This window comes from Peromyscus maniculatus, chromosome 9, assembly GCF_049852395.1.
Source record: "Peromyscus maniculatus bairdii isolate BWxNUB_F1_BW_parent chromosome 9, HU_Pman_BW_mat_3.1, whole genome shotgun sequence".
Taxonomy (NCBI): domain Eukaryota; kingdom Metazoa; phylum Chordata; class Mammalia; order Rodentia; family Cricetidae; genus Peromyscus; species Peromyscus maniculatus.
Window position 1 is genome coordinate 77,442,417 of NC_134860.1, and position 123,982 is coordinate 77,566,398.

The 123,982-nt window shown below is 40.9% G+C and overlaps 3 protein-coding genes and 2 pseudogenes across 12 annotated transcripts; 2 read left to right on the top strand and 3 right to left on the bottom strand.

Moving 5' to 3' along the window:
* Positions 1-9,368: 9,368 nt before the first annotated feature.
* Positions 9,369-68,101, bottom strand: Naa16 (N-alpha-acetyltransferase 16, NatA auxiliary subunit). Of its 5 annotated transcripts, XR_013042558.1 has the most exons (21): positions 67,886-68,101; positions 64,186-64,270; positions 61,456-61,560; positions 59,945-60,102; positions 56,688-56,822; positions 52,312-52,465; positions 49,711-49,830; positions 45,999-46,094; positions 42,729-42,835; positions 33,357-33,429; positions 30,512-30,681; positions 30,043-30,195; positions 28,080-28,208; positions 27,406-27,548; positions 21,344-21,557; positions 19,025-19,218; positions 16,638-16,746; positions 15,261-15,359; positions 14,787-14,930; positions 11,673-11,770; positions 9,369-10,777 (listed from the first exon to the last, which is right to left on the bottom strand). XR_013042558.1 is itself a non-coding variant. In XM_076545434.1 (20 exons), exons 1-20 carry the CDS (start codon positions 67,937-67,939, stop codon positions 10,595-10,597), a joined length of 2,580 nt encoding a protein of 859 aa, XP_076401549.1. In that variant the 5' UTR covers positions 67,940-68,101; the 3' UTR covers positions 9,369-10,594. The 5 variants fall into 5 exon arrangements, 3 of the variants coding, with proteins under 3 accessions (XP_076401549.1, XP_076401550.1, XP_076401551.1); XM_076545434.1 differs by lacking the exon at positions 27,406-27,548; XM_076545435.1 differs by lacking the exons at positions 27,406-27,548; positions 49,711-49,830.
* Positions 68,102-73,932: 5,831 nt separating this feature from the next.
* LOC102903642 (alpha-ketoglutarate dehydrogenase component 4 pseudogene) lies at positions 73,933-74,237 on the bottom strand (annotated as a pseudogene).
* A 1,491-nt stretch (positions 74,238-75,728) lies between these two features.
* Mtrf1 (mitochondrial translation release factor 1) lies at positions 75,729-103,201 on the top strand. 4 transcript variants are annotated; one of them, XM_006989553.4, is made up of 11 exons: positions 75,729-76,051; positions 77,200-77,311; positions 79,792-80,220; positions 81,733-81,824; positions 83,466-83,547; positions 83,730-83,837; positions 86,915-87,087; positions 88,212-88,329; positions 91,125-91,261; positions 94,045-94,143; positions 103,032-103,201. In XM_006989553.4, the coding sequence occupies exons 3-11, from the start codon at positions 79,800-79,802 to the stop codon at positions 103,143-103,145; spliced, it is 1,344 nt and encodes a 447-aa protein (XP_006989615.1). In that variant the 5' UTR covers positions 75,729-76,051; positions 77,200-77,311; positions 79,792-79,799; the 3' UTR covers positions 103,146-103,201. The 4 variants fall into 4 exon arrangements, with proteins under 4 accessions (XP_006989615.1, XP_042141189.1, XP_006989616.1 ...); XM_042285255.2 differs by having other exon boundaries at positions 75,729-76,013; XM_006989554.4 differs by lacking the exon at positions 77,200-77,311 and having other exon boundaries at positions 75,729-76,013.
* Positions 94,820-102,591, bottom strand: LOC121832382 (small ribosomal subunit protein eS27-like pseudogene; annotated as a pseudogene). Of its 2 annotated transcripts, none has more exons than XR_013042561.1 (2): positions 98,022-102,591; positions 94,820-94,904 (listed from the first exon to the last, which is right to left on the bottom strand). The product of XR_013042561.1 is annotated as a small ribosomal subunit protein eS27-like pseudogene, transcript variant X2 (transcript). The 2 variants fall into 2 exon arrangements; XR_013042560.1 differs by having other exon boundaries at positions 97,837-102,591.
* A 5,608-nt stretch (positions 103,202-108,809) lies between the features above and the next one.
* On the top strand, positions 108,810-113,398 carry LOC102929058 (kelch repeat and BTB domain-containing protein 7). The gene has a single exon (XM_006989551.4). It carries the CDS (start codon positions 109,163-109,165, stop codon positions 111,260-111,262), a length of 2,100 nt encoding a protein of 699 aa, XP_006989613.1. The 5' UTR covers positions 108,810-109,162; the 3' UTR covers positions 111,263-113,398.
* Positions 113,399-123,982: the final 10,584 nt, after the last annotated feature.

Below are 123,982 nucleotides of genomic sequence, written 5' to 3' on the forward strand. Positions count from 1 at the left end.
AAAGCCAACAAATAAATGCAATTCTGTGAAATAGCCTTTAGATAGCCAAATTAATGTTTCAATTACAAGAATTCTTACTCAACAAATATTTACACACCAGGTTGTGTTCTGTACATGGAATGAATGCATGACACAAAATTACTCCTAATTAAATAAAATGCAAAACGTTGAAAACGTTGACTTTTTTTTTTTTTTTTTTAATCCTGGTGCTGTTTTCTGGCCCACAGCACCTAAAACCCTTGAAACCCCTCAGACCACATTCTGGTCCATGTGCTAATGAGGTGACTGGTGGCTCGGGATCCTGAGAGCCTCAAATTGGGGCTAATGCTAGAGAAAGCCAACCACAGGGTTAGAGGGCTGGAGTTTTGACCCCATAACCATCTCCAGCCATGAGGAGAGAAACAGGCTAAATATAGAGTTTATTACTAATAGCCAATCTTTTTTTTTTTTTTTTTTTTTTTGGTTTTTCGAGACAGGGTTTTTCTGTGTAGCTTTGTGCCTTTCCTGGAACTCACTCTGTAGCCCAGGGTGGCCTCGAACTCACAGAGATCTGCCTGCCTCTGCCTCCCGAGTGCTGGGATTAAAGGCGTGCGCCACCACCGCCCAGCTATAATGGCCAATCTTAAGTCAGCCATACCTAATGTGGTCTTCATAAAAGTCAGGTTGAGGGCATTCTAGGTTCCCACAAACATCTGGAAGTGCTGGGAGAATAGGACACCCCAATGCATTAAGAGCTATGTCTCCACCCTCATCATTTTACTATGCCCTCTTCCATTTGACCGAACATCTGTATCCTTTATAATATTCTTTATAACGAACAAGTTATTGTATGCTTCTCTGAGGACTACGAGCCATTCTAGCAAACGATGCACCTGAAGGAGAGGAGAACTCGGCCTGTGGTCTCCAGCCAGTCAGTCAGAAGCACTGGACATCTAGACTTCAGCTGGCAGCCTCGTGGGACTGAACCCCTTAACCTGTGGGATCTGATGCTACTAAGTTCAGGCAGACACGGTCAGAATTGAAATGAAGTATAGGACACCCAGCTAATGTCAGGGAACCGGTCCTTGTGGAAAAAATACCCAAACACCTGGTTACGGATGTGCTGTCTGTTGAGAAACAACCACCCTTGCCACTCTCTAGGACTTACTCTGTCTGGGAAGGCCCCAGTGAAGTAACCAAAATGAGCCTTCCAGTCTGAATATCACAGACTATTGTTTCCTAGAAAAGCCTCCTCCCTCTGCCAACAAGAAATAGGATCCCAGGAAGGGTAGAATTTGCCCGAGACCAGTCCCCATTCTTCCCCGACACTGAGACTCTCTTCCTATGCAAAGTTCTCACATTAAAATGTAACGCCATGTAACCAGACTCACACTTCGTAAAAGCTTAGTGGAATTGTTCATCTCTACAGAAGACAGCCACCAGCACCTACTGGGTCAGAAACCTACATACTCAAAGAGGAAAAGCATACAAGGTCAACACGGGGAGGGGGGGTGATGAAATTACCCCAAAGAACTAAAAGAGAAACCAACTCAGCCTGCCTTAACAGATGTTCACTCTTAAGAAATCAAAAGAAGTAGGTAATTTCGAGTTGGAAAGCTTGCCCTCTAGTGGGGAAATATTGAACTAACCACACAACTGCAATGTTTCAGACACTGTGGCCCAGAATTGACGCATTAACAGTGATTGACGCATATAAACATTGATACGTCAGGGAACAGATATGAGCACCTTCTATAGGCTTAGCTTGGACCTGTTCTCAGAGGCTTTCTTGTCGGACAGACAAGACCTTGACCTCGCACAAGGCCAGACATATACTATGATTACTGAGCATGACAGACAAGAACGCAGTGCGAAGCTGAAAAGAACCGGTCTGGGTCCGACTCTGAGTTGAGACTTTCTATTAGCTTCGAGTCACGTCTAATGAGGACGGTACACATGCCTCTCCCACGGTGAAGGGTGCATGAGATGAGTCAAAGTACCCAGGTGGGGGCCGGCATTCAGCAACAATTCTGAATGAGTGCTCCCTCTGTGCTTCACGTTTCACAGACCAGGTTAGGGAGCTTAGCATCAAGCTAGATAAAAACGCAGCAGCAAGGGTTCAAGAGAGGAGGCAACTTCTCGAACACACAGCTGTCTTGCTAGGTCTGAAAAAGGTGTTCCTTTTGGTGGAGGAACTGCAAAGATGTCCCTTCTGAGGACTAGTCGACAGGCACCACTGTCTCACGTCAGCAGTAGTCACCTACGGCTGCTTGGATGAAAGGGCCAGCAAGATGGCTCAGGTGGGAAAGAATCTTGATGACCTGAGTTCCATCTCCAGGATCCATATAGTGGAAGGAGAGAACTGACTCCTGCAGGCTGTGACTCCCCATGAGTACTGTGGCATTCATACACACACACACACACACACACAAGTAAATAAATGTTAAAAGATCTTTATGCCCTGGTGGCACAGCTCTTTCATGTCAGTACTTGGAGGCAGAAGAGGCAGGTGGGTCTCTATGAGAGCAAAGGTAGCCTGGTCTACATAGAGAATTCCAGGACAGCTAGGGCTACACACTCGAACTGTCTCAAAAAGAAACAAACCAAACAAAACACCTTTACATTTAAAATTAAAATTTGAAAATCAGTTCCTCATCCTCACTAGTCATATTTCAGTGGTCAGTGGCCAGCCACATGTCACATGTGGCCAAAGTACACAGTAAAGTAAGACTGATGTACACTTACATTTATTGTTCTCCCTTCCTTCCTTCCTTCCTTCCTTCCTTCCTTCCTTCCTTCCTTCCTTCCTTCCTTCCATCCTTCTTTCCTTCCTTCCATCCATCCTTCCATCCTCCCTCCCTTCCTTCCTTCCTTCCTTCCTTCCTTCCTTCCTTCCTTCCTTCCTTCCTTCCTTCCTTCCATCCTTCTTTCTTTCCTTCCTTCCATCCTGCTTCTCTTCTCTTTCTTTCCTCCAGCCCTTTTTCATGCTCTCTGACTTTAGCTCAGCATTTCATATTTTACTATGCATCTTTTGTCTCAGCCTTTCAGCTACACTTCTATTTTCTTAGTAGTTGCCTTGGAGTTTGCAGCATACCTTACAACTGATCGTGGGCCACTTTAAAGTATCACTTTACTACTTCCTAGGTCATGTAGGTGCCTTAAAACAGACCTCCCAGCTCCTCCTATCCCGTGCTCATTCCATGAATCCCTAAATTACAATCACCCAACATACCGTTGTATTCTGATAAGCTCCACGGATTAAATAAGAAAGAAAAAGAACAGTTTTGCCTTAATTTCTTCTGGCTCTAGTACTCTGTACATTTGTTTGTAACCAATCCAGTCTTCCTTCCCTCTTAAGAATGCTTAACAGCTGTAGCAAGATGGATCTGCTCAAGACCAACTCAATCTGAGGTTAAACCGTATTTCTTCCCATCTGAAGGACAGTTTTTCTGGATACAAAATTTTAGGCTGGTTTTTCTCTCAGTTCTTTTAAGTATTATATTTTACCCACTCTCTTTTCTGTTTGGTTTCTGGAAAGAAATTTGGTGCTAATTATTACCTTTTTCCTCTTTGAGAAATGTGGGTTCTGTTCATGTAATCTGTTCAGATTTTCTCTGTCTTGGACTCTCTGTGGTTGGAACAACGTGATAGACTTTGCAGCAAGTGAGCACATGGAAGTCACCATGGCCACATCCTCATGTCATGTTTGGCATAAGTTTGGTTTGGACTACTTCATTCTGGCTAGTTCATTCATCTTAGCCTGTTTTATTTATCTATTCTGTTTTTTAGTTCAAATTTTAGCTTCAGCTGTGCTTCTTATAAGCATTTAATATATCCTAAGAACCTTGAGTCTTCTAAGTGGTTAAACATGAGTCTTAACCGGTAAACTGCCAACAACTGTAATTAGCGTTACATTAGAACCTCTTTATTCTTTGCCTGAGTTGACTCCTGAGCTTTTTTTGGGGGTTGCCACAGCTTGTACAATCATACTTGTCTCTCTCTACTTATTTTCATAACTTTTTCAATCTTCATAATTATTAATTTCCTTTAAAGAAAAAACCTACAGTCAATATAAAGAACTATAGACAATGAAAGAAGGCTCAGAGTTGGAGAAACAGTCTTCCCCAAGGAAGAACACACCGATGGGTTGTCCAATGCCAAATGGTCAGCCCTGAAAACAATACAGCAACATTATACAGACTGAGCAGGTTACATTTAATAATATATGTATATACATAAACATATATTCATGTAACAACAATTAGTAAAATTGGCAATGAATTGGAAAGACACAAGGAGGGTTAGATGGGAGGGTTTGGAAGGAGGAAAGGGAAGGGGGAATTGGTATTGAAATGTAGAATATAGATATGATAGGATGAAAGGGTAGATTAATGAACCTACTTTTAAAGAGCAACAACTTGTTTAAAATGTTTTACATAGTAAATTTATATGTATAAATTTTAGTTTATAGTATAGATTTTAGTTTATTGATACAAGTTTAAACTTAATTTTGTTATATTGTATATATAGCTCTACTCTCGTTTGAGGTATTATGTTTATGTAACTCATTTAGATTGTAATGGATAATTAAAAAATACAAATTACTAGTCTTCTATGATAGTCAAACTTATAGTCATGTAAAGTTTTCTAGGTATACATAGATATAATTCAATTAGGTAGATAATCTGCAAATACTTCAAAGACCTACAGAATATGGCATCTAAAATGTTTTAAAAATTCAGACTTTCTGGACAGTGAGATACATCTGCTCTGATTTACTTCAAAGAGAAAGATGGGCATTGAAGACCCTCTGTATGGAATTTATCTTCTTTTTGGCAAAAATAGCCATTTGGGCAAGAAACTGTTCTTGCCTGGACTGCTTGAAAAAAATGTATCAACTGGACATGCAGGACTCAGGAAGGTGACCACTGAACTTTTCAAGGCAAAATGGTCCTTCAGGCTCCTGCTTCACAGAGGAAACTGCCAGACATTCTACAAGACACAGAGAGAAGTGACTGAGAGACTCTAGGTCTGTGGGTTGAAGACAGATGCCCCAAATTTACAGAGGAACTTTGGATGACTGTCCAGGATACCAGCTGTCTCTGTCTACTCTTGCAAGACTCCCGAAAGTTGCTTGCATCTGTCTCCCATTTCTCAGATAATATTATATCCTTCTGAGGTCTTTAATGTAGTTGAAGACTAGATAGTTATAATTTCCTTAGTTATGATAAAAGATAAGTTAGATATAAAACCTTGGACTCACAAATATAGGACAGGTAAAGATTTTTTTTAATTTTGCCAAATACAAATAGACTAAATATTATAAATAGACTAGATATTTTAACTGTAATTCTTGCTTGATAATTGTTTTGTTATATGTAATTTTACTATGTTAAAGTTAAAACCTTCCTTTTGGAAAAAAAAAAAAGAAAGAAAAGGGGAGGTGCTGTGGATACGGCTCTGTATGCTGTGAATGTGTTGCTCTAATTGATTGATAAATAAAACGCTGATAGGCCAGTAGCCAGGCAGGAAGAGAGGAGAATTCTGGGAAGTGGAAGGCTGAGTCAGCAGACACTGCCAGCCACCGCCGCTATGAGAAACAATGTAAAATACCAGTAAGCCACAGACAAATGTCAACTTCTAGGTTAATAGAATGGGTTAATTTAAGATATAAGAACTAGATAACAAGAAGCCTGCCACGGCCATACAGTTTATAAATATATAAGTTTCTGTGTTTACTTGGGTCTGAATGGCTGCGGGCCTTGGCAGGAATGGAGAAAACTCCAACTACAGGGAATGATGTAATAATAACCTCAAAAAATAAAAATAAAATAAATAAAACCTACAAGATGGAAGAAAAGTAATGGCCCAATAAAAAAGAAAAGATCTGGCAGTGGATGATGCAGATACTATTGCTTTTATTTAGCATTTCTATTATTTGAAACAAAATTCTTCATCATATATTTTCCTATCAATGAAAATAATTTCAACCTACTTTAGTTATGATGGAAGTAGAGGAAGAAACACACTGTTTATTCATTCAGCAAGCATTTTTGGAATATACATAGGGAAAGAGAAGCCTGTGTAAGTGCCAGGAATGTAAGGGTGAATGCTAGGGTTCATAGCCACTAAGGTCTCACTGACTTGATCACTTACTTACAACTCACATACAAACCAATTCATAACTGGTGATATAGGACTGTTGTGAAAATGTGCACCAAGGGCTGAGCACTGAACCAGCCACACGAAAGACACCTAATGAATGGTGGATATTATTTTTGTGATGGATATTGAAACAGTAATAGGTACGTAAGCTGTTATTTACTACAGACTACAATAGAAAGTGCTTCTGAAGAGGGATACAAATATGGAAATGAGGATTCCTCAAGTGATCTCTACCCTAGGGGTTTTCTGGGAAAGGAACTCGGGAAAATGCATCCTAGACGGAAGTGCAAGCTAACAAAGCATACCGGAAGGAGAGCATGGCAGGTTGAGCGTCTGAGTCAGGAGAATCAGAAATACTTAGAGCTGGCGAGGTGGCTCAGTGGGTAAAGGCATTTGCTTCACAAGCCTGACAATATGAGTTTGATCCCAGGAATCCATGGTGGGAGGAGAGAATCAATATCTGACAGTCCTCTGACCTCCATACATGTGCTGTGGTAAGTGTGCCCCCCCCCACACACTCGCAAAATTTTAAAAGTATTAGTATTTATTCATCAATTATGTGTCAAGAACTACATTCACTTCCACAAAAGAAAAATCTGAGGTAGATATCATAACCCCCATTCAACCGATAGGAAAACCAACACGTCGCAAGGCTAGCAAATTCCTCAGTGATCCCCTGGGCGCTGCCTGGGAGAAAGACAAGACCAGAAAAGGAAAATGACTGACAAGAAGAGAGACGGCTCTTATAGGACAGGCCAACCATCTGCTCTTTTATTTAAAGAACAAACTTGAGACATTAAAGTCTTTTTTTTTTTTTTTGGTTTTTCGAGACAGGGTTTCTCTGTGTAGCTTTGCGCCTTTCCTGGAACTCACTTGGTAGTCCAGGCTGGCCTCGAACTCACAGAGATCCGCCTGGCTCTGCCTCCCGAGTGCTGGGATTAAAGGCGTGCGCCACCACCGCCCGGCGAGACATTAAAGTCTTAAACACTTGACACCAAGTTGTACTGTCAGAAGAGGTCCTGCAGGGAACCTTCAGCATCATAAAGCAGTTGACACCACCCCTGCAATTGCCCTGGCTACCTGTGAGGGTCTGGGTCAGGACACAAGGAATGGAGCACACAGGCAGGATGACCAGCGGTGGTGGACTCCAAGAGAAAGCAAGAATGCCACGGCGTCCAGGTTTTTGGTTCAGCTTTGCCATTAGCAGGCTTGGGGAAATCACAGATTCATTAATAGGATGTGTTAGCTACTTTTTTTTAATCATAGTAACCCAACTTTATTGTGCGTCATAGTGTCAGAGAGACCTGTCTTCCACAGCAGAGAACATGTGTGGAGCAGTTCATGATGGCATATAAGCAGCAGAGACCCCAGCCAACACCAGGTGTGGGTAGAGTCTCCAAAGGGTCTAATGACTTAACTTCTGCCAACCAGGCCCCAACTCCTAAGGGCTCCTCAGCTTTGAAAACAGCACAAGCTGGGGACCAGAATTCATACACATAAGCCCGTGGGGGACGTTTCAGATTCAAACCATAGCATTCTATCCATAGCTCTCGTTTCATAATGCAAATTTTGGAATGTAAGAGATATTCAGTCCAACTTCAAGTTCCCACAGTCTTAATGGTCTCAACATGGTTCAAAAGTCTAAAATATCTTCTGACATTTGAAATGGTCTTAGTTGGAACTTCTATAAGATCAAAAACACAACAACAACAAAAAAGTGACGTCTTCTAATAAAGAATTCCTGGCCCAAAAAGGAAGAAGGAGACGTAGAAGGGAGTACTGAACCAAAGCAAGACTCAACATTAGCAGGGCAACACGAAACCCTGTAGCTCCACGTGTGACAGCAGGGGCACGTGGTAACACGACCTGAGCTCTGAAGTTGAGCAGCCCTACCTATCCAGACCTGCCATTCACACACAGCACACATGGCCACTCCCTTGGGGTAGCTTCACTGAGAGTCTACAGTTTTGGGGGCATTATCTTGAGCATAGGAGACCACAAAGCCCAGTCCCACAGTGACACACTTCCTCCAACAAGGCCACCTCTTCTAATAATGCCACTCCCTTTGAGATTATGAAGGCCACTTACATCCAAACTACTACAACGACCCTGTCTTTCAGGAGGGCCCCATTTCGGCACCCCCGTCTTCCAAATACACTTGCATTGCCACATGATGGGACCCTCGGCTGAGCAAACTTCTTTCCCAGTGCAAAATGGGCAGTGGCTCTCCAGTGGTGCTAAGCTCTAATGACTGCAACCATTTTGTACTTGCACTGCATGCTATTCTCATTTTTTGTTTTGCTTTTTAACTCTCAATTCTGTTTATACCTCTATCTAAAAGCAACAAGAAATAACCATGCCACAGCCTAAGTATTATGCTGTCTTGGAGTTTTTGGTTTTGTGTGTTTGTTTTTAAGTCAGTCTCACTAGGAAGCCCAGAGCAGACTGGTCTCCAACACAGAGATCCACCTGCCTGTCTTACAACTGCTGGGATTAAAGGTGTGTGCCACCACGCCCAACCCTATTTCTTTTTTCTTTCTATCTTTTTTTTTTTCTTAAAGATTTATTTATTTATTTTGTATACAGCATGTATGACTACAGGCCAGAAGAGGGCACCACATCTCATTACAGAAGGCTGAGCCACCATATGGTTGCTGGGAATTGAACTCAGGACCTCTGGAAGAGCCATCTCTCCAGCCCCCCAACCCTATTTCTAAATGTTTAAAACACTAAAAGGAATCCCAGTTGCTGTGGCACCAAAGCGTATCTGGGAGGTTGGGGGGGCATTTATCCACCATCCCCACAGCTCCCCAGGGGTTTCTTGAGTGCAAGCAGCAGGAAAAATTAGGATTTAGATTGTGGAGATGAACATATAGAAAATAACGGATAGCCTCGAGAGGGCCTGGAATCTATTCTAATGGGCCCTGACTGTCTCTGCCTCAGGGTTTTTATAGAGACGCCAAGGGGTGGAGCAAAAGACCTCCTCCCCCAGCACAGCCAAGAGCAGACCATCTCAGACACCTGCACTCAGGCCTGTGGTCCTAATCATCTTCTCTATGCAGATCTGCTGAGTAAAGCCACAAGGAACCTGAAAATGGGCTTCCACAGGAGGTGGTTACCAATAACCACATTTTCTATAAACTTGGAAAGATTGAGATAATGACATTCCTGTTTTCCCCAAAAAATATTTTTCTAGTATGGACACATAATAATAATAGTACCAGTTATAAACAAGCAACTTTGTACAAAATAATTTATTGCAGAATTGTCTAGGCATTATTTTACAGTTAATTTTTCTCCTCTCAACAACTATGAATCTAGAGATAAAGGGAAATCACTTTAATTAGGACTGTCTAAATAAAATCTCCATTCTGAGTTTGTATCAGATAGTAGATTTACAGACATATTGACATAGCTGAGAAATAGTGATTCCATTATATGATATGACAAAAAGGTGCCCCCCCTCCACCAAATACTGTTCAACAACACTGTGATTTAACAGCTTAACTAACTATAAGAATTAGTTATTCTGAGGATTCTAAGAATTCACCTAGTAGTTAAAGAAAGGCTTTGAGGGTGATAGTGCTTTGCTGTTTTAATTTGTACTCTGCCCAATCATGCTCCCTTGAAGAAAACCTCTCAGAACAAGCGACTTGCTAACTCTCTAGTCAATCAAGCAAGCGCAATTCCTCCACCATGGTCTATAAGACCAGCACAGGCACACAACAAATTTGATGGTCAATTTACATGATTAAGAGGCAAACCAGTCTTCACATTCTGAACTGTCAACATAAAAACTGGAGTTCCTTTATTCAACCATAAAGCATCACTTTTATGGCTATTATAAAAGAATATTAGAGTCTAATGACACGAGGAGAAAATATAAATCATTCAAATTAAGGTAAAAAGGGAGTGATCGCATTAAATACCAAAATGGAAAATATAGCTATTTCTTTTGTGTGTGTGTGTGTGTGTGTGTGTGTGTGTGTGTGTGTGTAAAATGGATAAGATTTTATTTCATCTTTTTCATTTTACATACAAACCCCAGGTCCCCCTCTCTTCCCTCCTCCCACCCCCCCAGATATGGCTATTTCTTAACATACAGCTAACACTTACAAAAAAAAAAAAAAAAAGCCAATAAAGAGATCAAAACAGATTCTGAAACTAGGATCAAAAGAAAACAGCGTAAGACAGCTTATCAGCAACTCAAGTATAATACAGAAGCAACAACACTCCTAATTCAGGAGTGTAAGACTGTATAAGTATAAACAAGCAATTGTAACAGGTGTCTATGTAAATTGGAGGCCAGACACAGTATAAAACAAGCTTACACTATACTCCATTTAACACTTCTATTATTTCATTTCATGCCAATATTAAAATGCACACTGGAAAAGAAACCCTGATGTGAGCTCAGCTTTGAATCTGTAGGAGCACTTTGCACAGGATTTCAAAGTTCACGCTGCAAGAGCTCGTGGCCAGCCGTTTGGTTCAGGGCAGCTTCGGTCCCCGCAGGCAGGAAGGCAGGTGTGAGTGGAAGCAGGCTATGGCAGGCCTTCCTGTAGTCTTCATACTGGGCACTACAGTTCCCAAAGCTGCCGTCCAGCAGTGCCTCAGCAACCCGCATCAGCATCTAATGACACGAGGAGGAAGACCGTTATACAAAGATAAACAGCAGCTTCCAGTAGTGATCTTCATCGACAGATACAACTTATTCCTTATCCCCGAGAAAGACTTCAGTCCCTTCTTCCTATCTATAGTGGGCAATCATTTCAAATAAAGAACGTTCAATGCCAGCGTTGAGCTGGTTGTTGTGGCACTCAGGAGGCCGAAGTAGCATTCCAACTCCAAGTCTTAAGAGAACTGCATAGCAAGACCTGTCTCAAAAAAGGGAAAAGGAAGGCGAGATGCCTCAGTCGATAAACGTGCTGGCTACCAAGCCCGACAATGTAAGTTCAATCCTTAGGACCCAGATGGGAAAGTAAAGAACCAAATCCCAAAAGTTGTCCTCTGACCTCCACATTCCTGGCATGGCACTGTCCTTCCCAATAGACAAACAAAAAAAACTAATAGGGGAAAACACTCTAAAAGCCTCAAAAAGATAATTCTAGTTTTTGTTTCATTAGGGCAGCTTAGCATCAAACTGAGTATGTAGCCAGGGCTAGCTTTGAACTTCTGATCCTCCTGCTTCCACCCTTTGAGTCATGGAATTACAGGCACACACCTCATATCCAGGAAGAGTGTCTTTTACTGGTAACAGTAGTTCACATTACTAAGTGCCTCTATATGAGCCAGGACAAAGGACTTCATGTTTTGTTATTTCAGTTAACTCCAACTCAACTACGAAACTTGCACATCTTTGCAACAAGAAAAGAAATGGAACTTCCCTGAAGTCACACAGCTCATAATGGGTGGAGCTGAGATTTGTATCTAGGCTGAGTTCTGTAATCCACTCAGAACTATGTTGTAGAGATGCATGTTTTGTTAGATATTGCAAGACCTAGGAATCAGTCTGGGAAGAGTCTTACCTTCACATTTTTATCTTGTATAGTTTCATCCAACCTAGTGGCTATAGCAATTGCTTTCTCTTGCCTTGACTTGTCCAGAAAATACATCATTTTAGCACCTGAAATTCCAACACATTTCAGTGTGAGGAACTGGGTCCTAAGGCTTACGTCTCATCTAGTTTATACTGACCAATCAGATGTGGCTTAAAGTGCTTAGTCAACTAGTGGTGAGCTAGAGCTGGCAACCACCAGCTCTGGGCAGCCAACTGTGACATTTGCTCCTACTTTCCTCCTATTCAGTAACATCCTACTGAAGCATTGGACTAGATTGAGTGTATGAGTCACCACGGCAAAACTATCAGAGGAGCAGCTAAGAACACTTGCGGCTCTTACAGAGGACCCAGATTTAGTTTCCAGTACCCACATGGCAGCTCATAACCATCTGTAATTCCAGTTCCAGGCAATCTGACACCCTCTTCTGGCCTCCATGGGTACTGCACACATGTTGTGCACCAACATACATGCAGGTAAACCCCCATACACATACAATTTTAAAAATAAATTTTCAAACAAAACACATTATCAAAGCTTTTCCTTCACAGACATTATCAAACATTTACTGAAAGAAGGCTAATTTGACACTTCTGCGCTTAGAAACAATGTAATTCAAAATATAAATGTACAGGGCTATTTACACAATCAATATTTCAGCCAAAACCACTTTTAAAAAGCACAGTGCCTTAAACTAAAGCATCTAAAGAATAAATTACTGTCACAAAGAAATATATTCAAAGAAAGATATTTCCATACTTACAAAGAAATTTTTAAAAGCTTTTTAAAACAAAACAAAACCCAGTTCATGTGTCCTGAAAATGGTATGATCTGTGTTCACATTCCTACTGTATTCTTATTAGTGTACATTATTTGTTAGTAATTTGAGAACCCTATACATATTAACTTACAGTTACAAAGTGGTCTTCTGACTTTTTTTTTAAAGGAGCTTTTCTTTTTCTTTTGTTATGGGATATTTTGAATGTAATTGACACTCCCAAGACTGACAATAAAGTTTACTTTGAATCAGAGGGTGGAGCTAGCTACTAGCTGACCAAAATTAGCCATAGAAGTTTTGGAGGACATGGGACACATAGAGAGCAGGAGAAGTAGTAGGGTGGGACTTAGAAAGATTCCCTGCCCTTTTGGATTGAGGAAGGAGAGAGGAGGTCATTGGTCTCTTCTCAGTCACTTGACCACTCAGATTCTTACCCGGATATCTGACTCCCGAGTTTTTATTAATAAAGAATGATTAGATAAATGCTTCATTCCTTTTTAAAAAAGATTTATTTATTTATTATGTATACAGTGTTCTGTCTTCAGAGAGCAGTGTCTGTCCAGACAGTGTTTCTCTCTACAAGACAGGGAACCGGAGAAGCGCACACGGCTCCCGCGGCTGCTGGAGCAGCCCCAAGTCTCTGTCACACCAGATGATGTAATAATGGGGTCCCCAACACACCGGGACCTAGAGACGGTGCCGCCCAGGGTGCTCCCTGACCGTTCTCTGTCCATGGACACAGTGCCAGGATATGCTGTCCCTCGTGTACACCCTCACATGCCACGCTCTGTGTGCCACTCAGACTCACTGGACAATAGCTCCATGTGCCTTAGCTGACTGGATAATATATGGATACAAGACAGTGAACTTCACACCAAACTAGATCTGTACCCCGATGCTGGTCTCCAGTCTGCGTCCCCCATAACTCATCATGACTCCGCTGCCCTTACCCCCTCCCCAACCCACCAAAGCAATGCCCCACAGGACACAAATACATTTCAAGACAGAAAATACGTAACCCAAGGCTGGGGACGTCGCCCAATTGGTAGACTGCTTGCCTAACATGCATGAAGGCCTGGGCTCAATCTCCAGCACTGCATAAAACCACATGTGGTGGACTATGGCTCTAATCTTAGTATTCAGGATGTGGAAGTATTAGGAAGTTCCAGGTTATTCTTGGCTATAAGAGGCCAATCAAAACAACATTAAACTCTCCACCAAAAAATAAATAAATAAATCAATAAAAAAGCATAACAGCAATAAAAAGAGAAAAAAAACCTACTCATAATCTTAGTATCCAAAGACATTAAAGTTTTGGTATAAACTTCCTTTCAGAGCTTTTCCCAGGCATATTTTTACACAACTGACATTTATTGTTTGTTTGCTCTGCTTATGTATATAAAGTTATTTATAACCAGATAACCAGGTAGGTATAATCCCAGTATTTAGGTCAAAGCTGGTTCAAAGCCAGCCTGGGTTACATGTGACCTCATCTCCAAAAAAAAAAAAAAAAAAAGGCTGTCAATCACTGTTATTATAAATCATGTGAATAGAATTAACACTGCTTTAATGTTTAAATGACTACCTGGTATTCCAGTCTACCATTTACCACTGTTTCCCACATCACTGAACATACATCTATTTGTTCATTCTCTTTTCCTAAATTTTACATACACTTCAGCAGACAGTCTTTGTATTGAAAGCTCGCTCTTTGTTTGGATCATTTTTGTTTGAGCCGGGGTTTGTGTATGTAGCCAACTAAAGCCGGCCTTAAACTTGTAATTCTCCTGCATCAGCGTCTGGAGTCTTGGGATTACAGGTGAGAACTACTACCCCCACCCAGTGGTAGTTGTATTAAGTTATTTACAAAAGTATGACTATAGAATCAAAATATTTTTACTTCTATCTTATGTGTACTGCTTTGCCTGTGTGTATATCTGTGTACTACATGCATGCCTGCCTGTACACCCAGAAGTCAGAAGAGAGCACTGGATCCCCTGGAATCAGAGTTAAGGATGGTTGGGAACCACCATGTGGTGTGCTGGAAACTGAACCTGAGTCCTCTGCAAGAGCAGCGGAACTCTTAACTACTGAGCCTCAATCCAGCACCTAATGTACAACCCTTCCTAAGACAGACAAATTGTGTTCCTATCCAAGAGTGCTGCTTACTATAGACTCGAGTATTCTCTTTCTTAACAAGAACAGTTTGGCCAGTTCAAAAACAAAACTAGTCCTGTGTTTTTTTGTTTTGTTTTTGTTTTTTCCCCTGGTAATTAATTAGGCTGAATACTTTTCCAAATACAAACCTGAAAGTAGATGCTGAAGAGAGGTAGCATTGTGCTTGAGAAAATCTTCATTAAAGCTGTGCAAGTCTTTGTTGACAAATATTTTCTTCATTTCTTGAGCTAGAACTTGGCTCACAATGTCTGGAAGATTACTATGATTAGATACTACAAAAACAAAAACATTTGGATTTGTTTTTCATCTGTCCTTTCAGGGGAAAAAAATCAACTGAAAGATTTTTGTATTTAATGTTAAGCTTAATATATATATATACACAGTAAAATTACTCTATCACTCCTTTGAAACAAATGGTATTTGTCTAAAATGTACTAATTTAAATCTTATCATTTAATTACAGGTGTACAACCATTTGATATCAGGCAAACCTTTGGTTTGATTACATCTTTGTGGTCTCCTTCCTGTCCAGCTAAATGGAGGATGGCTTATATTTGCTTTTCATGGTTGCATGCACACGAACACTTCCTCCTCATACTTACCAGATTTAGAAAATTTAATCAAGCATTCATGTAACCACGCATTATTACTGTCAATGGCAAAGGCTCGTTTAACAGACTGCAACATTAGTAGAAACTTCCCTGTGCCAGAAAAACAAAACAAAAAATCCAGCATCAGTAGTTATGTGGTATCTTCTTCACTTTATTTTAGCTTCACTTAAATTCAATTTAAGAACTTAATTTTTAAAAAATACTTGCTAGAAAAATTCAAAGTTAATTTGCATTATCCAAGACAATTTTTGCTTTCCTAAGAAAATTTTAAAAATTGTGTCACACGGGCCAAGCAGTGGTGTCCCATGCCTTTAACCCCAGCACTTGGGAGGCAGAGACAGGTAGATCTCTGTGAGTTCGAGGCCAGCCTGGTCTATAGAGAGAGTTCCTAGACAGCCAAGCCACAAAGAGAAATCAAACTGTATATAAAACCCAAAAAGGAATAAAACTGCTTAACATAAATGTCTTAGTTAGGTTTCAACTGCTGTGATAAAACACATGACCAAAAGCAACTTGGGGAGGAAATGGTTTATTTCATCTTAGAGCTGGTAGTCCATTATCCAGGAAAGTCAAGGCAGGAATTCAAGACAGGAATCCTGAGGCAGGAGCTGATGCAGAGACATAGAGGAACTCTACTTACTGGCTTGCTCCTTATGGCTTGCTCAGTGTGCTTTCTTATACTTCAAAGAACCACCAGCCCACGGGTGGTACTGCCCAGTGAGCTGGATTCTCCCACAAGAACCAAGAAATGCCCCACAGGCCAATCTGGTAGGAGCATTTTCTCAAGTAAGGTTCCTTCTTCCTAAATGTAAACTTTAGTATGCACTGACATAAAACTAGCTAGCACATGTAAAAAATTTATATATTGCTCCAACTATTTTCTTACTGGATTTTATTATAATATTTTAATATGTTGCCCAGCAAATTTTTGAGTAGGAAAATAAAAGGAAATTAAACCTTTTGTGGAAAGTTGACATAAAGCTCTAAAAAGCAAAAAAGGATCTAAGTGACAAAATTATACTTCAAAAAGTCAACATTATAAAGGTTAGAAGCTGGGGCTGGAGAGATGGCTCAGAGGTTAAGAGCACCGACTGCTCTTCCAGAGGTCCTGAGTTCAATTCCCAGCAACCACATGATGGCTCACAACCATCTGTAATGAGATCTGGTGCCCTCTTCTGTATACATAATTATTAAATAAATCTAAAAAAAAAAAAAAAAAGATTAGAAGCTGACCTCAAGGTTAAGAATGTGTAATTTAGTGAAGAAGTACATGCCTAGCCTGTGTGAGGCCCAGCCTTCAACCCCCCTGCACCATGGAAAACAAAACAACAACAGACATACAAACCTCAATTCAAAACAATGTGTTACCTTTTCTAAAGTAAATTTCAAATGCTAGCAGGTGGGTATAAATGTTATCAGCAGCGAGGGTCTTTAGAGGAGTGAGGAACTTGATGGCCTCTTCTAATGGATTGTCAACCTATTTTGAAGCAGAAAGGAAAATTTCTGTATTTAAAAAGCAGGTACACAGCCAGGTGGTGGTGGCACACGCCTTTAATAGCCAGAACCTGGAAACAACCTAGATGCCCATCAACGGAAGAATGGATGAAAAAAATGTGGTACATATACACAATGGAGTACTACTCAGCAGAGAAAAACAATGAAAGCATGAAATTTGCAGGCAAATGGATGGAACTAGAAAAAATCATCCTGAGTGAGGTAACCCAAACCCAGAAAGACAGTTATGGTATGTACTCACTCAGTGGTGGATTCTAGATATAAAATGAACAATCAGACCACAACCCATAGAACCATAGAGGCTATATATATAGCATGGAGGTCCCTAGGACGACTGTGGCATATAATAAATTTCAGTTTTACTCAATTATTGAAAAAAATAGCCAAATGAATGGAAACACATGAACTATGAACCAAAGACTGAGGGGCTCCCAGCTGGATCAGGTCCTCTGAATAGGTGAGACAGTTGATTGGCTTGATCAGTTTGGGAGGCATCTAGGCAGTGGGACCAAGTCCTGTGCTCATTCCATGAGTTGGCTGTTTGAAACCAGGAACTTATGCAGGGACACTTGGCTTAGTCTGGGAGGAAGGGACTGGACCTCCCTGGACTGATTCTACCAAGTCGATCACAGTCCTCGGGGGAGGACTTGTCCTGGAGGAGGTGGGAATGGAGGGTGGGCTGGGGGTAAGGGGAGGGCGTGGGAGGGGGGAGAATAGGGGAACCCATGGCTGATATGTAGAACTGAATGGTATTGTAAAATAAAAAATATATATCACAAAAAAAAAAAAAAAAAAAAAAAAAAAAAAAAAAAAGCAGGTACACAGCCAGGTGGTGGTGGCACACGCCTTTAATCCCAGCACTTGGGAGGCAGAAGCAGGCAGATCTCTGAGTTCAAGGCCAGCCTGGTCTACAGAGCAAGTTCCAGGACAGTCAGGGCTACACAGAGAAATGAACAAACAAAAAAATTAAATAAATAAAAGGCAGGTACACATGCCAAATTCCTCTCAAGTTTTATATAAACACACAGATATATAATTTGTACACTTTCTTGTATAGCCAAATGAGCATGAAAACATTTAAAACTTATCACCTGTAAATAAATTCAAAGTACACCGTCAGGGGATGGAGAGATAGCTCAGCTGTTATTCACTCACTGTTCTTCAAGGGGAGCTCGTTCCCAACACCATGTCAGGAAGCTCACAACCACTTGCACCTCCAGCTCCAGGAGATCCGCTGCCCTCTACTGGCCTCTGCAAGCCACCCCTACCATACATACATACACACATAAATAAAATGAAAATACACTGCTGATACAACAAATTCCAAAAACTGGGTGTCTTTTTAAAAACTCCTTTCAGTCTGTAAATTATAAGTCCTACACTGTCTGCTCACCAGGCTTAAAATCAAGAAGTCAGAAGGACCGCATCCCCTTCCATTTCCAAGCTTTTTCTACTTCCTACGGTGGGCAGTCCTCATTCCGTGGCTATGGCCCTCTTCCACCTTGAATGCCAGCAACACATCACCCTACCCTTTTTGCTTTTCTCCATTTGTGACAGGCCTTGTCTGACCATACTAGGCCACGTGGACATTTCAGGCTAATGTCAATCTCTCTCTTTCTATTGAAAATAGATTTTTTTTTCCCTCTCACAGAATATATGCTGAGTATAGATTCCCCTCTCAGTTCCTCCCCTCTTCCCCTCCAATCTAGATCCATCCCCATTCTGTCTCTCATCAGAAAACAAACAAGCTTCTAAGGGATAATAAAAATATGAAATATAGTAAGATAAAACAAAAACTAACACATTGGAATTGGTCAAACAAAACAAAACCAGAAGGAAAAGAGCCCAAGAGAAGGCACAAAACACTGACCCATTCATTCACACAACTCAGCAAGCCATAATATATATTCAAAGGGCCTGCTTCGACGGCTGGAGTCTCCAGCTACTCTCTCAACTTCAGCTACTTACATCCTTAATTTCCCTTTGCCATTATGCACACCCACAGGTTCTGAGAGTAAGAACACACCTTTACAGGACGCTATTCCGGTCTATAATATTTCTATATATAATTTGCCATTAGCTAAAATTTGCATATTGCCATTCAAACAGTAACCAGTGGTTCTCATAATGACTTGAAATATTACCAGTGGCTCCTTATTTAACCATTTAAATAAATTAAGGCCAGAACAGAATCAAATAGCATGAATTACCATAAAACAGTAACTGCAAACTCAACTCACCCTTTCTAGTTTCTCAGGTCTAAGTTCTTCCTTATGACCACTGGCAGCTTCTTCTTCTTCTTCTCTTTTTTTCTTCTGGCTCTTCTGCTGACGTTCCCTTTCTGTGTGCTTTCTCTCTTCTTCTAACTTAGCCTTTTTCTGGGCTCTTCTTTGCTTGCTAAGCATTTTCTTCAGTTCTTTGGCTGACAGGATTTCTATAGATTCAAATGTGTAAAGCATGCCACTGTCATTTTCCATGTTTTGTCTTTTCTAAAATATATACTATTAATATATTTTTATTTTGGGGAGGGGATGGGGTAACTATGTAAAAGATTTTAGAAAGTATATTCCCTGTGACTAGCCAAACATGGCACACAAAAGGCAGCCATTAAATGCTGGTTACATTAACAACTAAAACGAATTCCAACTCAGCCCTGCCTCTGTGATAATTCCGCCTCTGTTAACTTGACACAATCTAGAGTCACCCGGGAAGAGTCTCAACGAGGGACTGTCTAGATGAGGTTGGCCTGGGCATGTCCGCGGGAAACTGTCTTGGCTATGTTAACTGATGTGGGAAGAGCAGTGCCACTTCCTGGTCGGAGTCCCGCACCACATTAAAAAGGAGAGAGTTGAACAATGTGCGTGCAAACATTCTCTCTGCTCCTGAAAGTGGCTCTGACCAGCTGCTCCAAGTTCCTACAGCCTTGACTTTCCTGCTATGATGGACCCTGACCTGGAGTGGTCAGTTAAAATGAACCCTTTCTCCATAAGCTGCTTTTCCCAGGGCAGTTTATCACAACAGGATACACAGCCTCCCATACAATAAGTAACAAGAAAATCACTTTATCCTCCTTAGTTTCAAGTTGCAAAACACGTACCAACTGTTTCAAGAGTGAGAGAATATATGTAACAAAACCTGTACTTCCTAGCTACTACATACTGGGCCTCTATTCTGACAATGGCAGTCCAGTGACTGAAATGTAAGAGGTATTCTCACTTTCAGTAAAGCAAATACCACAAGTTGTGAAAATATTTTTCCTGAGGTACTCAAAGCTTTTTTTTCCTCTTTTTTTTTTTTTTTTTTTTTTTTTTCCGTTTTTCCAGACAAGGTTTCTCTGCCTGTCTTGGATCTTGCTCTGTAGACCAGACTGGCCTCGAACTCAGAAATCCGCCTGCCTCTGCCTCCCGAGTGCTGGGATTAAAGGTGCGCATCACCACCACCTGGCCACTCAAAGCTTTTTAACTTTTAATTAAAAAATATTTATTAAGCTGGGGGGTGGGGTGGTGCACACCTTTACCCCCAGCACTCAAGAGGCAGAGGCAGGTGGATCTCTGTGAATTTGAGACCAGCCTGGTCTACAGAGTAAGTTCCAGGACAGCCAGGGCAACACAGAGAAACAAAACAAAACAAAACCATTTATTACTACGATTGTGGCAGGGGAGGTAGAGAGGTTAAGATTGGGGGGGGGGGGGCGTGTCATGTATGAAGGTCAGAGGTTAGCCTTATAGAATTGGTTCTCTCCTTCCACCTTTATGTGGGTTCCAGGGATCAAACTCAGATCATGAGGTTTGTGTGGTGAAAATTTTATCTCCTGAGCCATTGCACTGGCCTCAAAAGCTTTTCTTTTCTTTCTTTTTGGTTTTTCGAGACAAGGTTTCTCTGTGTATCAAAAGCTTTTCTTCAATTACCATTTGAAGAAAGAAAATAGCCCATAGACATTTATTTATGTTCTTTCTTAACTGATGTTAAGAAAACAAAACCAAGAAAGACTGTGCTTGATGCTGTGGTATATACCTGTAACTCCACTTAGGAGGCTGAGGCAGAAACATCAAGAATTTGAGGACAGCTGAGCAGTGAGACTGGGGGGTAGCAGGAGGCATGCAAGTCATCTCACTGGGCTGACCAAGATGTATCTGTTACAGAACATCAGCCCCTGGCTTTATCTGGTCTCCCGGACTTTTTCCTAATGTGTCAATGAACCAATACTGTCTTCACATCCACTCGATCACATTCTCTTTTACTGTTGTTTTAGTTGTACAAACATGGGGTGAGGCAAGACAACTCAATACAGTATGTAGTGTGTAACTGAGTTAACCCTTTTTTCCCCCCGAGACAAGGTTTCTCTGTGTAGCCCTAGCTGTCCTGAAATTTGTTCTATAGACCAGGCTAGCTTCAAATTTAAAGATCTGCCTGCCTCTGCCTCCTGAAAGCTAGGATTAAAGGTGTGCACCACCACCAACCAGCTAACATTTTTATCTCCTTAATCATTTGACACATTTTCCTATGCAGTATGTGGTAATATTTTGAAATTTAGCATTCTTTTTAAATCTTTTCATTACCTGAATTTACGTCTTGTTGCTTGCTTTCACTGGTTAAAGGGTTATCATGTAATTTCAAATATATTTCAATTGCTGATCTAGCAGCCTTGAAATAAAAGGTGTGTCTTCTGAGAGTATCTTCTAATCTCAAGAGGTCAACATAAGCACGGAGGGTCATCTTTCTCATGCAGTATGTATGGAAGTCAAATTGTTCATCGGTTATCTCAAAAAAATGCTTAAAAACAAAAACCACAAGATTATCCCTTACATTTATATCAATAATAATTTTATTTTAAAAGAAAATTACAAAAAGCCCCAAAACAATACAGTCACAGCTGTACTTGGTTGCCCTTTCCAATGTCAACAACACAAAAGGCATCAAGTTCTCTGCATTCAACTTTAAGTGTCTTTTTTACAGCTGTGATATTCTGAACACACCTGATCTCAACTTACAGGGGTCTTCTAGAATCCACCCTATTTCCTCATATCATATTTTGTGATGCTACTCTACGCTGATAAGGCAAGTATCAGGTCATCTTTTAAACCTGGAAATTGATGCATGTCAATGTAGTTTTCCTCTGTACTCCCATAACAACGAGCAAGGCAGTGCTAAGCAACTTTGAAACTGACTTCACGCAGGCTCACACCAAACGTTTACAAATCTGACTAGCCTCGCCGCCCACAAGCCTCCTCTCCAGTGGATCTAACACAGCACAGAACCCACCCACGTGAGGTAAAGAGCTTAATAACAGGGCCTGTGAGTAAGTCTTTTATTTCTTAGTGCCTTAGTGATTTCATCTAAACTAGGAATACTTCTACACAGCCAGATTCTTAATGCGATTGTTCAAGCAACACATTTTAAAGTTTATTCTTCTTAGCAAAGTACTACACAAAGATAACATGACTTTTCCCTAGTGAAGAGGCTCCCATTAACATACTCATCATATTCCATACATTTTAAAATCTTAAGTCATAAGGTCTTCCTAACAAGCAAGCTCAATGCTTTCATCTAATTTCCAAAGGACTTATATCCCCACCCCCAAAAGGTTATGCACTAATTCCTTTCATGAAAACAATACAATTCACTTCTGATCTACATAAAACAATTTTATAATTTAGTTTTCTCCCTGACATATATTTATACCTCTGATTCTCCACTCCACTTTGGTTTCTCCAAACTCATATACAAAAATTAAGTACTTCATATTCCCTCAAGGGAAAAGGGTGCTGAGGGTGGTCTAGCAACTCACTGTGCAGAGGATATATCAGCAATTGTCTCTAACCACTTGATATTTTTAGTCATCTTAGTAATTAGAAACATTATATATACAGAATCACACTAAATACCTAAGAGTTTAAGAGAAGAATTTCAAGAATAAAAGTAAAACATGGAGACAAGAAACAGAAAAAATAAACATTTCATATTAGTTCATAGTTATTAGAAAATCATGTTTTAATGACATTTGAAAATTAATTTTTTCCAATGAGATAAATTAGTAACGACATTAATTTGATTTATTTTTTAAAAATCAAAGGCTAACATATTTCATAAAGTTGCCAGTGCTTTTCCTTAATGTAAACCAAGCTTACATAAGAGTAATACATTAAAATTCAACACAGCTGGCGAAGGGAAACAGAAAGCTAAGTCATAGAGCACACAATAAGATGAAAACATCTAAGGGACGGTGAGACATGGTCTCGGGTGAGAAACACATGAGAAGGAGACGACAAGCTTCCACAGATATTCCTAGAAACATCAGTAGACACGGAGTTTAAGTCACATTTCACAAGTCATCTGGGACCACACTTAATCCACCTCTATCAGTGACAGCCCACAGGCTGCCTCTCTCCAGTTGATGTCTTCTATAAACTGGGTGACCAGCGTAGCCCAGTTTACCAGAAGTCGTCTGTTTTTCCAGTGAATACACTGCATCTTGGAACCACTCAACCAAAGTCAAACCTGGTATTTACTTACTCCATATAGCTCTTGGTAGTTAACAAAACAAAACAAAACAAAACAAAACAAAACAAAACAAAAAACAAGGCTGGGTGAAATCAGAAAAGGCAGGGCACTGCGGAATACCACACAAGCAGCTAAACAAATAAGCTTAAACCCTTTCTCCCTGCCAAGCAGACACTGCTAGCAGGTGGTCAACAAAACTAAGCTTGACCATGAACTCTCTCAACAAAACAAAAACAAACCAAACTTGGGCTTGAATTAAGACTACTTGGCAAAGAATTAAGAAAATCCATCAGAGCTTTAGCGTATGACTTTCTTCTGGAATTCTGTGTGAGGCCCTCTCTTCTGGTCACTTTCCTGTTTGTCATGTCTCTGAATTCTAAGAACTTAATACACAGAGGAGGAAAAAATGCCTATTCTTGAAAATGGTGACTAGATCAACTTTTCATCTCTAAAGGATCTGTTATAAACCATGTGACAACTTAGAAAGGATGCAACAGGTTTTAGAAATCCTAGATTATATAGAGTTAGAAATACATATAATATATGTATGCAATATATACTGCATGCATATAATATACGTATATGCAATATATATTGCCCTGACCCAAATATAAACCAGCACACTAAAAAGAAATCCAGGTCAATATTTTAAAAAAGATAATTTAGAATATTGTTATGAATATAAGCTTATAGTTAGTACTTTGAAGACAGCTGCTTTGTTTAGTAAAACTTAAGCATCAGATTGGACTAGGCCCCACGACCTTTAATGATAATTTTAAAATCCACTTAGAGGGCCAAAATGAAGACAGAAAAGGTACTGTGGACATTCCAGAATGCTAAGATTTCAAATCTTTTAGGAGCATGTGAAAGCTGAAACTGCTTTCAATGAAAGTTCTTCACTGAAATCTTGAAAGCAGAAAGACTTGCTCCTTAAATTTGTTTCTTAGCTTTATTTCTATTTAAAAAATAAGCCGGGCGGTGGTGGCGCACGCCTTTAATCCCAGCACTCGGGAGGCAGAGCCAGGAGGATCTCTGTGAGTTCGAGGCCAGCCTGGACTACCAAGTGAGTCCCAGGAAAGGCGCAAAGCTACACAGAGAAACCCTGTCTCGAAAAAGCAAAAAAAAAAAAAAAAAAAAAAAATAAAATAAAATAAAATGCAAATTTGTTTGTGATAGGTATTTATTTCCTTATTAAAATATAAGAAGCCAGGCATAAAGTAACTTGTGTTAAGTAGTTAATAAATCATCTCTGAAAGCTGGATGTGGTGGTGCACACCTTTAATCTCAGCACTCAAGTGGCAGAAGTAGTCGGATTTCTACGAGTTTGAGGCAAACCTGATCTACAAAGAGATCCAGGAAAGTCAGGATACGTGCATAGTAAGACCGTCTCAAAAAAAATCTTTGAATTTTGTACTTTTTGTGTGTACATCTGTGTATGTGGGCATTCTTGTAGGTGCAGAATATCGCGCGCGCGTGTGTGTGTGTGTGTGTGTGTGTGTGTGTGTGTGTGTGTGTGTCAGAGAACAACCTCAGATGTCCGTTCTCAGGTGCCTTTGACTTTGGTTTGACACAGGGTTTCCCACCGGCCAGAAATTTGCCATGTTGGCCAGGCTAGCTAGCCCAGTAGCTTCCAAGGATCCACCTGTGTCTGCATCCCATGTCACTGCTGGGATTACGGAAGTACACCATTCTATCTTGCTTTTTACATGGGTTCTGAGGATCCAAACTCAGGTCCTCATGCTTGCCAGGCAAGTGCTTTTACTGAATGGGCCACCTCCCCAGGACAAACTCTGTGTGTACATACTGGTGGGTTCATGCAGAGACCAGTGGTTGAAGCAGGATAGCTTCATCAACTGCTTTTTTTTTGTCTTTGAGACAAGGTCTCTTACTGTACCTGGAGCTCTTTCAGCTAGACTGCTTAGCTAGACTCCAGGGGTCTGTCTGTCTCATCCCCTCAGGTGTATGCTTCTATGCTTGTTTGTTTTTTGTTGTTGTTTTGTTTTTAAATCAGTGCTGGAGATTTGAGCTCAGAATCTCATGTGTGCACAAGTTCTTTAACCACTAAGCCGTCTCCTCAGTTCCTAAGCCTGAAGTTTATACTCAAATCTTTCCAATAACATGAAGCATTTTCTTTCAATTTATTAATTTTGTTAAAAATCAGTCATTATTTAATGTATTTATACTAAATACATTTCTACATATATGTAAAATATGCATATTATTCACATTTATTTTTAGTATAAATACATCATTGTAAGTGGCATGAGAAGTAGCTCTTTTCTTATTTATGTTTCAGATTTTTCAGAGTTAAATGCCAATAGCAAACTCCGATCAAAGACTTTTTAATAAATATAATTAGGCCATATGACCCGAGAGTGGTGATTTCTTTTTTTTTTTTTTTCTTTTTTCTTTTTTTTTTTTCTTCTTTTTTCCAGGTTTTCCGAGACAGGGTTTCTGTGTGTAGCTTTGGAGGCTGTCCTGAATCTCGCTCTGTAGACCAGGCTGGCCTCGAACTCACAGAGATTCGCCTGGCTCTGCCTCCCGAGTGCTGGGATTAAAGGCATGTGCCACAGCTGCCTGGTGAGAGTGATGATTTCTACATTTTGATCTCTGGTAGTCAATGTAACCCTTTCCTTCAAAGATTTTTTTTTTTAATTAAATCATTTCTGAACTAGAAGTAGTTTACCTGCTACTAAGAATTTCATTCACACTACTCAGCCAAAGTCACTATAAATGATACACACTAACAGAAGATTTACTTATCACAGCCTGGCAATTTAGGAAATACTGCAAATCATAAAGCAATTCAGGCATCAACATTAAGAAGAATGGGACTTAAGTTTGAGAAGTTCCAACCATAACAATCCTAAGAACATTCGAATTAAACTTCAACAAGAAAATGAGTAGGTTTCTACCCACATCCTTGCTGAAAGTACTAATTTGCAAATGCTTTAAAGAGTTTACCTCTCATGACAACAGGATACATGGAATGTCTTTCCTTAACCAGCAGGAGGCCTTCAAGTGGTAGACACTAGTGAGCACCAACATAAGCTACTGACATTCAGTACTTTCTGCTGCTACCTTTTGTTCTTTCTTTCTGTGTACGGTTGTGTTCACATGTGTATGGGATGGCATGTGTGTACTATGACAAATATGTGGAGATCAGAGGGCAAACTTGGCTATTAGTTCTCGCCTTTCACTTCATTTTGTTTTGCTGGTTCTTCTTCATTTATTTATTTAATATGTAGAAGTGTTTTGCCTGCATGTATGTTTGTACACCATGTGCATATGTCCATGAAGATCAGAAGATGCTATCATATATCCTGGAATTGGAGTTAAGGGTGGTTATAAAGCACCATGTGGGTGCTAGGAATCAAACCTCCCATCCTCTGCAGGAGCAAGTGCTCTTAACTGCTGAGCCATCTCTCCAGCCTATCACCTTGTTTTACAAGGGTCTCCCTTGCAGTATGTGTACTCCAATCTAACTAGCCCCCAAGTTCCAGGGGATTTTCCTGCCTCTGCCTCATCTCCACCTCCCAACTCACCAGAGGAGTCCCGGGATTACAGACACACACCACCATGTCCAGGCTGTTTTGGATTCCAGGGATCTGAAGCTAAGTCACTAGGCTCGTACAAAAGCACATTTATTCACCAACCTATCTCCTGTCCCTTTTTTGTTGTGACAGGGTCTCACTATGTCACCTAGGTTGACCTTCAATATCACTTGCAATTCAGGCTAGCCTCAAACTTGTGATCCTCCTGAGTTCTGGGATTTCAGGCCTGTACCTCCAGTCCCAACTCTGTTCTATAATTTCACCACAGAAATAGAGGCCTCATTTAAACTACAATGTTTGGATATTTAACATATAATCCAAGAGGGTTAGAATTCTCAAAGAGAAAATGCGAAGTCTTTCCCCTAGAAATACAAGTTCAAAGGACTGAAGAAACAAAAACCAAACAAAGCAAACTTTGGTGATTTCTATCGAGGTTCTGGTATAATCCTAGTTCCAGGTCCCATCAAAAGCCACCCCCTAAGACAGAGCTCTCCTCCAGGTAACCTCACAAGTTTCGCATGGGAAGAAGGCCAAAGTGACTGCCATGGTGCAGACATCAGGCTCACCTGACTACGACGCCTGTGGTTTTATACTGCGTCAGCAGGGGAAGAGTGGTGCCGAGTGCCCCCACAACTGAGGGCTGCTGAGGACTGCCTCAGGGGTGCATTTGCGGCTCCTTTCCTCCTGTGGTCCATGTAGAAGAAGAGTGCTTCAGAGATGACAAAGAACAGGAAAACAAAAATTCACACAAAGGAAAAGAAAAGTGCCCTCACTAAGGCATATCACACACATAATTCTAAATGCAAGTAATAAAATAAGCCTGCAAGTTGGCCAGCTGATGCACAGGGTATCAATGTGAGAACAAACATCCTGGGAAGACGAACTGGAGAGAGGCTGACTGTGGACCAGATCCTGATGTTAAAGGGGGAAAATGTTGCCACCAGCTGTGTGTCCTCCTAGGCTGCTAATGAAAATTAAATAATGGCCAGATGAAGGGAGAGAAATTGTGAATGTATGTCAATTATAGCACACACTGTTTTTACTACATTGTTTTCCTTTTCTCTTCAGAAAAAATACAAACATGTCAAGTATCACTGCACATTGCTCACAATACTAAATACAAAGAATTGTTTTCAAATGAAGCTGTCAAAGTTAGAAGAGGCAGATGATTCAGTGTAGATATGTACCTGCTTTTCTTGTCACTTACAGAAGAAACTAGAATCCACATCCTAACACTCACCCTTTCCACTTCATGGCATTTTTTCAAGGCATCCCCGTATCTCCCAAGGCGCTGATAGGCCAAAATGCATTCTGTCTCAAACCACATACACTGCATTTCATTTAGATTTTCCACAGCAGATGTTCCTTCCTGAAATGGAAGCTTGCATAAATATAAGGCAGCAAGCAATAAAACAGATCCCCCAGTTCACACTGTTTTAATTAATAGAGCTGAGTATGCTGTAGCTCATTGGCAGTGTTTGCCTACTATGAATGAAGCCCTGGGTTCCATCACAGTACCACAGAAAACCGGGCATGGTGGGAAAAACCTGTAGTTCTGACACTCAGAAAGTAGACAGGAGGATCGGAAGTTCAGGAGCATTCTCCCTACAAAATAAGTTTAGGGCCAGCCTTGGCTACTGTCTTAAAGAACTAAATATATAATCAAAAAAGGGGGCTGGAGAGATGGCTCAGCGGTTAAGAGCACTGGCTGTTCTTCCAGAGGACCTGGGTTCAATTCCCAGCACCCACATGGCAGCTCACAACTGTCTGTAACTCCAGTTCCAGTGATTCTAAAACCCTCACACAGATATACATGCAAGCAAAACACTAATGCACATGAAATAAAAATAAATAATTAAAACAAACAAAAAAAGATGTTCAAAGTACTAAAGATAGATGTAGAGAAAGTTAGGAAAACAGTGTATCAATAACACAGAAATATCAAGAGGTAGAAAACATAAAAAGGCCAGGCGGTGGTAGTGCACACCTTTAATCCCAATACTTGGGAGGCAGAGGCAGGTAGATCTCTGTGAGTTCAAGGCCAGTCTGGTTTACAGAGCGAGTTCCAGGACAGCCAGGGCTGCACAGAGAAACTCTACCTCAAGAAAAAATAAACAAAACAAAACCACCTAAAAATTACACTTACACACACACACAACTTTTTAAATATACCTCTTTGCTCCTTTAGAATTGAAGAAATGCTCTCCTCCAAGCATGAAGCATTTCTGGAACCTATAGACTTCTGCTGCATTCCTTCAAATATCTGATTTGCTGTCTATATTTAGTTCTTTGGTCCTCTGAACTGGTGTGTGTGCAATGTAAGGTAGGGATGCTATTGAATTTTGTAACGTAAGTGCCTGCCTCAGCAATTTTATCTTTAATTTTAAAAGTAATTCTGGTCATATACCAAGTTTCCAAATATATTTGAATCAATTTGTAGGCCTTCTGTTCTGTTCTATGAACCTGTAATTTTAATCAAAACTAAGTATCATGTCTATTAGGACACTATTACAGAAAAGATGAAAAAGGAAGAAAATATAGGACAAGTATTTAGCCAAACAATTTTAGATAACTTAAATTCTGAAATGTCAGAGAAAATACACAGAAAGAACTCTGAGCAATTCTGAAGTAAGAGGATTTAATAGAGAATTAAAGAGAAATCATAAATTATAAAGGGAACAAATTTGGGATCCAAAGTAAATTTTTTAAGTTTGTTTATTTTAAGACAAGGTCTCATTCTGCAACCTTGACTAGCTGGATCTCGCTATGTAGACCAGTCTGGCCTTGAACTCACAGAGATCGGCTTGCTTCTGCCTCCTCCATGCTGAGATTAGAGGTGTACATTACCACACTCAGCACAAACTGAAGTTTGGATAAAAGCACTTGTAGCTAGCTCTTCCAAAGGATCAGAGTTCAGAGGCCAGCAAACACGCTGATCAGCTCACACCCACCTTTAACTCTAGCTCCAGGAGCTCTAACACCCTCTTCTGGACCACCTGGGTGCTTGCATTCACATGGCAGGCACGCACACCCCCACGTACGTGCACCACCACAGTAAGAAACCATATTTGGAACAGGGACTAAATGGGATTTTTTTTAAAAAAGGAATTCTTACGAATTTCAATGGCAAACTTAAAAACCATCATAGAACTTCAATTTTACTAAATTCAGACAATTACATACTTATACATGCTATTGCCTACCCTTGTGAACTTGGAGCACATTTCCTCTGCTTCTTTTATCATATTTGCTCGAAGCATGTATTTTGCACATTTGGAATTGATGAATCTATCAGCTGTGTCCAAAGACTGTGCTTCATCCATCCACTTTGCAGCTTCTTTGAGATTACCTATATGCTGTAGGAGAAGAGTTATTAGGGAAATCCGTTTATGAGCAAGAGAAAATGAGTGCCATAGAAATGGGAAAGAAATATAAATAAAAACAGGTTAGAAATTTGACATGATCTTGTCAGTTTACCTAGAAAACTAGACAACTATGATTCCACTTACTGAGAACTGAACCAAATAACTAACATTGTTACACAATAAAGAATTTCTTAGGATTATTAGAATATAGAAAAAATTATCAGAGAATCTTAGGCGTTACTCTACTTCAAGCCTTTTAAAAAATGATTCAATTCAAACCACTCAAAAATCAAGATTAAGATTTTACCTTGTATATTTTTGCTTTTATGTAGAATAATTCTATTAGAGTTGGAGTACTAGCAATCACAGCATTAATATACTCCAAAGCCAGCAAATACTGTCCGAGTTTATCAAAGTGCTGTGCCAGGAAATACTGGACCCAGAGTAGAGTTGTTGGAGGTTCCTTTTCCCCATTCTCTGCAATCAAACAAATACTACATTGTTATAAGAAGAATGCTAAGTAAAGCAACCCTACACGCTTTATCTCCTTAAGTCAGAATGAAATCAACGATTATTATTAAGAGCAAAAACTCAGCAAAAATGACCAATCTAACAGAAAAAGGCATGACTCTATTGCATCAAGTTCAAATGCTAACAGTCATGCCGAGAAATAAAATCTTAGTTCAACAGGCTTCTAATCCCAAACTACCTCCCAATAGACAGTGCTAGAGAAGAACAATTTGTCTCCCTCTATGAGTTCTCAAGATGAAAGCAATGTGCAGTGAACCAGAAAAATAATCAAAGACAGTAACTTGGAGAAGAGATTACCTAACACTGCAAAACTTCAGCAGAAGCAAAAACTGCCACATTATGCATTGCCCACAGGTGCAAAATATATGCTTCTATCAAATATGACAACAGAAGCAGAGAAATTGAGTTCCAAGTTCACAAGGGTTACTGCAGGAGTGTGTAACTGTCTCAATTAGCATATTATACACTTTAATACAGACAGAGCATCATCAAAGCAAAGAAGAATACGACTCAAAGATTATACCTTGATGAGACAACAATATCCCTGATATACCACAAATCTAAGATTAGGGTACACAGCCCAAAGTAAGCTAACAAAAGCAGCCATATACACACATTATCTGAATTCTATTCTGCTTCCAATCCTGTACTAAAGAAGCTATCAAAATGGACTACAGAATGTCAGACATGTCTACAGTGAGGCAGAGTGAATTACCTGTATTACATCAACAGAAGATCTCCTAGTATATGTAGCCAACTAAATAAACAAGACAATAATGTAAACACACTAAAGCATAAATTAGAAAGCTGGGGTGGTCTGAATAAGAATGGCCCCTTACAGACTCATATATTTAAATGCTTGGTTCCCAGTTGATGAAACTACTGGGAAAGAATTAGGTGTGGCCTTGTTAGAGGCGATATGCCACTGGAATCTGGCTTTAAGGCTTCAGAGCCCATGCTATTCCCAGTTAGCTCTCTCTGCTTAGGGCTTGTGGACCTAGGCATAAACTTTCAGCTACTGCTCCAGTACCATGCCTGTCTGCCTGCTGCCATGCCCTCTGTCATGAGGATCATGGATTCTAACCCTCTGGAACATGAACCCATATTAAATGTTTGCTGATTTTTGTTATGTTTTATGTGTTCCTTGGTCAGAGTGTTTTTGTCATGGCAATAGAAAAGTAACTAGGATAATCCAAGTAAGGGCAAAGAATCAAACATTTATCTTTTATATACGCTATCTAATTCAGGAGGCCAAAGCATATGAGGGAAGGTTCTTTAAAATAATTTCAGAACTAGAGTTATAAGTCAGTGGCATAACACTTGTCTAGCACGCATGAGGCCCTGGGTTCAACCTATAACCTACTCTGCCCAGCTAATAGATGGGGAGCAAGAATGAAATAAGGAATCTAGGAAATACTACAGGAGGAACTTTTTAACAGGCACATCAGCCTGCTAAGAAACCCTGGTCAATGACAGCATCAGCGAGATAACCAGAGCACCTCAAGCACAAAGCACCACCTGGGAGGTATTCAAACAACTCTCAAATCTATTCATCTCACTACCAATGTCACGTGAAATAGGAATGATGGTGACAAACACACGTGATCCCAAGAGAATGCAGTCAGTCAGGTCTAAAGTAGGGAAAGTCCACCAAACAAGTGAGCTTTCAACAAAAGGCGTTTCTTAAAGGAAGAGAGATCACTGTATATTAAAAGACCACAAAACCCTTCAAATGTAAAGCATGGGCCTTAACTAGATTTAGATTAAAATAAACCAATTAAACAAATATTTTGGACAGTGGTTAGGAAATATGGACAGGTATTAGATATAAAGTTGACTTTGTGCATCTTAAAGATGCATACTAAGGTTTTTACACGTAAAATATTTGGAATTTGCTTTAAAATACTCTAAGAGGGTGGACTGGAGTCTGGAGAGAGAGCTCAGAAGTTTAGAGCACTTGCTGCTCTTCCAGAGGACCTGGGTTCAAGTCCTAACATCACATGGCAGCTAACAACTGTCTGTAACTCCAGTTCCCAGGAGTCTAATGCCCTCTTCTGGTCCATGGGGAACCACACATGCAAGTAGTGCATGGACACACATGCAGGCAAACGTTCATACACATAATTTTCCCCAAAACATAAAAAACAAAAACCTCCAACCTCCAAGAGCAGTGACACAGGAAAGACACATGAAGAACCTAGAGAGATTGTCTCCATACCGGAAACATCCTACAGGATTTTCTAAATTGTCTTCCTTTACACATGTCCCTACAGAGAATTAAAGGGCCAAGCAGACATAATTAAAAATTCATTCAAGAAGGAAAAAATAGAAAATTTAGGGAATCACGAAAAAAGGTTCTAATTTAAATACTCAATCTTGGGCAAGCCATTCAACTTTTTAAATCTGTTTTCCTTATTAAATAAAGCTAACTCTTAAGTCAAAAAGATTATAGAAATTTTAAATTAAATAATACTGAAAATACTCTCATTTCATTCACTAATTCAAAAACCAATAAGCAGCCATTTATGTAGCACACACATAATAAATGTAAACTAGTTTCTGTGATTAAAATTAGATTTAAATTAGCAATAAAATTCCAATTTAGTCTAGTTTAAACTTACCATAAGGGCTAAAAAAGCCATTCATTTTAAGAGAAGCTTCATAATTAGTAACAAGTTCCTGGATTATTGAAACCTGTTAAAGAAACATATTTTTTAATTTAAAAATGCTTCACTGAAGGTATTTTTATTTGTGGACTAATTTGATTGGAACAACAATTTATTTTTTATTTTTATTGATGTATGTGTCAGTCTGTCTTTATGCAATCTGTGTGCAGGTGCTTGTGAAGGCCAAAAGAGGGTGCCCAATGCCCGAAACTGGAATGAGATGTGGTTTTTTAGCTCTCTGACATGTATGCGGGGAACCAAACTCAGATCCTTAGGAAGAACAGCAAGTGCTCTCAACCACTAAACCATCTCTCTAGCCCTACAACAATACATTTCAAAATCACAGACTAGCTAAACTGTAGGTATCAAAATGCTACTTCTCCCACTCCCACTGAGCATTTTAGAGGACTGAGGAAAAACAAATGTACTGCTGTAGTTATTAATGGTTTCAGGACTCAATGACTTCCCTCTCCAGAAGACTCTGATTTTCAGTCTGTTTTGGTATTCTCCTCCCCCAGCACCAAAGATGAGGCTCAAACCCACCTTGGACCTTCATAGTGAGCCCAGGGTCTTCAAACACACTACAAGGGAGATAGATCCCCAATCCCAGAATCCTGACAATTCTGAAGCACAAATTACCATATTTATATAATTCATCAACAGTTAAATTTTCTTTTGCTTCCCTGTTTTGTTCTGTAAAACTATAAACTACAATATAAATATTTCGATTTTTAAAAATATCACTCCTTACAAAAAAGTTAAGTGAAATGACTCAAAGTTTTAAAGATACATATTAAAAATGACAGTTCAGTCAGTCAAGTGCCTGTCACACAAACACGAAGACCCGAGTTCAAACCCAGCACTCACATGAAAGCTGGCACTAGCAGCACAGCTTGTATCTGTAACCATGGGCTGATGGGGTGGAGACAGGAGGATCCCTGAACTCACACACTGGCTAGCAGCCTAGCCAGATCAAGTAGCTCCAGGTTCAGCTAGAGTCCTTATCTCAAAACATAAAACGGAGAATAACTGAGGAAAACACCTGATATTAACCTCTGACCTCCACCTACTCACATACACACATGCATATACCCCTGCATGCATAGGTGTACAAACCCACAGGAACACGTACAAACACTACATACACAAACAAAAATGTTCAATGACTATATCTTGCTTACTACTGTCAACAACCCTGGTAAAGGACAGAAAGGAGAATCTGTGCTTAATACAATTGGAGGTCTTCCTTCCTAATTCCTTCATCTAAATACTGCCAAAAACAAGTTCTTAAACATCGTTTACTGTTACTATTTTATGAAAACTGGAACTTTTAAAAGATTCTGATTTTCAGAACAATTAATTTCTTTCCCCAATCCTCTTTTATGAACTAATCAAAATGTACTATTTACACATTTCCTGCCAGTGCAGAATTTGGTAGACATGGCTGTGAAAGAAACCTCTACATGCATTCCACTTAATAGAAAAAAGACAGTATAATTTAATTGTCTTCATTCTGAATCTAAATTAATCTGTACCATACAATGTCAGAGTTAGCATCCATGAAGTCATGAACCATATGCTGCCCAGTACCAAAGTAGAACACTTCTCAGGCTTACACAATTTACACACTTTTGGTATGTTGCTGCATACCACAGCACGATTCATTAGCGACTTAAACAATGACAGGCAGGGGCTAGACAGATGGCGCAGTGATTAAGAGCACTTGCTACTCTTCCTGAGGACCCAAGTTTGGTTCCCAGCACCCATGCCACAACTGTCTTTAACTCTAGCACCAAGGGATCTGATGCTTCTGGCAGCCAGGGCATCTGCACTCACATGCACATACCCATGCCCAGATACACAACTGAAAACAATACATCTTTAACAGAAGAGATGGGGAAGGGCAATGGGGAGGCTAGGAGGAACTATCTAAGAGTAGAAAATGTGTAACAAAAAAGGGGGATGTGAACAAGACTGACACACAATGACGTCACTAAAACATAGTTAGGGTTGGAAAGATGGCTCAGTGGTTAAGAGCACTGGCTACTCTTTCAGCAGTTCAATTCCCAGCACCCACCTGGTGGTTCACAACGGTCTGTGACTCTAATTCCAGGGAATCTGGTTCCCTTTTTTTGGCCTCTGAGAGTACTGCACACATATAGTACAAATACATGCATGCAAGTAAAACACCCAGACACATACATAAAATAAAATGAAATAAAAACAAACAAAAAACAGTCAAACATACTCAATGAAGACGTGCTATTAGTAGAAAGTGGCTAAAATGTTTCTCTAAAGACAAACAATGTTTAATTTAGTTTAAAACAGTAGTTTAAATAACTCTGATTGGTTTGTTTTTAAAACAGAGTCTAGGTACAGAGGGCTGGCTGGCCTGGAGCTGGTCATGCTGGCCTCAAAGTCAAGCCAACCTTCCAACTGCTGGGATTACAAGCAAGTGGCACACGTCCTACTGAACGGCTATTTTAAAAAGAGACTTTGATGCTAGGATGGGGTGTACAAACCTCATGTAGGCACTCAGGAGGGTGGTAAGTTTGAGACCAGCATGGGCTACATAGTGAGTCCATGTTTTAGAAAACAAAAGATGGGTTTCTCTGATGTGCAATCTAAAAAGCTGACTTCATGAGCCTATAATTATTGTCACTGGAGGCCCAGAAGGGTGAGGAGGATAGAAGGTTGATGTAACAGGTACATAAACTAACAGGAAAGTGTAGTAGCAGTTACCAAAACAGACAAGAAGGGTGTAGTCTACTGCTCTAGTGCTTCTTAAGCTGTGTGCTGCAGGCTCAGGGGTCACAAATACGGAAGACTCCAAATGTTTGGTAATATAGAAAGGTTGCTGAATGTGCAGTGACCAAGAAATAGTTCAAAATAAGACACACAGTGACTACCACGTGTCTCTGGTGGCATGTAACAAGCACACTTTGTACTGCACTTGTCACTACACTACTCACGGTAACAAATGCTACCTAACACACCGTGGCTTAGATTCAAGACAAGCACACAATGAATTATAGTATTCCTACGCACACAGTTTTCTGCTCTTAAGCAGCACTATGGTTTAGTTGCAAAAAGCCATTTAATATTTTTCCTACCATCATTCTTCAGACTCTAAGTATCAAATTACTATGTCTTTGGATTCTATTAGAATTTTAAAAACTTCTGTGTAAGTTACTGACATGGGTTTCGTTAAAATAATCATTCAGTGGAGGCGGGAGAGATGGCTCAGGAGTTAAGAGCACTGACTGCTCTTCCAGAGGACCTGAGCTGAGTTCCTAGCATCAGTGTCAGCAGCTCATGGTTCACAGGTAATACATTCAGGCAAAATATCCACATACATAAAAATAAATAATCTTATCCAGGCGGTGGTGGCATACACCTTTAATCCCAGCACCTAGGAAGCAGAGGTAGGCAGATTTCTGTGAGTTCGAGGCCAGCCTAGTCTACAAAGTAAGTTCCAGGACAACCAGGGCTACATAGAGGGACCCTGTCTTGAAAGCAGAAAAAAAAAATCAGTAAATAAATAATCTTTAAGAAATAATTCAGGGGTTGGGGATTTAGCTCAGTGGTAGAGCACTTGCCTAGCAAACACAAGGCCTTGGGTTTGGTTCTCAGCTGGGGGGGGGGGGATTTAATTCAATGTATTCTGGCTTGGGATTAGGATAGAAAAATTTCTAACAATTTCTGAAAAGTCATAAATATGCTTCTGTCGTTTTGCCCCATATATTTATATGAAGCAATATTCTAAGCACTGGCAAATATAAAACCAAAGTATCAGCTGGACGGTGGTGGCATACACCTTTAATCCCAGCACTTGGGAGGCAGAGCCGGGCGGATCTCTATGAGTTCGAGGTCAGCCTGGTCTACAGAGTGAGACTCAGGACAGGCACCAAAGCTACACAGAGAAACCCTGTCTTGAAAAAACAAAAAAACAAAACAAAACAAAACAAAAATCCCTTGTGTTGGGTTGGGGATTTAGCTCTACCACTGATCGCTCAGTGGGTAAATCCCTTGCCACTCAAGCATGAGAACCCAAGTTTTGTTTTGTTTTGTTTTTTAAAGATTTATTTTATTATGCATACAGTATTCTGCCTTCGTGTATGCCCACACTCCAGAAGAGGGCATCAGATCTCATTATCCATGGTTGTGAGCCACCATCTGGTTGCTGGGAATTGAACTCAGGACCTCTCAAAGACCAACCAGTGCTTTTAACCTCTAAGTCATCTCTTCAGGCCAAGAACCCAAGTTTTGACCTCTAGAACTCACATAAAAGCTGGGCAGAGTTGCATGTGCCTGTAATCTCAGTGGTCCTATAAGGAGATGGGAGACAGACAGAAGCACCCCAGAATCTCATTGGTCAGCTAGCATGGTATATGCAGTCAATAGCAAAGACAAGACACTCAAACAAGGTAGAATTCTGGCAAGGACAAACACTGAAGTTATCCTCCAACCAGACTCACACATATCACAAGCATAAAAATCAAGTTTAGTTTAAAGGAACTAAATGTGCTCTATGTCCTGCAGAACCAAATGTGTAGCCAAGATTTAATTTAAACTTTTGGATAAAAACGGATAAGCACATCCACCATTAGTATGCAAATACACCCTTATCTTTAATAAGTGATATATATAAGTGGACCAAAGAAGTGTTTTAAAATAAATTTCATCATGGTTTATTATCAGTAAATGTTTGATCTACATACTTATTTCATATACTTATAGACCAAGGGGTTAATAAAAACTTCTCAGGTGAGTTCAAGGCCAGCCTGGTCTACAGAGCAAGATCCAGGACAGGCACCAAAACTACACAGAGAAAACCTGTCTCAAAGGAAAAAAAAACAAAAATAAACTTCTCAGGTAAAAAACATCACAAGTGGAAAAGTTTAAGAGGCTCTGCTCTACGGCAAAATGGGGTAATAAAAGTTCCTAACAATTTATATTTTTCTAAAATTACAAGATAGGAGTTCCAAATTTGCTAACACAGATGATTTATTTAGGAAGCCAGAGATGTTAGTTACCCTATCTGGCCACTAGATACTGAATACATGTACAGAATAGGCACACTGCACTCCATAATTATGTGTATTTTCTATCAACAAAATAAATAAAGGCCAGTCCTCAATTTTCACCATTAATTTATCAGAAAAAACATTGAAGATTAAGTAAACTCATGAGGCTGGATGAAGCAGCACATGCCTTTAATCTCAGCACTGAAAAAGCAGAAGCAGGTAGAATTCTATGTTTCAGGTCAGCCTTGTTAATATAGTGAGTTCTAGACTAGCCAGGGCTATTTAGGGAGACCCTATCTCAGATAAATTAGATAGATGAGAGATGATAGATAGATAAATAGATAGATAGATAGATAGATAGATAGATAGATAGATAGATAGACAGACAGACAAGCAAGTAAGCAAACAAACTCATGATCTGAAGATTAATGTAATTGTTTTTCAAAGGTACAGTTCTGAAGGTGGGATCCAAGACCCCCAGTTTTAGACAATCCAGACAGAATCAGAAACTGGTTCTCTACCATCTCTGCTTATGAGCCCTCTAGTTAACACATATACAAGAGTCTAAGAACATGGATAAAACAAAATTAAAGATAGCAGACATCTTTTAATGTAGCATAACCATCCTATCAATCTTTCTTAGAATATTTGCAACTGAAAACTTCTTTCAGGCTTAGAAATTTAGTATTCAAATTGTTTTAAGTATGTGGTAATTATTTTTGTTTTCATTAACCTACACTGCCATCTACTGACGGTGTGCAAACACTTTAGCCAACAGTTTTTTTTTTCATATTTATTTTGTGTACACACACACACACACACACACACACACACACACACACACACACACACACACACACGTACACCCTTCCCCAGCCAGGAACATCACAGCACACACAGAGAAACAGGGAAGCCTGCAAAAGTCTCCATTTCTTCTATCATGTGAATCCCAGAAATCTAACTCAGGCTTGGTAGCAATCACCATTACCTACTGAGCCATCTTGCCAGCCCTCAAGACACAGGTTTTAAATAAGTTTTACAGTTCTGGAGTAAGCATACTTTCTGCACCAAGTTTAAATAATCAAAAGCACAACAAACTAGCTGTGTGTGGTGGAGCAGGCCTTTAATCTCGGCACTCAGGAAGCAGAGGAAGAAGGATCTCTGTAAATTCAAGGTCAATTTGATCTACATAGTAAGTTCCAGGACAGCCAGGACTACATACTGAGAATTCATCAAAACAAAATAAATAAATAAAAAATAAGTACAACAAAACATCCACTAAAGTTACTCAAGATAGCTCAGTGGGATAGAACTTGCCTCACAAGCTTAATGACCTGAGTTCAATCCCTAGAACTCATGGTGAAAAGAGATCCAACTCCCCAAAGTTGTCCTTTGACCATCACAAGGGTGTCCTGGATGTGCACACCTGTACTCACACTTTATACACACAATTTTTTTTAATTTAACAGTTTTATTCAGTTATAGGAACCCATTTCATTTCTTACTATTTCTGTTATCAAGTAGGTAATATCTAATATGGAAAATCAGTAATGTAATGTCCATCGTTCATTTCTGTTATATATTGAGAGCTAATTGTGTGTGTGAGGTGTGTATTGTATTCGTGTGGTATATGTACCTGAGTGTGCTGGTGCACATGTACAGGCCTGGGACAAGACATCTGCCATTTTTCTCTATAACTCTGTCTTATTACCCTGAGACAGGGTCTCTCCCTGTGAACCAGAAGCTTACCAATTGAGCTAGACTGTGGGACTGAGAGGATTTTGGTAAGTACAGCCATGCCTGGCTTTTTAAGTAGGTACTAAGATTCAAACTCAGATCCTCTAGTTTAATTCCTAACTGATGCCACTAATGGGAGACAGCAGTAATTTTAGGAGGGACCTTATGTGGGAGCAAAGTTAGGTCATGGCAAGGCATGTCTTTCAGAGTATATTGATGTTCCAGTCCTTTCTTTTCCTTTTCAATTTCTGCCTGCACGATGTGATCAAGTCTGTTCCTCTACACATTCCCCTCACCAAGATGTTCATCCCTGCCACAGGACCAAAACAAGAGCCAAGAAATGACAAACCAAGCCCCCAAACTGTGAACCAAAATAAGCCTTTCCTGAGCTGAAGTTATTTTTTGCTGATATTTTCTCACAGTGATGGACACTAACACAATGTCTTAAAATTTTCACAATCTTTAAATCTTCCAAGTTCAACTATCTTCTCTTGTTTTAAATATTTTTTTTCCAAGTAGTTATATTAGATCAGGACTAAAGGGGTTATATTATATTTTAATTATTAAAAGCTCTATTAAAGCTTCGTTAAAATTCAGCCTGGGAAATACTGTGTCTGTTGCAGAGATAACTTCCTAAAGCATGGCCTTTGACCTATGATCTTTGTGATTCAAGCTCAAGCAAGTAAGTGACAGTCAGAATTTCCAATAAGCTGTGGTTCACAAAACCAGAACATACTCACGAGTGGAAGAGGAGGTGACTGTCAGGAACTCACCAACTGCTATGGTGTGAACATGATTTGTGTGGGTCCCTCATGGCTTCCTGAACCAATAAGATGTTCTAACCACTGATCTTATTTCCAACATTTTATTATTCACGAGCATTACGTTTTAAAATAAGGGTCAAACATAAATAAATTGATAGGTGTTTGATGAAAATCTTAATACCCAACAGTGTCTTTCAAAAACTGACTATAAAAATGACTGACCATGTAGGAAAAGGCACAAAGCTACAGAGAAACCCTTTCTCGAAAAACCACAAATGACTGACCATAATATTTTAGACCTTAGTAAGTAAGAAACAATACTTGGGAATAAAAGCATAACTTCATTTCAATTAACCCTCCCCCCTTTTTCATCTGGAGAGGATTCACTATGATGCACTAGTTAAGTCTCAGGTCCTGAGCTGAAGTGATCCCCTGCCTTCTCTCCCGAGCAGCAAGAACTGCCAAGTGTGTGCTACAACACCTGGCTTTCCTACTAAGAACTGCCAAGTGTGTGCTACAACACCTGGCTTTCCTACTAAGAACTGCCAAGTGTGTGCTACAACACCTGGCTTTCCTACTAAGTTCTTATTCTCTACTTATCTTTCAAACTGACAACCAAGACTTAAGAACAGAGGTAGATTCTTCACCACACTTACTTACACAGGTATGCAGATACCTTGTCATGTGTATGTTGTCATCTGCCCTGCTGTTTGAGACAGGCTCTTTCACTGAAACCTGGGCCTGGTCACTTAAGCAAGGCTAGGTGACCAGAAAGCCCCAGGGGCCTCCATGTCCCCAGCACTGGACTACAAGAACACACCCACTGTTTACCTAGATGCTTGTGCAGTAAGGTCTATACTGACTGAGCTATCTCCCCAACTCCTAAAACTATACCAACTAGGACTCAACCTATTAATTAAAACTAGTCTCTCATACTCCACTGACCTAATGGTATTCCCACCCCCCCACCTCCAGGTGAAGGCATCATACCACACTGTAATAGAATCTTTAAAGATTTATTTATTTATTATACATACAGTGTTCTGTCTGAATGTTATCCTGTATGCCAGAAGAGGGCACCAGATCTCATTATAGATGGTTGTGAGCCACCATGTAGTTGCTGGGAATTGAACTTAAGACCTCTGGAAGAACAGCCAGTGCTTTTAACCTCTGAGCCACCTCTCCAGCCCCATCTAATAGCATTTTACTGTTACACAAATTCAACTATCCATGCTACTCTAAAAAATGATAACAAAATGTAAGAAAAAAACAAACAAAAAGTCTAGAACTCACTGTGAACCTCAAGCTGGCTTCAAACTCATTACAATTCTCCTGCTTCAGCCTCTCAATTGTTGGGATTACAAACTACAAGTATGTTCCATCACATCCAACTGTATATCTCTTTTATCTACCTATTTATATATTTTGGTTTTTTTTTTTTTTTTGAGACAGAGTCTCACTGTGTAGTCCTGGCTATCCTAGAACTCTCACTATAGACCAGGTTGGCCTTGAACTCAGAGATCTGCCTGCCTCTGCTGGGATTAAAGGTGTGTGCCACCACCACCATCACCACCTGGCATATCACAGTGTTTTTAAAATGCCTTTCCTTGCTATTAACCTCATAGCACGGTAGTTCCTTTGTTAACATTTATACTATATGCATATGCGTTTGGTATATAGTATTGGCATATTAGATAAAAAGACAAGCATTGGTATAATAGAGAAAATAATTAAAGCATAGCATAGTCCATAAAAATTTTCCTGTACTAATAGCAAAACTGATTAAAAACCAAACTTACCTTTTCTCTATTACAATACAAAGATTTCAAAGTAGTGAACAGGGGTGGACACCCTTTGCTGAAGTTTGGTCTCAGGAACTTATCCATGAGTTCTCTAAATTTTTTACCTAGAGACAAAAGCAAACTTTGGTTGAGGGAATCAACTGTTAAAACTGAAGAGATAGAGCTCCTTCAGAACAACTATTCTGCAACCAGATTTTACACCCCCAAGTCAGTACTGTCTTGTCATATAACAAGCAGCATAACAGCAATGTTGCAGGTGACATTTCCCATAATTTCCATTCAAAGTATCTTCAAGGAACACTTCAGAGACAAATAAATGAAAAGATTATGCAGTTTTAGATAACATAATTTACTAACCACCCTGGTTACAATCATAAGAACAGGTATTCTTCCTAAGCTCTCCCTAACACAGACTTGGTCCAAACCCCTGAAGACGGGATTTCCACATATACTATGACTGGCCCTACCTTCAAGAAGTAGGCAAATTATCTTCTTTTAAACACTAAAGTAGTATGGCCAATTTCAACATTTGTTCATTCCACAATCATGTATCAAGTACTCTACTATACCCCAACATTATTTCAAGTACTAGGGATATAACAGTGATTGTAACAAAAATTTAAAAATATTTACCAACAGAAAAACATCGCAGAATAAGACATTAAAAGGTTACACATTAGATTGAGCTGAGGCATTTAGCTATGAAGTAATAATCTACGTGCAACATCAAGCAAGTAATTTTCCTATTATTGCTACCTGTAACAAAAAATTCTAGTATTTTCACTTTTGTTGTTGTTGAGACAGACCTTTGCTATATGTTTCAGGTTGGCTCCAACCAACCTTGATATCCTCCTAACTTAGGATCCTGAGTATTGTGATCATAAGTGTACCCACCAATCAGAAGCAGTTGGTGTCACTTTTTTTGTAAACAGAAACATTAAAAAGGGATAGAGTTGCAGTTCAATTAGTAAGAGCTTCCCTGGTATGCACAACAGCCCTTAATTCTATCCCTAGCACCACAGTTAAAAGGGTATGGCAGCAAATGCTTCTAATCCCAGGACTAGGGAGGTGGAGCAAGAAGAATCGGGTATTTAAAGTCATCCTTAGCTACATAAGCAGTTGGAGACCAGAATAGGATATGTGAGACTCATCAAGAAGAGAAGGAGAAGGAAATGAGGGTACAGCAAAAGAGGAAGACAAGAGGAAAGAAAGGAGAGAGGGAGCAAATACTGAAAGAAATCTCCTTTTAAATGAAGATATAGAAACATAATGACAGTAAGGCTTGGATTTATTCATTCATTAAAAAAACAGAAACATGAGGGTCAGCAAGATTACTCAATGGGTAAAGATGCATGGGCCACTCCTGATGACCCAAGTTCAGTCCCTGGAACATACACGGAAGGAGAGAACCAACTCCAAAAAGTTGTCCTCTGACCTCCACACACACACTGTGGCATATGCGCACAGACAACCCCACCACCACCCCAATCTAACACATACACACACAAGTGAATTTTAAAAACGTTTTTACAAGGCATCATACACCAGCATATTATTTAAATGTTTTCCTGGGTTTCTTTATGAGTAACAACATTGCACAATAAAACCCAGCAATTCCAAACCAACCCAACAAAGCAGAATGGTTATCTGGTCGAGCAGACTGCATTAAGTAAAACATGAATAAGAAATATCACTGAACATCATAAAAATGATTTCAGATTTCTAATCTCTTATGAAATCATACACACCCATCTTTTGAAAGCCACAAAGTAATGTTTACATTTACTAGATCAGCAGTTCCCTTAAAACCAAAAGTAGTTTCAAAGATCCTATCTTCCCAGTACTTCCTCAGGTATACAGAGGAATTAATAATATTAAGATAAACAGAAAGAAGCTGTTGCTTAGAAGAATGTGCATGCTTCTACTTCGTGTAAGCCCCTGAACAAACGACCTGCCCACTAAACCCAGTTTCGTCATGTAAACTGAGACTACACCTATTAGTATCAAGAGCATTATGGTATGGCTGAAATAAGTGTAGAATAAGCAGTATCTGGGGTCTATCAGTTACTCTATAAATACTGTCTATTTCATTCCTGACATCTGATAGCTATATACTTCTGCAACTAATATTCGCTCCAGTATGAATCCAGAAACAATGGCAACATGGACTAAACTAAATCTATGAAACTATAAGAAAAACAGATCTTTCCCCCTTTGTAGCTGTTCATCTCCGGTATCTCTGTCACAGGAAACAACAAAAAAAGGGACTGATACTGAGGACTTCAAAGGAATGGTGCTTTCTCAAATACTGTGAAGGGCACAAAGAGCTCACAACTCTTACCTTGACTATATACCCTAAAAAGATAGAAGACTTGAAAATATTACCACATAAATCACAACGGTTCATCTGTAATTTATCATTGATTCTAAGAAATTTTATCTTCTAAATATAGCTGCTTTTTTAAAGTCATGTTAAGAAAATCTTTCTGTACATATAGCTTACAATACTTAAAACCAATATTAATCTATATACCGAAGCATGACATTCTTATTTATATAATAAAATTCATAACTGATGACTCTTTTATATTCTAAAAATATTTATTTTTTTAAATTAATTACTGAAATCATATTATATTAGTGATCAATGTTCCCTACAATGTCTTTGATGAGAGAATAGGAATTTTACAGAGATTTATGAATTTGGATATATTCAGATATAAAGGAAATAACTGTCCTCTGATGCTATTTGACAACTTCCCCTTGTGTCCAATTCTCTCTTCCATGTACACATCTGTTTTCATATTATTTGACATGTCAGTTTATTGGAGGATACCAAATGATTTGCCAAACAACAGGAAGACTAGAGAAATGCCCACCAGCAGAAACCAAGGAGTCCAAATACACACTGGATTAAGCCACAATGAAAGCCCCCTCAGCACTGTTGGCAGACTGTATCGTGCTCCCTATTCTTTCTCTATTCTAGCAACAATACTTCATACATCATAACATCATTTTACAGCCTCAACATAGTTTCATGTTAGGAAAGCTGGTATTTCTAAGCCCCTTTACACTGGGAATAGCCATTTGATTGGTAGTGGCCAATGGTATTTCAGGGGGCTTGATGACAAATTGGCTTGCAATATAAATGACCACTCTTACTCCTAAGATTTTATATATATCTAGAACACAAAAAGAAATTTAAAACATGAATGGTACCCATTAATTTCAAAAGCATTAGCATTACAGAAGATACCCTAATATTACCTGGAACAAAATTCAAGGGCAATCTTCTCGGTGAAACTGCTCTGGGGTGCTGTTTACTGATTTCTTCATAAATCTGAAGCCTCTCATCTGAAGAGCCTAGTGTCAGTAAAAATGCATGAAATTATAGCATCATAACTTTTATCTATAACAGTAACAAACTTTAAGACAAAAAACCGTATTATCACCGTCAAAACTGCTTTCAATTTTGCCAAAAATTACATTTAAAACTGGGGTGATAAAAATACTATAATCAGGAAATCATCGTGTGTGTGTGTGTGTGTGTGTGTGTGTGTGTGTGTGTGTGTGTGTGTGTGTGTAACGTGTGTTCAGCTCTTGAACTGACAGAGAGCCACCTGCCTCTGCCTTCCAAGTGCTAGGATTAAAGGCATGTGCTACATCTTAAAATCCTCCTTTTAAACCAAATCTCCAGGAGAAACTCAACAGTCCTTTCTTCACTAGATTCTACATCCAACTCAAATCACTTACATCAAGTCAGACAAAGATGCATTTCTCTTCTATCCCTTAGTTCTCAAACCATGAAAAAGAAAATCATTTTGTAACATACTGCTTATATGTTATATAAATACTATAAACTAACAAAGCCTCCCCCTACAAGTCTATAATATCTGTATGCTTAAATAACTGTTTTAGGATTGTGGTTATAAATGTTTTAGTTTAAAAAGGAACTATACTTCTTGATTGCTTTGACACTTGAAATTTTCAATGAAATTCCACAAAAATCATTAGAAGAAATTCCTTAGGGGATGGAAAGATGGCCCAGCTATTAAGGGTACTTGATACTCTTGCAAAGGACCTGGGTTTAATTCCCCAGAGCCCACACGATGGCTTACAACTGTCTGTAATTCTAGTCCCGAAGATCTAACATCCTATTCTGGCCTCTGTGAGCACCAGGCACACACAACACAGAAATATATGCAGACAAACATCCATATACATAAAATATAGATCAATCTAAAAAAATAGATTCTTTAAAGTGGCAATTATTTTTCCCAAATAAAATAACAGAAGTAGTAACTCCAATCAGAGAATCATTTAACTTTTCAGTACCATAAAGAAAATCCATATGAGAATAACATACTATATCCAGAAGAGAATCCGTGTAATTCCTGCATAATTTATAAAGACACTACTGTGCATAAGCAATCAGATTATTTATAGCAGTATTTTAAAGAAAAAGTAAACAAAACTTTTTTAAATTGTAGCAAAGCTACACAGAGAAACGCTGTCTCGAAAAACAAAAAAAAAAAAAAGAATAACCCATCGCAACAGACATGGTGGCACATGTCTTTAATCCCAGTACTCAGGAGGCAGAGGCAGATGTGTATCTTTGATTTCATGGTTAGCTTTAGTCTACAGAGTTCCAGTATGCCAGGGCTACACAGAGATACTGTTTCTAAATCAATAACCAACCCTTAGTTAATGTAAAGAAGGTATTGCCACAGCAAAAGGGCTATTTGTATCAAAATTATAAAAAGATTGTAAACCATGTGGTGGTGGCACACACCTTTAATCCCAGCACTCGGGAGGCAAAAACAGGCAGGATCTCTGTAAGTTTGCAGCTACCCTGGTCTACAGAGCAAGATCCAGAATAGCCAGGGCTGTTACACAGAGAAACCAAACAAAAAAGATTGTAGTTCAAGAGGTAATGTTGGTCTTTTATGTAGACTCATACATTCTCCTAGTACTGTGCTTTGGAGTGCCAATGTGGTTGAATTTTTAAAATGGGGATATCTGAAAAATATTTTTGTTCACATTGTTAACAATTTGGAGACTTCATAGAATATTAAGGAGCTTTACCTAAAATATATAATGAAAGCTACTGATTTTTGTTTTGTTTTGTTTTTTGTTTTTTCGAGACAGGGTTTCTCTGTGTATCTTTGGAGCCTGTCCTGGAACTCACTCTGTAGCCCAGGCTGGCCTTGAACTCAGGCCTTGAACTCACAGAGATCCGCCTATCTCTGGCTACCGAGTGTTGGGATTAAAGGCGTGCGCCACCACCGCCCGGCATTGTTTTTTTTTTTTTTTTTTTTTAAGTTCTCATCTAGGTGGTGGTGGTTCATGCCTTCAATCCCTCGGGTTTGAAGAGGCAAGCGAATCTCTGTGAGTTTGAGGCCAGCCTGGTCTACAGAGTGAGTTCCAGGACAGGCTCTAAAACTACATAGAGAAACCCTGTCTCGAAAAACCAAAACCAAAACAAAACAAAACAAAATTTCCATGTTACTAGTTTTAGAATAATAAACTATATTTTAAAAAAAATAAAACAAAAGATAACTTTGTGCTGCATTCCAGAAAACATCAAGTCTTATGTATGTAGTTTAATTAGCATTAAGTCAAGGTGGTCCTATTTTAATGCCCTACTTGAAGTCATAAGTTGGAGCTCCAGAATATCATGGGGGAAAAACATATCAAGGAATCTAAAAAGATGGGTAGTGTAAGTAGTTTTAAAATCAACACTTTATACTATCAAGCACCTTAAAATGTAAACTATGGTACTTACTTTACTAAACTACTTAAGGGCTTCATTATTAATTGCTATGTCAGTGTGGAGGTCAACCTTCACTGTCAACCAGAATGGATTTGGAATCACCTAATCAGAACCTCTGGGTCTGACTTTGAGGGTGTGTCCAAAGAGGTTAAACGGAGGGAAAAGATCCATATAGAATATGGGTAGCCCATCCTATGGGTTGAAATTCAAAGGTAGAATAAAGGAACAGGAGAAAGCAAGTTGAGCACCCGCATAAGTCACCTCTGCTTCCTATTACACTTCACTGTCCCACCCCATGCCTACGGTGAGCCAAAATAAACCTTCCTCTTGTTTTTGTCAAGTAGCTAACATAGCTAATAACTAGTAGTTTAAAGACAAAAGTCATAGTTATTTTACATTTCCAACCTGAATACATGCAACTTTTGCATTTTTTTTGCCTTGTTGACTAAACTGTATTTAGTCAATATTTTAATCATTTTCCTAAAAAGTATTTAAGAAAACAAAAAAAATGTTATAATTTACTTCAGACATAAATAAATATGATTTTTTTTTTTGAGACAGGGTTTCTCTGTGTAGCTTTGGAGCTCACTCTGTAGACCAGGCTGACCTCGAACTCACAGAGATCCACCTGCCTCTGCCTCCTGAGTGCTGGGATTAAAGGTGTGAGCCACCACGGCCTGGCTGTAAAGCCTTGTCTGTTAAGATTTTAAGTGACCCTTACTTTCATTCCTTCACTGACTTTAGAGCCTGTTCCTTCAGGATTCCGATGTCTGCTGAAGACCAGCTAGAATATCCAGCCCTGTGGACTGAACAACTACTACTGGATTCCGGGACTTTCTTTCGGAAGACAGCCATTGTTGGATGCTGGACCACAGCCTGTGAGCCACTCTAATAAATCCCTTTATACATACACACATATTCATACTCTCAGTTCTGTTCCTCTACAGGACCCTGACTAATACAAACCCTAATACAAACAAAAAAAATAAAAAAAGATTTTAAATGGGTGCAGGAACCTAAAATCATCTATTAGTATTATTATTAAGTATATTTAGTGAACTTTCACACCCACATTTAATCTGTAACTTTACTACATAGAAAAATAACTGTTAAAGCTAAAATGATTTACTCTCAAGGATTACTACAGCTTTCGTTTTATCACACTTCCAAAGCTCCTTAAGGAAGAAGAGACAAGCCATTACATACGGAGTTGCAATGCTTTTTCCAAGCCTTCATAGTAACGCCAGTTTTCTGCATTCCGGTCAATCAAGTTTTTGAATACTTCACTGGCTTCTTTCAATCTTCCCAATTTCAACAGCATTTCCCCTAAAATTAAGTTTCAAGTCAAATTCATTTTGCTTACACATTAGGTTTTTTTTTTTTGACCCAAGATAATTCTCTAAGCATGACTGGTAAACTAGTATTTTATGAAAACCCCAATTCTACATGTCTTAATTTGGCCTTATTATATAAAATTTATATAACTAAACATAAATTTATAGTTTGTCTTCAGAAATGAACCATATTCATTTTTGGCTCCATCCAATTCCCTAAATATACAGATAGATACTAACTTCTTAGTAAAAAAAAAAAAAAGTATCTTTTCATTATACGTATTTTTATAGCCTCCTGGAGATAATTAAAGCCTACACAGTAAAATCCAACTAGCAAGTCATCCAAATGGAATATGCCAACCTTCTTACTGTAAGATTTAAATGTCTTCCTTTAACAGTTCCTATATTAACTGTCTGTTCTCTGTTTCTTTTCTAGATTAAAATTGTGTAAGTTAACTCAGTACAATTATATAACTAATTATTATTTCACAGCAATAAACATAAGCCATATTTACGTGTGAGTCACCTTTAAGGTTCAAATCTTTTTACTAAGTCAGAAAAACTGCAAATGAGTCTGGGAGGTAAGGCACTGAAGCCCTCAGACACAATGGGAAGCACACTTAAACTAAGGGAAGAGAGGCTTTTCTTATATGAATATACCATACATTCCTATTGCCAATATTTCCCATTCCCCAAGGAATCAATTTCAAACAAAGCTTTGGAATATCTTTATAATATTATTTAACATTCACCATACTGGGGTAGGTGGCATATAATAAATTTATTCATATTTTTTGTTTTATATAACCAAATTCCAAAACAAAATTAAACTGGGTATAATTACATCACACATACCAACTTTGTGAACTTGAGCAAGCAATTAGACCTGATACAAAATGCCCAGATATAACTGCTGGGTAACAGAGAAACAATAAACATGCCCTAACTCCTACACAACTACATATTAACCAATCTAGTAACTTCCCTGCCTTTCCTAGATATAACTGGAAACAACATATTTTCATTCCCATAAACATGTTATCTGTTGCCACCATGAAGCAAATACTGTAAGAACACATAGAGCAAATAAGTGTATAAGCATATCAATTAAGTGAAAATCTATTAACTTTTACAATTTTTTGAAAGGATCTTAGCTAATGATTGCAAATGACATAAATGTCTAAGTATCAAATGGGCCTACAAGTTCACTGGAAAAATAATACTATAGCCCACTTCTATGAGCCATATTGAGAACCGGCTATTTATTCAAGATTAGTGCTCCCCAAATTCTTGCTACCAACATAAATGAATGTGGTAATGCAGCTATTTACAAGTGTGTGTGTGTGTGTGTGTGTGTGTGTGTGTGTGTGTGTGTGTGTGTGTGTTTTCTAACAGGTTTCTCTGTGTAGCCCTGGCAGTCCTGGAATTAGCTCTGTAAACCAGGCTGCGCTAGAACTCACAGAAGAGATCTACCTGCCTCTGCCTCCCAAGGACTGGGATTAAAGTCGTGCACCACTACCTCCTGACTAAGATTTTTTTTAAATGAAACCCATGTCCCTGCATCCCACTTACTTTGTAATGACTGCATTCTGTTAATGCTGTAAGACAAAGAAAGCCAGAGTAACAGCTGCCTCAGAGTATTGAGATTTAATCACAAAAATAGCAGTAACACACCAAGAAGGAAAAATAATTGCCATTTTCTTTTGCTTTCATTATTTACAGGCAGTGGAACAAGAAAGAAACTGAATAATTATTTTATTGATAATTTTAAAAACAGTGTTGCCGTTAATACTGATATTAATGTTAACTACAATAAAATACTAAGTCAGGTACTAGAAAGCTGGATTAGTGCTTAAGAAAATGCATTGCTCTTGCAGAAAACCCAAATTTAGTGCCCAGCACCCACACTCAGCAGCTTACAACCACCTATAACTCCAGCTTCAGTGGTTCCAAGCCTCTTGCACTCTTGACAGCTACATTCACCTATAAACATACCCACATACAGACAGACATACAGTTAAAAATAATAAAAACAAATCTTACACAAACAAAAAAACAACTAAAGGCTGGAGAGGGAGGCTCAGTGGTTAAAAGCACAGGTTACTCTTGGAGAGGACCTGGGTTCAATTTTCAGTACCCACATGGCAGCTTACAACCACTATAACTACAATTCCACAGGATCAAAAACCTCCTTCTGCTTCTGAAGGCACCAGGCATGCACACAGTACACATAGCATACATGCAAGCAAAACACTCATCACATAAAATAAAAAGAAAACCCAAATCAGAAAGTGCTATATATTAGCAAGAGGACAACAGCTCCCCAGTTCACCCTATGTCATCAAAAGGATGTCATAGGGATTAAATTAATAATGGTTTAGTAGCAAGTGCTTAGACAGTCACTAAATACATGGTGTTACTTAAGTGTCAGGACAAAATTTAAAGCGCCATTAAAAAAAAAAAATCAACTTACCCTTAATTTCTTCCACCAAAAGTTTATCGCATATCTGCTTCTCATATGTTTCTATATGTCCCAAAGATTCTTGAAATAAATCTGCCTCTCTCATCACTTGATTCTGATATAGTAACAATTCACTATATTCATAATCTATTTTGTTGGGAGGAACCTGGAAGAAAACAACCAAATCATCTTATTTGTGTTAACTATACAAATTAGTTACAGATCTTTACATTTTTTTACTTAGGACCCATTTGCACAGACTTAATCCAGAAGCAGTTAAAAATAGGTTGACACATGATTAATTCTGTCTTTAAAGTAAAATAGGTGTATATGGCCAAGAGAAGAGGTGAACAGATCTTATATCCAGATACGAAAGTGGGTGACATCCTAAGGAATCTGCCAAAAAAATTGAAAGGGAAAACAGAACCAATAAAGGAGGAGTTCAGCAAAGTTTTATACAAAGTTTCTTCACGAAAATACTGCGAAGCAGGGCTGAGTGGAGTACACCTGTGATGCCAGCACTTGGGAAGTGGAAGCAGGAAGCTCAGCCTCAGCCACAAAGCAAGTCTAAGACTAGCCTGGGCGACGTAAGAGTCTGTCTCAAAAAAACAGAGAAGACAATACTTGCCAAGAATGTGTCTGTTACCCCAGTACTCAGAAGCCTAAGACAACTAACCTACCATGAATTCAAAGTCAGGCTGGGCTACAGAAAGCAGCGTGTCAGCCAGGGTTATACAGCAAATCACAGTCTCAAAAAACAAAACAGACGTGGTGACACACACACTCTAATCCCAACACTCAAAGACTCAGAGACAAGAGAATTGAGAGTTTAAGGCCAGCCTCAGAGAGAGGGGCATGTGGGAGAGGGAGGGAGGAAAAAGCTCTCCTGGACATCTATTCCTAAATCATGTGGCAAGGTCTAAGGAGAACCTAAGTGATCACTCTCTTGTTGGCCTTTAGACTGTACAAAAAAACCCAGGAAGACCTAAGGCAGTGTTTGTAAAACCTCTTGTAGAGTGTGATAGGCATGGTCCAACACATTCATAGAAAAAAAATCAACAAAACTACAAGTTGGTTTTGACCAGATCAACACAATCACTAACTTAACCTATAATCACCAAAGGGAAAAATAGACCAGTTATTAAAATCAGAAATTAAAGAAACATAACTACAGACCTGAGATATTAAAAGAGAGAGAGAGAGATTAAAATTCCATAAAAATTAAATGGGAAAAAAATGAAGATAAAATGCACTAATTCCTGCAAAAACAAAAGCTTTTTATAAAAACTGACTGAAGATACAAAAAAAAAAAAATCTAAATAGCAATAGGGAATAAATTGACAATAAATTTCCCACAAAGACTAGGACTAGATGGCATTCTACAAAATAGTTACAGAATTAGTTCTAATTCTTCATGAGTCTTTCAAAACAGAACAGGAGCAAACACTCTGAAACTTATGCCATGGGGCCAGTATTACCCTGATACCAAAAGTAGGCATAAGCATCCAAAGAAAACTACAGACCAATATCATTTTGCCCAGGGTTCATGCTTTGGGGGTGGTGGGAGTATATGTCTTCTGGTGGTGGTGGTTTTGTTTGGTTTGGTTTGGTTTTGAGACAAGGTCTCATTATGTAGACCAGGTTAGTATGGAACTCACAGAGATCTGCCGGCCTCTGCCTTGCTGGAATTAAAGACATATGCCACCATACTCTGAGATGTTTTTGTCATCATGACATAATCTAGAACCACCTGGGAAGAGAGTCACAATGAAGACTGTTTATCAGATCAGCTTGTGGCCATGTCTGTGGGAGATTACCTCATTTGATGTGAGAGGATCCCCCTTCTCTGGACTTGGGGTCCTACTCTATAGAAGAGTGAAAAAGACAAGCTAAGGCATAAATGCATGCATTCATTCTCTCTCTGCTCTTGACTACTGAAGTGACCAGCTGCTCAGGCGCTTGCTGCTTGACTTCCCAGCTCTAAGACTGTAACCTGGAATTGTGAGCTAAAATTAACCCCTTTCTCCCCAACTTTTGTTTTTCAAGACAGGGTTTTTCTGTGTGGCAGCCCTAATTGTCCTAGAATTTGCTCTGTAGACTAGGCTGGCCTCAAACTCACAGAGATTTGCTTGCCTCTGCCTCCCAAGTGCTGGGAGTAAAGGTGTGCACCACCACACCCAATTCCCCTAAATTAGTTTTGTCGGGTGCCTCATCACGGCAACAGGAAAGAAGTCATCTACTATCCCTTAGCCTCATTAATAATCAGGGAGACACAAATGGGTCAGGGAGACAGGTAAGTGGGGAGGGAGGGCGTTAACAGCCTGAGCTTAGTTCCAGGAACCACAGGGTATAAGGAGAGAACCAACTCCTCCACGCTGTCCTCTACCTCCACATGTGCACAAACACAAAGAAATAAATACATAATTATTATAAAGAAGAAAAAATTGCAAGAGAGGTTAGCAAAACCTTTCATTCCCAGATGTAAAAACCAATGAATAACTGGCACAAGTCACAAAATTCATGAAACAGTGCCAGTGCTGTTTAAATTAGTAAAGCTACTCCACAAAGGGTTAATACCAGATCTGGCAATACTTACAACCCCAGACCAGTTACACTTCTAATTCCAGTTTTAGATTTATACTGAAGACAAACACAAATGCAGCCAATGAAACAGCAAACAAGGATGTTTATAATAAGCCGTGTTTTTAATAGAGACAAAGTAGAGTACACAAACTACAGCTTATTCATACAACAGAACAAGACACAGTAATTCAAAAAGGACAAATCAGCCCTAAAGAATTAACATGGCTAAGTCTCCAAAAACGTTGAAGAAAAAAAACTTATGGGCTGGGGAGACGGCTTAGTGGGTAAAAGCACCCGCTATATAAGCTGATCAACAGTTTAGAGCACGGGAACCGGCATTAAAAGTGACTGCATCACTGAATGCAGCTGCAGTCCCAGCACAAAGATAAGGAGAGGTGTGGTGCAGACAGAACTGCTCAGTAGTGTGCAAGCCACCTAGTCTAAAAGACACAGCACCGCAGAAACAAAACAGACCCAGTCTCACAGCAAGGGGAAAGGCAAAAACTGACTTCTGAGGGTTTTCTGCTGACCACACACACACACACACACTCACAACACATAAAAAATAAAAACTACAAGGCTACGAACAGTGATGCATGCCTATGACCCAAGCCCCCAGAAAGTTAAGCCTAAAGGATCTTGAGTTCAAGGCCAGCCTGGTCTATATGAGGAGATCCTGCCTTAAAAACAAACAAGCGGGCTGGAGAGATGGCTCAGCAGTTAAGAGCACTGGCTGCTCTTCCAGAGGTCCTGAGTTCAATTCCCAGCAACCACATCATAGTGGCTCACAACCATCTGTAAAGAGGGCACCTCTTCTGGCCTGCAAGCATGAATGTAGGCAGAATACTGTATACATAATAAATAAATAAATCTTAAAAAAAAAAAAACAAACAAGCACACAAAACCTTTCACGTAAAAATTTAAATATATGAACAAGTCTGTATCTTTTATAGGTTTATGTGTGACATAAATATGAAAAGGAATTCTCTGCACCAATTTCAATAGTGGTTACCTCGGCAAAGGTACAGGGGAGAACTTAAGCTGTGTGTGTGTGTGTGTGTGTGTGTGTGTGTGTGTGTGTGTGTGTGCGTGCATACACACATATATACATATACATGTTTTTTAAGTAAAACCGTTAACAATTATAGAAAATGTTAACATATTTAAATGCTCTAACATGATTTATATATTTATTTTTACATAAATTTACTACAATACATTAATATAAAACAAAAAATATATACATTATTTCCATATCCCCAACTATATAAAGTTATATCATAGAAACGATTTCCCAACTTCCAAATTCTTTTCATTTTAACTTTTTTTCTAGTTCTGAAGATAGATCCAGGGCTGTGCACCTAAAACACAACATACGAGACAAGCACTCGACCTGAGCTGCATCACTAGTCATATTTTCTTCCTTTATCCATCTGAATATTGTTGAAATTATTATCCATTAGATTTAAATATTAGTTTATTTGACACTGTGACTCCTGCATTTTATTTTATTTTATTTTATTTTTTTTTTTTTTTTGGTTTTTCGAGACAGGGTTTCTCTGTGTAGCTTTGCGCCTTTCCTGGAACTCGCTAGGTAGACCAGGCTGGCCTCGAACTCACAAAGATCCGCCTGCCTCTGCCTCCCGAGTGCTGGGATTAAAGGCGTGCGCCACCACCGCCCGGCTGACTCCTGCATTTTAACTTTTTCTAATTATTAAAATATTTTTCAAAGTTTTCTAAGAAAAACTGAAAGCTAAAAGCCAACTATTTTAGTCTGCAATAGAAGAAAATGTTGAAGTTCTTACTTGCTGTGTCTGTCTAAATTCCTCTAGTAGTTTTAGCGCCATATCATAATCTTTCAGCAAATGGTACGCAATGGCATATCCAATCCAGGAAGCACGCTGTGTTGGGCGCAACTGAAGAAGCTGGTATCTTGTCTCCTTTGGGGTTAAAAAAAAAGTTTTTCTCTTAAAATTCTTTATCTAAATGTTTACATTTCACTGAATTTTAATAATCTTTAATAACACTATAATTAATTCATTCAACAAATATGAGTTCCAAAATACGATAAAATACATTTTGCACTTCTCATCTAAACTGTCTCTGTATTAGTAACACTAATGTCTTGTATTGCTCACTGTGAGGCTGTCACTATGAACTAGATTATGAGGCTCGTGTCTTTGGCACCTTGTAAAAACTATCTATATACAATAAAAATGTCTTCTGATAAAATATCTTACAGAATTAAGATTTTTTTTATTATACCAGATTTTTAAAAATAAATGAAATCAGCTTATTTAGATTGTTTTACATGTTTTCGCAAGTGCCACTACTTGCAGACACAGTCTCATGCAGGTTGTGAACTATAAGGAAGTGTAGAAAATATCTATTTAACTTGTTGAGTCTGTTCCATGTTTCAAGAGGTGCCAGGAGAGGGCATCCTTTTCAGGTCCTCTCCACGTGTCTGGTCCCTTTGCACAGAGCACCAAGTTCCACCCCTTTACCTTACTCAGGTCCTCTCCACGTGTCTGGTCCCTTTGCACAGAGCACCAAGTTCCATCCCTTTACCTTACTCAGGTCCTCTCCACGTGTCCGGTCCCTTTGCACAGAGCACCAAGTTCCATCCCTTTACCTTACTCAGGTCCTCTCCACGTGTCCGGTCCCTTTGCACAGACCACCAAGTTCCATCCCTTCACCTTACTTTCACTCTCGTTCCTCTGTCACTCACTCCACTAACACATGAGTCATGTTTTTTCCTCTGGCAAATTCAATACTGATATGGACAAGATACTAATAGTTACTAATGTAATAGCCTATCTTAGCTGCAGAATTTTCTGTCTTCAATGATCTCTACCCATTTCAGGAACCCACTTGCACACCCACATTTCTCTAAACCTTTAACCAACCCAGAAATCAAATTCAAGTATCTCATCCTCTAGCCACTGCTCCTCGGCCGCCAACATTTCGGCCTGGTAACACTTCATCTCCACTTTTGTTCTTTGACCTCACCAGTGTGCTGAACAGTTTTATGTCAACTTGACACAAGCTAAAGTCATCTGAGAGGAGGGAACTGATATTAAGAAAATGCCTCCATAAGATGAGGCTGTAAGCCTGTAGGCCATTTTCTTAATTAGTGATTAATGGGGGAGGGATCAGCCCATTGTGGGTGGTGCCATCCCTGGTGGTCCTGGGTTCTATAAGGAAGCAGGATGTGCAAGCCATAAGGAGCAAGCCAGTAAGGAGTACCACTCCATGGCCTCTGCATCAACTCCTGCCTCCAGGTTCCTGCCCTATTTGAGTTCCTGTCCTGACTTCCTTCAATGATGAACAGTGCTGTGGAAGTGTAAGCCAAACAAACCCTTTCCTCCCCGAGTTGCTTTGGTCATGGTGTTTCATCACAACAATAGTAAACCTAACTAAGACACCCAGTATCTCTGGTTCCACAACTGCTTTGCTTTCATGACCTGCTCTCTCTTAACTTACTCTATTTCATAATCCAGTTCAGTAGCCATTGTCCTGCCAATGTTCATAATTTCTATGCCTCACTCCTAAAGATAACTGATTTTTCAGTTTTTTATTTTTATAATGTTACAGGTCTTTGCCTGTGTGTGTACATGCATACTACATGTATGCCTGTGGAGGTCAGAAGAGGGCACAAGATGCCCCAGATGTGCAGTTTCAGCCAGCTGTAAACCACCGTGTGTGTGCTGGGAACCAAACCCAAGGGTCTTTTGCAAAAACAACACATGCTCTTAACCACTGAGCCATCTCTCCAGTCCCAAGAAAATTATTCCCATCACAGCCAAGCGCTGCTGGAGACAACAAACACACACTTTGAAAATGATGGGATGAAGCCGGTGAATCGGGTGAAACATGGACTTAGCGGTGAGCATGTAAATGGCAGGAAGAGGACACAAGAAGGAAATGATTTCAAGAGAACTGCTCACAGTTCACAGTTCCTTCACATAAGAAACTGAGGGAGCCAGACATGGTGGTACACCCTCTAGTATTTTGAATCCAGTACTCAGAAGACAGAAGCAGACAGTTGTCTGTGAGTTTGAGGCTAGCCATGTCTCCATGAGTTCCAGGACAGCCAGGGTGTCACAGTGAGACAAAACAAAAAAGAAGCCGAGAGAATTCTCTTCTAAACAGACTGACTAAGGCACTGGCATGTGGAGCCAGAGGCCCAGCAGAGACCTGCAGGTGCAATCTGAGGACATCTGAACTGTACGGAGATTTCCTTAGTGAGCTGGGGCAGTAGCTCAATGGCTAAGGGCACACACTGCTTTTGCAGAAGACCCAAGTTCAGTTCCCAGGACTCACAACTGCTGTAACACTAGCTCCAGGAAATCCAATGCCTTCTTCTAGCCTCCACCAGAACCTAAACACACATATGCCCAAACACACACACAAAGACACAATACCTACATTTAACTAAAAAGAAAAATGAATCTTAAAAAAGCACAAAATCTTTTCATGGCAATCCTTTCCACATTATTTTATACTTGCTAACCTATTAAAAAAAAAGCTAACTAATTTAGATTTCAATCAAGCTGAATGTCAAATCTATATTCAGTTTGGCAACAATGTTCCAACCAAAAAGGTAACAGTATAATACTTGCATACCAAGACAATCAATTCTTTAAAACTGTGTATGTGTATGAGTGAGTGTGCATGTACCACAGCACACATATGGAAGCCAGAAGACAACTGTCACAAGTCTGCTCTCTCCTTCCACTATGTAGGTCCCAGGGATGGAACTCAGGTCATCAGGCTCGGCAGCAAGTGTCTTTATCCATTGAGTCACCCCAATTTAGCCTTATTTAATGCTCAAAAACATGAAATTCTGTAACTACTATCGTAGGAAGGTCCAAGGCTTTCCTCGTCTACTACAGACTATAATGAATCAAATGCACACCATCTTGCCTTAGGCTTACTCCATTCTGAATTCACATACTTTTTTAAACATTTAATCTTTACAAGTGTGGTGGCACACACCTTTAATCCCATCACTTAAAAAAATTAGACTTTGTATTTAAAAAGTACATTTAAGACTACTTACTCGATAACCTTCAAGGTCTCTCATCTGAATCTGTAATAGAGAGAGATCCCTCAAGATTTGCAAATTATCTTTATCTAATTTGAGGGCATTTCTGTAACACTTAATGGCTTCATCATACTTCTTATCCGAACGTTGCAGGAGGCCGTATACATGCCAACCTATTAAGTCAAGGAAATACAGACATTCACAGACACTACAATATCCTATGCAACAACATCGACAGTGTTGTGTGTGTAATTTGTTCAGAATGATCTGTAGACAGAGGGAAAAGTCAGTGGGAAACAGGCAACTTGAAACCAGCCAACCCTTGACTGTTCAAACTGAGTGATCAGGACACAATGGTTCAACATTCCATTTCTTCCATTTTGTACATGTTTGAAATTTTCCATATTTGTAAGTAACTTTTAAAAAGCTCCTGGCAAAAGTTCATAGCATTTCTCTATACTCTATCCTCTTGTTTTTTTAACCAAACAACTCAAAATTCACTGATATAAAAATTGTGGTTTTCTTCTAAAATAAGTTTATATTTATCCAATTCTAAGTAATATACCCACCATTTAATTCACTAGTAATATTAAAATACACAAAACTAAGTTTTATTCTCTTAGCTTATCTTACAGGGAAAATGCCCCAAACTAAAAACTACCATAACTTACACAGCCTCTCTCTTCACTTCGGGGTAAGCACTGGGGTAAGAACATAAGCATTTAGTATTTTGTGAGAGCCCTAAGTTAATTATGTGAAAATAGGGAGACTATGCCTGTTGAATACTAGTCAGCTGCTAAATGAATTAAAAGTCAGATACACAATGGCACTATGAAAAAACTGAACATGAACATGGGAAAAGAAATGAAATCAACAATCTTTTAAAAGTATTTTTTATATTTGTTTACATATTAAAACACTAGCCAATGAAAAATATAATTTTAAAGACTCAGTGAAGCAATAGCTAAGTCTCTGTTAACAGAGATCAAACTAAAGAACCAGTTTTTCCTGACACAGACTAGAACCTGGTTTCCATCCGTCAGCTTTCCAGTGCCAGGGGCCATACCCAGGGTGCCCTACACATATTGGGCAGGCACTCTGCTACCTAGCTACAGATCCAGTCAAAGTTCTTTTAAAGTAGGTTTCTTTTCAATTTAAAATTTCCTCTAAAACTTCTAAAAGGAAATTAAAGAAATGTAAATATTTATGTAGGTTAAATAATTAAAAATAATTATTTGAATAGGGAAGCATCAAAAAATACATGGATGTTTAAGGAAAGAACTGGTCTCTGTCTGTCTCTCTGTCTCTGTCTCTCCCTCTCCATGAAAATTTTCTTTAAAATACTCCAAAAAAGGATTAGGGAACAAAATGTTGCTAATTATGGGCAATTGAGTAATGGGTAGATATAGACCTTCATTAAAATTTCTAAGATTTAAAGGTTTCACAGAAACGTTGTAAAATTCGAATTAGAAAAGACAAGTAAATGAAAACACAAATGATAATGCAAAACTATGGCAAAAGGATACAGACGTGACTCCTGACATCACTTCGGAGTCCTTTACGAACAAACTCATACGCTTCTTCTCTTTTTCCTAAACAGTTCAACGTTAATCCTTTCATAGCCAAAGTCTCTGAAAAACAATTTTAACCTCTGTTTAGGAAGGAAAGGTTCGAGTTACTCTCCTGGCACTAGCTGGCACTTGAGATTAAAACACTACTATTGCAGCGGTGGCGCACGCCTTTAATCCCAGCACTCAGGAAGCAGAGAAGGTGGATCTCTGAGTTTGAAGCCAGCCTCGTCTACAGAACGAGTTCCAGAACAGCCAGGGCTACATAGAGACCCTGTCTGAGGGAGGAAAAAAAAACAAAAAACAAAAAACAAAACAAACCCAAACCAAACAAACAAACAACAAAAATGAAGAACCACTGTTGCCTCAGCAGTTTATCTTCATCACAAAGGTACAAAGAGTAAAATCATACTTACATATTTGCTTGAAGCATCTTTCCATTCCACTGGAACCAATTTTAACCCACCATAATCTAACTCACACCTCACAAAAAGAGTAACTACTTAAATAAAGATATATGTTGTAATCATTATCACCATATTCAATAGCCTAAGTCCTATTCTAGAATGCCTTAAAACTGGAGTGGAGTTACTAAAATGTTTTCTACTTTTGTAAGACTGTATATAGGGGGCTGGAGAGATGGCTCAGAGGTTGGGAGCACTGGCTGCTCTTCCAGAGGACCTAAGTTCAGTTCCCAGCAATCACATGGTGGCTCACAACCATCTTATAATGAGATCTGGTGCCCTCTTCTGGCATGCAGGGATACATGCAGACAGAACACTCTATACATAATAAATAAATCTTTAAAAAAAAAACTGTATATAAAGGGAAATTAACAAAGCAGGCATCTGAGTCCTCTTGAATTAAATTGACTACAGTAGTTCCACATTTTCTCAAGGCCAATTCATTTTTGCATGTGTCTGTGTGTGAGTGCAGGTGAGTACGTCAGGCACGTGGAAGTCAGGGGACAACCTCAGATGTCGTTCCTCAATGTTCACCTTCTTTAAGACAGGGTCTCTAGGCTTTTTTTTACCAGTCTAGCTGGTCCATGAGCTTCCAGGGACTCAAGTATCTCCACCTCCCATTTCACTGTAGAAGCAATGGGATCACAGACCCCATTTCCACAGCTGGCTTTTACAAGGGTTCTGGATATGCAAATACAGGTCCCCAAAATTGCCCGGCAAGCACCGCGCCCACTGTGAGCACTGTGTCCACTAAGTATTGCTCCATCCCACTGAGACCAATTCTAACCAATCTAGTTTATACTCACAAACAGCAAGACTCTACTTAATTAAAAATATATGTTGTGATCATTATAACCCTATTCAATATTGAACAGAATCTCTTTTAGCCAGTAAATTTATTTCAACAATTCTACTTAGTCTAATTAACATTAGTTTGTATTTGGAGAGTGTAACATTGGACTACAGACAAGCAACTCAAGAAAATGTTAGAAGTTAATGAAAGATGATTTACAATAAAATATTTCTCTGAAAAACCCACAAAGGAATCAGATAATAACAGTGATTTTCAAAATGATCTCTGTGGACTCTATAGTTTTCAGAACACAGTGGTCCAACTGCACATTACCATAGCCAAACATCTGTCATTTTCTCAAACTTCATAAAATGAAAACTTACTTATATTTCTTTCAAAAGGTCTTCTAACATTTTTAAAACAGTGAGTATTATCAGCCCATTTTCCTAATTAAATGGTTTTAAAAGTTGTCCACAACTAGTATTCTGAAAGATCTTAATTAGCTATATTATATTATGGATCATGTTCTGCAAGTTTGACCTGATCCTTTCAGCAAACAATGCCTACCAGTAAAAAGGATGAAAAAAATAAACGTAAACTTTATTAGGAACAATGACCAAAACAAACGAGCAAGCAAAAAACATGTCAACAACATAATGATGGATCAATGGTAATATATTTATATAAAGATGAGGCAGTCAGAGCCAGCCAGAGGACTCAGTGGGTAAATACTCGCTCAAGCCTGACAACCCAAGTTCAAGCCACAGGACCCACATGGTAGAAGAGAACCAATTCTCAGAAGTTGTCCTTTGACCTCCACACACGCACTGTGGAATGCATGCAACCAACATGCATAATCACACATGATAAATAAACATTAAGAAATAAGGAAATACATAAAAAAATGGCATCAAAGAATAAAATGCATGTGACTTTATCTTCACACAATTCTATACTGCAAATAACCGTCAATTTTATATACAAGTAACTAAAGTAAAAAATTGTAGCCTAGTCAAAGTGACAGACAAATGTAATCGACAAAACTGAGCATCCCTAATCCTAAGTGCTCCAAGATCTGAAACTAAGATTTCAGGGTTTTTTGAATTGGGATGTTCAACTGGTAATCTAAGCATTAATCCAAAATCTGAAAACCTTTGATATCTGAAGCACTTCAGAAAAAGATACTAACATGCACATTACCTCATCCAATTGTCCCTCATCAGGTCAACTTTCTCATCTAAAAGACACTACAGACACTACAGCATAAACCTAGCTCAGCATGATTCACTTGAAATATAACAAAAAATGCTAACATTTATGCTTTCAATAGTCACAGCCTTGGAATCTGAGAATTATTCCTTCACTGCCAAGTCCTGCCTGATTTTAGAATTATATTCCCCCAAAGCAACATTGTCACAAATAAGACAGTACCTCCATGTTCAGCAAATTTTGGGTTTGAAAGAATCATCTTGCAAAATTTGAGGCCATTTTTGTACTGCTTCTGTTCATAACATTTCTAAAAAGAAACAGCAAAGGTTATTTTATAAAATGGATAATGAAGCAATTTTCATTGTGTTATATAAATTCTATGTTTACTTAATGCTTACAGCATTAAATGTGGTTATATACGTCTTGACAAACAGTATTTCCACTATTATAGAATATAAAGATATAAATGTATACACTCAATAAATGCAGAATCATCAACCGACACTGACACAGAATTTAATGAAGAATTTTAAAACCATCTAACTGTGACTCAGTACCCATTGATTAACTTTTCCCGATCCTCTCCCGCCAATCAGTCTCATCCACCTCTGGTAACTTCTATTCAACTCTTCTGGTAATGATTTTTTTGTTGTTGTTGTTATACATGAGCCCTCAAGTCCTTAAAGTATCTATCTTTCTATGCCTGGCTTGTTTCACTTAATAAGATGCCTAACTTCATCCATGTTGCTGAAAATGTTGTACTTTCATTCTTTTTATGGCTGATTACTATTCCATTGAATGTGCCACACTTTTTTATCCATTTATCAGCTGAAGGACATTTATATTATTTCCATTGCTTCTATTTATTGGCTACCATGAGTGGTGCTGAATAGTGCTGTAATAAACATCCTACAAACGTCTCTTCAACATACTGATTTCAATTCCTTTGGATATACATTCAGCTGTGGTATAGCAGGATTGTATGGTAGTTCTGAGTGTTTGGTTTTATTTTTTGTTTGTTTGTTTTTAAAAAAACTCTCCATACTGTTTGGCACTCTGTGTGTGTGTGTGTGTGTGTGTGTGTGTGTGTGTGTGTGTGTAGATAAGTTAGGGAGTTGGTCCTCTCCTTCTACTTTTCCATAGGCTCCAGGGATTGAACTCTGTTCTTTAGGCTTGTATGGTAAGCACTTTCCCTGCTGAGTCATTTCACTGCCCCGCCATACATACTGTTTTCTGTACTGGCAGTACTATCATTGCAAAAAACAATGAGCAAGGGTTCCATTTTCTCTACAACCTTGCCAACACTTCTCTTTCGTCTTTTTAATCTTATTTGGTTCTTGTAAGAATTCCCTTGAAGTAGTATTATCTCACTTTACCAATGTGGAAAAGTAAACCTCCAAACACACAACAAACTTACCTTTATTGCAAACTGTGGTCCAGCTACAAAGACTATCACTCATCTAACACTAACAAGAAGCATCTTTATCCAAATCACACAGGTCAGGCTAAGGGATCAATGTCTCTCCTCAGCTGTCATTGACCAGGAGCATATTGTCTTTCCACTTTCCATCAACATACTGTTCAGACGAGGCATCCTAACCCTCAGTAGTCAAGCTTTCCCCCACTTTAGGACCACTATACCAGGTTCCTTTCAACTCAAATGTTCTTCCTCCAATCTTCCCTTGGCCGTTTCTTTTCTTTTTTTCAGAGCTGAGGACCGAACCCAGGGCCTTGCGCTTAGCTAGGCAAGTGCTCTACCACTGAGCTAAATCCTCAACCGACTGTTTCTTATGATCTAAGTCACACCTCACCTACTTGACCACGCTAACTCTGCCAGTCTCCTACCCTCTGCCTATCCATACTATCTATTACTCTGTTTCATCTGCTACACAGTGCTACAATTTTCTGTCTGGCATTCTTATTTATTCATTTACTCATTTCCTATCCGTGCTAGCCACACCATCTTGTGAGCTCTAAGAGAATGAAAATCTTGTCTAGGTTTCCTTTTGCTGGACAACTAAGAGCTGCTCAATTAAGACCATCCTCCTAAATTCAAAGCAAAATGGCACCAAACACATGGCTAATTCTTGCAGCAGAGACTGGATGTGATATATCTTCATTGAAATATATTTAAACTGAGTTTTCCTGATTGACTATGGGAAGAGAACTGAGTGGTTGGAAGACAAAACTAACAGAGGAAAAAAAATGAACCGTACGAATGCATTACCTATCCTCAAAGAATACACATACATACATACATACATACATACATACATTTTAATAGCCATGTGGACAGGCCTGGTGGCTCATTTCCTACAATCAATCAATCCCATCCCTTAGGAAACTGAGACAAAAGGATGCTGGCCTAGATTACACAGTGAGCTCCACTATGGGCTAGAGTGAAACTCTGAAACCCAGTCTCAAAGTCAGTAAGAGAAAAGAGGGCTTAGCAAAGATGCTTGGCACCAAGGCTGACAACCCGAGTCTGACCCTGGAAACCCTATGAAAGGAGACAACTGACTCCTGCAGGTTGTCCTCTGACCTCCACACCAACACCATGGCATGCACACAATAAATACAATAGAAGTTTAAGGTCCAACTTTGACTCTAGAGGTGCAGCTGACAAATGACAAAAGAAAAACAGCGGGAAGACATATAAGCAGAAAAAACTACTGAGGAAGAGTATCAAGTGTTCCTTAAATAATAATGACTCAGCTACAGCAACAAAAGGAGTGAACATTTTTATTTGTTGTTCATCTGCCAAGCATGCTTCACTATTAACCTTTAAGTTCCATAATGAACAGATTTGAAATTTTCACCCCAAGGCTAGATGTGGTATCCAAAACTGCAATCCCAGCACTCTCTAGACAAATGCTAAACGTGAAGTTCCTATTGGCTTCAATCAGAACTACCGCTGTAAATTTTTTGTCAGGTGATGGCAATAAACATCGGAGAGTAAAGCTGACCAACAGCTAACTGCTCTGCATGTGCTCTCAATATCAATCCACCCTCAAACCTGAAGCTTGTTCTGCAAGTACTGCGTTTTCAAATTAAAAAGGCAGATTAGAAAAGTCAGCTATTAATATCTTCGACCCCCCAGGGCAGACTGGAAAATACAAAAGGCACGCCACATCTCTCCTCCCTGGAAAATGGTGAAGGTGCCAAGGTGGCAGACAGGCTGGCATACATCCAGAGAAAACTTGTCCAGGCAGTGGCAAATGCCTTTTTATCCCAAAACTCGGGAGGCAGAAACAGGCGGAGCGCCCCAATTTCTCGGCTAGCTTTGTCGACATACATACGAGCCAGCCAGGGCTACATAGTAAGCCTGTCTTGAGTAAACTTTAAAAACAAACCCGAACCGGTCTGACATGACCATGGCATGACTTAGGGCTTGCTTCAAAGCCACAGCAACGGTCTCCAGTGCAAAGCCAGTCTCTGCAGCTTCCATCCCTCGGGCGAGTTTGGAGCAAGAGTTTCTGGCAAGTCAGTTCCAAAGCCGGGCTACCACACGCATGCAAACTCTCCCGCAGAGGCACTGGCTTAACAATTTCCCCCGCACCCTAAACAACGGCGGTCGCTCCCTCCAGACCGGGTCTGGGGGTGCGCCGTGTCCCCGCCTGGACTCCAAGCAGCTCTGACGACCCAGAGGGGCGGAGACTGGAGTGCTGCGGCGAGCCCAGTGCCGTCGAGGGCACCCAGACCCTGGGACCCCAGCGGCTTTGCCAGAAGTTTCTGGAAAGCGCCCGCCTTAGGGGGGCTGGGGGTGGGGTGGGGGGGACGGGACAGCCCAGCCCAGGCCGCCCCAGAGGCCGGGAGGGCGCGCGTGGGGGGGGGGGGGGGGCGGGGAGCCGGAGGCGAGCCCGGCGCGGAGGTAAACAAAGCGCGCTGAGGTCGTCGGGTGGGTCGCCGCCCCGCCGCTCACCAGCACGCGCTTGAAGAGGGCGCTCTCCTTGGGCGGCAGCTGCACGCTGGGCATCACGGCGGCGGGGAGGCCTGCTGGCTGGAGCAGCCGCTGCCCCGGGGCCGCGGGTTACCTCGGTCAGTCGGGGGGTGGATGCCACGGGGAAACGGGACACAGCGCACTCCAGCGGGCGGGCGGCCCGGGAGGGAATCCCGCGCGCGCCAAGATGGCGGCCGGGCCCCGCCCCCGCCCCCCCCCCCCGCGCGCCGCCCCCCCGCCCCCCCCCCCGCGCCGCGCACGCGCAGACTCACCGCCCAGGGAAAGGCGAGCGTCGGCTCCCCGCTGTGTCCCGGGCAGTGGTTCTTGTCCCCCACCTCAGCGCCAAGCACTGTTCCGTCAAGATCCTGCAAAGTCCACACTTAGACCCTCCCATACACAACTCCATAACACACTGAGGTTCCATTTTACCCAAGTCAGAATGGCTATCACGAAGGAAACAAATGACAACAAATGCTGGAGAGAACCCTCACACACTGCTGGAGAGAACCCTCATACACTGCTGGAGAAAACCCTCACTCACTGCTGGAGAGAACCCTCACACACTGCTGGAGAGAACCCTCACACACTGCTGGAGAGAACCCTCACACACTGCTGGAGAGAACCCTCACTCACTGCTGGAGAGAACCCTCACACACTGCTGGAGAGAACCCTCATACACTGCTGGAGAGAACCCTCAGCACTGCTGGAGAAAACCCTCAAAAACTGCTCTAGAACCCTCATACACTGCTGGAGAGAATGCTCACACACTGCTGGTAGGAATGTAGCCTGATCGTGATTATTAGTGTTAACTGTCAACGTGACCGAATCTAGAGATTGAAGATGAACCTCTGGCCCTGTCTGTGGGAGATTGTCTTGACAAGGTTACTTAAGCAGGAAGCTCCAGTCACTGTGGGTGACACCATTCCCAGGGCTGCTACCCTGGATGTATAAAATGAAGAGATCAAGCTGAGCACTAGCAAGCATGCTTGTACTAACTGTTCTGTCCTTGATTGAGACTGTGATAGAACTAACTCCCCCACTCCTGCCACAGTGAGTTCCCCAATATGATGGACTGTCATCTGGAACTGTAAACCAAAATAAGCCTTTTCCCCCTTAACTTGCTTTTGCCAGAATATTTTTATCACAGTAATGACAAAACAAAAAACATAAACAAACACACAAAAAACCTACAATACGGGGCTGGAGGGATGGCTCAGAGGTTAAGAGCACTGACTGTTCTTCCAGGGGTCCTGAGTTCAATTCCCAGCAACCACATGGTGGCTTACAACCATCTGTAATGAGATCTGGTAGCCTCCTCTGGCCTGTAGACATGCAGGCAGAACATTGTATGCATAATAAATAAATAAATCTTTAAAAAAAAACCTACAATACTAGGATAGCCACTATGGAAATCAATATGGAGGTGCCTCAAAAACATAAAAAAAAAAAGTCTCTAATCTTTATATAACTCCTGCCTATGCACCGGAAGGAGTCTAAGCACACTACAGGGATAACTTGCCTATCCATTGTCACACTATTTACAATAGCCAAGACGTAGAAGCAGCACCAGTCAACAAATAAACAGGTAAAGAAAAGGTAGCATTGTACACATTATGGAATTTGACCCAGCTGTATGGAAAAATGAAATGATGCCATTTACAGGAAATGGATAGAAATGGAGATCATGTTATGTGAAATAAACTAGACTCAAAAAAGACAAATATGACTTTTCTTGCATGTGAATCTAGGTTTAAATATGTACACTTTCACACACATACATATATGACATGAAAGTAGGAGGGTTATTTGAGGAGAGAAAGAGGTAAAAAGAGAAAGCAATAAGGGAACAAGAGAGGGCAATGGAGACGGAAAACACACATCATATATGCTTTCCCATAATCAGAACCTAGATTTAAAAAGACATATATGTGTATGTGTGTATATACACATATATGTATGCTCATATACATATATATACATGAAAGCAGAATGGTGACTATTTAGAGGAGAAAAGGGCCAGCGGGGAAAGGGAGGTAGGCAAAGGCAGATAATGGGGAGATTAGTACAAGTAAAATACAATAATAGTAATGTATGCAAATATCATAAAGAAAGCTATTGTTTTTAATTCTTACTAGAGAAAGTTAATTACAATAATTGCAAGACTAGCTGGGAAAAGGGGAAGGAGAAAATAGTTGCAAGTCTAACTGGAAAGAAGAGGGATGGGGCTAGAGATGGGCTTATGTCTTCTCTACAGAAAATAGGTATAACCAGCAATTAGAGAGGAGGTAGATGAGAAGGACCACATTGGATGCTTTGGCTGAGTGCAGGCCCCGCCACAGTACCCTCTCAGCCGAAATCTTTCCACAGTCTCTCCTAGGATAATCTTCTGGAATGTACCAGAGCTGAATGAGTCCAGACATTCGGCCTCTCTTCAAGGCCTGGTTTTTAAGTGCCATGGCATATTGGTGAAATTATTAAGGCCACTCCATGTAGGTAAAAGGGAGGTTTATTTTGTGGGGTAACTTACAAGTGAAGGGATAGTTTATAGGGTCTGGGAAAGGTGTAGCACAGTCCAGCGGTGTTCTCTGGAGAACTCTGCTCAGTCTACATTCAGCGTCTAGGGTCCAGGAATCAAGAGAGCCTGCGCATCTTCAGGGTCCTCTCTTGGCCCCGCCTTGTAGGCGTGACAGTTACCTAAGCCTCAATGGGAGCTGGAACTTCCAGGTCAAAACTGGAATGGCTACCCACTACAATGGCATTTTTAAGAGAAGCCTGGGCTGGCAGCACATGACTGTAATAACAGCCCTGGAAAATCAAGGGCAAGAGGATTACAGGTTCAAGGCCAACCTAGGCTACAGTGAGACCCTGTCTTTTTTTTTTTTTTTTTTTTTTTTTTTTTTTTTTTTTAAAAAAAAAGGGCACAGGGAAGAGGCTACAGGAAATGGGAACTGGCTCAGCTTGTAAACATGAGATCCAAGTTCGCTCTCCAGAACCCAAGTTAAAAAAAAAAAAAAAAAAACAACCCAGACAGAACTGAAGAGATGGTTCAGCAGTCAAACACTAGCTCTTCAAGAGGACCAGAATTTGGTTCCCAGCACTCAGCAACCACCTCTAACTCCAGCTCCAAAGGACCCAATGCTCACTTCTAGCCTCCTCGGGCACCTGAACATGTACACACACACACACACACACACACACACACACACACACACACACACACACAAAATAAATAAATCTTTTAAAAAGGAAAAAAATGCATGGTGGCACACATCTGTGATCCCCGTGCTAGGAAGTAGGAAACAAATCCCTTCAGGCTAGCCTACCTTACCTGGTGAGTTCTGGCCCAGTGAAAGACCTCGTCTCAAAAACCAAGGTGGACAGCTCCTGAGTAGCAACACTAATGTTGCCCTCTGGCCTCCACACACATGCACACACTGGTACACCCACATGTGCATACACATAGGTACGCACATGAACAGAAAAAAGTTAAATTACATGAAAAAGATAGTCCTACAAAATATTTCTGGAGAATTTTCTTGTTATGGAAAGTGTCCTCTGGCCCCATCCCGCCTACTCGCTGTAGATCTTTAACTATTTCAGTTTTCTGTGGTTGCCAGACCTTCCCTTTGATTCACCATGGCTTTCTCCCACCTTTCAACCAGGCACTCATGCTGGCTCATCATTCACATTTAGCCACCAATCACCACTTCCGGCTTCCCCACCTCAGCCTCTCCCAGGTCAGCCTACCAAGGAAACTACCATCCCAAACACTAGAAGTGGAGTGATTACAAACACTCCAGTTTACCGTCATCTTCATCCCTCTTCCGTGTGTCCCTTAGTAGTTTAGGCTATGGTGGGGTAAGACAGAAGGGCAGGAATTAGAAACAAAACGAATCCTCCACTGGTTGTATTGCTGGCTGTTCTAAGCCCAGATCCTAGAACACGTAAAAGATACAACATTGGCACAACCAGAAAGCCTAAACAGAGCAGTAGCTGTAATTTTATTACTGGCTTCCCATTTTGTCTGGAATGAATCTTAATTCTACCTTTCAACAGGAAATGGAGTTATAACATTATTGTGATCTGTTTTACAGCAGGTTTATATGGATTTAATGCTTGGTCATTTCAAAGCCAAAATTAAAAGAAAAATGCTATAAATCAGAACTCAGTGTTTCTCAGAAAGAAAACCCAATCCTGTTTGGGAGCATCTGGGATTTCTAGTTAAGGTTCTTTCCTGGCGCTTCAGACAGACTGTACCTCCTTTAGAATCTTGCATTAAGTAAAATAATAGCAATAGCAATGATGAGGGCCTCCAAAGCTCCCAGTTTATTTTTACATACATCATATGGACCATGATTCTCTTTGGAATGCCTAGTAGAGTCAAGGAAGACAAGATAATTGGAAAAGGATGTTTTTCTCTACGCCATGTACATGTTTTATGTGACTAGCTGGCACGGTAACATCTAGCAGTTGGATACTTTTCCCAGATACTTTTCTCACAGCCAGCTTAACCACGCTATTAAAGGAGACAACTGGGGTGGGGTTTGAATGAGAATGCTCCTACTCCTATAGGCTCATGTATTTGAATACTTGGTCCCCAGTCAGTGGAACTGTTTGGGAAGGATTGGGGAGGTGTGGTCTTGTTAGAGGAGGTGAGTCACTGTCACTGGTGGGGTGGGGTTTGAGGTTTCAAAAGCCCATGCCATTCCTACTTAGCTCTCACTCTGCCTCATGGTTGTCTCAACGTGTAGACTCTCATCTACTGCTCCAGCGCCGTGCCTGCCTGTCTCCTGCCATGCTCCCCACCATGATGGTCATGAACTCACCCTCTGAAAGTATAAGCAAGTCCCCAGTTAAATATTCCTTTTAAAGCTTGCCTCGGCCGTGGTGTCTCTTCACAGCAATAGAAAAGTAATTAAAACAATTTACTAGGTTGCCTATTGCATTCTACTTGAGATTCTTGGGAATGGTGGAAACTTCTGGAGAAATTTAGATCTAGGGGTATATTCTAGAAGGAAATAGTAGAGTGCTGGTCCTCTTCTCTCCCCTTTGCTTCTCAGTTATTATGAGAACAGACTTAACAACATACTCCCTGCTCTAATGTTCTGCCTTGCCACAGGCCCCAAAATAAGGTGGCTATGAACTGAAACTGTGGAAACCACCATCCACCAGCGGATATCAAATTCTTAAATTCTATGTGTGTGTTCCTGAGCTTGTGTCTTATTGAGACAAGGACTCTCTGTTGCCCTGGTTGGTCTGACACCATGTAGCCCAGGAAGGCCTCTAGCTTCCTACCTCCCTCAGCTCCTGAGTGGTAGGATTTCAAGTGTGAGTCATCATGCTGGCCTGTTTAAACTCACTGTGCTTTAGTTTGCTCTCATGCAAATAGGCAAATAGTTTTTTTTTGTTTGTTTGTTTTTTCGAGACAGGGTTTCTCTGTGTAGATTTGCGCCTTTCCTGGAACTCGCTTTGTAGACCAGGCTGGCCTCGAATTAAAGGCGTGCACCACCACTGCCCAGCAGGCAAATGGGTTTTTAAGGTTGTTGTAGAAATACATACATTAATAGGTTTAAACCATTTAGAATAGTGACTAGTATAGAAAAGGTGGAAGTAACTACTTTGAAGTACAAACTAGTAAATGTTAAATAGTGTTTTCTTGTATGTTAGTTTTCTATTTTTTTCCTTTCCCTCCACCTTTCTTTCATTTACTAATTTATCTATTTATTTAGTGCAAGGTCTTGCTATGTAATTCCGGCTAGCTTTTCTTTTCCTTTTTTTTTTTTAAACATTTAAAAATGATGTAGACTTTAATAAGTCTACAGGTCAGCTTGTGGAGAAGCTGACCAAAATACTTAAAGGAGGAGATACAAGTGGCCATCCAGAGGGTCTATACATCATTCTTTTTGCAGAATATTTACTAAGGGTTTTTTTTTTTTTTGATATACAATTTTTTTTTTCATTTGCCATTTTGGAAGTCCTTTATTGTAAAGATAATCCTTTTGTGTGATTTCAAATGGTAGTCACAGTGGTCATTCTGGACCTCCATGCTGGATAAATTCCATTTCTTCTTGAGACATAGGTTTCCTTTAGCATTTGTGAGGTACTGTTTTTTGTTATTTCTACATGTCTGCTGGCCCCTGATGCATCAGCAAATCCGGGCATATACTTCCTTTAGAATGCTATGGAATTATAGATAAGTGAGAGTGACCCCCCAGATACCAAAGCTTCTGCAACAGAGTTTAGGATTGTCTCTTCTATCAGGAAATCTTATTAATAGAGCATGTGGCTTTATTACCTACAAGACCCTGCTGGTGGAAGCCATCTTGCTGCCCATCATGAACCTGGACCCTGGCTACCTTTATAACCTAGTATTTAGCCCATCCCACCACAAGCTAATTAAAGACTTCCCTCCCTCAGCCTCCCAAGTGCTGGGATTATGAGTGTAATCATACCTACTTCTAATTCCCTTTTTTGTGTAAGTGGTCACAATTTAAGAAAATATCTACTATGCTAGGCGAGGGTGGCAAATGCCTTTAGATCTCGGAGTTTGAGGCCCATCTGGTCTACAGAGTGAATTCCAGGACAGTCAGGGCTACATAGGGAAATTCTATCTAGACACCCCACCCCCAAATCTACTAAAGCCAGAGATATGGTATATATTTACCTTCACATTTTAGTGTAGCTGTGGAATCATAGAGATCATCTTATTACTTGTAAATGTGACAGCTAAGGACTATATCCTACTGTTTTTATATGTTTGGGTTTCCTTTCTTTCTTTCTTTCTTTCTTTCTTTCTTTCTTTCTTTCTCTCTCTCTCTCTCTCTCTCTCTCTCTCTCTCTCTCTCTCTCTCTCTTTCTTCCCTTCTTCCTCCCCCTCCCTCCCTCCCTCCCTCCCTCCCTCCCTCCCTTCCTTCCTTTCTTTTGAGACAGGGCCTCATGTAGCTCAAGCTAGCCTTGAGTCCCAAAACACATGTGGATGCAACCTCATCTAAAAAAATCTGTAACTTGTAGATATCTTTTGGGTCCTATTATGAATTTTAAAAATACAAATTTATAGTTTTCTTTACTCAGTGTTTTAAACAATATTGACTGAAATTGTGACAATTGAAATGCAGAATCGCCTAAAATTTTTTTAAGATTTATTTATTTATTGTGTATTTATATAGTGTTCTGCTTGCATGTGTGCCTGTATGCCAGAAGGCACCAGATTTCGTTGTTTTTTTTGGGTGGGTGGGTGGAGGGTGTTCAAGGTAGAGTTTCTCTGTGTAGTTTTGGTTCCTTTCCTGGAGCTCGCTCTGTAGACCAGGCTGGCCTCGAACTCACAGAGTTCTGACCGGCTTTGCCTCCCTAGTGCTGGGATTAAAGGCCTGTGCCACCGCCACCAGTCCAGATTTCATTATTGATGGTTGTGAGCCACCATGTGGTTGCTAAGAATTGAACTCAGGACCTCTGGAAGAGCCGTCAGTGCTCTTAACCTCTGAGGCGTCTCTCCAGCTCCTTGCCTAAAATTTTTAGTCCCGTTTAAAAAACAAACCCTCAAGTATGTGGATATAGCTCAATGACAGCGCTCTTGCCTATTATGCAAGAGTCGCTAGCTTCAACCTCCTGCACTCTTAAAAAAGTTAACACGTAAATAAATTCCTGTGATCTCATCTATGATATATTGTAGAATTTAATGTTTACATTAGGAGAAAGTCTCGCTTCTAGGTTTGCAAGTAACTGAAAAACCTAAGCTTACAGTGGAGGATGGAGCAAGAGGCTTGGGTGGGAGGAAGGGGCCCTGGGGAAGGATAAACTACAACTCCCAGGATTCCTTGGTTAGGGAACAGGAGAGGGTGACCCGCTCCCTTCGCTCCTTCTGGCCGTCACACCTCCTGGGCTTCAGCTCCAAGGAAGTTCGGCGCGTGGGCTTTCCACAAGCATCTCCTTCTCGCTTCATCATTTCATTCTTGTTTACTGATACGGACACCTAAGGACGACAATTCTGCAAGAAGCGTCAAAATGGAGGAGGAGCCGAGTACAAACGTAACCCGGAAGCAGTAGCCTGGCAATGAGCGTGTTTGCCGTACCTTGAGCTGAAATGTTGCGGACACGGAAGGCTCAGTTATCAGTAAGAAACGAGAACGTCGTTTTTCTTCTTCTACTTAGGTATTCACAACTCTTCCTTAGCCTTAAGAGGACTTTATTCTTTTCCCACTGCCCACTTGGGCTACTTCCGTATAGAATCGCTCCATAATACCGACTCATACAACATGGTTTTCCCATTCTGCTCCTGGCTCCCGTCTAGTGTCACTTTTAACATGCCGGAAACTATGAGTATTATTGTGTTGGGTTGTGGGGACGATGTCGAAGCCTTGCTCTTTCTAGGTTTAGGTGACCTTAGAAAGTAACATTAAGGCTTCCGACCTTGAGAGTTACTCATTCCACGGCTGCTCCTAAAGTGGAAATTTTAACCAGAACTGTTATTACAAAAACCTGCCATCCCTTTATTCTTCTCACCGTCCAATGGACACTCCTTCTGATGTATTCACCAGTTCCCTCTGTGATTAACTAATAATTCGTTAAATTTATTAGTAAAACCCTGCAAACGCTGAATATTCTGAATATTTAATTTTTTAAATGATAATGATGTGGGATTTAGTGATATCAAGGGGGCTTATAAATAAATGGGTAGCCCAGCACAGCAACAACACTTGTAGTAAAGGCTGCTTATGGTAATTTTTTTTGTGCATGTTAGGCAAGTGGTCTACCACTGAACTACAGCCCCAGGCCATTCTGATAAATTTCGGCCCTCATTTCCAGTTTTAATTTCAGGAGGCAAAACATTTTTCTTAGAAAACTTTGTGTCCCCTCTCTTGCTCAATAAAGTCTTAGTATTCTTCTGTTAGCTCTTGATTATATGAGGGAAGAGCACATAATTATTGTACATAGCCAATTTCACCTAACCTGTCATTTTTTAAAAAAATATTTTTCTCTGTTTGAGTACCAGCATGTATGTATGTGCACCACATGCATGCTTGGTGCCCAGGCAGAAGCAAGAAGAGGGTGTCAGATCAGTCTCCTGGAACAGGAGTTACAGGCAGTTGTGAGCCACAGTGCAGGCGCTGGCCTTGGTCCTGTGCACGAGGACAATTTTTTTAATTGTCAAAAATCTCTCCAGCTTGGTAGTCTTAAGTAACGCTTAAAATTATGAAAATACTGTGTACTGTGTAAAAGACTTGGGAAAGTAGGAAAACTTAAAAGGTACCTGTAAACCACAACCTGGCCTTTTAATATTTAAGGATCTCTTCCTTTAGGTTCTCAGCTCAAAGAGAAGCATCCTCAAGAAGCAATCGCAGGGTTGAGAATGAAAAACCCTGATCTTGGAATAAACAGCCTATGTTATAATACAGGCTCTGCTTCTATCCAGTGAGTGAAGAGTTGTGATTAAGTTACCTGCCTTTCTTTCCCATCTGAATGCCCCGAAATTAAACAGTTAAAACGAAGTGCTTGCCTAGCAAAGTGGAAGGCCCTGGGGTCAATCACTAATATCTCTCTTCCTCCCTTCTCCCCCCTCATTCATACATACATACTTTCTAAATAATAATAATAATAATAATAATATTTAAAAATAAATTAATAGATACAATAAAATTGCTCATTTAAGTTTATCCAGACATTGTGATCCAGCATTTGGGAAGCTGAAGCAGGAGGCTCCCAGTTTGAAGCCAGCCTGAGCTATATAGCAAAACCCTTTTATAAACAATTAAACTAGATAATAGTTGACATGTTAATATATTCCTTAAACCTGAGACATCTATGACTATGAACCACCTAAATATTGAATCATTATTTTATAGCTTTTGTTTTTTGAGACAGGGTTTCTCTGTGTAACCTTGGCTGTCCTGGAACTCACTCTGTAGACCAGGCTGGCCTTGAACTTGCCTCCTAAGTGCTGGGATTTTTTTTTTTTTAAGATTTATTTTATTTATCATGGATACAGTGTTCTGTCTGCATGTCAGAAGAGGGCACCAGATCTCATTATAGATGGTTGAGAGCCACCATGTGGTTGCTGGGAATTGACCTCTGGAAGAACAATCAATGTCCTTAACCTCTGAGCCATCTCTCCAGCCAGGATTAAAGACATGTGCCACCACTGCCCAGCTATTTTATAGCTTTTAAATGTTTGCTTATATACTCATTTAAAGTTAAAACTGTCCTCACCCATTGTGGTGATGTATTTGTTAGTTATACCCCTACTTGCTTGTCCTAGTGGATTACATATGTAAGGTTACTCCTTTTGTGTGCATGTGCATGTGTATGGGGTGTGCATGCCACAGCACAGGTATGCAGGTCAGCAACTTCCAGTAGTCAGGTATCGGGGACTATGGGGGTCCAGCCCCTCGATAGTCCCCTCCCAGGGTCCGGGAAGAATCTACAACCAGCTGATAATTAATCTTTGATGAAATGAAATGAATCTATGTACACGAAACTCCTTAGTCCATATACTTTATTATTCTGCTATAAGCTTATATTCTGCTCTCATATTTAGGTCATCTTTAGCCTGATTTCTCTCTACACTTGTCTGCGATCCCCTCTAGGTTCTGTCTTAATTCCTTCATCTAGTTCTGCCCCTTCTAGGTTCTCATCCACTTTGTTCCTTCCCATATCATCTCCTCTCCCATCTCCTCTCTCCTCTTCTCGTTCTACTTCATCTTGTTCTTCCCCATCTGGCTCTTCCTCACCTTCCATCTCGTTCCTCTAGTACTCTCCTGTAGCCTTCAATCTACTTCTTCCCCATCTCAATTTGTTCCTCTCAAGTTCTTACCCATCTAATTCTTCCATTCTCTTCTCTCTTCTCTCCCCGTGCCCTGGAAGTCTCGGTATATAAAGGGAGGGTCCGAGCTAAATTGTGTAAAGCTATTACTTAACGTCCACCTCTCCTAGGCGGTGTCCCCTTGTGGAATTTACCATAAGTCAGGAGACTTGCTGTGGGCTGTTATCATTGTTAGTCCACCTGGGACTAACAATGGGCGCCCACCTGGGTGGTGTTTCCTGTAGTCCTTGAAAGTGGCTAAGGGAGATAATCTGATTCCAGAGAAAGCCTTTCCTGAGGCTGTTCTCCAAATGCCTGGAATGTGTATGTCCGGAGAGTGATCAGTCCACACTGTTAGCCCTTCTTAGGGAAAAGTCAATTGGGAAAACTATGAAGGCACACATGATTTTCATAACAGAACACAGCTGATATATAACAAGCCAAGTAACACCAAAAACTCCTTGGGATTTGGCTTCCTCTGGAGGAATTCCCCGATCCCTCAAGGTGGTGACTTTGCCATAACCAGCTGAGTTCTTATGATATCTTCCTGCGGCCCGCAGTAGTCAGGTCCCTCTCTCTGTCGTGTGTGTCCCAGGGATTGAACTCGGAGGCTGTCAGAATTGGCTCTCGGTACTTCTCTGGGCTATCTTACCATCCCCTCTTTTGTTTTAACATACTGTTATTTAGAGGTTTCAAGAGTTTTCTTTGTAGGCTCAGCCTGGTGGCATTTCCCTTTAATCCCAACATTTGAGAGGCGGAGGCAGGCAGATCTCTGAGTTCAAGGCCAGTTTGGTCTTCAGAGTGAGTTCTAGGGCAGCCAGAGCTACATAGTGAGACTCATTCTCAGAATGAATAAATAAATAAGTAAAAAAATTAAAACTATATATATTTATATACATATATACACACATGTACATTTATACGTGTGTGTGTGTGTGTGTGTGTGTGTGTGTGTGTGTGTATCTTTCTGAGTTATTGACTGTCTTTGGAGCTAAATGAGGCCATGAACTAAAGGTTTCTCTGAAACTCCAAGTTTTATTATACCATATATCTTTAGAGTTGCTCTTTTCAAATTGTACATCTTACATTACAGCTGCTGAGATGAGTCGTCACCTGTGTATGTGGCTTTTCCGGCATCCATCTCTCAATGTTTGCCCCCAGAGACACGTCTTCCTCTGTTGTCAGCCATTTAGACAGGTCAGTCTTGATACAAGGCTGTGGAATTTCAGACAAAACAAAAGTCATGTTCTGCATCAGCTATTATTAAATAAGAGTTGGCCCAGGGGCTTCTGTCATCAAGATACAAAGATGCTTTGGAAACATAAAGCCCTGCAGAAGTATATGGAAGACCTGAATAAAGAGTACCAAACCCTTGACCAGCGTTTGCAGGAGCTCTCTGAGAGTGAAGGAGACCGAAGGGCCTTGCACAGAAGGCATGCGGAGTTGGCACCACTAGCAGCTGTTTATCAAGAAATTCAGGAGGCCAAACAAGCCATTGAAGAGTTAGAGTCGATGTGTAAAAGTAGGTAAATGATGTCTATGTGTGTAGAAGTGTGTAACTGATTGGACTTTGAACTCTGTCTTTTAAAAAGCCTACAGAGAATAAGCTCAAGACTTGGCAAGAGAAGGACTGTATCCTCACTCGGTGTTTGACATATTTCAGTTGCTCAGGATCTGGTAAGAGTCCAGGTTCTCTGTGGTACTTAGCAAGAGGTTTAGAGTCTGAGAGACTTGGTATTATCATCATAAGTTAATTTACTGAGCACTGTTCTTCATACAGGAATACAGAATGATAGTTCCTCTCTCATCCAGGACTTGTATGGTGTGATATTAGAGAATACATGTTATTGATGATGTGATCCCTAGTCTACTAAAGAAATACACAGGGATAGATGGAAGCTGCCTGTTGACACTACACATTGTAAGAACCTCAAAGAAAGCTTTGTATTTAGTTGTGATATCTACTTTCTGTTTTGTTTGGATATTGTTAATAACATGGTGACTTTTGCTATACTTATGGCCAGGCCTCACCCAAATCCCCCAGAATGTTTATGCCACAGTCTCCCTCCCTAGACCTTTAACTTTGTTTCTCAGTCAATACAACCCATGATTAGAGGAGATATCACATGTACTTTATAGCCTGCTGACTCCTACGTTATCTGCATGATCACGTGATCGAGACCCTTAAGCTATAGAACCCATCTTATTTTGTAAGATGTATTTATGAGTGTTTTGCAAAAAGAGTATCGATGTAGTCATGCCTTAAGCTTTATTGTGCACATGGGATTGGGATAATTGTTACCAGGAAACTTTTTTCCCAGAATTGTACTGTAGCTAGCGTTTTCCTCTCCAGGTTCCACCAAGCCCCGGCAGTCCTGTAGCCCACTTATAAAATAAACACACAGACGCTTATATTATTTAAACTGCTCGGCCATTAGCTCAGGCCTACCACTGTCTAGTTCTTACTCTTATACTCAGCCCATTTCTGTCAATCTATATGTCACCAAGTGTTCCGTGGCTTTACCTGCTGTCTTTACATGATGCTTCCTGGAAGGCAGGCTGGCATCTCCTCTTCTCTGCCTTCCTGTTCTCTCAATTCTCCTCTCTGCTAGTTCCGCCTATATGTCCTGCCTGGCTACTGGCCAATCAGGGTTTTATTTATCAATCAATCATCCACAGCATTGTACTATACTTAAATATGACTAAAATAAACTGGCCTGATACCAGACTCCAGAAGTTGAACCAGCCTGGCTAACTCAGTCATGCTGAACCAGGTTCCTTCTTGCTTCTCTCATTTTGTTTCTCCATCAGCTGTAGTATTTGCAGGGATACCCCATCATCCCCCCCACCCTCCATAGGGTTTTAGGAGGCTGAGACCGGAAGAGAAGGAGGTCAAGATCAGCCTGGACTACATAGTGAGACCCTTATCTCAAGACAAACAAAAAACTTTGTAGACATTGATGAGGTAGTTATTTAATACTTTCTCTGTAAGAATTTTTAAAGAATTTACCATTCTCCTTGTTGCTGGTTTTAGGTCTAAATAAACAAGATGAAAAGCAGTTGCAAGAACTTGTATCAGAAGAAAGACAAATCATTGACCAGAAGATCAACACACTGTATAGTGAGGTATGTTTCAGGCAGCATACTAATCTCAGTAGTGCTAATATGAAGGAGTAGTATTTTTTCTAGATTATGCTTTGATGCTCAAAATAACTTCCCCTAACAGTGTTCTTTTAACACAATGGGTAATTAAGCTATACTTAGTACAGTTTGCTGAAGGATAATTGGAAGAGAAATTGAGGTGTTAGTGAATGGGACTTCCGTAGGGAGAGAAAATTCATAGCAGAATCTATTGACTTGTTAGACAGGAAAATGTAATAGTGTAGTAAGGAAATTTAGGAGAGCAATGAGATGGCTCAGCAGATGGTCTGTATACACCTGACCTGACCACCTGAGTCCTAATGTATCAGACAAGACGACAGGAGAGAACTAACTCCCTTGAGTTGTCTTCTGACATCCACATGGGATGTGTATGCAGTGGGGACACACACACAGCTAAACATATAAATGGGTAAAATCTTAAAAAGAAATGTAGTCACCACGGGGAGAAGTCAGATGGTTTTAAGTGTTAGACGTAAATAGGCAGGTTCATGGTGACGGTCAGGTTGGAAACTTGTATGTTGAATATGATGGAGTGAATCTAAGTGTAGCGCCAGCTGGTTAGCACAGGTCTTTAGTGGGGACTGTGGCATGCTGGGGACTCTCAGGGTTCATGATATTGTGTCTGCTGTAGCTGATACTCTAGATTTCATAAAAGGGAAAATTCTGCAATAGTGGCCTCTTTTCTTCTAGTTCAGCAGGTGGCTTGTTTTTAAAGACAGTGAAGACATGGTGCCGTGTACCGTGTTTCCCTCGGTGGTAGTCATCATCATTGTCCCGCCAACTTTCTTACTGTGGATCCAGTTTCTGGGGGCTTAGAGGGGTGTCTAGAGAGATCACCTAGTGAACCACAGGCAAAACATGTCTAACATTCTCTCCCACAGACTGTCATTTCTAGCAGAGATGGAGTGTCTCAGAAGTTGGCAGTAGGGAGGAGAGTCATAACGTGTAGGTACTTTTTTAGTTTGATTTGAAAGACCTTTTAATAACCAGGAGGTTGTTTTCCTATTCTTCCTAAGAAGAAAACTCTTTATTAGGAACCCAGGACCCCACCCCACCCCCACCTTTTTTTCTTGTTACATGTGAGAAAGTATTTGAATCTTATCTTGAGTCCCCTTAACAGTCTTTAAACAGAATGACCCCAACAAGAATGCAAGGTGTGGCACGGTGCTGACCAGCATTTATGACAGGGGAGACTATGTAATTATTTGTTAAAAGTCTTCATTTGGAGTAAATGAAGATTTCAAAGCCTTGCTTCATTCATCAGATGAAAGATGCCACTGTTTAGAACTAATTTAAGAGGCAAAATCTGAACAAAGTTGAATGGAACACTCTGAACTTTGATCTTAATTAACTTCATTTTAGAAAATTAGGATAATCTGATAACATTGCAGAAAATACTCAGACAGGTAACTTCATTGTTATGTGAATTGATTATCTAATTAGGTTATTTAAGATCTGGTTTTATGACTTACCTTCTTGGGATATTACATGGTTTTGTTAATTATTGACTTCTAAAATATACTTTGAGGGCTTTGATTTAACTTGAAGTGATAATATACCAAAGAAAATAAACACATCAGTGATTGCATTTCCCGTCTTTTCCAGCTTTTGGAGCATCTAGTGCCAAAGGAGAAACACGACAGAAGTGACGTTATTTTAGAGGTGACGTCTGGAAGAACTACTGGAGGTCAGAAACATCAACTTATTGTAGATGCGTTTTAAGAACAGAATTTTACTTGGTTTGACATCACTGTACTTGAAAAGCCCATTGCATGTGTTTAGTTTTGGAAATGTTTCCTGAGTGCTTTTATCTAAGGATGCGCCCTTTAATATTTGTGCTTACTGAATATTTTGTGTATTTTCTTTTAGGTGATATCTGTCAACAGTTTACTAGAGAAATATTTGATATGTACCAGAATTATTCATACTATAAACACTGGGAATTTGAGCTGCTGAATTACACGCCAGCAGATTATGGTAAGCATAAATTGAAGACTTTGTCTATTAGAAGTGCTAAAACTTATTTTACTTGTAATGCTGGGACTAAAGGTGTGCACTACCACATCTGGCCTACAGTAAAGTTCTTAACTAAATCGAAGAGACCAGGAAGGGAGCTATGCTCCTCAGAAGGAATATGTGAATTAAAGAAAAAAATTCCTGTGGAAACTAGATATCTACCTCTCCCAAACTAAAGCAAAGAACCAGGCATGCTGGCCCACATCTTTAATTCCAGTACCCAGGAGACAGAGAAAGGCAAATCTCTGTGAGTTTGAGGCTAGCCTGGTCTACATATCAAATTCTAGGTGAGGCAGAGCTACATAGTAAGACCATGTCTCAATAAGTAAAAGATTAAAAAAAAATAAAAATAAAAACTTTAAAACTATAAAAAAAAAGCCTTTATAAGATACAATTGAGGGGCTAGAGAGATGGCTCAGTTGTTAAGAGCGTTACTACTCTTTATAAAATACATGTGGGTGATGCTGTAGAGAGAGTTCGGTAGTCAAGAGCACTAGTTGTCTTTCAGAGGACGGGGTTCAATTCTCAGCACCCACATGGAGATTCACAACTTACAACCATCTATAACTCCAGTCCCAGAGGATCGACACCTTCTTCTGGCTTCTGAGGGCACCAGGCATGCACATAATACACAGACAGACATAAAGACACAATACACATGTACATAAGATTTTTACATTTAAAAAATAACAGTACTAATAGAATACAATTGGAAGATGACCTTTAGAAAAGGATTAATTAAGGTAAACAGCAGAGGGAAATGGAAATTAATATGCTGCATTAGTAAACTGTGATTGGTACAGATTGGGAAGTCCCGCAATGTACCTTCATTACCTTACTCTATACCAGTGGTTCTCAACCTTCCTAATGCTGTGACCCTTCAATACAGTTCCTCATGTTGTGGTGACCCCAACCATAAAATTAGTTTCATTGCTACTTCATAACTGTAATTTTCTACTGTTATGAACTGTAAAATCTGTGTTTTCCGATGGTCTTAGGCGACACCTGTGAAATGGTTGTTCGACCCCCAAATGGGTTGTGACCCACAGGTTGAGAACTACCACTGTATCAACTTTTCAACCACCTTTTGAAATTTATGTAACAGAGCCGGGCAGTGGTGGCGCACGCCTTTAATCCCAGCACTTGGGAGGCAGAGCCAGGCGGATCTCTGAGTTCGAGGCCAGCCTGGTCTCCAAAGCGAGATCCAGGAAAGGCACAAAGCTACACAGAGAAACCCTGTCTCGAAAAACCAAAAAAAAAAAAGAAAAGAAAAAAGAAAAGAAAAAAAAGAAATTTATGTAATAGGAATCTTGTTAGCCTTTTCTTCCAGAAGATGGCATATTAGTCCAGGAGAGCCAGTGGATGATCTGTTTCACAGCTAAATGTCAGCATTGTATTTAATGCTCCAAATATGCTTCTGTTTTCCCCTGCAAAAATCTCTTGATAAGTAGATTGAACTAAAAAATATGTCATATGCCTACACATTCCTTAAGACCCATCAATGGTCAGGTAATCAGTATGAATAGTTCCTCTGTCTGTATAACACCATAGATGTAGATGATGGTGGTGGTGGTGATGATGATGATGGTGATGATTTACAAATAAGGGAACCAAAGCATGGACTAGTTATGTAATAGCTGACTGCATATGGCTAGGAAGAAAGGAACTGAATTGAAACTCAGTCAGCCTGATACTAGCCCTATTCATTTATACAGGAAAGTTGTAGGAGTCTCCAGTTTACATAAATTCAGGTGTTTGATTTAGGATAAAGTACAGGATAGCTAGGGAATGGTGCTACCCATCTTCAGGCCATGTCTCCCTACATCAGTTAAGGTAATCAAGATAATCACCTACACATATGCCTACAGACCAGTCTGATCTGGATGGTCCTTCATTGAGACTCTCTACCTAGTGATTCTAGGTTGTATCAAGTTGACACTTTAATCATCACAGTGAGTTACCCATGGTCACTTTCTACTTTCTTCACTATAACTGCATTTACCAGGTAAAGGAGCTGATGATACTCACTAGTGGACAGATGATATCATATAAAAACATGAACATTCCCATTCAGTGTGTTAAGGTTGTACTGTAAAAGATACCCAGAAACTGAAACAGAATAAAGCCATGACAAATTTAAATTTCCTATTTCAAATTCACACTCTTAAAATTATTCTTTTTGCTAGGCATGGTGGCACACGCCTTTAATCCCAGCACTCAGCAGGCACAAGCAGGTGAATTTCTATGAGTTTGAGGCCAGCCTGGTCTACATAGCAAGTTCCAGGATAACCATGGCTATGTAGTGAGACCTAAATGGAAAAAAAAAAAGATAAAAAGAAAAAGAAAAAAGAAAAAAAAAAGGTTCTCTTATATCATAAAAAATATTTTTAAAAACTGCTAGATAAGAAGCCAAAACCAAAGCACTAATATGTTTTGTATGTGTGAGAATATTTCCACATCACAGGTAAGTGTTAACTTTTAACTCTTGAAATTTAGAAGGGCTAAAGATATTCAAGAGTATGAAATTATGTTATGGAGCGTTTTCTAATGTATGGCACATATCTGCCTAAAAATTTCCAGGTAACTCAATGCAGAAAATGTCCCAGTAGTCCATTTTTCTTAATGGTATTTTTCTTATTATTATAAAAGTAAAAGTTGCTCTTTATAGAAAAGTTTGAATCCAAAAAGTACAAGCCAGATGTAATCCCAGCATTCCAGAGGCTGAAGCAGTATTATGAGTTTAAGGCCAGCCTGGGCTACATACAAAGACCCTATCTCAAAAAAAAAAAAAAAAAAAAGGTACACAGTAAAATATAAAATGCACTATTTATTATTCACCTCCCCAGAGATAACCATAAGTAGTATCTTTATGTTTTGTTTTACAAATTAATATATTCTACATTGGACAGCATAGCCTTATCTATTTCAGGTTCCCATTTCAGGTGCTATATGCACAGTCAGACCTTAGATTAAGGATAGCTACAATCCCAGTCTCTTTCCAAGTAGACTGTACTAGTATTTATGAATCTTTTCTCTAGGTGGACTGCATCATGCAGCTGCCCGAATTTCCGGCAACAGTGTCTATAAGCATTTGAAGTATGAAGGTGGAATCCACCGAGTTCAGCGAATCCCAGAGGTGGGCCTGTCGTCAAGGATGCAGCGTATTCACACAGGAACGATGTCAGTTATTGTCCTTCCTCAGCCCGATGAGGTAACTTCACCAGGGTCCAGGGAAACTGGCCCTGTGGGATATATATTGTGCTGAGAAACCCTAGAAGACTTTCCTTCTAGGAAAGTCTGTTTTCTTGGTTGACAATTGAACTTAATAGTCTTTATTGAGAATCTTTAACTCTTCCCCAGGTAAATCAGCCTTATTATCCCTATAATGTTTTGTTTATTTTCTTTCATTTAAAAAAGAAGTCACAGGGACTGGTGAGATAACTCACTAGCTAAAAGTACTTGTTGCCAAGCCTGATGACCCGAGTTTAATCCCTGGAATCCACATGGTGGAAGGAGAGAATCAACTCCCACAAGTTGTCCTCTGACTTCCACAAGTATGCCATGGCACACACATGCTGTTGTGCACACACACTCACAAATAACTATAATAAAAACAGCAACAATTTACTCTCACAATCATAGAGGCATATGGTCCAGTATCAAGGTGACAGCATGGTCCTAATTGCTCTGAAGGGATAGTATCCTTTGTGCTTCCAGCTTCAAGAAGCTTCAGGTGTTCTTTTGGCTTGAAGATGGACAGCTCTAGCCTCTATTTTGAATTCATGTGGTCTTCTCTACACAGGGAACTCTGGGTCTTGTCAAGACACTTAGGATTGTATTTAGAGTCTATCCAGATAATCTAGTATGGTCTTTAAAAAAAAGTTTTTATTTACATTTACATATTTGTGTGTCTGTATGTGAGTGAGCACATGTGTCCCTTAGCTTGCATATGGAGGTCAGAGGACAACTCATGAAGTTGATTCTCTCCTACTAAGTGGGTCCCAGGAGTGGAGTTCAAGTCTTCGGCCTCAGCAGCAAATGCCTTTATCTGCTGAGGCATCTCACCAGCCCTGTACTCTTCTTCTGAACTCAGTTATGTCTTCTCAGATCTGCTTTTCAAATAAAGTTCAAGGGATCAAATGTGACCCACCAGTAAACACACTCAAACAAAGGGGAGGGGACACAGAGAGAAATAGGTCATTTATGGTACTTTCTTTGGTATCATTTCTTTTTCTTTATGTTTTTAATTAATGGTTTCATAAATATTTAGTTTGCTTGAAAAATCTCAGAGTAAAGTATCTGTGGAATTTAATGATGCTATATATTTTGTCCTAGGTAGATGTGAAAGTGGATCCCAGGGACCTACGAATAGACACATTTCGATCCAAAGGAGCAGGAGGGCAGCATGTTAACACAACAGACAGTGCTGTGAGGCTTGTCCACATCCCCACAGGTGAGCAAGTCCTTTGCTTTTGTCTTAGTTACTGCCTATTGCTGTGATAGGACACCAAGACCAAGGCACCTGATAAAAGAAAGTGTTTGATTTAGGCTCATGGCATCAGAGGGTCAGAGTCCATGTCTGTCATGGCCGGGAGCATGGCAGTAGGTAGCAGGCATGGCGCTGGAGCAGCAGCTGGGAGCTCATGTCTTGATCCACAAGCACAAGGCAGAGGGAGCTAACTGAATGGTGTGGGCTTTTTGAAACCTTAAAACCCACCCCAGTGACACACCTGCCCAATCAGGCCACACCTCCTGATCCTTCCCAAACAGTTCCACCAACTGAGAACCGAGTATTATATATTTGAATAGATTTACAGTTCTTTGCACAAAACTTTTAAAGATAGCAATGGCATTGTGGCTCTGTTTTCTCCTTCTGTTTGGAAACAGTTCCTCCTTTGAAGGATGCAGGTGTAAGCATATCTGTCCAGGAAAGGTGCTTGGATATGCTGGACAGCAGTGCTCCATGGGCTGTGCTCCATGAGCCGTGTTCAGTTCTGAAGGGAACAGATACAGCATGGACATGCCATTGCTGTGGATCCTGTCTCATCTTGTAGATGAACTGCTAGTGCCATGAGGCTCTGCTGCCCTCAGTATTGGCCACTTGGTCACCTTGATAAATTGTACGCTTTCTTTTTAATTTGTTAAGGTGATTTTTAAATACATTGGTTCACAATAGGGATACATTCTGAGAAATGCATCATTACACAGTTTTACCACTGGGTGAAATTATAAATGATCACAAACTAAGATAACTCAGCAGGTAATAAGATTTTATAGGACAACTATTGTATGTGCAGACTGTCATTGGCCAAGTTGTTATGTAGTGTATAAGCATCATTTTTTTAGACTAAAACAATTTTTCTTTTTAAATTTGCATTTCTTTTTAAGTTACTAACAAAAATAATAGTTTGTGTGTGTGTGTGTGTGTGTGTGTGTGTGTGTGTCTGTGTCTGTGTCTGTGTGTCTGTGTGAGTGTATGTAGGTATGCATGCCTCTGCACGCATGAAGGCCAGAAGTAGTCTGTCTGATCCTAAAGAGCTGGAGTTACAGGTGTTTGCGGGACACCTGGCTCGTTATATGGGTGCTAGGATCCAAACTCTGGTCCTAACGCTTGATGAGCAAGCACTGAAGCGGGATTCTAATTAGTCTTGATAAGAAACCCGGAGTCGGATAGTGAGGGTGAAAGCTGAAAGATTAGAGAAGCCGAGCAGCCCTGCTCTGAGCCCTTACCTCTAAGAAATCTCAGACGGAATGGGCGGGAGAACCTGTCTCGTCTCTACGAATCCTCAAACAGCATGGACGCCAAGATCCTGTCTCCATCCGCCTTATATTCCTGTCTCCACCTCCCTAGTGCTGGGATCAGAGGCAGGAGATCCCAAGCGCTGGGATCAAAGGGATGAGATCCCAAGTGCTGGGATCAGAGGTGTGAGCCACCAGCTCTGTTTAGCTTTTAGACTGGTTCAATCTCCTATAGCCCAGGGTGGCCCTGAACTCCTGATCTTCCTGCTTCCTCCTCCCAAGTGCTGAGATTAAAGGTGTGTGCCGCCACTGCCTGGCCTCTATGGTTAACTAGTGGCTAGCTCTGCCCTCTGATCTCCAGGCAAGCTTTATTTGTCAGAACACACACAAAATACCAACAAAGCACCCTTAGATGCCAGCCAGGATTGGAGAGAGCTGCGATGAAGTTAAGAGCACACACTGTTCTTGCAGAGGCCTGGAGTGCAGTTCTCAGCACCTCCATCAGGGGTCTCACATCTGCCACATCTGTTTTTGTTGGGGGCAGAGAGTACAGTGATGGTAGCCACACTCTGGAGGGAACCCCAGGCTTCACCCGCGCCTGGCAAATGCCCTGTCATTGAGCTACGTCCCCAGATTGCGTAAAGGTGTGTTTTCCACATCAGCCTCTTTCTGTGTGTCTGTGACTGAACGAGGAAAGGCCAAGTGTTTCCTGAGTAGGACAGGGTGGACAGCGGTCCCTGGAGGATGGCAGAAGTTTACTTGTGGAAGAGCAAACAAGGAGAGGAAATGCTCGGAGAAGAAAAGTAAACACGGCGCCTGCAGATCTCAGTCACACCTCTTAGCACACCCTGTGATCCCGGTACTCTGTAAACACAGCACCGAGGGGCTGATGTCTGCTCACCAGCTTAAGGGCTGCCTGGACCGCAGGGAGACCTTGTTTAAAAAAAACAAACAAGTAAACAAACAAACAAACAAACAAAAAAGGAAAGGTACTGTGACTCATCTTTGCTCCCAGCACTTAGTTGGGAGGCAGAGGCAGGTGGATCTCTGTGAGTTCAAGGCCAGCCTGGTCTACAGAGCCAGGGCTATACACAGAGAAACTGTCTTTAAAAAACAAACAAACAAAAACCCCAAAACCACAAACAAACAAGACTACATAGTGAGTACCTGTCTTGAAAACAGCAAAGAAATAAGAAAAAGGTGAAACATGTCATTTGGATATCAGAATCTAAGCAGGCCCATACGGTTACTACCAACAATTTCCAAAGTGTGCTAAATCTAAACTGTTGTTTACCTTTCGTCGTATTTCCTGATTGACCTTTCCCCTTGCAGTGTTCCTCAGCCAGGTGTGGTGGTGCACACCTTTAATCCAGAACTCCTGAGGCGGAGCCGGGGCTGCTCAGTGAGACCCTGTCACAAATAACAATCAATAAAATGTTCCTCGTTTCCGCTTTATTTGACCTGTGGGAAGGACAAGTGATACTTTACCTGATTCCTGTTGTTTTTCAGGACTGGTAGTAGAGTGCCAGCAAGAACGATCACAGCTAAAAAACAAAGAAATAGCTTTGCGTGTGTTGAGAGCTAGACTCTACCAACGGATAGCCGAGAGAGACAAGTGTCAGCAACAGAGTGCGAGAAAACTGCAGGTAAGACACGTGTGGCAGCTGCAACACTAGCAAAGTCATCTCACGGGAAAAATGCAGAGTGTGCCCCGACATGAATGGACGAGTCTTAGAACTGGGGAAGTGTGCTTGCTTGTAAATGAGGAAGAGCTTAAATCCTCTAAATGTAGCCTGAGGAGTTGGGATTGCATTTAGTCATGGCCAGTTTTCTTTCCAAAGGAGTAAATGAATGAAGTATTTCCTATGGTGTTTATGTTGTAACTGTCTTAAAAGGAAATTGGTGGCTGGGTGGTAGTGGCACAGGTCTTTAATCTCAGTGCTTGGGAGGCAGAGACAGGTGGATCTCTGAGTTCCAGGACAGCCAGGGCTGTTACACAGAGAAACTCTGTCTTGAAAAACAGAAATAAAAAAAAGAAAATTGGTGTTTGTTTGTTTTGTGAGACAGGGTTTTTCTATGTAGCCTTGGCTGTCCTAGAACTAGCTCTCTAGACCAGGCTGCCCTCAAAATCAAAGAGATCCACCTGCCTCTGCCTCCCAAGTGCTGAAATTAAAGGCGTGCACCACCATTGCCCTGCAGAAATTGATTTTAAGACAAAACAATTCTCTGGAAAGATTAGAAGATTTTAAGATACTTAAAGGCCTGTGGGTTTTTTTTTTTTATTAGAATTCTGTATGAATCAAACATAAATGGTGCCTCAAGAAACAAGGAAGGGAGATTACTGCTGGAGTCTGGGGATAAATAAAAGGAAGACTGACTTTTCATTTTATGCCCTTTGATACTTCTTGAATTTTGTTTAATATATATTTAAAGTATTAAATATACTATGCAAAGCTGGACATGGTGGCATATGCCTTAATCCCAGCACTCAGGAGGCCAAGGCAGGAGGATTGCTGTAGTCTACTTAGTGACATCCTATTTAAAAAAAATATGTTACACGCAAAATGTGTTACATATAAATGTAAGTTATATATTACAAATATGTAACTCAGTATGTTCTAAGCAATAAATTCCACTGTTTTAAGTAAACAAAGTATAAATTAAAAACAGTAAAGTTCTTCTTTGAGAGAGACTAGAAGAAAAAGTAGAACTCAGAAAGAAGTATGCATAGGATTGGGTATGTAGATCAGTGGAAGAGCACTCACTTAATGTGCAGGGGCCTAGCTTTGACCTCAGTGCTGCAGGAAGAAATTTAAAAGAGAGAGAGAGAGGAAGGAGAGAAGGCAGGCAGAAAGAAATGTGCTTTTATGTGTTATTTACATATAGACATGCTACAATAAATCAAACTTGGAAGACTTCTGTGGCCTTTTAGGAAAATGAATTGCATGAATAATCACTCTGCTCATCGTGATATATCATGATATGACCCTTTCCCTGTTTGTCTGTCTGGCTTTCTTTGCCCACGTTCTAGCTTGTAGCAGAAGTGAAAGGAGAGACAGTGTATTAGGTCTCATTTGAGTGGCCAGAAAGAACTCTCCACTACCTTGTGTACTCATGAGCTGTTTTAGTAGCAATTTCTACTGTTTCGAACTTTTTCTTCAACCATACAGTGGTCATATGCAGTGCCCAGTGCTCAACCCTGGGTCCCTTGTCACCCAGGAAGTTATGCAGATGCGTCACCCCCAGCCTCCCACCCCCACTCCCCAGGATTCTGATCTAACTGATCTAGAGTGGAGTCCTAGTGTTTGTTTCCCAAACCCAGCTTGGCAGAAGGAACAGCTGAGGGACTGTTTGAGAACACACAGTCCCTGGTTCTGTATGTTTGTGAGTGAGTGTAGAAATCTGTAACTTTTCAAAATCTCCTGATGAGAAGTTTCATTTCATATAGTTTGCCTCAGGCTTGAAGAACATGAGTCAGTATTTGGGAGACTGAGGCAAGAAGATTGCCGGTTCCAGGTCAGCCTGTGCTGTACAGTGAGAGAGAGTCCATCTGAAGAAAGGACAAGAGAGCTGGGGCAGTGGGAGAGAATGGAGGAAAGATACAGAAATGTGCTTCTTTCATCTTAAGAAGGGAAAGCAATCGGTAGTGCTGTGCGGCAGCACAGGAGCAGACTGAGCACACAGGGAACCATTGCCGGGGTGATCTGTGGAGATGCCAAGCTGTAGGTTTAAGGAGTCAGGGAACATATTCCAGGTTCTGGGTGGGGCAGGACGGGAGGGGTAGGGAAGGGCATCCCTTAACATGATGAGCTAGACAACACTGAATACGACATCATATAACAAGTGGCATTGGAAAGGTTCACGTGATTCTCAGAAATAATGTTGGGAAGCCTGTCCATGTTAAGAGGTATCTTGAATGCTGAGTTCAAGTGTGTGCTCTTAGCAGACATGAAGGATCCACAGGGGGCTGGAGAGATGGCTCAGCGGTTAAGAGCACTGGCTATTCTTCCAGAGGACCCAGGTTCAATTCACAGCAACCACATGGCAGCTTACAACTGTCTGTAACTCCAGTTCTAGGGTACCCCATACCCTCATACAGATATACATACATACATACATACATACATACATATATATATAAAGAGAGAGATACATATATACAGATAATATATATGCATACACACACACACACACACACACACACACACACACACACACGTACACTCAGCTGCTTCCCCAGCCCAAACCCACAGTCTTAAGATTTTCTTCTGTCTGTTCTTTTCTTGGTCTATGAATATAGGGGTTTTTAGTAGATACTTAGGTCCTTCAAGCAGGAAAGTCATGTATAAGGAATTTATTAAGATTTAATAAATACTGTAATTTTTAATTCTAAAATTAAAACTATGAATTTCTTCTTGTCATGGGACAGGTGGGAACAAGAGCACAGTCAGAGAGAATCCGGACATATAATTTCACCCAGGATAGAGTCACTGACCACAGGATAGCGTTTGAAGTTCGGGACATTAAGGTAATATTGCTGACTATGCTTTATGTAGTTTGCTTTGTTAGAAAGTATAATCAGGCTGGAGGCAAGGCTCACTGGCTAAGAGCACGTTCGCAGGATTCACGTGGAAGGTGAGAGCCAACTCATGCAAGTTATCCTTTGGTCACTCATGCACCGTGACACACATACACAAAAAACAAAGAACGGTGATAAATTCTAAATCCTTTGTTATGCCATCACATTGTGTTATTATATAACAGACACACACATTTACATGTAATTATTAGTAATTGCCACAAAGTTAGCAGTTTAAAACAAAACCTTTTGTTATGAAGTTTTTGTGATGCTACAAGTCGAACCCAGGGTCCCACACATGCTCTACCACTTGGTGAGACCCCTACCCTGTCTTAGATTTCTGTAGGTCAGAAGTCCAGGCACAGCTGAGCTGTTCTCCGCTTGGGTCTCACAAGGCTGGCACAAAGGCAGTGTGGCTACCTACTCACTTTTCTGAACTCCTTCCTCTTCCATTGTCCAAGCTGCAGGACTGGCATGCTCTTGCTCACAGCCACGTGCAAGCTGCTCTTAGCCTTTAAATGTTGCTGTAAGTTGCTTCCCAAGTGGCTCCCTCCAGACACCCTCTGCTCATTTGTAATCCTTTCTTACAGGAATGTGCAGGCCTTTTTACGGGTACATCTGATTAGGTGACATTGTCTTTTATTATCTCAAGGTTACTTATTAATTACCTGGTCACAGAGGTACTATTCCTTTATTGTCACAGGTTCCACCTCTAAGAGAGAATTATGTATGGTGAATACACTAGGAGCTTCGTAGAGTTAGACCTACTACAATGCGTGTGTTCGTGCGTGCGTGCGTGCGTGCGTGTGTGTGTGTGTGTGTGTGTGTGTGTGTGTGTGTGTTGGTTGATTTTTTTTATTTGCTCTTATTTTGACAGCAGTCTCACTAGTGTGTGTGTGTGTGTGTGTGTGTGTGTGTGTGTGTGTGTGTGTGTGTTGGTTGGTTGATTTTTTTTAGTTGCTCTTATTTTGACAGCAGTCTCACTATGTAGCCCTGGCTGGCCTAGAACTCACTATGTAGACCAAGCTAAGCCTCAAACAAAGATCCACCTGCCTCTGCCTCCAGGTGCTGGGAATAAAGGCATGCACTGTCACACCCAACTAATACATATTCTTTTGATGTAGGAGGTATAGCCAAGATGTTGGAGAAAACATCCTTTAGCTAAATTCCTTCTAGCTAGGACTACTAACATTAATACATTAATAAAGAAGTGCAGTAAAACTTTTCCTGTGCTGCTGCTGAAGCAAAAATGAACCAGTTTCCATAAAGAACTATGTGAAAAAGCCAAGACCCTCTTCCCTAGTTCCCTAGCTTATTAATCCTGATCTGTCCACTTTGTACCTGTCTAAGTTAGGGTTTCTGTTGCTGTGAAGAGACACCAAGACCATGGCCACTGTTATAAGGAAAACATTTAACTGAGGTGGCAGCTTACAGTGTCAGAGATTCTGTCCATTATCATCATGGTGGGGCATAGTGGCATGCAGGCTGAAATGGACATGGTGCTGGAGAGGTAGCTGAGAGTCCTCCATCTTACAAGCAACAGAAAGTGGTCTGAGACACTGGGCGTGGCTTGAGCATATATGAGATCTCAAAGCCCACTCCCACAGTGACACACTTCCTCCAACAAGGCCATACCTATTGCAACAAAGCTGTACCTCCTAATAGTGTCATTCCCTATGGTCTTGTGGGAACCAATTACATTCAAACTACCACAGTCGCCAAAACTAAAGTCTTGATTTTACAAGAGAGACATCTGTTTTTGAAGTTTTAGAGTTTGTGTATCTTATGCCTCTTCCTCTCTTATCTTGTAGCATACAACTGTCTTGCATATGACAGTTTGTTTGCTTGTTTTAGATAGGGTCTCACTCTGTAGCCCAGGCTGGCCTGGAACTTTTGCCTTAGACTTCTGATTCCTTGAATTACAAGAGTGAGACACCATATCTGGTAGAGGGAGAGAATGCTAACTTCTCTTTCCTTAGATGAAAGACATAATATAAAAAGCGAACATATTTGGCAATATTGTTCTGATTATGCCAGACTTTTTCAGTTGTTTTTTAGTACTTAGGAGGCTGTGGGAAGAGAATCACAGTTAATTTTGAGGCTAGCTTGTTAGCAAGGCCTTTCTCAAAACCAAAAAGTGAAAACCACACTGCTGCCAGGTCAGAAGGAAAGAAAGCAAGTAGACTAACAGGGATGAGGAACTTAGAAATAATATTGAAGAGGCTGGAAAAGGCGGAAGGACCTTGGCTGCAGGGCAGCAGCTGGTGGACAGAGTAGAAAGGGTAGAAAGGAGGAGACAGAGCATCTAGGGACTCTTCTGCCCAGCTTTCCACCCCTTTCAAGAACTCAGGCTTCTTCTGACTCCATCCACAGAACTCGTGATGGAGTAGCTGTGCCTGGGCATGATCATGACCCCAACAACAATTGATTTGTTTGGCTCAGGCATGTAAACAAGCCCCAGCCACCAGTGAGTGCCTCCCAAGAATTCTAAACTAGGGATAAAGAGAGCTGTGCTCTCTTCTTGGTGGCTAAACCTGAAATATGAAAAGCTTAGAAGAGGTCAAAAGGCACATTTCCCAGCTTGGCAAGTAAAAGATGGAGGCAAGACTACAAATGAGAATGTATCCTAGTGACATAAATGCCCACATTCATTTATTGTAGGCCCAGTCTCAGTCCAGGGAAGCAGCAAGCAAGCCCAGGTGCTCCAGTTCCTGGGTTCTGTGAGAACACCTGGTAATCTTAGTGTTCCTTTGTAGGTGGCTCTTCTGCAGACAGTATCTCACTCTACAGGCCAGGCTAGGCTTGGGGTTCCTGATCTGCCTCTGCCTCCTGAGTAGTTGGAATTATGTTTGTCACCACACTCAACTCAATTTTATTGAAAGTGATTTATTTATGTAACAGTCTAACATGGAATATTTAGTTTCTTAACATTCTGCAGATTTTTAATACCAATCTTATCTCCTACTCTGTATTCCAGTCAGTTTGAATGTTGCCCTTGCCCTGAGCTCTAGCTGTACTTCATTTCTCTTCATTTGAAATGCCCGCTGCCTGGGGAAGACCTATTTCTTTTAAAGAGTAATTGAAACATCTCCTTCCTAATCAGTCCTTTCCAGATGCCTTCCTGTTCATTCAATTAACAGGTCTTTTGAGTCTCTTCCTGCCTAGCTATTGGCCATTTAGCTCTTTATTAAACCAATCAGAAGGTACCTTGGCAAAGACATATCTTCACAGTGTAAACAAATATTCCACAACATTTCCCCCTTTTTGCCTAAATTAAAAGGAAAGGTTTTAACTCAAACATAGTAAAACTATATACAATAAGAACAATTATCAGGTAAGAATTACATTTACAATGTCCAGTCCATTTGTATTTCACATATTGGGAGAAAATACTCTATTATCTATTCTATCTTGATGAATCTAAAGTTTTATACCTAAACCTAATAACTTGTATTAGCATCCTAAAAAATATCTTTTTAGACTTCAAAACATTTTCTTAGATAAACAACTTATGTTTTTATGTCTTTTAACTCTATACACTTTACACCTCTTTTTTTTTTCTTTTCTGAATTTGATAATATGGAAAACTATAACTATCTAGTCTTCAACCCTATCAAAGACCAGAGAAGGATATATTATTACCTAAGTAAGCAGGAAGTACAGAGCAAGCAACTTCCAAAACTATAGAAATGACAGAAACATCTGGCTGTCAGGACAGTCATCCAAGGTTCTTCTGCAGTGTTGGGGCATCCATCTTCAGAAGCCTACAGGCCTAGAATATCCGAGAGACTTCACAGTCAAGAAGGAATGTTGAAGGACTGTCCTACCTTGTCTTGGCAAAGTTCAGCAGTCAATTTCTTCTGCGTCCTCTTGTCCAATTTAGACAGCACACTGTCAGCAGTCAAGGCAAGGGCAGTTTCTTGCCCAAATGGCTAGCTTTGCCACATTGAGAGCAAACTCCAAATGGAGGTTCTTTGATGCGCATCCTTTTTTGAAGTAAATTGGTGCTGTCAGGAGCAGACGTATCTTACTGTCATGAAAAGCCTTATGTTATTATAACATTTTAAATTTAATATATACTAAAAAATAAAAATATAAATTAATAAATGTTATTATAACATTTTAAATGCCATATTCTGTTGGCCTCTGCAGTGTTTAAAGACCATCTATTTAAAATATATTTGTTTGGCCTTAAAAACATACCTGCCGGGTGGTGGTGGCGCACACCTTTAATCCCAGTACTCAGGAGGCAGAGGCAGGCGGATCTCTGTGACTTTGAGGCCAGCCTGGTCTACAGAGCGAGATCTAGGAAAGTCGCAAAGCTGCACAGAGAAACCCTGTCTCGAAAAAAACAAAAAACAAAAAACATACCTAACATGACTCTAAGTTTGATTTATTATAGATGACTACTAACCTGTATTTTTTTAATATATGCAAAATGTATTTATTGGGATGGTTCCCACTCATCTTGAATCAGGTGTTTTCAGTGATGCCTCCTCCTGAAGGAGCATCCTTCTGTCAGCCGTGCTTTTCCAAAACGCGTAGGCTTACAGAGGACAGTGGAGCAGCCAACACACAAGACTACCGATTGTACATGGCTAAAGAATGTGGTGATTTTATAGCATCCTGGGCATTTCACATGCATGAAGTAGGAACTGGGGCTCTGTACCAGATACTTTTTCTTGTGTTTCCTCTTTTCCTCTTCTGGAGAGTATGGGAGACCAGCCCCCACACTTATTTACCTCAGGAACTCTTGAGGATTGAGGGATAAGAGACTTAGTTAGAAATAGAGAGTGAAGAGAAACAGAGAAAACACAGGATAGACTCGAGTGGGCCTGGATCCTTATCCACCTACCCAGAGCTTTATTCCAAAGGGCTATTTATAACAATGCCAGGTGTGGAGCAAAAGACCACCCCTTTGCTAGTTAGACCTTTACAAATACCTGGTACCCAGGCTCATGGTCCAGTCAACCCCCATGCAGTCCTGCTGGGTACAGCCACTGGGAAACCTAGTGGGCTCCAACAGGAGAGGGATGAAGGAGATCCTTTGCAAGAGGCATGTTCTCATAGGGAGGTCGTCACCACCAGAAAGGCTAACCTGTATTTCTTAATTATTCATTACTTTTTTAAATGAGCTGTAATACCTTAAAAAAAGAGTAGAAACATATATGCAGTATAACAAAAAGAAACTTAGATTTGTATCAATATATAAAAATACCTTAAGAGTAGAAACATATAGAGAGTATGTTCTAACAATAATAACCTTAAATTTGTATCAATATATAAAAATATATACCAATGTAAAATATTTGAGACTAATAATTACTTTTTAAATTTAAAAGTAGATTCAATATTCTACCCTTTTTCATATCATTTCTTTTCTATATCCCCCCCTTTTTCCCTTTTCTCAGAAAGAGAGCCCTGATTCTAATCTCCTTCATTCAGTTTTCTCCCTGACCATGGCCAACAACAACTTGCAACCAACCCCCTTCCCAAATGATGATAAACATCCATAATCCATTGAATGACCAAAACCACCACCTTTTGGGAATGTGGGCATCATGTTCTCTAGACTGCTTCCTGTTGTCTGTGAGTGATGACATCTCTAGGGGACCCTGAGAAAACTGGGACAATGGTCAAGTTCTGGGAGAGCTAGCTATATTATTTTTTATTTAGTGTCTGTGTGATGGGAAAGTGAAGAGCTTGTCTGAAGTCCTGGCTGGAATAGTGCTTGAGGCTGGACCATCTCAGCTAGCAGCTTTGAAGTTGTTCTGGATGCAGAATTTTGAGGAAACTGCAACAGAGGCATTTTGAGAGGCTGGATCACCTGGGCTACTTGTTTTCATTGGTTTTGGGTCCTATTTTCTGAAAACACACAAAATTTTAGAGATAACATATACATCTGCATTAACACAAATAGGGAATGTGGGGTGTACACAAGTCAGCTAAAGATGATTTTCTGTTCTATGGTTGAGCAGGTAAAAGGCATCTTTCAACTTTGTAAGTCTGTTTGGACTGTATAACAATACTTCATATGGCATGGGCCATACGAAAGAATGGCATCTAATAATAAGTCATGAGGACTGTGTAGCCAACAAGATTTATCATGTCTCATCCAGTCTCAGGGTTGTTCCTATGTTGAGAGATCAGCATATGCACTTGTCTTCGAGTCTTTTTTAGTTTTTCTTTCATGTCTGCAGCCAAGATCCTCAGGAGGTCTCCGATCAAATCTGGTCTCTATTAATGTTAAAGTAATCCATAGCTTTTTGTTTCCCAAAAATCTTTCCCTCAATGCAACTTATTTTCTGACTTCCTTTCTGAAGTTAAGGCATTCTTAAAATACATAGGTTGGTTTAACTTAGCATTTTCCATAATCCAGTGTCTCTCAGCAGCTATTGTTTTTGTTTATTAGCATTTAAAAAATTCAGAATCAATAAAGGCACCATACAGGATCCAGATGCCATGTGTATTTCCCATCCTTATGTGTTTTTTTAAATATTACTTTAATCTCTCTTTAAAGACTTTATTTTTAAATTATATTTTAAGAATGTCTATACCCTTTTCTTTCTTTAGCATCTAAGCACATTTTAAAGCATTTGTATATTTTTAGAGGTTTTTTTTTGTGTCTGCACTTGGCTTTTTGCTCATCTGTAGTATTCCTTGTGAGCCAAACTTTAAATTGCTAGGCTACTGCCCGGTGGCTCTAAAGGCTGGTTCCACCCCCTTCCGCTCCCTGAGAGCCTCGCCTCATGCCGGTGGGTACAATCCTGGAGCCGCATTTACCCGCCCTAGCTCTGGGAATTTGTTGTGTCTGCCTGTGGCAGGTGTTTGTACCCAGTAGGCTGCTCAGGTGCTCAGCTGCACAGCAGAGCCTCATAAAAGAGCTGTGCCTCTGTATGCCAAGCCTACCTGTGGTTGCCAGGAAGCTGCATCCTCTGTGTTCAAAAAAAATTTTTTTAAGCTTTCTCAGGCCTTATGTGGATATACGTGGCCAGACATTGGGTACCATTTACAGTCGGACTTTTCTTTGGATTGCCAGCTCACAACATGGAGACTTATTAATTATGAAAGGTTAGCCTTAGCTTAGGCTTTTTTCTTTTTCTTTTCTTTTCTTTTCTTTTCTTTTTTTTTTTTTTTTTTTTTTTTTTTTTTTTTTGGTTTTTTGAGACAGGGTTTCTCTGTGTAGCTTTGGAGCCTGTCCTGGAACTCGCTGTGTAGACCAGGCTGGCCTTGAACTCACAGAGATCCACCTGTCTCTGCCTCCTGAGTGCTGGGATTAAAGCCACCACCACCCAGCAACTTAGGCTTGTTTCTAACTAGTTCTTATAACTAAATTAACATGTTTCTATTAATCTATGTTCTGTCAAATGGCTTGGTTACCTTTCCTCTGTCCCATATGTCCGACTTGTTCCGTATCCCCTGGTGTCTTCCTCAGCCTAGATTGATCCCTCTAACTTCCTCTCTCTCTGCCCAGAAGTCCCACCTGTTTCCTTCCTGCCTGGATATTGGCCATTTAGGTCTTTATTAAACCAGTCAGAAGGTACCTTAACAAAGACATAGCTTCACAATGTAAACGAATATTCCACAACAGGGAGATGCTTTCTCAGAGCCACATAGGGAGTATTTGGCAGGGAGCAGTGCACACTAATGTGGCCACAGAGTCTGGAAGGCCTGCCATTGTGGAAATACTATAATATGAATGAAAAGGGTTAGTTTTCAGGACAAGAATAGTGTGCTAACGGAGACTTGTGTCATAAGAACTCAGCAAAGGGTCTTTAAAGACAGGCAGTTGGTCAATTTCAAAAGCTCATTCAGCTCTCTTTGTCTTATCTCTAGAGTCATTGGAAAGATTGAAGTCACAGAATATTGATTTCAAAGTAAAATGCTAACTTAAGCAATTAAAGGAAGGAGAATTCTATTTGTTCTTTTAGATTCACTTTTTAAGACAAAAAAAGCACTGAAACCTGGGATTCTCCATCTATTAGCAGTGTGTTCGGCATTGTTGCTATGTAAAGACTTATAAAGAAAGACAATACCTTTCTTTATTTTTGATTATCAGGTGTGTCTGCCAGCTTTCCACCAATGTAACAGTTACCTGAGAAAACCAACTTAAAAATAGAAGAGATGATTTTAGCTTACAGTTTTAGAGGTTTCAGTTCATGTGTCTTAGTTACTGTTCTATCGCTGTGAAGACACCATGATGAAGGCAACTTTAGAAAAGCATTTAGGTGTGGGCTTCCTTACAGTTCCCAAGGAGAAGCCCATGACCACAGTGGTGGGGAGTATGGCAGCAGGCAGGCATTAGCTAAGAGCTTACATCTTACCTGAGAGATGGAAGCAAAGAGTGAGAGACTGGGCCTGGCTTGGGCTTTTGAAACCTCAAAGCCTCCCCCGCCCCCAGTGACACGCCTCCTCCACCAAGGCCACGCCCCCACCAAGGCCACACCTCCTAGTCTTAAACAGCCCCCAGCTGGGAACCAAACATTCAAATGTACAAGCCTGTGGGGGCTGTTCTCACTCAGAGTACCACACCAGGACTCCCTGGCCCCTTGTTTGGGCCTGGGACAGCACAGTCAGTACATCGAGGCAGGAGCAGGAGGCAGAGGAAGCCATTTGCCTCATGTCCCGGAAGTAAAACGGAGGGAACAGATTGGCATCCTTCATTTCCATTCAGGACACACCTTCCATTAGGCCTGCCTCTTTTAACTTTTTAACCACTTTCCAATAGCAACAGGCTAAGGGCCTAGCATTTACCACCTGGGCCTTTGGGAAACACACCGAGATTCACACTGTATCATCAGATTTCATAATAACTCCATCTTTTTTTTTTTAATCAGGAATTTTTACGTGGTGAGAAATGTCTGGATCAGCTAATTCAGAGACTGCTTCAATCCGCAGATGAAGAGGCCATAGCTGAATTTTTGGATGAAAGCCTTAAATCAATGAAATAAATGCGGCTTATTATTTATTATTAAATAAATGAAAGAGACTTTGATCAAGAAACAAACAGGTGTGGGAACCCTAATGAATATTCATAAAGTACAGATATCCATACAGAGTTTTTATAGAAGTCATTTTAATGAATGAAAGTCACATTTTGGGGGGGTTTGTTTTCTGATTTTTATCTTTTCAAGACAGGGTTTCTCTGTGTAGCTTTGGAGCCTGTCCTGGAACTCACTCTGTATACTAGGGTGGCCTTGAACTCAGAGAGATCCGCCTGCCTCTGCCTTCCAAGTGCTGGGACTAAAGGCCTGCACCACTGTTGTGCCTGCATCAGAAGACCCCTGAGTAAGACCACCACAGAGCCGATATCTGATGCTAAACACATAGGGGTTGGTCTATGTCCAACACTCCGACACAGCAGGTGGAGGACAGCCTGAAGCTCTCAGAGTGAGGGGTTTTTAAAGGGAAAATGATGATTTGGGTGAGGGTGTATAATCTTTGAATTTACTGGTTGGGGGTTACAGTTACAGTTATCATTTTTGGGCAGGCCTGGACAATCCCAGGCTTTGTCCTTGAGCTGCCATGGGGGCTGGCTAGCCTCACCCATACTGACTGTGGGGGCTGACTCAGTGGCCTCTGTCCTTGAGCTGCCAAGGGGGCTAGCTGGCCTCGCATGTTCACATTGACCCATGCATGTAGCTCTAAGTTGGTGAGGGGTCCCAGACAGTAAACAACTGGCTGAACCTTGAGCGGTCAGAGTACGTGCAGAAAGGGAGCTACTGCCAGGACTATGTCTTTTGTTCATGGCCCTCCCAGAAACTGCTTGCTCAAGTCTCAGGAGAGTGAAATTGAGGCCTGATCTCTGAGAGAAGACTGAGCAGCCTCTTACTCGTCTGCTTGGTCCTCTCACCACCGCCGCCCAGCACGTGACGCAAGCCTTTTAAAAACCATAAGCATTTTTCTTCCAAGTAAGGAGATTATAGGTGTGAGTCACCAGGCCTAGCTTATATAGAATTAACAGTTTTTAAAAATTACACAACAGGTTCAAGACAAATTAGTATCTGCTACATACCTGAAACAGAAGGGATGCTTGCAGGCAGTTCACGTACAAGGCACTCTTCAAATAGGGGAGAGTGGCCTTATTTCAACTCTCATGGCAGTTCATGACTAAAAGGCAATGGAGAATCATGTTGAATATGAAAATGGAGTGAACAGGCTATGGAGGCGATCTGAACATCAGAGTTTGAAAACAGTCGAGATGAGCCAGGCTGTAGACACGCAGTGCCTGGTGGTACCGCTGACACTGAGTTGTCGGTAACGGGGGTGGAGTGGGTGTCAGATGGAGTTGGAGGGGGAGGTGTGGTGACTCACGTCTACACGGCACAGAAGCCCGAGTTCTGAGATGAGCAGGTACTGTGCTTTTTATGCAGCCTTTTAATGAAGTATATAAATATTATCTATCCTGTTCCTTGCCTTAAAGGCCAAACAAGTAGGACATGCTATACATTAGAGTGCTTAGAATAAAAACTAGGAAAAGGAATTGCAGAAAGCTGAGTCTAGTGTGTAGAAGGAAGGGAGCCTAGGGAAGCTAATCAGGAACAAAATCATAGTGGAAGACAAAAGGGTCTGTCCCAGGAAAGACATCAGGAAAGGGAGAAGGAATGAAGTCAACCAGCATGGAAATAGCGGAGTACAAATAAAAGACACTGGACCTTCTCAGGAGGGCCTTGGTTTGATCCCTCTGTTGAAAACATTCATGAGCAGAGATGGATAAGGATTCTGTTGTAGGTGATTATGTCAATTACAAGAAAATTTGAAGAATCATCGGAACTCTGAGGAAACAGGTGATAAGGAACATGCTAGTGATAAAGTTGGGCCAGGAATGAAAGGATTCTTAAGTGCTGTGTTGGCATTCTGCTACTTTGTTTTGCAAAAGCCTAGTATGCCGATCATTGAGAATCACCTAGGGATGCAGAGGACCACATCTGCAGTGATCATCTGTATGAGCTACAACAATGCTGACCTGTAAACTTCTAGTTGAAGAGAGCCTTGCTTTATGACTGAACTATGCTCCTGATGATTTCCTAGAAAAGAGTTTCACAACTGTTGTGGAATATTCCTTTACACTGTGTAAAGATGTGTCACTGTGATTGATTTAAAAAGCTAAACGGCCTATAGCTAGGCAGGAGGTATATGCGTGACTTCTGGGGACAGAGAGCTCTGGGAAGAAGAAAGGCAGAGTCTCCAACCAAAGGCAGAAGAAACAGGATGGACAGTATGGAGATGAGGTAACAAGCATGTGGAAAAACGTGGATTAAAAATTATGGGTCAATTTAGACACAAAACAAGAATCACAAATGGCTGAAAGACATTTAAAGAAATGCTCAACATCCTTAATCATCAGAGAAATGCAAATCAAAACGACTCTGAGATACCACCTTACACCTATCAGAATGGCTACGATCAAAAACACCAATGACAGCCAATGTTGGAGAGGATGTGGAGCAAAGGGAACACTCCTCCACTGTTGGTGGGAATGTAAACTTGTACAACCACTGTGGAAATCAGTATGGCGGTTTCTCAGAAAATTAGGAATCAAACTACTTCAAGACCCAGCCATCCCACTCTTGGGCATATACCCAAGGAATGCTGATTCATACCATAAAGATACATGCTCAGCTATGTTCATAGCAGCACTTTTTGTAATAGCCAGAACCTGGAAACAACCTAGATGCCTGTCAACGGAAGAATGGATGAAAAATATGTGGTACATATACACAATGGAGTACTACTCAACAGAGAAAAACAATGAAACCATGAAATTTGCAGGCAAATGGATGGAACTAGAGAAAATCATCCTGAGTGAGGTAACCCAAACCCAGAAAGACAGTCATGGTATGTACTCACTCATAAGTGGATTCTAGATATAAAATAAAGAACAATCAGACCACAACCCATAGAACCAAGGAGGCTATATATATAGCATGGAGGTCCCTAGGACGACTGTGGCTTATAATAAATTTCAGCTTTACTCAATTATTGAAAAAAAATAGCCAAATGAATGGAAACACATGAACTATGAACCAAAGGCTGAGGGCCCCCCAGCTGGATTCAGCCCTCTGAATAGGTGAGACAGCTGATTGGCTTGATCTGTTTGGGAGGCATCTAGGCAGTGGGACCAAGTCCTGTGCTCATTGCATGAGTTGGCTGTTTGAAACCTGGAGCTTACGCAGGGACACTTGGCTCAGTCTGGGAGGAAGGGACTGGACCTGCCTGGACTGAGTCTACCAGGTTGATCGCAGTCCTGGGGGAGGATTTGCCCTGGATGAGGTGGGACTGGGGGGTGGGCTGGGTGTAAGAGGAGGGGGTGGGAGGGGGGAGAATAGGGGAACCCGTGGCTGATATGTAGAACTGAATGGTATTGTAAAATAAAATTAAATAAATAAAAAAAATTATGGGTCAATTTAGGTTATAAGAACTAGTCAGAGCTGGGCGGTGGTGGCGCATGCCTTTAATCCCAGCACTTGGGAGGCAGAGGCAGGCCTGGTCTACAGAGTGAGTTCCAGGACAGCCAGGGCTACACAGAGAAACCCTGACTTGGGAGGAAAAAAAATAGAAAAGAAAAGAAAAAGAAAGAACTAGTTAGAAACAAGCCTCAGTTAAGGCCATGCTTTCATAATTAATAAGAAGTCTCCATGTCATTATTTGGGAGCTGGCTGGTGGAACAGAAAAAGACTTGTTACACACAACCTTGTTTAGTGCCAACAATTACGAGGAAACTCCTTACATTTGATATAATTTATTGTGCATGGAAAGCTCAGGTATGGATATAGTTCATTGAGTTTGCCAGTTGCAGACACCTGTGCAAACACCTGCTCAAACAAAAGAAAACATTTGCCCCATCCCCGAAAGTTTCCTCATATTTCTTTCCAATCTAGCAATCCATCAGCACTCCCCCCTTCATCCAAGACTGGCAGCTGTCATGATCGTTGTTCACGGAAGTTTATTTTCACTGGGCTGGGAGTCCACCATCTGGATGGACAATTCTTTACCTGCCTTCTTTTACTCAGTGTAAAAATTTTGAGATTTGCCAGGCAGTGGTAATACACATCTTTAATCCTAGCATGTGGGAGGCAGAGGCAGGAGATCTCTGAGTTCCAGGCCAGCATGGTCTACAGAGTAAGCTCCAGGACAGCCAGGGCTACACAGTGAAACCATGTCTCAAAAATAAATAAATAAATAATAAATTTAAAAAAATTGAGGCTTATCTACATTATTGTAAACATTAAAAGACATTTCTTTTTTTATTTCTGAGTCACGTTACACTGTATAACTATACTATTTATTCTGTTGATGATTGTTGGGTTGTTTGCAGACTGCATATACTGTTTATTATGAAAAATTCTAACACAACTCTTTTTGTAGATGTTCCCATTTCCCTGGGGCTTAGCAGTGAAATTACCTGATGTTCAAGAGAAACTACCAAAGAGTTTTCTTTTTTTTTTTTTTTTTTTTTTTTGAGCTGAGGATCGAACCCAGGGCCTTGTGCTTGCTAGGCAAGCACTCTACCACTGAGCTAAATCCCCAACCCTCCAAAGAGTTTTCTAGTGTAATCACTGTTGTGTGATATTTTGTTTGTGTTCTGACAAATAAAGCTTGCTTGGCTATCAGAGGGCAGAGCTAGCCACTAGTTAACCTTGGAGGCCAGGCAGTGGTGGCACACACCTTTAATTTCAGCACTTGGGGGGAAGAATCAGGAAGATCAGGAGTTTAGGGCCACCCTGGGTTACAGTACTAAGAATGAACCACTCTAACAGAGAAACAGAGCCAGTGGTGGTGGCTCACATCTTTGATCCCAGCACTTGGGATTTCATGCCCTTGATTCCAGCACAGGGGAGGATCAATGCCTTGAATCCCAGCTCTAGGGAGATGATGACAGGAATATAAGGCGGGTGGAGACAAGCTCTCACGGCCCATTCAGTCTGAGGATTCGTAGAGACAGGATCTCACCCCTTTGATCTGAGAATCCGGATAGAACTGACTGTGGCTGCTCCTTTGCCTCCTTGAATTTTCAGCTTTCACCTGCTATCTGACTCCAGGTTTTTATTAAGACTAATTAGGATCGCGCTTCAAATCATAGCGGTTTCCATTTGTATTATTAGTATTGTAGATTCCAGTGGCATATATCCTCATCAATATTTAGCATTGTTTATGTTTTAATTTTAGATATTTCAGTGAGAGTGTAGTGAACCTTTATTGTGAATTGATTTGCATTCACCAGATGACAGATGACATGGGCAATTTTGCAATTTTGAACGCCTTTTTATTTTGCTTATTTAGGTTTTTGGTGGTTGTTGTGTCTCCCCACCCCCAGACAGGATTTCTCTGTGTAACAGCCCTAGCTATCCTGAAACTGACTACGTAGACCATGCTGGCCTCAAATTTACAGAGATCCGCCTGCCTCAGCCTCCCGAGTGAGGGATTAAAAGCGTGGACCCCTAGGCGAGGCTAAAACATCCTTAGCAGCAAATTCAGGATACTAACTGCTTTCCACCTGTGACAAGGGATCCAACTACAGAAACCACCCAAACTACAACTCCCAACATGCAAAGCCGCTTCGGGCCGGTCTGTTGTGGCCCGCCAGCCTCGAGGATCCCGTCATGCATCGAGGCGCGCGAAAGGCAAGCTGGGAAGTGTAGTTCGTCCGGGGACCTACCGGTATCGCCAGCGCGGCAGCGGCGGTTCTCGCGGCTGGAGCCCCGGGGTCGCGTCAGGGTGAGCGGAGAGGAGGAAGGGCGCGGAGGGGAAACGGTGAGTCAGGCGCGGGCTACGCGATAAAGGGAGGCGGCACCGCGGCGAGGGCCGGGTGGAGTCCTTGCGGGCCGCGAGCGTAAAAGTCTGTCTGTTCTGGGACGCCTCTGCGCCGGCGTCGGCGAGGCCGGCGTGAAGAGGAAGGAGCCGGGCGTCTTGCAGCCGTTCTCGCCCTCTGGCGCCCCGCCGCCATCTCTCCACCCACCCACCCACCATGCAGTCCCGGGAAGACGCCCCGCGCTCTCGCCGCCTGGCCAGCCCCCGCGGCGGCAGGCGGCCCAAGAGGGTCTCCAAGCCCTCGGTGTCGGCCTTCTTCACGGGGCCGGAGGAGCTCAAGGACGCGGCCCATTCGGCCGCCCTCCTGGCCCAGCTCAAGTCTTTCTACGACGCGCGGCTGCTGTGCGACGTGACCATCGAGGTGGTGACGCCGGGCAGCGGGCCCGGCACGGGGCGCCTCTTCTCGTGCAACCGCAACGTGCTGGCGGCGGCGTGCCCCTACTTCAAGAGCATGTTCACGGGCGGCATGTACGAGAGCCAGCAGGCCAGCGTGACCATCCACGACGTGGACGCCGAGTCCTTCGAGGTCTTGGTCGACTACTGCTACACCGGCCGCGTGGCCCTGAGCGAGGCCAACGTGCAGCGCCTCTACGCGGCCTCGGACATGCTCCAGCTGGAGTACGTGCGCGAAGCGTGCGCGTCCTTCCTGGCGCGCCGCCTGGACCTGGCCAACTGCACCGCCATCCTCAAGTTCGCCGACGCCTTTGACCATCACCAGCTGCGCGCCCAGGCCCAGGCCTTCATCGCCCACAACTTCAAGCAGCTCAGCCGGATGGGGTCCATTCGGGAGGAGACGCTGGCCGATCTGACCCTGGCGCAGCTGCTGGCCGTCCTGCGCCTGGATAGCCTGGACGTGGAGAGTGAGAAGACCGTGTGCCACGTGGCCGTGCAGTGGCTCGAGGCCGCCCCCAAAGAGCGGGGCCCCAGCGCTGCGGAAGTCTTCAAGTGTGTCCGTTGGGCCCACTTCCCCGCCGAAGATCAGGACTACCTGGGGGGGCTACTGACCAAGCCTATTGTGAAGAAGTACTGCCTGGACGTTATTGAAGGGGCCCTCCTGCAGCTGCGTTTTGGTGATCGGTTGTACAAGTCAGTGGCATCCAAGCCAAATAACAGCCACGGCGGCGGCGGCGGCAGCAGCAGCGACAGCAGCAGCAGCAGCTGCAATAATAGCAGTAACTCTGTTGTATCTGTAGCAGAAAATCCACCCCAGAGGTTGGGCATGTGTGCCAAAGAGATGGTCATCTTTTTCGGACACCCCAGAGATCCTTTTCTCTGCTATGACCCATATTCAGGAGATATTTACACAATGCCGTCTCCGTTGACCAGCTTGGCGCACACTAAGACCATTACCTCCTCAGCTGTTTGTGTCTCTCCAGACCACGACATCTATCTCGCTGCCCAGCCCAGGAAAGACCTATGGGTGTATAAACCAGCCCAAAATAGTTGGCATCAACTGGCAGACCGCTTGCTGTGCCGGGAGGGCATGGATGTGGCATACCTGAATGGCTACATTTACATTTTGGGTGGGCGAGACCCGATTACTGGGGTTAAACTGAAGGAAGTGGAATGCTACAGTGTTCAGAGGAACCAGTGGGCGCTGGTGGCGCCTGTACCCCATTCCTTTTATTCCTTTGAACTGATAGTGGTTCAGAACTATCTTTACGCTGTCAACAGTAAGCGCATGCTCTGCTATGACCCTAGCCATAATATGTGGCTGAATTGTGCGTCTCTTAAACGAAGTGACTTTCAGGAAGCCTGTGTCTTCAAAGATGAAATCTATTGTATTTGTGACATCCCTGTCATGAAGGTCTACAACCCAGCTAGAGGAGAATGGAGGCGGATTAGTAATATTCCATTGGACTCAGAAACCCACAACTACCAGATCGTCAATCATGACCAAAAGTTGCTGCTCATCACTTCTACCACCCCACAGTGGAAAAAGAACCGTGTGACAGTGTATGAATATGACACTAGGGAAGACCAATGGATTAATATTGGTACCATGTTAGGCCTTTTGCAGTTTGACTCTGGCTTTATTTGCTTGTGTGCTCGAGTTTATCCTTCCTGTCTTGAACCTGGTCAGAGCTTCATCACTGAGGAAGATGATGCAAGGAGTGAGTCTAGCACCGAGTGGGACTTAGATGGATTCAGTGAACTGGACTCTGAGTCAGGAAGTTCAAGTTCGTTTTCTGACGATGAAGTCTGGGTTCAGGTTGCACCTCAGCGCAATGCACCAGATCAGCAGGGTTCTTTGTAAATATTTTGAGACAGTAAGGTGTTTCTACTGTATGGAATGTATCTTAAAGTGACGTCCCTTTTCCTGAAAAAGACAAAGTTGATTAGGACTGGAGATTTGGTTTAGAAAGGGTAGCAATTTGAAATATGAATACAATATACAATATTTCTACATTTTGAGCTGAAATCTACTTATTTCGATAATTTACTGTGCTGAAAGTCCATGATTAAAATATGCATAGTGAGCTGTTGAATGGATTTTGTTGCTGTTAATTAGTATGTTCATATTTTGATTTTCCTAATTTAGTTAAATTTTGCCTGGTGGTACAAGATCTTAACTTGTAATTTATTACTAGGAAAACTAGACTGAGAATTTTTGAATTTTGAAGCTGTTTAAGTAAATTTTTAGTATCCTCAGCTATAGTTGTTAAAATTTAGTATGCTCTCCTTTCTGCAAAGAAAGAAATATTAAGGTTACTAAATAGTGATTTCATGTTGATAATGTGTTCAGTGGGCTTACACAGTCACAGAAAATTTTAAAAATCAGGATTCCACTGTTTTCATAGAATTTCAGTTTTTACTTTAAAATGTTTCTTACCTAGTAGTGTCACCAATTTAAGCACCCTTCTAAACCAAAAAATGAAAATGGTAACTTGCTTTATAAAGTCACAGTTTTGATCTGTACATGTTAAATGCTTTGTTGACTCAGAGGAACAACCCTTTTCTTCACTGGACATGATTAAATAATGTAAATTTTTCTTCATTGGTCATGCACTGTCTTAAAAAGTTTGTTTGCTTCCCTAAAATATTTTGGCTATATAGTTTTAGTATTCATCTTAGAGGTTATATCAGCAGAAAGTGATTTATTCTTTAATGTTTGTGAAGTAATATTGGTTTTGAAAATATGTATAAGCTAAAAGGCAGTATTTTATTGAGATCAGTAGTTAAACACTATAACTTTATCAACTCAAGTTAAGTGCCAGCAAAGAACTTGAAAACTTCAAGCTGTGTATAGAACTGTTTTGTGTAGTATTAAAATATTGTCCATTTTTTAAGTTACTGTAAATGTTCTTGATTTTCAGCTTGAAGATATTTTTGTATTAAAAGTTGAGAGTTTAAGAACTTAAGTGAATGGTGGGTGGCATTTGGGGCCAGTAGTTAAAGTGTGTTTCTTCAATTTTTTCCCCAACAGTGGTATACATGGCCATTTTATTATGGTGTCTGTATCTAGTTTGTATTTCTCTGTGAGCTGTACTGCAGTTTCTGTTTCAGTCACCATATGTAAAGGAAAGTCCAGAAATAGTAAACCACATGAAACTGGCATTGTTACATTATAGGTGCTTACCTTTTGAAGGCTTATTAATACATATGGTTGTCATAATCCATATACATGACAAATGGTGTACGTGTACAAATGTTTTATGCTATATAAAGTTTTCTATACTCTTTTAGAATTATATTCCTGAATATTCAGTAACATACAAATTTCGCTTTGTTCACTAGTGACAAAATGCTAATGGTTCTTACACTCTGGGTAGAGGATAAGAAGAATCTGGTCCAGGATGGGGAAGTGATTTTTTTTTTTTGAATGAATAATAAAATGACAAAAGCAAAACAAAACAAAAGGCCACAGATAATGTTCTATTCATCATTTTGATTGTGTGAAGAGTGTAAACCACTCAGGTCAACAGTATTTCTGTGCAAGTGAGCATCCTGACTCTTCCAAGTGTAGTTAGGTGTAAGTGGCCTAAGTCTACATTCTGCTCCATCTGTATCGGGAATGTTCTAAGAACTACTCTTTACTTAGAAAGCTGTTTTTCCCTGTGTGGGGCCAACTTTTTCTTCCCCAGGAACTTCTATTGATAGCTTTTGATTTGTAAGGTGGAAACTTGGTAATACTTATCTCAACCAGATTATTCATCTGCACAGTTAAGATCTGCAGTTGATGTATAAGAGGGCACATTCTCAAATTCGTCATTCTCAACTCTTGAGTTAAAGCTTAGGCTAAACATTAGTAATATCTTGGCTTACAGTCACATTTTCTTGGGAAGGATTTTGATTTTGTGAAACATTTGTGAATTAGGGAATAGATGCTATTATTTTATAGATAAATGATTTGTATGTTGCTGGTTACAAATAAAGCTGGTTTTAAACCGCAGGCTTCCTGGCTTTATGCTTTATTTAGTTGTCTGTTAAGTGTATAAAGTCATTGCTTGTTCAATGGCACAGCTGGCTTAAGTGGAAGCCAGGGATGGTGGTAGAGCAGGTCTTACCCCAGCACCAGGAAGGCTAAGGCAGGAGGATTGCAAGTTTCCCATCACAGTAAGACCCTGTTTCAACCAAAAGTGGGATAAAATAAAAACTTATGGGTGTTTTCAAAATAATAGAAGGCTGAATGTTGTGTGATATTTTGTGTTCTGACAAATAAAGCTCCTTTAATCCCAGCGCTTGGGAGGAGGAAGCAGGAAAATCAGGAGTTCAAGGCCATCCTGGGCTACACAAGATTGAACCAGTCTAAATGAGAAACAGCTGGTGGCTCACACTTTTGATCCCAGCATTTGGGAGGCTCATGCTTTTAATCCCAGCACTAGGGAGGTAGAGACAGGAGTATAAGGCAGGTGGAGACAGGATGTTGGCACCCATTTGGTCTGAGGATTCATTCATAAAGGTAAGAAGTTTCTGGTGTCTGGCTGCTCTGCTCTGTTTAGTTACCTTCTATCTCAACTGGTTGGACAGTTTTTTTTTCTATTTTGGGCTTAAGTTGTGTTTGAGACTGCATGATAAGAGCTTTTGGGTCATTCACTGGGGAATTGCATATGTTTATCTTTTCACAATTTCAAGAGTGTAATGACACCTACTTCTGGGTAAGAATAGTTGTAACAATGCTAGCACACCTCTACAAAAAAAGAGTTAGCATTTTCTACAGGACACACAGCTCAATGTGTGTAAAATGCATCATGAGTTATAAAACATTTTTGAGTAAAATGCATCATGGTGTTATAAAACATAAAGGAATAAAACCTTTAATTTCTGACAAATGAAAAAAATGATACACAACCTCAGAACAAAGACAAACTTGACATCTGAAATTCTGATTTAGTTATCAAATATAAATGACTTGAACTCAAATGAGCGTGTGTGTGTGTGTGTGTGTGTGTGTGTGTGTGTGTGTGTGTGTGTGTATCATATATATATCAAGGCTTTGACGTGTAAGCACTTTATAAATGTAAGAGATAGGATTATTGTCCAAGAAGGCCATGTATGTATTAGATCTTAAAGCAGAATACATGATTCAGGTGTTTCATATTGCTGAGGCTGTGACTGCATATTGTCACTTTGTGTTACTTAAATAGTAAAAGTTTCCATAATAATCAGGAAAACAAGTTGTTGGAAAGGGACACCTAACCAAAATTTATCTGTTTAAGATAACAGTAAAAAACTATAATTTGCTATTTATTGCTCACTAAACCAGGGGCCAGCCGTTTGCATACTGTCATTCTTATTTGAGACTGGTTCTCTCCATGTAGCCCTGGCTGTCTGGAACTCACTGTGTAACCAGCTGCTCTGGAAACCCAGAGCTCTGCCCTCCTCTCCAGAGTACTGGGATATATAAAGGCATGTACCACCACACCCAGCTCTACTACCAGTTTGTGCTGAGATGAATGAAGAAAACAATGATTTGTAAAACTAAAATTGTTTAAATTAGTTTTTAAATTTTCAATGTCTAGTTTTTCTCATCCCTAAAAAGGTTTAAGGAAATTGACTAATTTTTCAAATTCTGAAGTCTGATAACAAACAGACCTCTGATTTGAATTTGAATTCCTAGGATTTCTTGCAAAGTGATGGTATTTTATCTTTGTCCTCGAATCAGATTTCTTTTCCAGTGATCACGTGAACTTGCATACTCAAGGCTCAGGGTTGGATCCTCAACACCACCAAGAAAAGAAAGAACAAAGAAAAATTTAAAAATCTACTTCCTATGTCTGTTCAAAAATTCAGTCTCTCTTTACCTTTGCAACTTAAACATTTTTTATTGCATTTATTTGTGTTGTGTATAGGGTGTGTGTGTGTGCGCGCGCGTGCGTGCGTGTGTGTGTGTGTGTGTGTGTGTGTGTGTGTCTGTGTGTGTGTGTGTTTTGTGGTAAGCACATGGGGGTCAGAATGCAGCTTTGGGGAGTTGGTTTTCTCCTTCTACCATGGGGGTCTGGAGGATCAAACAGCCATTAGGCAAATTTGGTAGCAAATGCTTTACCCTTAAGCCATGTGTCCAGCCCACTGCAACTGATTTTAAACGACTGTTAGGACACGCTGCACACCTATTGTGTCAGGTAGGAAAGGCACTATTGTGCTCATTCTCTCCATGTCTGGGATGTATTTTCTCCTACTCTGAAGTAACCACTCTCCAAGGTAATTTTAGATGGAAACACCATACTTTAATCAAGGATGTTCTTTTGGACACATCTGTGTGTTAATTCTGGAGAAAACAACAAATAGGATGGCTATCACAGCCTGATTTAGGGTTTCAGTTGCTTTGAAAAACAAGGCAGAGCCATGCTGTCTCGCCTGTTGGAAAAGAATTAGGGTCCAGGTGTGCTTGTATGTGCAGGAATTCTGTAGATGTTTAAATAAGAAATTTCTTACCAGGTATGGTGGCATTTAATCTCAGCACTCAGAAGGCAGATTCAGTCAGGTGTCTGCATTTGAAGCCAACTTGGTCCATATAACAAGTTCCAGGGCAGCTAAGGCTACATAGAGATAACCTGTCTCTAAAAAAAGGAAAAAAAAAAAAAGTTGATTGTTACTTGGATACTAATCTACAAAGTCACCCAAAAGATTTTCAGTTTTCCTTCTCAATCCTTAGGTTGGTAAGTGGTTCTACGTGGCTCAAGAATGTTCATATCCTGGCCATCAGGAAGAAAGGGAATGGAACAGGAATGCATAGATTGTTCCTATAAGACATGTACATATTACTTTTTGTCACATAATATTGGCTATATCTAAATGGCCTTACAGCATGGTTATCCATAGCTGTAAGGAAGCCTGGGAGAGGTAGTCTTTATTCTCTGAGTCAATTTGTACTTAGTTCAAACTCAGGTAAAATTCTGAGGACTAGTATTGAAAGATAAGTGCTGGGAATGCCTTTCTGTATGCTGTGAATGTGTTGCTCTGATTGATTGATAAATAAAACACTGATTGGTCAGTAGCCAGGCAGGAAGTATAGTGTAGGCAAGATAAGCAGAGAGGAGAATTCTGGGAAGTGGAAGGCTGAGTCAGGAGACTCTGCCAGATGCTGCCACCATGAGAAGGAAGATGTGAAGGCAGAACTGGGAGAAGGTACCAAGTCATGTGGCTAAACATAAATAAGAATTATGAGTTAATTTAAGTGTAAGATCTAGCTAGCAAGAAGCCTGAGCCATTAGGCCAAACAGTTTTAATTAACATAAGCATCTGTATGTTTATTTGGGTCTGAGAGACTGCGAGCCAGGTGGGACCAGGAAAACTTTTGGCTACAGATAAGTAACAAGCTGTGCAGTGGTGGTGCATGCCTTTAATCCTAGCACTTGGAAGGCAGAGGCAGGTGGACCTCTGTGAGTTCAAGGCCAGCCTGGTCTACAAAGTGAGTTCTGGGATAGCCAGAGCTGTTACACAGAGAAATCCTGTCTTGAAAAAAAGAAAGAAGAGAGGAAGGAAGGGAGGGAGGGAGGGAGGGAGGAAAAAAGAAAGAAAGAAAGAAAGAAAGAAAGAAAGAAAGAAAGAAAGAAAGAAAGAAAGAAAGAAAGAAAGAAAGAAAGAAAGAAAGAAAGAAGAAAGTGAAAGAAAGAAAAGAAAGGAAGGAAGGAAAGAAAGAAATATAAGTAACAGTGTAGCAAATCATCAGTCAGAATAGACTTATCAGAAGAGCATTTCAGACAATTCTAAGACCCACATTCCACCGTCTCTCAGACTTCAGAGGAGAGAGGCAGATTTTCTCTCTCTAGCAATAAGAAGCATCCTGGCTGCCTAGTACTTTTCTTTTTTTCTTTCTCTTTCTTTTTTTTTTTTTTTTGTTTTTTTTTTTGTTTTTTTTTGTTTTTTTCCAGACGGTTTCTCTGTGTAGCTTTGCTCCTTTCCTGGAACTCACTTTGTAGACCAGGATGGCCTCGAACTCAGAGATCCACCTGCCTCTGCCTCCTAAGTGCTGGGATTAAAGGTGTGTGCCACCACTGCCCAGCCGCTGCCTAGTACTTTTGATAGCTAATTCTGATCACTCATAATGGATGAAAATAAGAAATGATAAGGGAGATAGATAGATGAGAGATAACAATGAAGTTCCATCATTCCTTGCCCTAGAAGGTTGTGCAGAAACAGTAAAGTTCCAGAGGTAGGTTCAGAAGTTCTGTGTAGCAACTTCCTACTAATTGAAATATTCCATCAATGTGGTTGATATATTGTGCACCCCAATAAATTTATCTAGGGGTCAGAGAACAGAACAGCCACTATATTAAACATAGGTTTAGGTGGTGATAGCACACACCTTTAATCCTAGCATTCAGGAGGCAGGGATCTGTCTAGATCTCTGTGAGTTCAAAGCCACACTGGAAACAGCCAGACATGGTGACACATGCCTTTAATCCCAGGAAGTGATGGCAGGAAACCAGGAACTAGAGCCTTTTTTAAGCTTTTAGCTTTTAGCAGAAGTTCAGCTGAGATCCATTCAGATGAGGACACAGAGGCTTCCAGATTGAGGAAACAAGATCAGCTGAGGAACTTGGTGAGGTGAGGTTGGCTGTGGCTTGTTCTGTTTCTCTGATCTTTCAGCATTCACCCCAATACCTGGCTCCAGGTTTGTTTTTATTAGGACCTCTTAATATTTGTGCTACACATCAGAGAAGCTGAATTTGGCTGGGCGGTGGCGGCACATGCCTTTAATCCCCGCACTGGCGAGGTAGAGGCTGGCAGATTTCTGTGAGTTCAAGGCCAGTCTGGTCTACAGAGCAAGTGCCAGGAAAGGCTCCAAAGCTACACAGAGAAACCCTGTCTCAAAAAAAACCCAAGCCCAAACCCAAACAAAACAAACAAAAAAGGATTTGGGAATCTGGAGGCTTGAAAGATAGCTCAGTGCCTAAACCCTTGCAAAGGACGTGGGTTCAGTTCCCAGTGCACAACCATTTGTAACTCCAGTTCCAGGTTATCTGATGCCCTTCCTCAGTCACCAGGTGTGCACGCAGTACACAGATACACATAACTCATCCATAAAAAATGAAAAACTCAGAAAGTTCCCAGATGGAGCGATGGCTCAGTGGTTAAGAATGTTGGCTGCTCTTGCAGAGGACTTCGATTCAGTTCCCAGCACACACATAGCAGCTCGAAACTGTCCCTAACACTAGTTCCAGGAGATCTGCTGGCCCCTGCTGGCCCCTGCTGGCCCCTGCTGACCTCTAAAGCCATGTACACTACACAGAGATATACATGCAGGCAAAAAAGTGTACAAACATACTTGGAAGGCCAAACACCCATACGCATAGATAACTTTGAAGACTGGGAAGTTCTAAACCAGTGGTTCTCAACCTATGGGTTGTGACTCCTTGTGGAGTCCAACAGCCCATTCGACTAAAACCATCAGAAAACACAGATATTTGCATTACAATGCTTAGCAAAACAACAGTTATGAAGTAGCAAACAATTTTAAGGTGGGGGGGACACCACAACACGAGGAAGTGTATTAGGGGGTCAGCCTTAGGAAGGCTGAGAACGATGGGTCTAAAGGGAGGCTCCTTGAGACTTGGAAAATAATATACAAGTCTCAAGACACAGAAACTTAACCAGATTCACAGGGCCCCTCACTTCCCAAGACTATATGAGCCATAAAGACCGTTGAGGAGACTGACCTGCCGGGCTGCCTGCAAACTGTGCAAAGAATGCCAGACTTCAGGACTTCAGCTTTTGGGAGTTGTCAACAGTACAGGGGTCACAGCTGCCTTTGAGTCATCCATGATTCTGTAAGTCACCCCAATAAACTCAAGTTCATTACGTTGGAGGTTGGTCATTGCTTTGGTCTGTCACCAGTTTCCTTTCTGGGTTGAGTAGATGTTGGTACATGTCTCCCCAGGAGAAGTGTCATACAACAAGGAGATTATATATATATATATTAGTCTTTTAAGTTTTTTTAAGTAAGAAATTTTTTACTTACTTTACACACCAATCGCAGATTCCCCCTCAAGTCTTCCCCCCCCCCAATTCCCTCCTACAAGAAGATAAGGCCTCCCATGGGGAGTCAGCAGATCCTGGTACATTCAGTAGAGGCAGGTTCAAGCCCCTCCCCCTGCCCCACATGCTGTGAGAGGTGTCCCATCACAGGTAATGGGCTCCAAAAAGCCAGCTCAGATAGCATATATTTTGATGTAGCTTGATCTTGGAAAGGAAGGGATGGATATCTTGGGATATCTTGCTTGAGACCAAGCAAGAAAAGTTGACTGGCATCAGATCTTGAAAGCTTATATACTGCTAAGGAGTCTGAATTTTTTTTTTCATACAATGTGAATTCATTGAGGGTTTCTTGTTTGTTTTTGTTTGTTTATTTGGATTTTTGAGACAGGGTCTTGTCCTGTGGCCCAGTCTGGCTTTGAACTCTGACCTTCCTGCCTTTGTCCCCAAATGCTAAGATTGCAGATGTGTGTCACCACGCTTGATTCTCATTGAGACTTTGTGTATATGGGGAGTGCACTGGGACTTGAACCCAGGGTCTTGCTCATGCCAAACAAGTGTTCTACCTCTGAGCTATATTCCCCCACTCATTAGAAAATTTTTAAAAAATTGATTCTGATAAAGGGTGATAGGCACACTTATCTGTGGGGGTAAGGATAAGATTTAGAATGAGGTTAGTAATTTGCTGGTCTAGCAACATGGTGCTTATAGATTCTCTTCTAAGATGCATGACCTCACAAGCGCTGGGAGGTTGGCTAGGTTTCCCTTCTATTGAGTGGGCTCTCAGTCCAATTAGGCAAGCTGTTGGTTACTACTGCCGACATGTGAGTGGCACTGACTCCACCTTTGTGGGTAGCTTGCCATGCTTGTGTCGGTGCTTCACGCGTGGGTAGGACTGTTAATGACCCCCTTCCCTGGGCAGCTTGCACAGTACCTCTGGCATCATGGACCACAAGAATGAGGCTTTCAGGGTAGACCTAGCTCCAACAATCCTAGCCCTGTATCCTGTGTGTGGTATCTTCAGCAATAGGGACTTACCATCAACCTCCAAGAGGCAGCCAAGGACAACAGCCATGGTGCCTGGCACTGGGCTTTTTGTTAGTCTCTAGTTCTTGTGGGGAGCATTGTCAGCCTTTATGGCATATGTACGTCTGTGCACACACACTATATCTATTGTGTATGATTTTAGGTAAATATAAAGTAAATGGAGACTGTCATAGAAAACCACAACTGAGCCGGGCGGTGGTGGCGCACGCCTTTAATCCCAGCACTCGGGAGGCAGAGGCAGGCGGATCTCTGTGAGTTCGAGGCCAGCCTGGTCTACCAAGTGAGTTCCAGGAAAGGCGCAAAGCTACACAGAGAAACCCTGTCTCGAAAAACCAAAAAAAAAAAAGAAAGAAAGAAAACCACAACTGAACACTGCAGAGATTAATAGATCATGGGGAAGCCAGCCCCAATGGATAGGTACACCTACATCACACAGCTCCTGCATCTATGGCTCAGGGAATATCACAGAAGAGGAAGCAGAAAGATTTTGCTTTGTTTTGTTTTGTTTTCGAGACAAGGTTTCTCTGTGTAGCTTTGCGCCTTTCCTGGAACTCACTCTGTAGCCCAGGTTGGCCTCGAACTCACAGAGATCTGCCTGCCTCTGCCTCCTGAGTGCTGGGATTGGAAGCAGAAAGATTTAAGAGCCAGAATAATGAGAAGTTCAGCTGGGAAACAGTCTCTCCTAGAAGTGGCTGCACAAACAAGATCTGAACAATGGCAGTATCAGTGGATATGCAACATAGAAAGAGGTGAAATCTCATGGGGTCACACTCTTGGATAAGGAACTACAGGCAGCTGATGACTGCTGAGAGGGGGAGTTAGCCTTTCCCAGGAATTAACCCCCCAATTTGTTGTCCAGTAGGAAGTGGTCAGTCCTGAAACCAAATACACACCAACAGAAAGATTTAGCAGGTTTTATTTATATATTTGTGCATGTGTGAGTGTGTGTGTGTGTGTTACAATAAATAATAATTAGGGAAGAAGTTTCTTCAGTTTGAAAGTAGGCAGCATGGAAGGAATTGGAGGGAGGAAAAGGGATATAATTAAATTTTAATTAAAAATGTATAAAACTTTAATTTTGTATGTGATTATTGTGCCTGTATGTATACATACATGTGCACCACATTTGCATTTGATGCCCTTGCAGGCCAGAAGAGGGTGTTGGGTCTTCTGGAACCGGAGCTACAGGTGTTTGTGAGCTGCCATGAGGGTGCTGGGAACCGAACCCAGGTCCTCTGCAAGAGCAGCAAGGACTCTTAACCATTGAGCATCTCTCCAGCCCCTCCTTGAACATTTTAAGTATGGATTTGACACTGTTTGATTTTATTAGCCATCCCTCTCCTGAATGTATTGACAGTGTATAAATTACTAGTTTGGGTTAAAGGGATGTTGACTGTTGTAGCTGAAGTTTTTCCTGGTCCCACCCAGCTCCCGTGGTCCCTCGGTCCCACAGCCGTTCAGACCCAAATGAACTCACAGAGGCTTAATATTAGTTACAACTGCTCAGCCATTAGCTCAGGCTAACTACTGACTAGCTCTTACACTTAAACTCAGCCCATTTTGGTTAATCTATATGTCACCATGTTTCCTGTGGCTTTACCTGTGTGCCATTACATACTGCTCCCTGGACGACAGGCTGGCGTCTCCTCCTAAGTTCTGTTTTTTCTTCCCAGAATTCTCCTTGTCTGCTTATTCTGCCTATACTTCATGCCTGGCTACTGTCCAATCAGCGTTTTATTTATTAACCAATCAGAGCAACAGATTCACAGCATTCAGAGCATCTCACAGCAGACTGTGGTGCTTTGAATGATAAATATCTCCTATTTGAGATAATCTCAGGTATTTGAATACTTGGTCCCTAGTTGGTGGTGCTGTTTGGGTAGGTTTAGAAGGTGTGGCCTTGCTGGAGGAAGTGTGTCATTGCGGGTTGGAAGGGTGGGCTTTGAGAGTTCATAACCTCATCCTGCTCACAGTTTTCTCTCTCTGCCTCATACTTGCCACTGAAGATGTGAAGTCAGCCTGATGCTCTAGCCACCATGCCTGCCTGCTGCCATACTTCCCAGCCATGATGGACCCTTATCCCTCTGGAGCCATCAGCCCAAAAATAAACTCTTCCTCCTATAAGTTGCTTCTGGTCATGGTGTTGTAGCACAGCACCAGAAGAGTAACTAAATTTATGTTATTGCCCAGAGGGTGACATGATGTCCTCCTCAGTAGTGGCAGCAGTTGTGGGTTTAATGAGACAGGAGCAGATCTGTGAGCTGAAATTAACCTGGACCTCTAATTGTGTATTTTGAAATGAGGTATTATGAGAAAGGAAGGACCAAATTTCTTTGCATGAATGTTGTTATTAAGACATAGGCCAACATTCTGTACCAAAGAACCCTTAAAATAGGAAAGAAACCCTTCTCTCTGCATTCAGGCCAGAACGAACCGTAAGGGATTAGCAGAATGGTTGTCCCTGCGAGATTGTTCATCCCTACGAGATTGTTTGTGAGCCCAGGTTTTGCATTTTCATTGACAAAGCACCTTCTCTGGAATTGTATCTCTGTTTCAGTCTAGAGAAAAGAGAGAGGAGGAAGTGCAAATTTTTTACCCGTTTAAAAGGACTGTTATGATGCTGAAGATATAACCCATTTGCAGTTATGCAGGAAACCCTGGGTTTGATCCACTACCTTAAACAAAGCATGGTAGTGCATGCCTATAATCCCAGCACTCAGGAGGTAGAGGTAAGAGGATCAGAAGTGTAAGGTCGTCCTTAGCTACATAGTGAGTTCAAGACCAGCTTGGGATGCATCCCAGTGGAAAACTTAATCGTATCACCATGTTTGTTGCAGGGCATGTTGTATGCTTCACGCCTCCACATCTGAGACACGCTTCCTCTGACCCCAAGGTAACGTCTCTCCAATGGAGTTTTAGCTCTTTGGAACTTCCATACCTTAATCAGGAATCGTCTTTTGGAGGCAAGCTAGTAACTGGGAACTTTTGTCATTAGATGAGTAACTGTGTGCCTACCTGGGGGACTCTAGTTCTAAATAGAAGGTAAACATATTTTAATAGAAATATTTTCTTATATAGCAGTACATGCAATTTACACTGCAATGCAGGCATTATTATTGTGATGATCATTTCATATTTCCCTGTGATCCCTCGCAATCAACTCATAGCCCTAAATTCAGCTCCATACCACGCCAATGATACTTTAACAAACTAACACACCCCTGTACCTTTGTCTACCTTTTTTTTTTTTTTTTTTTTTTTTTGGTTTTTCGAGACAGGGTTTCTCTGTGTAGCTTTGCGCCTTTTCCTGGAGCTCACTTGGTAGCCCAGGCTGGCCTCGAACTCACAGAGATCCGCCTGGCTCTGCCTCCCGAGTGCTGGGATTAAAGGCGTGCGCCACCAACGCCCGGCTACCCTTTGTCTACCTTTATCACAGACAGGCACATGTGTATGCTGGTGAACGCTCTTCATTATTAAGTCTATCTTTTATTATTACTCATTATTAAATCAA

Excerpts from the sequence above, each read along its gene's own strand:
- Naa16 (XM_076545434.1), bottom strand. The coding sequence starts at position 67,939 with ATGCCCAGCGTGCAGCTGCCGCCCAAGGAGAGCGCCCTCTTCAAGCGC. Across the intron at positions 61,561-64,185 it reads AAAATTTGCTGAACATGGAG|AGACTTTGGCTATGAAAGGA; the intron begins GTACTGTCTTAT and ends ATTGTTTTTCAG. Across the intron at positions 16,747-19,024 it reads GACCTGAGAAACTAGAAAGG|GTTGACAATCCATTAGAAGA; the intron begins GTGAGTTGAGTT and ends GCTTCAAAATAG.
- Mtrf1 (XM_006989553.4), top strand. The coding sequence starts at position 79,800 with ATGAGTCGTCACCTGTGTATGTGGCTTTTCCGGCATCCATCTCTCAAT. Across the intron at positions 83,838-86,914 it reads TTACACGCCAGCAGATTATG|GTGGACTGCATCATGCAGCT; the intron begins GTAAGCATAAAT and ends TCTTTTCTCTAG. Across the intron at positions 94,144-103,031 it reads TTGAAGTTCGGGACATTAAG|GAATTTTTACGTGGTGAGAA; the intron begins GTAATATTGCTG and ends TTTTTTAATCAG.
- LOC102929058 (XM_006989551.4), top strand. The coding sequence starts at position 109,163 with ATGCAGTCCCGGGAAGACGCCCCGCGCTCTCGCCGCCTGGCCAGCCCC.